Source organism: Nomascus leucogenys, chromosome 5, assembly GCF_006542625.1.
Source record: "Nomascus leucogenys isolate Asia chromosome 5, Asia_NLE_v1, whole genome shotgun sequence".
Lineage (NCBI taxonomy): Eukaryota > Metazoa > Chordata > Mammalia > Primates > Hylobatidae > Nomascus > Nomascus leucogenys.
In genome coordinates this window covers 52,015,177-52,159,355 of record NC_044385.1, presented here as the reverse complement: position 1 = coordinate 52,159,355, position 144,179 = coordinate 52,015,177, and the positions used below count along the sequence as shown (strand labels likewise).

The 144,179-nt window shown below is 39.3% G+C and overlaps 1 long non-coding RNA gene across 1 annotated transcript; it reads left to right on the top strand.

The window, feature by feature from the left end:
* Window positions 1–45,248: 45,248 nt before the first annotated feature.
* Window positions 45,249–49,285, top strand: LOC115835097. Its single transcript, XR_004030015.1, has 3 exons — window positions 45,249–45,396; window positions 45,928–46,184; window positions 49,199–49,285. It is a non-coding gene; the product is annotated as an uncharacterized LOC115835097 (long non-coding RNA).
* Window positions 49,286–144,179: the final 94,894 nt, after the last annotated feature.

Genomic DNA, 144,179 nt, shown 5'->3' with positions numbered 1-144,179 from the left:
AAGAAATATATAGAAACTGTCTATTACTGATGGTTCTTTTCAATAGTGTTAACAAATCTGGATCCCTGGATTCATTTGATTCCCTAAAGCCCACAGCTAAGTGTCTTCAAGGACAGTGGGGTGACTGCTGCAATAAGGAAATGAGGCAGGAAAGAGGGCATTCTGGCTCTTTTGGCAGAACCGGGTGTTCTTGGTGGTGGTGTGTTCAATCACAGTTAATTTTTGCCTTACTTGGAAATACAGAACAAGAATTCCAGTGCATACATAGAAACAGATACAGAAGAACAAAACTATTAGGATTTCACACCAAAACCCTTTAAATAGGAATTTATTAAACATTAATTTTTCCCTCTTTCAGTACAGAGACAGGACCTATGTTTTTGGAAATGCTCCCAAAATAGATAACGTGTTCATACCATTTGCTTCCCATATCCTCTTCTGAGATTTTCACAGGTTTCCTAAAATAAGATAGATAGATAGCAATGCACATAACAAGCTATCCGAACATAAACAGTACATCGAGCTCCCGGTAGCCATCAAGGTGATAGCTGAGCTGGGTCCTACAAAGAGAAAAACTGCACCATGAAGAACAGTGGGAGGGCATATCTACAAGAGGAAAGAATATGGGGAAATACACACACACACAGCCATACCAAAGAATGGCATGTGAGGAGCTATATAGGCCAACACCCTCTTTAAAAAGGGGGAAGCTGGCCGGGCGCGGTGGCTCACGCCTGTAATCCCAGCACTTTGGGAGGCCGAGGCGGGCAGATCACAGGTCAGGAGATGGAGACCATCCTGGCTAACACGGAGAAACCCCATCTCTACTAAAAATACAAAAAATTAGCCAGCCATGGTGGCGGGCACCTGTAGTCCCAGCTACTCGGGAGGCTGAGGCAGGAGAATGGCGTGAACCCAGGAGGCGGAGCTTGCAGTGAGCCGAGATGGCGCCACTGCACTCCAGCCTGGGCAACAAAGCAAGACTCCGTCTCAAGAAAAAAAAAAAAAAAAAAAGCGGGGGGAAGCTGAGACCAAAAGTAACCAGGGCAGGTCCAAGACTAGTAGCTAGTTAGTAGCAAAGCAAATGGAGAGCCCCAGTCTTCTGACTCCCATGCCTGTTGTGCCTCTTCTTAGCATCTCTGCCTCTGACCTCACATCTCTAGAAGGCCGCAACAAACAGGGGAGGCAGATGTACCTGCAACATTCTTTTGTTTTTTCCAATACTCCACTAGTGTCTAAAATATCTTTGCTCTAGCAAGCTAGCTTGCTTTTTTGGCAAGCTTGATTAGAGCAAGAAAAAGTGCTGAATTTCCAATATGCAAATTAAGTTAAAGGCTCCCCAGGGATGAAGGAGCCCTACAGGAATGCTTAATTTATTGACTGCTGCAAATTTACCCAAATAACTATTTTTTAAAAAAACAACAACAAATAAATTGAATTCCAACCTCCTTTGTTCCTCCCCTTAGGAGTCACATGTTTTTCACCTATAATTTCATATCATTGTTGAAGTGGTGCATTGTGCATTATTTATAAATGGAATATCAAATGAAGGTGGCTACACTAAGAAACTAGAATTAGATTAATCACAAAATATATGGATAATAGCCATTTGCTCTTTAAGTGCTTCGTTTTTGTGGGTGTAAACAGGGAGTAGAATTTAATTTTCTTGGCTAGTATTAGCAGAAAATATATAAAATATTCTATGTTCTTTCTATAATTACTCCAGGAGTATTTGTGCAATTATAGCCTTATTGTCCCCAAGGAAATCTAAAATAGTGAGGGCTTCTGAGAGGTATACTGACATTAGGGAGATTGCATTTTTAAAGAACAAGAAATTAGGTGGCTCAGAACAGTTCTATGTTGGTATTGTTGTACTACTTTGACTGTGTAAGATGACAAACCTCTTAAGCACCAAACTTATTAAGCCCCTTGCATGGTGTCTAAAAGTGTTGGAGCCATTCCATAAAAATTTAAAATTTTAATCCAATTAGGCTCCTATTAACTCAAGAGGTGGTTAGAATTATGGCTTTATGGGTCTCCTCCCTGCTTCCTTCCTCAAAATGAGGGGTTATGCCTTTCAACCAAGGAAATTAGCTTTGTCCATGAAGTTGAAAGAAGATTAGTACATTCAGCAGAGGACCAGCTTCTTCCTGCATTCCTGTGTGGACTTCAGGAAGCTGACACATTGCTCCGCAGCTCCTTTTGGTCCCCATGTGTCCCTCACCCTTTGGAAGGCCTGGGCAAGCTCCCCAGGATGAGGGAGCATCAAGAAAATGGGCTGCATAGCTGTTGTAAACCCAAGCTGTGGAATCAAGCAAACCTGCGTTTGATTTTGGCTTGATCCTCACAGGCAATAAGAGCTGGCATAAGTAGCTTGAGATACGCCTCAGTGGTATCTTCAGTAACATAGCGATAATATTGCCTACCTCCCAGGCTCCTTGAGAGGAGGAAATGATACTTATAAAGTTTTGGACACATGGCAATTGTTCAACTCTAAGAAGATTTTCTTACAAAACAGGAGAAAACAAGATAGCTTAGGCTTTTGGAGTCTTTTTATGTGCCGTGGGCTGTGTCGAGTACCTTATTGTGTTAGCAAAATGATCCTTCTTCCATCTATTCAGTGGCAGAACCAGGATGAAATCCAGCAGCCTGGTTCCTGAATGTGAGTGCTTAATCACAAAGCTTTGCAATGGGCCCTCCTTGGAGCAATGTGACCTGGCATAATGACCCAGGAACATTCTGTGCCTCCATTTGCTCATTAAAAAATAAGAAAAATAAGAAAAGCAAGCCTGCCACCAAGGTCCTGAGTGTCTGGTATGCTTTCAGACTGCCGTGGGCATTAGGCAGCTGACACATATATTCCATACCTCTCTTTAGGGTCCGTTGCCTGCCTGGCAGATATTTGTGGGTTTCTGATCAGCACCTTAAAGAAAACAAACAAAAATAAAAACAGAGATAAACCTGCAGTCACTGTCTTTATTGGAGCAATTTCTCATTCAAACAGTAAGTGCTTGTGACTAAATGAAAATGCAATGGTAGTTAATAACTGTTATTCTCCTCTAATTTGAAAATAACGTGAAATCAGTTTAGTAAGACTGGAGTGAACAAGTATAAGGTGAATAAACTCGTACAAATCTCTACCACAGTCAAAATGACAGCCTCAGAAACTCATTTACAACTCTAGACTATATCTTCTGAGCTTTCAGGATAAGGTGGGAGTTCAAGTTTGTGGTCTTACGGTCCAACTTTAAGATATATCTTGAATCAGTCCATTTTTTTTTTTTTGCAGGGACATCAATAACCCTTCAGTCTAAACCAAGGATCAGCAAGCTATCTCTAAAAAGTTAAAGATAGTAAATATTTTAATGTCTGTGGGCCATAGAGTCTCTACAGCAACTACTCTACTCTGCTGTGTAGAGCAACAGCAGCCATAGATAATACAGAAATGAATGAACATGACTGCATCCCAATAGAGTTCTATTTACAAAAATGGGTGATAGGCTTTTGACCCATGATTGTAATTTGCCAGCCCATGGTCTCAACCACCGTGACCTTTCAACATTTTCAGTTACTGTTCTTACTCCTTCACTATGAACCCTAACTAAGGTTCTAAAAGGATATGCCACTTCCTTGCTTAAAATGCTGCATTGCATTCTTATTGTACTTAAGTTAGAAGCTAAACTTTTGGCATGGCATCCAAGGTCCACATATGGGAGCCACCTGTCAATCCAGTGTTTTCTCACATTGTGCTCGCTTCAGCTCACTTTATTTCTGTGTTTTTCAGCTTGTCAATTCAGGGCCTTTGCACTGCTGTTTCCTTCCCTTCAAAGTCCTCTTCCTCACTTTCTGCTTCCCAATCCTCCAATTCAAATTAGATCACTTCTTATACCTCCCATAGTATTCTACACTCTCCCTTCAGAGCACTTAACTAATTCAAAATTAAATGCTTATTGTGCAAGTATTCATTTAATAGCTGTCTTCCCTACTAGACTTAGTGCCTTAAGAGCAGGAGTCAGTCATGTTTGGGTATCACATACTTCTGGCAAACAGTAGGTGCTCAACAGCTGCATGTTAATTGCATGAACAACTTGTTTAGTTCTAAATGTTCAAATATTTTTATGAAATTCAGTCATCTTCCTTCCTTGGGAGAACAAAAAAATATCTGGGACCAGGATGTTTTCTTTTCTATGTTACAAATGGAGAAATAGGCCCAACAATGACTGTACAAGTCACCAGGAAGAGTTTGATTAAAAGTCCAAGCATGTTTTTCCAGCTTAGTATTTCCTGAGACACTTAGAAGTCCCAAGGGTTCATGTTTGAGAAATTGCCATGTAATTTCAAGCTTGCCCTTGCTTATGTCTTTGGAAACCTTCCAGTCAATTTTCCAAGGCTGATACCTTTTGTGCTGGAATGATGCTTATTCTGGGAGCCCTGATGCCATTATCACCTTCATTTCGGGTATTGACCCAGCACAAGAATTGTGCATTTACTATGTGCTAATTTTAAAAAGTTTACAGAGCTGGGCTCCTCTACAGATTCTCAAGAAGACATTTATGGTTCTAAGTACCTTCTCTGGAATCATTAGGCAACAAATTTGCTTGGAAATTTCTTTCATTGTGTCTCAGTGGAGATGAAATATGGTCACTTGCTGGGAAGAAAACGACAATAAAAGGAGAGAAAAATCTTTCTAAGTGCTCCCTAAAAACAAGGAAATCTGATATGCAGCCTGTGTGCTGATACTATTATGAGACTTCCAACTCAGAGCTGTAACAGATGGGCGTTTTCTGTCTGTCTTTGGTGATAAGGTGAATGGCTTCCCCCAGGGATGTGTGGGGAGAACTGCTGAGTTGGCCGTGTTGGTGCCAAGCAGCTGGCTGCTGACAGGATTATAGGCAGAGATTGGCACTGTGGGGAGGGTGGGTTGATAACATGGAGACGGAAGACTGGAAAGCAAAAATAGCCCCTCTTTCTTATCGATCTGTAGCTGGAACTTTAAGCAACCCATTCCGAATAGTGAATGGGGCAGCCAAGAGAGGCTAAAGATGGGTACCCATTCATTCATTCCTTTATTCATTCAACAACCATATTGAGTAACTGGTGTGTGGCAGCTATTATGCTGGCTCCCGGGGAATGAATTCACAGCAGAAATGAATTGTTTTTACCCTCAGGAGGCTCCCAGCTTGGTGAAGGAGATGAATACTGAAAAAAAAAAAAATAAGCTTGATAAAGTGTTATTGTGAGCAGAAAAGGCCTCATAGTGATGGGAATTCAAGATAAAAGTTTGAAAAGTCAATGGGTATTTCCTGTGAGGATGTAAGGACTGGGTGGGGGGAGCAAGTATGATTTAGATAGAGAATGAAGCATGAACTAAGAAACAGGACGTCTCTAGTTCCCTCTCTCTCTCTCCACCCTCCATTGGTCCCTTGCTAATGTCATGCCCATCTGCTTGCAGTTTCCTTATGAAGCATCATCATTTTTTGTTTCTGCTCTTTTCCCATGGTATAATTTCTACCTGGATTTCCTGTCGTTCTCCCTTGAGTGCTCCTGAAACAGTAGAGAGCTTTGTAGACCATGTTGGACAATTTGAACCTTATCTGAAGGCCCTGAGGAAATATTAAGTATGAATAAGCAGAATAGTTACGGTCGTATCTGATTTTAAGAAAGTTCACTTTGGTTTTTTAAGGGAATGAGCTAGAATGTGAGGCTGGAGCACATTCGGAGACAGATACAATCGTTCACTCAGAGGTATTGAGGACCTGAACTATAACAGCAATAGTTGTCACACACCAGCCTGGGTGTGAAAGATTTACAGAGATAAACGCAAACACAGTAACTGATTGGTTACAAAATAATTTTTTGTCCTTTGATTGGTTGGGTAAATAATAGTAACAACACTGTATAATTGAAGAAAAGTGAAGAAGCAGAGCTTGGGGAAAGATTATTGACTCATCGTGCGTTGGTGATATTGGTTTGGGATTCACTGTTAGAAGTACACATTTGACTTTGGTTCTGTTTATATGTTGGATTACATTTATTGATTTGCGTATGTTGAACCAGCCTTGCATCCCAGGGATGAAGCCCACTTGATCATGGTGGATAAGCTTTTTGATGTGCTGCTGGATTCGGTTTGCCAGTATTTTATGGAGGATTTTTACATCAATGTTCATCAAGGATATTGGTCTGAAATTCTCTTTTTTGGTTATGTCTCTGCCAGGTTTTGGTATCAGGACGATGCTGGCTTCATAAAATGTGTTAGGGAGGATTCCCTCTTTTTCTATCGATTGGAATAGTTTCAGAAGGAATGGTACCAGTTCCTCCTTGTACCTCTGGTAGAATTCAGCTGTGAATCCATCAGGTCCTGGACTCTTTTTGGTTGGTAAGCTATTGATTATTGCCACAATTTCAGAACCTGTTATTGGTCTATTCAGAGATTCAACTTCTTCCTGGTTTAGTCTTGGGAGGGTGTATTTGTCGAGGAATTTATCCATTTCTTCTAGATTTTCTAGTTTATTTGCATAGAGGTGTTTGTAGTATTCTCTGATGGTAGATTGTATTTCTGTGGGATCGGTGGTGATATCCCCTTTTACGTTTTTTATTGCATCTATTTGATTCTTCTCTCTTTTCTTCTTTATTAGTCTTGCTAGCGGTCCATCAATTTTGTTGATCTTTTCAAAAAACCAGCTCCTGGATTCATTAATTTTTTGAAGGGTTTTTTGTGTCTCTATTTCCTTCAGTTCTGCTCTGATTTTAGTTATTTCTAGCCTTCTGCTAGCTTTTGAATGTGTTTGCTCTTGCTTTTCTAGTTCTTTTAATTGTGATGTTAGGGAGTCAATTTTGGATCTTTCCTGCTTTCTCTTGTGGGCATTTAGTGCTATAAATTTCCCTCTACACACTGCTTTGAATGTGTCCCAGAGATTCTGGTATGTTGTGTCTTTGTTCTCGTTGGTTTCAAAGAACATCTTTATTTCTGCCTTCATTTCATTATGTACCCAATAGTCATTCAGGAGCAGGTTGTTCAGTTTCCATGTAGTAGAGCGGTTTTGAGTGAGTTTCTTAATCCTGAGTTCTAGTTTGATTGCACTGTGGTCTGAGAGACAGTTTGTTATAATTTCTGTTCTTTTACATTTGCTGAGGAGAGCTTTACTTCCAACTATGTGGTCAATTTTGGAGTAGGTGTGGTGTGGTGCTGAAAAAAATGTATATTCTGTTGACTTGGGGTGGAGAGTTCTGTAGATGTCTATTAGGTCCACTTTATGTAGAGCTGAGTTCAATTCCTGGATATCCTTGTTAACTTTCTGTCTCGTTGATCTGTCTAATGCTGACAGTGGGGTGTTAAAATCTCCCATTATTATTGTGTGGGAGTTTAAGTCCCTTAGTAGGTCACTCAGGACTTGCTTTATGAATCTGGGTGCTCCTGTGTTGGGTGCATATATATTTAGGATAGTTAGCTCTTCTTGTTGAATTGATCCCTTTACCATTATGTAATGGCCTTCTTTGTCTCTTTTGATCTTTGTTGGTTTAAAGTCTGTTTTATCAGAGACTAGGATTGCAACCCCTGCCTTTTTTTGTTTTCCATTTGCTTGGTAGATCTTCCTCCATCCCTTTATTTTGAACCTACGTGTGTCTCTGCATGTGAGATGGGTTTCCTGACCACAGCACACTGATGGGTCTTGACTTTTTATCCAATTTGCCAGTCTGTGTCTTTTAATTGGAGCATTTAGTCCATTTACATTTAAAGTTAATATTATTATGTGTGAATTTTATCCTGTCATTATGATGTTAGCTGGTTATTTTGGTCATTAGTTGATACAGTTTCTTCCTAGCATTGATGGTCTTTACATTTTGGCCATCATTAAAAAATCAGGAAACAACAGGTGCTGGAGAGGATGTGGAGAAATAGGAACACTTTTACACTGTTGGTGGGACTGTAAACTAGTTCAACCATTGTGGAAGTCAGTGTGGCGATTCCTCAGGGATCTAGAACTAGAAATACCATTTGACCCAGCCATCCCATTACTGGGTATATACCCAAAGGACTATAAATCATGCTGCTATAAAGACACATGCACACGTATGTTTATTGCGGCACCATTCACAATAGCAAAGACTTGGAACCAACCCAAATGTCCAACAACGATAGACTGGATTAAGAAAATGTGGCACATATACACCATGGAATACTATGCAGCCATAAAAAATGATGAGTTCGTGTCCTTTGTAGGGACATGGATGAAACTGGAAAACATCATTCTCAGTAAACTATCGCTAGGACAAAAAACCAAACACTGCATGTTCTCTCTCATAGGTGGGAATTGAACAATGAGAACTCATGGACACAGGAAGGGAAACATCACACTCCGGGGACTGTTGTGGGATGGGGGGAGGGGGGAGGGACAGCATTAGGAGATACACCTAATGCTAAATAACGAGTTAATGGGTGCAGGAAATCAACATGGCACATGGATACATATGTAACAAACCTGCACATTGTGCACATGTACCCTAAAACCCTAAAGTATAATAAAAAAATAAATTAAAAAAAAAAAAAAAGAAGTACACATTTGACATGCAAATAGAACTGTTAGGTGGTGATGTCACATAGAGATTTGGAACTCAAGAGACAGAAGCCATGGCTTTTATCAGTTAGGTAAGCTAGGTTATGATGTAGTAAAAATAAAAAATTGCAGCAGCTTAAAATAACCAACGTTAATTTCTTCCTTACTCTACTATCTACTGTAGGTCACCAAGAGTGTTTTGCTCACTGCAGCCACTCGCAAGCTGAAAGAGCAGTCACCGTTTTGAAAGTCATTGGCTATTGGGCCAGAGGGAAAAGAGAGGTCTGGAAGGTCTTGTCTTGGTGATTAAATGTTTGACCAGACAGTGACATATGACATTTCTGCAAAGAACTAGTCAGTGGCCACACCTAGTTTCAGGGAGCCAGGAGTGCATTCCTCCTGCAAGGAAGGAGAGCTGGAAATATTTGGCAAATAGCAGTAATGACTATCACAGGACCAGAGATAAAGACCTAGGTATGATCAGCATGTAGGTGGCAGAAAGGCTGTGGCAGTGGATAATCCCATAAAGCTACATAGAGATTAAAAAGAAGGAAGCTAAATCAGAGTCCTAGGAAAGTGTCTATATTTAAGGTACTTTGCGTGGGGGAAATAAAGTCACAGAGAGAGGATGAGAAGAAATAGTCAGAAAAGTATCAGGAAAACCAGAGTGGCATCACAAAAGACTATGAGAACATTTCAGTAAGGGAGCACTTCAATAGTGACTGACTGAATCTTTCTTTTAAACAGTAGCTAAGCTGCCCTGATAAGATGATGGATAGATATCTTTGTCTTTTTTTTAAACAACTGGTGTATTATAGTCATTAATTCCTAGAGTTGACACGGTCCTCAAAGGTCATCCAGCTTACCTACCCACCAAATATTAGAACCCTCACAATGACAGGTTACAAATCTCTATCTTAAATTAACCTGGAATCTTTCTCTTTGTGCTTGTATCCATAGTTCTGCCCTCTACAATCACAGTTAAAGGGAGGTTTTTATTTTTGTTCTCCACTCAACCTTGTAATGTCATTGAATAGCAGATAGAGTTGATGACAGATTTCTAAGACATAATTAATTTGCATAAAAAGCAACTTTTTTTTTTTTTTTGGAGAGATGGAGTCTCGCTCTGTTGCCCATGATGGTCTCCAACTCCTAGGCTCAAGTGATCCTCCCACCTCAGCCTCTAAAAGTGCTGGGATTACAGGCATGAAGCACTATGCCCAGCCAGGCTTGTTAGAATTTAGGTTTGATTTCCAGATGGAAGCTCAGTTATCCAAACTACAGTTCTTCTTTTGATTTAAGGAGAAAAGACAGGAGGTGAGGCAGGAGAGGTAAGATGAGATGATATAGTATAATTTTTTAAAAAATTAAAGATTGGCTGGGCATAGTGGCTCATGCCTATAATCCCAGCACTCTGGGAGGCTCAGGTGGGAAAATCATTCAAGTCCAGGAGTTTGAGACCAGTCTGGGCAACACAGTGTGACCCCATTTCTAAAAAACAAAAAATTAAACATTATTAGCATAGAATAATATATACTCTATTTGGCTACTAACTGTGTGAGCAGACAAATCACTTAACCTTTCTGAGCAGAAATTTTTCCATCAGTGAAATGAATGCCTGTTCTGTATTCCTCACTTGGCTGGTTGTTATTAGAAAAGATGGAAGTAACAGCTATGAATAAAATTCATATCTTTAATACAAAAAGTGGGAAGAGATAAAATAGAAAAGATGACAACACAAGATTCAGGTTGCACCAGTCATGGGCAGATATCAGCTACTCAGACCAAGAAACAAGCTGAGCTTGGAGGCCAGTAGTTGATTTAAGGAAACTCCCTCTTGTATTTATTGCCATAGTAATATTGTATAACAATCACCTCAAAACCCCTGGGTGCACAATGACAAACATTTATTTTAATTCATGCAGCTATGGGTCTGATGGATATTCCTGTGTGATGAACTAGGTCTGGCTAATTTTGGCTTGCCTTAGTCATATGTATACAGTCAACTGGCATGTCAGTTGTGGGCTGGCTGGTCTAGGATGGCCTGATGTAGAGAACCCTCCTCCATGTGGTCGCTGATGCTCCACTAGCAGGCTAGCCTGAGGGTGTTCACAGTTGTCCAGGAGAAGCCCTCTTGAAGCTTAGCATCATAATTGACACACCCATCATTTCTGCTGCCTTGTATTGTCCAAAGCAAATCACACGAGACCAAGCCCATGTTTAAGTGGTATAAAAATTGACCTTAATTTTTAATGGCATACATTTTTGTAATCAATCTTTTCTATGGTAGCCTGTAAGCAAGTTGAGAAAGTTGTTCAAATTCAAAAGGAATGCTACAGAAATAGAAAGACCTCTCCCTCCTGCCACCTAGGGAAAAGCCAACAGCCATGGAGAGCAATGAAATGAGGAGCCACTTCCAGGGAGCAGAAGTGAGGTCTAATCAAGGAACTCTCCCCATGTCTAGAGTGAAAGGCCTAGAAACATTTACTCAGGATGATTTCAGAGTTGCTATGAACCAATTCCTGGCTGTTTACCTTCTGTTATTTCCCTTTTTTGAGTGGAAGTGCTTGTTGTAGTCATTTTATTCCTCTTCATCATTGTATCTTTTGTGTTTTGGGGACATAACCTGTCTTTATATTCTCAGCCTGTAGATTATAAGCAGCTGCATCCAGACAGGATGTCAATCACAAGATCTTAGTGGACGTCCTGAAAAGGACTGAAACTTGAGAGAAATACTTGTGACTAGAAGAAAGACTATGGTAGACTACAAAACTGGCTGCAAGTCATTGTTCTTCCCTGAAATCATGTTCTTTGCAGTGTGACCTTGTATCCATTTCAATCAATAGGTGGAGCCTATTTTCCCATACCTTGAATCTTGGCTGGTCTTTGACTTGCTATAGTCAATAGAATGAAAAAATGTGATGGTGTGCCATTTCTGAGGCTAGACTTCAAGAGGCCTTGACAACTTCATTTCTCTCTAGGGACTCCTGCTTAACCCATGAGAACAAGCCCGACTAGAATGCTGGATGATGAGAGACACATGGCCCAGACACTCATCACACTCGCTGACAGCCATACATGTGAGAAGCTAGTCCAGAGTTTCTCCACCAGGTAACTGCAGATACATAAGCAAGCCCAGCTGAGCAAAGACTAGAGCAGATCAGCAAGACCATCCAGCTGACATGTAGACCTATGAGAAATAATAAATGCTTAATTTTTAAGCTGCTGAATTCTGTGCGTAGGTATTACTTGGCAATATCTAACTGATACAACTTCAGTTTATTCCCCAGCATTTGGGAGACATTTCCAGAACACCATGCCTTGCAGATGAAGAAAACACAAAAAAGATAAAAGAAAGTCCACATCCTGTCAGCTCTATTGTCACCATAAGTGCTAGCACATTGTGGCTGTCTCTTTTGAAATAAGCCTAGGCTTGTGTCGTCCTTCAAACCACTGTTTTGCACTGCTCTCTTTCTTCCTCTTTCTCTTTAATTCTAAACCTCTGACAGTCCTTCTCCCATCAGTATCTAGGGATATATCTAAGAGAGTGGGAAAGCAAACAGAAAACCAGTGGCTTTGAACTTTCAAAACAGAAAAATATTGTCATTCTGCTAGTTTCCCTTCTCTTGATAGACAGAGAAGGAGAGAGTAAGTAATGACTACCTGGAGAATTCTCAGGAACGGGAAGTCCGGAAACACCACGCAAATGGCCTCTAGTATAAGGAAACATGGGTTGTTTTTCTTTTTTTGTTTTGTTTTGTACTTGCTTCTACTGGGAAAGCCAAGAATGAACCTAAAAAGACTCTGAAACAAACAATAGGCAGCATTAAATGTGCCATATCTTTAATGCTGACAAGTTAGGCGTTTGGAGTATGGAGATTTGGGTATGGGGAGAAAACAGTGATAAAGTCTAACTATAAGAAGTTAATAAATTGAGAGAGAGGAAGAGCTGCATAAAGGAAAAGGCATGGTTTGTGGTCTGGGATCAGAGTTGCTAGCTTTGACTCTTCTTATACAACGTGGCCTCTCTTTACCCAATTCATTGTATAATCTTGGCCTGGTTACTTACCCTCAGAGTCTCTATCAGAAAATAGATATACTTGGTAAAGCTAAGAAAGATAATGTTGTGTTCCTTAGATGAATCAATGTATGTGCCAGAAAAAAACAGGAGGTTTCATTTTGCCTTAATTATTTTAGAAAGCAAGTCTCTGGGGTTCAATGGTTTATATTATCTAGACAGTTTCAAAGGAATACTTCATTTCGCTTGAGGCAAAATAAACCTAGACACCCTTGAGAAAAAAAAACTGACATGATTTGTGTCCTATTTTAATCAATGATCTTGTGCTCAAGATCTGTGCTAGGGACTACCATGACATAGAAGAGTAAGGTATTCCTGTTCTTAGAGAGACAATTTGTAAAAGACTCAAGCTAGGAAATTATTAAGTGGTATGTTTGTTGGTACAAACCACATGTGCTGCAGATATTTAAAGGAGGAGGAAACTAGAGTCCAGAAGATCAGTCTTTACCTAATTAATAAGATATTCAAACGGTAAAATGTTACAATTAAAATTCCAATTTAAAAAGTCCAGCCATACAAAGAAATAACAAAATGTGATTCGTAATGAGGAGAGAATGTGATCAATAGAAAGAGACAGAAATAAAATCAATAGACAAAGGCATTAAAAGTTATAACGATTACCTATATGTAATATATGTTACATATTAACCTATATATAATATAAGTTACATATTAACCTATATTAGGGAAGTTATAGGAATTGAGCCTAGAGTTGGGTCTTAAAGATGAAGGAAGGGGGCACACTGGGTCCCAGTAAGACAAGAAGAGACTATGTGCTAGACATGGCGCTCAGTGATTTACATGTATACAATGCCTCATTTAGTACTCGTAAGAACTGGAAGAAGATGTATTATTATCTTTGTTATAGTTTCACAGAGGTTAAGATGTTTACCAAAGCCACACAGTAAATGCTGATAGTAGGTAGGAAAACAAATGTCTTTGACCCTAAGGCTCACATTCTTCTTACTGAGCCCTACTACCTTCCCAGGGACAAGAAGGAACATGCAGTGTTGCTTGACAGTGAAGTGAACCACCAAGAAATACAAAGAATGTGTGTTGAGGAGTCCAGAGTTAATGCTGAAGAGGTAAGGTGATGCCATCATAGTTTGGATGGTCTGGAAAGAGTTGGAGCATCTAAGAATGATTTCTTGGGAGATAAGGCCATTGGTGTTTTTTCTCAACCTGTCACTAGAGAGAGATACAGTCAAGCCTCCATTTTCCTAGGGGAAGACTTGTTTTTCCACTCTGGGTGGAGAAAAATTGTTAAAAAGTCTTGATTATCAGAATTTGGCCCCCAGTTTTTCTCATCATAACACAGCCCAGTATGTATGTTCTGAAATATCCATGGGCCCGCCTGTTGACTGATGTAGACACAATGAGGAGCTTATAGAAGAGAGAGAGATGACTGGAAGAGTTTGAGTAGGGAATATGTCTGTTCCAGCTTTCCCAATACTTCATCATTGGAAGAGCCAGAGGTATAGAAAATGGAATTAAAAGCCCCAAGTTAGAAAACAAGGGCTCCCTTATTTTCTGTCAGGGAGTCGGACTGGTAGAGTGCCAATAGGTTTCATCATGCTTAGAATTTGATTATCTAGCACCCTGTCATTCTCAATCCATTATCCTGATTTCTTCTTTATAGCACTTATCACTTCACAACATTTTATTTTATATGAATTTGTTTATCTAGTATATAGATGCCCCACTGAAATATAAGTCTGATGATGGCAGGGACTTTACTTGTCTTGTTTACTGTTAGATTTCCAGAACCTGAAAATACTGCCTGGTACCAATAAATATTTGTTAGGTAAATAAAGCTGATCATTGTATTAATCATTTCTCTTACATTTATGGACTGATCACGGTAGTCAGGCCCTGAGAAATAAAACAGAGCTCATAACCTGGTGGTTCGAATGATAAAGAAGTGTTGGAAAAGCTGGAACAGACAGATTTATTACCCAACCTCCTCTGGTCATATCTCTCTCTTGTATAAAGATAATCCTTCTGGAATTACCATCAAACAGGGACTCCTCAGGACTAAAGATAGAGGGCCACAGATCTGAGGAGCTACTATACAGACACATGCTCAGATATAATCTGAAAAGTGCAATGCAGAGGTGTATGTAGAAAATAGCGGGAGTACAGAGAATGGTTCCTAACCAGAGGAATCACCTGACCCCAACTTTAAAGAATAAGTAGGCTCTGGGTTAGGTTAGAAATCAATTGACCTATGTGCATTAACCCACTTCTTTGAGGAATTCGGGGCACAGAGACAAGTGAGGTAGGGACCAGAGGGATGAGGAAGCCAAAATTATGTATTTAGATAACAGAAATCCAGAAAGATTTTTTAAAAGGCACATGCTGGGCCACCAAACATAAGTGCCAGAAGTAAATATTAAATACAAAGTAAAAGTCCAGAAATCCCGATTGATGGGCACAAGAACAACATAGAGTGGTGAAGGTAAGAACAAAAGAGGCAAAGATATTGAATAGTTTTGCAGAACAGGCACTAATGTTAAGGATTGCTTTGACAGGTAGACTGGAGATTGGGGCTGGTCCAACTAAGAGGAGAAGGCTCAGAAAAGACTCAGCCTACCTATGGCTATACTTACCTATTGTCCTGGGGCCCTCAGCCAGGAGAGCTGCATTCTGGATCTTATTTCCACCTCAATACAGTTTGCTTCTTTCATCCAATATGGATATAGAATGTGTATAGATATAAGTAATGTGAGGAAAGATGGGAGAAAAGAGAAGCCAGAAATAGAGAAAGAGGATTAAGGGTGTTAAAGATATGAAGGAGAGAGGAAAAACAAATTTATAAAGGTGTAAGGGGAAGAAAGTTTAAAAATAAAACAGGAAAGAAAGGAACTTTCCAGCCCTTAATTAGGTTTGAGTGCTAGTGGTTATTTAAGTGGTCCCTTTGGATGGGTAGACACGTTGAACATTTCACTTCTGCTGTGTTTATATTTATAAACCATAAAGTCAAGCTCAGATTTCTGCTAGAAAAGCACTTTTAGAAGGCAGTGAGATCTTATCTTTCATTTTCTATAGATCAGTTTCACAGCCTCTTGAAGTATTTATAGTTTTAATACATAACCATAAATGCCCCCTAAACAAGGAATATTGCACCTTTCGATTACTATTATTGCTTTATTGCTCATCACAGCCATAAATTAGCAACATCCTCTGGCATACTGAAAGAGCACTGAATTAGGTTACAACACGAATACACAAGAACCTATTAAAGTTCTGCTATTTCTTGAAAGTCTTTATAGTTTTCTAGTGTGCCCCATAAGTGTTTCAATTAAAGAACTACTTGCCTGCTCAGTAATAGCCTTCTTGTTTGAGATAGGATTGCATATCAGAAAAGCAAGATTAAAAGAAGGAAAATGGAATATAAAACATTAAAAATGAAATTGCTATAAAAAGGAAGGCAAGAATTTAAATTATGCATATTAAAGCTATTTAAACCATTTAACTCTATTTTATACAAGCTGATGTACATACATACATTTCTATATCGTCTGTAGCTAAAATTGTGTGTATGTATGCATTTACATACTTCATTCTCTCAATGACTCTAGTGCCATCTGACATTTTTATTGGAGTTCTTGACCACATGACCAATTATTGAAAAGGTATAACCAACAAGATGAGGACAATTATGTTGTTTATGATGATATAACAGCTTGGAGCTACATACCACATAGAATATCATGATTACAAATCAAATACAATACAAGAGAAAAATTATTGAGAGCCAGGATATCTACACCTTGATTATAGCTCTCCTAGTAATCTCTGTAAATAAGAGAGAGATTTATCTTTCAGTTCTAGGTTTCCTGGGGCACCAATAAGTTGATAACATGTGAAGTATTCATTTTAGATATGTATCAAGTAACTACTAGGCATTATGGGAAATTTAAAGGACTAAAAATTACATTGCTTATCCTCAAGGGGCTAATCGTGTATTTGGGGGTAAGAAAAGCATACATTTGGGTATATGCAATGCAAATGGTCCCGTTTCTGGCTAGTATGTAAAAAGTCACAAAGGACTATCACTCCTACATTAACAAGGAGAACTACATATGCTACAGACACATAGCTTGTGTGTGTTTGTGTGTGGGAGGGCTGTGGTTAAACACATTGAAGTGCTGAGAATGCAAAGAAACCTCCTGAAAGTGATGACAAAGGGGTCCCACAATGGCTCTCATGCCTGGTGGAATGATAGTCATGATCATCTTCCTCTAATCTTAATAATGAGAACAAGCCAGATGAGCCACAAAATTCGTGGGTTTTCTCCAGTACATTAGAGAGACAAGAATGCAAAAAATACAAAAAAGGAAAAAAAAAACCCACAAAATTTCAGAAGGTGGCAAGCTCTTTTTAAGAGAGAAGGAACCAATTTCATTTCTAGTACAGCAGCAGAATGAGGAAGAATCCACAAGGAAATGGAGATACAAAGAAACAAGTCAAACTTTTAACAAATGTTTAACTTTCTCTTGAGCCTTCATTACATATGAGGGGAAATATTCTAAAAGATTAGGGCAAGGCAGGAAAGCTGAGAGTGGTCCTTCATTTTAGGCATGCAAGACCATCTTCAGGAATACTGCAGCAACCTTCAGAACAATGTGGACAGAAAAAGTGACCTGTTAAAAATGCCTCCAAGGCATCTGACCCTATACAGTATGTAAGACAGCTTCTCTTCAAAGGCTAGTGTGAGGATAGCTGAGTGGAAATAGATCTTCCAAGGTACAGTGATCTGAGGGTAAGACTGGAGACCAAAGACAACACCCTAGCCACCCAAAAAAGCTGGCAGCTTTCCTGAAAAGGAAATTTTCTCAAGGTTCAGAAAGCTGGCAATGAAATACAGTTTCTTAAGAGCTCAGATACTAAGTTTGCCAGAATTGTAGTCCTGATTCTACTCTCAAAACATTTGAAGTTAGTGGTAAACTAAATCTAAGTTGCAGCAAAGGCCAAACCCAGACCAACTAGAGATTAAATTAGCTTAATCATCACAAACTGCAGTCTACCAGAAAAATAGAATGTCCAGTTGGGGAGATAATATATACTTCAGTCTCTACTGTTCTTTTACATATAATTCATGCATACCATTTAAAAATGCGCAGAGAGGCAGGAAAATGAAATTCCCTAGCCAAGAGAGAAACAAAGAACAGAAGTAGACCCAGCGAGTACTTAGATATTGAAATCACAGAAAGGGACTTTAAGATAGATATACATAGACAAATATTTTAATGAATCTAGGAGTGAAGTTGGACATATACTCTAAAAGATGGAGAATTTCACCAGAGAGATAGAGACCATGAAAAGAGACATGCGTCTACGGAGTCTTCCTCTCTAGTGTTCAGCTAAGTAATAATCAGCACATGTATGTGAGAAAGTTACCTAAGTGTATTTTCAAGGTTCCCCAGAGAAACAGGCTGAGGTCATCTGAAAGAGGCAAAGCTATCAATCTCTGGAACTTCCACAGAGCCAACACAAGATTATGCTCTTATTACCCAGAAAGGAAAAAATCTTCATAAGTTGTGTCACTCCAGTAGAATACTCAGAAGGGTATTACTGCCATAGTAGGGCAAAATTAAGCTTAAAGAGCTCTGTGATCTCAACTATCAAACTTATAAATAAGTCTTGAAATAATCAGTTTACAAGAAACTTAACTGTACCCTAGAGAAAAATTTAAGTTTATAAGAATTCAATAAGATATTCAAAAGGTAAAATGTTACAATTAAAATTCCAATTAAAAAAGTCCAGCCATACGGCTGGGCGTGGTGGCTCACAACTGTAATCCCAGCACTTTGGGAGGCTGAGGCCTGTGGATCACAAGGTCAGGAGATCGAGACCATCCTGGCTAACACAGTGAAACTCCATCTCTACTAAAAATACAAAAAAATTAGCTGGGCATGGTGGCGGGCACCTGTAGTCCCAGCTACTCAGGAGGCTGAGGCAAGAGAATGGCGTGAACCCATGAGGTGGAGCTTGCAGTGAGCCAAGATCATGCCACTGCACTCCAGCCTGGGCGACAGAGCGAGACTCCATCTCAAAAAAAAAAAAAAAGTGCAGCCATACAAAGGAATGGGAAAATGTGATTCATAATGAGGAGAGAATGCAATCAATAGAAACAGACAGAAATGATATGGATGATAAAATCAGTAGGCAAAGGCATTAAAAGTTATAACTATTACCTATATGTTTAAAAAGATATAAAAATATTTAAACATGTTAGGAGAGATAAGAAAGATATAAGAAGGAACAAATCAAGTTTCAAAAGATTCTTTTAAAGTCTGAAATTAAAAATACACTAGATGGGATTAATAGCAAATTAGAAATTGCAGAAGAAAAGATTAGTAAACTTGAAGATGTAGCAATAGAAATTATACAAAATGAAACACAAAGAAAAAAGCCTGAAAAGGGGAACAGAGCATGAAGGATCTGGGAGACAACCTCAAGTGGCCTAATTTATGTGTAATTGGAATCATCTAAGGGGAGTAAGGGACGTACAGAAGAATATTTGAAGAAACAATGGTCAATATTTTTCCATTTGACAAAAACTATAAACCCACAGATCTAAATGAGGCAGGATAGGTAGTCAAGCAAGTAATCATTTCCTTGGGACATGGCAAATGTGGCAACCACGTTATCAACACAAAGAGTCCCAGCACTCACATTGTTGTCAAGCTCATCCAAGTAGGACTTGTCCTCAGACTGATCCTTTGCTGATTACAATAGTAAAAAACAAACCCACCGGGTACAGATTTAAAATGCTAATAAGACGTGATGTATGAACAAGCATGTACAGCAACTGAGCGTATGTACCCAGAGGACCACCCCAAACATACTTACTAGTAACACCTCCTCTCTCCTCCTTATGAATAACCATTTAAGACCCCAAAAAAGGGAGTGTCCTCAGAGCCAGTCTTTGCTAACTTACCTCTTGAGCAGCCCTCTCTATCTTTTCAAGTGTATCTTCACTTAGCTTCAGTGTTCTTTCTCTTTTGCAATAAACTGCTTTCTACTATTTTTCTACTGCAGTGTGTCTCTTATTTAAATTAGTTTAAACTAAGAAAACAAGAACCAAGGACTCTCAATCACTGTCAACATTAGAAGCTGGACAAAAGTAGCACAATAATTATGAAGAAAACTACACCAAGGAACAAGGCAATCACATCACTCAAAACCAGCAATAAAGAGAAAATCTTAAAAGCAGGTTGGAAAAAGACACACATGATCAGAAGAATTATAGTAAGGATAAAATAACATATCCTGCCAGTAAAAACCAAGCCAGAAAATAGTGAACAGAAGCTTTAAAATAGTAAAAGAAAAATTCGTCAACCTAGAAATCTTTGCCCAGAATAAATATTTTACAAATGTGAAGGTAAAATACATTTTTTAGCCAAAAAGTCTGAAAGAAGTAGTTGTTAGCAAAACTTTCATTATATGCAATTTTTAAACAAGTTTTAGGGTGCTGCTAAAGCAGTGCTGAGGGTAAGATTTATGCCACTAAATGCTTACAGTTAGCTTTTAGGAAAAAATGTCTCAAATTAATAATCTAAGCTCTCACTTCTAGAAAATAAAAAAGCAGAGCAAAATGAAACAAAAGCAAGCAAAGAAAAGAAAATAATAAAGAACAGAAATCTATGAAATTAAAAACAGAAAAAAATCCAAGGCCTGTTACTTTGAGATCAAAAATATTGGTAAACCTTTGGCCAGACTAATTTGGAAAAAGGACACAAATTATCCAGAAGAGAGAGAACATCACTGCAGATCCTACAGTTAAGAAGACACCAGGGAAATATTATGAAGAACTTCATGGCAACAAATTTGGCAATCTAGCTGAAATGAAAAAATTACTTGAAAAACACAAACTACCAAAGCTATCTAAAGATAAATTAGGTGAAAAAAATGACTCCATATTAAAGACATTGAATTTGTAGCTAAAAATCTTACCACCAAGAAAACTTCAGGCCCAGATAAATTCACTAGTAAATTATATCAAACATTTAAGAAAACAGTAATATAAATTCCATACAAATTCTTCCAGAAAACTGAAGAAAAATAAAACCTCCCTATGCAGTGAATAAGGCTAGCACTTCTCTGACATAAAAATCAGAAAATGTAAGTATTATTTAAAAAGAAAACAAAAGACCAGTGTTAACAATAACGATAAATGTGAAAATTATTAACAAGTTTTAGCTAATAGAATCTAACAATATTTTAAAATATAAACTATTGCCAAGTGGGGCCTATCTTTTTATCTTATTAGGAAATATTGGTTGAATTTTTAAAATGTGATTAATATTACTCACCATATTAACAAAGTAGAAACAAATGATCATCTCTACAGTTGAAGAGACTAATTGTCTTACTTTGCTTATAACAGAATACCTAAAACTGGGTAATTTGTTTTAAAAAGGAAATTTGTTTCTTACAGGTATAGAGGTTGAAATGACAAAAGGTAAGGCACTGCATCTGGTGAGGGTCTTGTTGCTCCTGTAGTTAAACTTTCTGTAGTGTCCCAGGTTGATGCAGGGCATCACATGGCAAGGGGGCTGAGCATTCTAATGTATTATGCTCAGATTTCTCTTTCTCTTCTTATAAATTCTTTAGTTTCACTCTCATGATAACCCACTAATCCATAAACCCTTTAATCCATTAATCCACAAATAAATTAATCCATTCATGAGGACAGAGCTCTCATAATTGAACCACCTCTTTTTTTTTAAGTACAATTTCCATTTTATTTTTCTCCAGAGAATAGTCTATCTTCAGTCTTTAAGAACTCAGCTCCTTATATAGGCTTTGGTGGGGGACGTGGGGCAGCACCCGCAGGTCTAAATCAGGGTGGGGGTGTTCCGTCCTTTGGGCTTCACGAGATCGATTCCTGACTACTTTGCTGTGAATTGCACAACTCACACAGTAATGTAGCTTCACATACAGCTTGGGAAGCACATAGGCCTCAAAGACACTCGCTTCAGAAATGCCCCTGACTGCTGCGGCCTCCACTATGTTTCGAATGACAAATTTCTTAACGGCCTTGTCCTTGGGCACACATCGAGCACAGTGCAGCAAATAGGCTGCACGTGGCCGTGGCCCTTTTTGGCACGACCATTGTTCCTTCTTTTCTTTGTCATCTTGGAGGCATGCACCGAAGAGCTGAACCACATCTTGAAGGTCATAACTCTCAATACTACTGCATTGGGATTAAATTTCAACATGCATTTTAGAGGAAGCATTCAAACTATACCACCATTTGACATAATCCATCATTTATTTCTGAAAACAAAAAACAAAAGAGCTCTTGGAAAATTTGGAAAATAAAAAAGCTTGCCTAACCTGGTAGAAGACATCCCTGAAAGAAATCCACAGCTAACATCACATAATTATGAAAGACTTAATTCTTCCTTTTAATATCAGGAAAAAGACAAAGATATCCATATTCATCAATATTTTTCAACATTGTACTAAAGTTCTCATCAGTGCAATAAGATGAAAAAAAGAAATAAAATTTATCCAAATTAAAAATGAAGAGACTAACATTATCCTCAGCCAACATTTGCCTACATAGAAAATCCTATGGATTCAACAAAAATGCTATTAGAACTAATAAATGACTTTAGATTGAAATAAATTGATATACCATGTTGTAGAATACCAAGTCCATATAAAAAATACTTAGGGTAAATATAACAGGAACTATGTAAGATTTATTACAAGTTTCAGCACATTTAGCATTAATCACTAAGTAAGGTCCTCTCTGACCTGCTTCCTCAGAGTTGTTTGTTTGGTGCCTGTTGCCTCAAAATCATCGAGATCCTATTACAAGATTATCGTTCCCCTTATCTACTCTATAGATAATATCTTGAACATTATAAAACATTACATTTTCCATTTGAGACATTCTTTCAGGTCCTGCATACCATGAAACTAATGATGTCAGTTGGTCTGAAGGACCCCACAGGAGCTGACTCACAAAATAATACAGTTTCCACATCCAGAGTATTTCATCTCCCTTACCCCAACCAATCAATGACCCAAATTTTCTAGTCCCTTGCCCTCCATGATCCTTTTAAAAACTCCAGCCCAGAAATCCTCAGGGAGCTGATTTAAGAGTCTTTTCCCATGTCCTCACTCATTGCCCTGTGATCATTAGACTCTTTCTTTTCTGCAAACCCTACTCTCTCAGGGTAATTGGTCTGTTACTGTGGGATAGGTATATGAACCTGTTGGTCCTATAACAAATTCTCTCCCAAATTAATTTATAGGTTCAATACAATCCCAATCAAAATGAACAGTAGGCTTTTTTTCCCTTACAAATTAAAAAAAAATAGTTTCTGTAAGTTATATGAAAATGTAGTGGGACTACATTAGCAAATCAACTTTCTAAAAGAACTAAAACAGCTTTAAAAATAACAAGGAAAACCCAATTTAAAATTTTAATACTTATTGTAAAGCTAGAATAATTGATTCTGCATGGTTTGGAAAAACAAGATATATTCAGCAATGAAACAGGATAGAAAATCAAGTAATAGACACGCATATATGTGGTCAATTGATGTTCAACAAAGCTGCCACGGCAATTCAGTAGAGGAAAAGCAATCTCCTCAAGATACATTGCTGGAACAACTGGAGAGCCATCTACAAATGAACTTCAATCTTTATCTACCTCAACAAGAAACACAGAATAAATGAGAAAACAAATGTGGGAGCTAAAAATGTAAATATTCTAGAAGTAATCAGGATAAAGTCTTAATGATCTTATGTTCAGCAAATATTTCTTAAGTAAGAATCAAAAAGCACAAAAAGAAAATTTCAATAAATTGGAATTCATAAAAATGTTAAACATTGCTTTTGAAGGCACTGTTAGTAGCCACAGTCTGGGAGAAAATAGTTCCAAAATATGTATCTGAGAAATAACTTATATCGAGAATATATTAAGAACTGTTACAACTCAAAAATTAGAAGACAAAAAAATTTAAAATTTTAAAAATGGGGAAAGATTTGAATAGATACTTTTCAAAAAAAGATATTCAAATGGCAAATGAGGTAAAAATGGCAAAAAAAATGCTCAACATCATTAATCATTAGGGAACATGAAACTGAAAATGATTTTTAAAGAAAGGACATGGTAATTTAATTGAGAAATAAGAACTTTATCTACAAATAATTCTGGAACAACTGGTCCTTCCTAAGAAAACACAAGAATTTCACCCTTAGCCTCTCCTTGTAACCAAAAACTAATTCAAAATAAAGGATAGACCTAGAAGTAAAAGTAAAATTTTAGAAATTCCAGAAGAAAACTAATTAGAGAAAAAGTTTTGTGACATGTTATTCAACAAGTATAAAACATAAAAGTTGGATAAATTGTAATTCATTAAAGTCATTAACTGCTCTTCCAAAGACACCATTAAGAAATGGTCAATAAACAAAGGAAAATATGCTCAGCATCATTCATCACCTGAAAAACATAAGTTAAAACCACAACCATGGGCTGGGTGCAGTGGCTAACACCTATAATCCCAGCACTTTGGGAGGCCAAGGTGGGCAGATCACTTGAGGTCAGGAGTTCGAGACCATCCTGGCCAACAGGGGGAAACCCCATCTCTACTAAAAATGCAAAAGTTAGCCAGGTGTGGTGGTGTATATGTGTGGTCTCTGCTACTCAGGAGGCTGAGGCACAAGAATTGCTTAAACCTGAGGTGGAGGTTGCAGTGAGCCAAGATCATGACACTGCACTCCAGCCTGGGTGATGGAGTAAGACCCTGTCTCTCTCTCACTCTCTCACACACACACACACACACACACACACACACCACAAAAACCCCTCACAATAGTATACTATTGTATGCACATTAGAATGGCTACAATTTTAAAAGACTGGCAAGTCTAATTGTTGATGAGGTTGTGGAGCAACAAGAATTCACGTGCATTATTGGTGGGATTGTAAAGTGGTAAAATCACTTAAAAAAATAAACTGTGAATTTCTAAAATGATCACATATATAAATACCATACAACTCAGCAATCTTAGATATATACTCAAGAAAAATATAAACACGTATCTACACAAAAATTTCTACTCAAATATTCACAGTGGCTATATTCATAATAGCCCAAAACTAGAAACAACCCAAATGTCCTTCCACTGTAGTATATCCATACAATGGAATACTACTAAGCAATAAAAAGGAACCAACAATGAATACTAATGACAACATGGCTGCATCTCATAATAATTATACTCTATCTTATCATTAATTATTATATTAATTGTGCTCTGTCTTATTATTAAGATACAGACAAGAGTACATATAATTCCCTTTATATGAAACTCTATAAAAGTCAAATAGAGAAAAATCAAAATATTCAAAAGTTTATCCTTTTGAAAAATTAAAAAATTGGTAAACCCCTTGCAAAAATCAGCAATAATAAACAAAACAGGCTGGGCATGGTGGCTTATGCCTGTAATCCCAACACTTCAGGAGGCCGAGGCAGCCAAATCACTTGAAGTTAAGAGTTCGAGACCAGCCTGGCTAACATGGTGAAACCCCATCTGTACTAAAAACACAAAAAGTAGCCAGGCATGGTGGCGCATGCCTGTAATCTCAGCTACTCAGGAGGCTGAGGCATGAGAATTGCTTGAACCCGGAGGCGGAGGTTACAGTGAGCCAAGATCACACCACTGCACTCTAGCCTGGGCAACAGAGCAAGACTCCATCTCAAAAACAGGCAAAAAAAAAAAAAAATTGTCACTCCGTATCTGACTCCAGTGACTAATACTAATTTTAAGATGGATTATAAATTCCAACATTAGCTAGAACTCCAAACTTGTAAAAGAAAAAAAAAGAGAATATCTTTGTAACCTAGAGATAGTTAAATAATTTTGTTTTTTAACCACTAACCAGAAAAAAAATAGGCAAGCCACAGACTAGAAAAAATATTGGTAGGTAGGTAGATAGATAGATAGATGATAGATGGATAGATAGATAAACAGCTAGGACAAAGGACTTGCATAAAGGACATATGGATATTTTCAATCTGTTACACAGGAATAACAAGAAAAAAAACAACCCAATAGAAAGGTAGACAAAGTACTAAAAAAAAACCCTTTACTATTGTTGATCACAAGATTGATCACCTGGAAAGAGGCTTAGCATCATTAGTTATCAGGAACACACAAATTGAAACCAAAATGAAACACCATTATGTGCCCACAACATGTCTAAAATAAAACTTAAAAAATGTCAATAATACTAAATCTTGGCAAACATGTGGAATGATGAAAACTTTTATACATTGCTTATGGCATAGTAAAATGTTAAAAGCACTTTGGTTAACTGTTTCTTTTTTTCTGATAATGTTAAGCATAGATCTATTCTATGTCCCAGTAACCCACTCCTATATTACTCAAAAGAATTGAAAACATATGTCTACTGAAAGACAAGCACAATACTATCATAAAGGCTTTATTCATAATAATTCAATATTGGAAGCAGCTCAAATGTCCATCAACAAGAAAAAAGACAATGGCATTGTTGTATGTTTAGACAATGAGTGCTATTCATCAATTAAAAAGGAGCGAATACTGACATACACAACAACATGGATCAATTTCCAAATATTATTTTAAGTGAAAGAAAGCAGATCCAGAAGGATACAGACTGGTTAATCCCATTATAAGAAATCCAAGAATAGACAAAACTCACTACAATGAGAGCAATAAAAAAGATTTACCTCTGGAGGGTGGAGGAATTGATAGAAAAGGGAAAGGATCAGTAGTATCTGTTAAATGATTAGAACTAGCTGGGGCGGTGGGTGGGTGAAAGTTTTGATTTGTAGCATTTGTTGATTTTTATGCTGTGAATACTTCCAATCTCAAGATTTCTAGCTGCCAATGTGATATGACTGAGCTAGGAGTTAGGAATGCATGTGAGCAGTTGACTCCCACAGCCCCGGAGAGCTGGCTCCAGTATGCCACTGGGAGGAGATGAAGAAACATTCGTTGGTAATAGAAACATTCTAATTCTTCTTCTGGGATGTGGTTATACGGGTATATAAAATTGTCAAAAGTCATCATATTTATTAGAAATTTGAAATCTGTGCATTTTTTTTATGTCAGTTGCATTTCAGTTTTTTAAAAAGTGGTAAGTGGCACATGCTAGGTAAAAAGAAGGACTTGCCACTGGAATTGTCTTCAGGCCAATACTGTAACATGCCAGAATATCTCAGTATAACAAACAACCCCCAGATTTAATGGCTTAAAGCAATGACATCATCTATTTTGCTCAAGGGCAAAATATTTATTGTCATTATCAAATGAAATATCATTTATGTTGTGCAGGGCTTGGCAGGGATAGCTCATCTCTGCTCCACTTATATTAGCTACATCAGTTCCAAGGCTGGACATTAGAATCATCTCTCACTCACTCAAATATCTGATGGTGGATACTGGGGCTTACATGTGACCTCTTAATTTATATTTCTTACAAACCTAAGCCCAGGTTCTAAGAGTGAATATCCAAGAGAAGAAAAGCCAGACGGAAGCTGTATCATCTTTTCTAATCTAGCCGGGGAAGTCACACTGCTTCCCTCCTAGTTCATTCCATTTGTCAGAGCAGCCACAAGCCTGCCCAGGTTTAAGAGATGGGGAAATAGACTTCAACTCTTCATGGGGAATGCCAAAGTGCTAGAAGAATATATAAGACCGGAAATATTGTTGCAACTATTCTGAAAAATACATTCTGCCACAGACTGTCATCTGGCATCATAACCCTCCCTCTTACATAGAAAATACTCAAGGCTCTTCCTAGAATCTTCCAAAACTCATCCTGCCACCAAAAGATGTATAGATATACTTTTTTAAAAAGACATCCCATTTCAGCATTATATTTTAAATGTGGAGAAGATTCAGAATCTTATCATCTAAGTCAGATACAGGGATAGGGAAGGCTCCTTGAGTCTGATCCTCAAGAATTCCAAGTATGAAGAACTGCGAACTAAAGAGATGAGTTATCTGTACCCTACACACCTAATAACCTAAATTGTGTGACAAGCATGAGATAATCATAATGGATGTCTCGTTAGTAAAGTGGGAAAACTGGAAGCATCCAGTAACTACTGGTTCATAGCAAATGTGAAATACTTGCCCATCCTTGATTAGGGCTCTGTTCTACTTTGTGGGAGTGAATGATTCACTATTCCCCTTGGCTCCGTTCTCTGGGATCTGTTCTCCGGGCTCCTCCTTGTGCCCTCTGTTTGGCTGGTTCTTGCCTGTAGTCATTCTAGAGTCCAAAGGCCTCTTTCTTTTTCTTTCTTTTTTTTTTTAACATAAAACTACAAACTTTGTCCATATTTTCCAAGTTTTTCCTTTAATTTTCCATGAATGCCCTAAAATTTCTGGATCCGATTCAGGATACCTCATTGCGTTTAGTCATCACTTTAGTCTCCTTCAATCTGTGACAGTTTTTCAGCCTTTCACAATCTTGACACTTTTTAAAATTTAAAATAAAGTTTTATTGAGGTATAATTTGCATATCATACAATTTACCCACTAAAGTGTACAATGAGTTTTTAAATAGTTTCAAAGAGCTTTGCAATCTTTGCACAATCTGATTTTAAAACATTTTAATCACCCCAAAAAGAAGCCTCATACCCATTTGTATTCACTGCTCATTTCTCTGCCCTAAAAACCTCCCAGTGTAGGCAACTACTAACTACTTTCTAACTCTTGGGACTTGGTTTTTCTGGACATTTAGTATAAATAAAATTATAAAATATGTGATCTTTTGTGTCTAGCTTCTTTCACTCAGTGTATTGTTTTCATAGTTTATACATGTTGTAGCAGATATCTACTGAATGAACTACTGTTCCTTCTTTTCTATTACGAAATAAAATTCTGTTGGACCAGGACGCCACATTTCACTTATCTGTCAGTTGATAGACTTTTGGGTTGTTTCCACCTCTTGGCTATCATGAATAATGCTGCTATGAACATTTTTGTAGACATTTTTTTCTGGTGGAAGTATGTTTCTGTTTTGGAGGAGTATATGCCAAGGAGTAGAATTGCTGGGTCGTATGGTAACTTTATGTTTAACATTTTGAGGGGCTGCCAAACTGTCCTTCAAAGCAGCTGCACCATTTTACATGCCATCAGCAATGTATGAAGTTTGCAATTTCTGCACATTCTTTCCTACACTTATTATCTGTCTTTTTGATTGCAGCTATCCTGATGGGTGTGATATGGCATCTCATTGTGGTTTAGATTTGCATTTCCTAATGGGAAATGATGTTAAGCATATTTTTATGTCCTTATTGGCCATTTGTGAATCTTTTTTGGAGAACTGTCTATTCAAATCCTTTGCCCATTTTTAAATTGGGTTATCTTTTTATTGTTGAGTACTAAAAGTTATTTATATATTCTGGATACAATTCCCTTAACAGATATATGACTTGCAAATACTTTCTCTAATTCTTTGGGGTTTCTTTCCCCTTTCTTGATGACATGGTTTATAGTATAAAAGTATTCAATTTTGATAAAATCCAATTTATCAATTTTTTAGTTTGTTACTTTTGCCTTTGGTGTCATATCTAAGAAACCATTACCTAAACCAAGATCACAAAGATTTACTTCTATGTTTTCTTCCAAGAGTTTTCTACTTTCAATCCTTAAATTTAAGTCCACAATCCATTATGTGATAATTTTGTGTATGGTGTATTTTTGCATATGAATATCCAGTTGCTCCAACACCATTTCTTAAAAAGACTATTCTTTTCCCATTGAATTGTCACAAATCAATTGATCATAAATGTAAAGGCCTTGTTTCTGGACTATCACTGCTATTCCATTGATCTATATGTTTATCCTTATGCCAGTACAACATTGTCTTGATTACTGTATCTTTGTGGTAAGCACAAAATTGGAAAGTGTTAATCTTCCAAATTTATTCTTATTTTTCAAGATTATTTTGACTATTATTGGTCCATTGATTTCCATATACATTTCAGAAATACATTGTCAAGTACTATAAGACAGCTATGATTTTGATAGGAATTGTATTGAATCTATAGATCAGTTAGAGTATATCACCATCTTTACAATATTAAGACTTCAAATCCATGAACATATGATGTATTTCTATTCATTTAGATCTTCTGAATTAATCAATGATGTTTTGTAGTTTTAAGAGTATAACTTTTAAACTTTTTCTGTTACATTTATTCCTAAGTATGTTATTCCCCAGACGCAATTTTAATGGAATTTTATACTTAGTCTCATTTTCAGATTATTTGTTGCTAGTATATAGAAACACAATGAATTTTTATACATTGATCTTATATTTTGAATTTATTTATTAGTTCTAAGAGGGTGAGTATGTCTATTCATTAGTATCTTCTATGTATGGCGCATCTGAAAATAGAGATAGCTTTATTTATTGATTTTCAATATCGATGTCTTTACTTTCTTTTTCTTTCCTACTTTCCTTGGCTAGAGATGTCAGTATACTGTTGAGTAGAAATGAGAATGGACTACTTGATTGATTCCTGATTTTAGGGAGGAAAGCATCCAGTCTTTCCCCCTTAAATATGACAAAGCTGTGAAATTCTGTAGATGCCCTTTGCAAGTTGGAGCTTCCCTTCTATTCCTAATTTGTGGAGCTCTTTCCATTTTATATCATCTCTTTTTCTTCTAGTTAAATTTTATTAAAGTCTAGTCCATCAGACAAAAGCCATAGCCATTGAAATTCCTTTGAGGTAAGGCCTCCTCCGTCTTGGGCTTCCCACAGGGCTATTGTGAGACAACACCCTTAAGATTCTTAGAAGTTCTTTTTTTAAAAAAAAAAAAATAGGATTTATCCATGAGAATTAACCTTAAGATAATTGGAGCAAGATTTTTTTTTTTTTTTTAGCTGGAGATATGGTCTTAAATGTTTCTGATGTCTCAACATAGGGTTTTCTGGTCACAGTCTTGTCTTCCTCTGTAGATAAAGCTCTATATTTGACCTTCCTGATAACAGCTCTTAATTTGACCTTTGCCTAGAAGCCATTTCCTTTTTTTTTTTTGTCAGACAGAGTCTCGCTCTGTCACCTAGGCTGGAGTGCAGTGGTGTGATTTCGGCTCACTACAACCTCCGCCTCCCACATTCAAGTGATTCTCCTGCCTCAGCCTCCTGAATACCTGGGATTACAGGAGCATACCACCACGCCTGGCTAATTTTTTTTGTATTTTTAGTAGAGACGGGGTTTCGCCATGTTGGCCAGGCCGGTCTCGAACTCCTGACATCAGGTGATCCACCCGCATCGGCCTTCCAAGTGCTGGGATTACAGGTGTGAGCCACCACACCTGGCTGCCATTTCTTAATTTTAGCGTTATTTGCTATATGGAGAAGCTGGCAATAAAATGGAGTTGTAATTTTTGAACCCAGTACATCCTCGTTCCTTTATATTTAACTATCCCTTCTTCAGTTATAGCTTTCCTCTTGCATTTTACTGTGGACAGCTAGAAGCTAGACGACATCTTGAACACACTGCCTGGAAATCTCCTCAGCTAGATCCAGTTCATTAGGTAAACTTTCTATTTCCTATGTCATTATAGGTGACAGTGTTGCTAAACTTTCTGTCACTTTATATTAAAGGTCCCCTTTCCTCAAGCTCCCAATAACATTTTCTTCACTTTTTTAAGCCCTCACAGACAACTTCCTCAGGGCAATCGGGCCTCAGCTAACAGCCTCTTCAGGGGCTGTGCACTTCTGCACTCTCCTTGGTCCCAAAGCCACTTCCACATATTTAGGTTTTTGTTATGATAGTTTTCTACTTCACACAATAAAACCTGTTCTACTTATCATGGCTGTACAACAAGTCACTCTAAATTTTAGTAGCTTAAAACAATGACAGCATTTATTGTACTCAGGAATCTGCTGAGTGAGGCTCAGCAGGAATAGCTCACCTGCACCTCATAGCATCTGTTAACAGCTTGCTGAGTGAGAATCAAAGTTACCCGAAGGCTTGTTCACTCACATAATTGGAGCCGATGTTGATTCTCAGCTGAAACCTTAAATAGGACTTTCAACCAGAGCAGATACAGGGACCTCTCCACATGGCTTGGGCTTTCTTGAAACAGGATGACTTGGTTCCAAGGGCAAGCACATGAGCAAGAGAGATAGAGAGTGCACTAGGAAGAAGCTCACTCATCTGTTCTAAGATAGCTTCAGAAGTCACATGACATCACTTCCACCACATTATCCATGTGACACAGTCACAAGCCTGCCCAGGGTAAAAGGAAGGGAAATAACCTTTATCTCTTGATGGAGAGTGGTGAGGTTCAGGGAGATTATATTGTATGGAAATATCACTATGCCTTTTTTTTTGAGACAGGGTCTTGCTCTGTTGCTCAGGCTGGTGTACAGTAGCATGATATAGCTCACTACAGCCTTGAACTCCTGGGGTGAAGCAATCCTTCAGCTTCAGCCTCTTAAGTAGCTGGGACTAAAGGTATGTGCCACCACTCCCAGCTATGTGCCATTTTTGATAATTACAATCTGCCACAAAAGTCAATTTATTTTCCTTATAGAAATGATGTATTAAGATTATCCTTGAAAAATAGAGTTGCATATGAATTGATGAGCTAAGTGAAAGATATATTTATCAAATGTATTTAACATATATATGTATGTATTTGATAAAATTGTTCGTCTTTTAATACTCAGGTCGCCTGGGCTGAACTGAGCTTCTTTACTTTGAATTTCTTTTTATTTGTACATATTATGCCTCTGATTTTTGTCTTTATATCATTTCCCTGGATCTCCCTTACAGAAGCAAGAAGTTAGACCCAGGCAAATCTCTGAATCAATCAGACCGTTGAGGCTTGGGATGTTAAATGAGATGGTTCAATGAATCACAACTCTTTTACCACAGATATGGGCATTTGAACACATGCCCTTGCTAGTGTAGGAGGGAAAAATGAGCTGTGTCTGTATGGATAAAGACCATATGGGGATGTGGCTCCATGCCTTCAGCATGACTTGCTGCACACCATCAAGACTCATTGGCATGCATCTGCATTCTTCTCCCTGCCCATGGTCGGTTTTTCAAGAACTAAGTATCAGTAAGAAGGTAAGCAAGAGACAATAACTGGTGGGCATTAATTAAGTCCACACTGGGCTGACTCCAGCAGAACACATGTCTAATGGCTACACAGAGAGGAAAGAATAAAAATCAATCTGGTTAATGTTATTCTGGCCTCTGCCAAGGGATGAGGAAATGGACTTATCATGCTTTGAAATGTAATGCAAGCTTGGATATCAGGATGATAGACAGGATAAAATACAGAGAGAACTGGTTTTCTCCATCCTCCAAAGCTCCCTAAAAGAGCCAACTTCCCATTTGACAGACCAGGTCAATAAGGCTGTCTTTTCTACATTTTCATAATGATAACTTCAGTGTTAGTACTCCCATCACCATTGGACAGGAATAGGCATCCCTTGGCACTAGAACTGTGGCATGATTCTTGAGCACAAAAGTTGGCCCCAGTCAGAATGGAGGCAGTAGGCATGAAAACAATCATTCCAAGAAGGGCTAAGCAAACTTCCAGATGCCAATTATGTAGACAGCATCCAAGAGATCAGATCTCATAAGTGCCTCTTCCTACCTGGATCAGCAGAATGATTTTGGTGGTTGCGTGGGTTAAGGGAAATATTAAATTAGCAATCAGGAGGTTTAGTTTCTACTTGTGAACCAACTATTAATTCAAGGCCTCAGTTTATGCATCTGTTACATGAGGAGGTTGGTTTTCATACTCTCTGAATAATTCCCATCTCTGTCATTCCCCTGTGACCTCTCCCATATGGTCCCAACCCTGTTTATGTGAAGTGGGTGCCAGCTTTTACCCAGGCTCCCAAGCTAAAGTGAGACTGTGCAAGGTCCTGAATGTGGAAGTTTATTTTGTACCACATGCTATATACAGTTTCTAGCTTTAGGGACTCTAATCTTGCCACTAGAAATAGACTCTCACAAAACATTTCTGCCAGCAGGCTAATGTCAAAATCATCTGAGGATAATTCACAGGCACACCTGAACAGACCGAGGGGGGGTTGGCTTTCCACAACAGAATCCTTCATGGAGAGAATGCTTGGTGAAGAAGCTTCCTACAGAAAGGTTTTTGGGACCTGGGACATGCCTGCCCTGAAAGAGATGGGAAGGTTTTAGAAATGCAGCCCTGTTGGGCAAGCCTCCCCTCCAGTGCCTGCATATTTTTATCAAATGTATTCCCAACCTCAGTGAATAAAATGTGTGAGATTATAGAGGAAACACTTGGTCAGTGATGCTTTCCTAGGACCCATTTCATTTTGTTTTTGTTTTTGTTTTTTCCCTAGTTAGCTTATTGTCTTAAAGAGGTGTCACCTACCTCTCTGTGTCTAGTGGCTTCCTCTGTTAAATGGGACTGCCTTTTTCAAGGAGTGCATCAGTCAGAGTTCTCCAGAGAAGAGATTATATACCTATTGAACATATACAATATCCTATTGGTATTTATGTTATAAATAAATGTATATGTATATAAAGAGGTATATTTGTATTGGCTCACAAGATGATGAAGACTGTAAAGTCCCACAGTCTGTCATCTGCAAGCTGGAGATGCAGGAAATCCAGTGGTGTGGGCTGAAGGCCTGAGAGCTAGAGGCTGGAGGGATAGATTCAAGGCCAAGTCTGAGGACCTGAGACCAGGAATGCTGGGGCAGTAGATGAGAGTCCCAGCTCAAGTAGTCAAGCAAAGTCCAAGTTCAACCTTCCCTCTGCCTCCCTTTTGTTCCATTCTGGCCGTCAATAGATTGGATGATACCTACCAACATTGAAGCAGGGATGGCGGGGGGTGGGCATCTGCTTAACTCAGTCCACCAATTCAAACGTCAAGTGCCAGTTTTTTCCCAGACACCCTCACAGACACACCCAGAAATAATGTTCAACCAACTATCAGGGGATCCTATGCCCCCATTAAGTTGACACATAAAATTAACCGTCACACAGAGTGAGATATTAATTTTACATTTTAAACTAAGATTTTGTATGCAAAATTCTTTGAAAATGGGATAGTAGAATACGATTTTAAGGTACTGTTATTACTGAGATATTAGCTTGCTCTAGAAACCCCTGGAGTAGTTTGGATCAGTGTTTGGTGCTTTTCAGGTACGAATGGAGAGATCAAAGTCAGAGATTTTTGACTTCCAAAGCAACCTGAGCACTTAGGGCTGAACTATTTAAAGCCAGCACCACAGAGGGAACAGCAAAGGTGGAGACAACCTGCAGAGTCCAGCCTTTCAAAGGAAATAATGAACTATTCAGTTAGCATTCTGTGGGCTTTAAAAAATTGGAGGGGGGGCGCGGCGGGGAAATGTTAGTTCAGCCACTGCTACTGAAAAATGCTCACTGTTCAACTTGCCTGCTGCAATTTAAGCCACCAAATAATTCAGAGCTGCTACAGATGCTGGAGTCAGGAGTGTTGCAAAAAGCATCAGCTTCCCCAGCTCCTAATCACATTTTAAAATAAAATTGGAGCTTTCAACCCAGCCTGGGAGCTGTTCTTTATATTCTTCAAGGACTTACACATCCACCCCGGAGCTACTGGACCTTTGTCCATGTCTGGTTTTGAAACTTCTTCCTTTCCTTTGGCACTTACAGCCTAGTAGGTGAAAGGTGGTGGGTTTAGCTGGTTTGGATTTTAGTGAGAGTCCCCCCTATGAACTGAATTGGGAAAAATCTAGTTATCAAATACAGGAATTGGGCTCAATGAGCCTACTGCAAGCACTTACTAAGAATCACTATGACCCCAGCACTGTATTGTTGCATTAGTGGAGACACCCAAGAAGGTGCCATGGCTTTCATGGTGAGAAGTAATAAGGGATCTTTAAGAGTAGGGAGGATTCATTGAAGGTCCTGGTTGGATTTCTCCGGAGTCCCTTTTAGGAAGTTATGGCCTCAGGCCTCTGCTTCTCTGGCTATGCTGACATGTTTTTGTTCACAATAGAAAATTGTCCTGGTATTATCTATGCCCTGTCCTTATGATTTCAGCATCTGGTCTGGACTCTCCATCTCCCATTCCTTCTTTAGCCCATCTGCTCTTATTTCCCAGCAATTTAACCTATTCATTTCCTCTTCTTTGCTTCTCTTGTCCATTCTAGTTTCATCTCTGGCTTGACTCTCTTTGAATTTCTTTCTCACCTTCTAGCTAGGGACTAAGTTCCAACCTCTCCGTGCAACTCTATCACATTGCCCATAGGGCAAGGGGCTTCTGTGCTCAGCCATTTCTTTGATAATCATAGTCAGGCATATGTTGGTTAGAGTAATCTCTGATAGCAAAAAGCTAAACGTTCACTCATTACCATTTGCTGGTAGAAGTTGAAAGGTGATGACCTTTTGGGAAAGGAATTCGGGATTATATATGAAGTTTTATTAAAATTATGACAACCTTTGGCCTAAGACTTCTACATTTAAGACTGCACCTTAATACATTGTTTCTTAATAAATAACTATTTTACTAACACATAATCTAAAATAACACAAGTGTCTAAACATGATTAAACTTTTGAGCATGGTTAAGTAAACTTTTTGAAATATAATGTAGCCTTTAAACATGTACTGCATAAATATTTGTTTAATGAAGGAATAACACTAAAGGTTGTAAAAGAGGTCAGCTGTTCATGCCTGATTTATTCCTTTTCAGTCTCCTATTGAAATAGCCATGAAAAGGCAGAAAACACAGTCTGAACGACACCAGAAACTAATGAAATCATTCAATGATAGCATTAAAACTAAAGTGAGTTTCATGAAGGAAATATTCTGGGAGGGAGAGTGTCTGAACAAGATAGAAAAATCGTTCAGACACATGAAATGAAACAACTACATTACACCTACACTTGGGATATGGAGCCAAGGCTACAACTAGATAGCTTGATCATTCTTCCTCCTGCTATAAGAGAATGGATTTTTTTTTTTTTTTTTTTTTTTGAGATGGAGTTTCGCTCTGTCGCCCAGGCTGGAGCAGCACGATCTCGATCTCGGCTCACTGCAAGCTCCGCCTCCCGGGTTCATGCCATTCTCCTGCCTCAGCCTCCCAAGTAGCTGGGACTACAGGCGCCCGCCACCACACCCGGCTAGTTTTTTGTATTTTTTAGTAGAGACGGGGTTTCACCATGTTAGCCGGGATGGTCTCGATCTCCTGACCTCTTGATTCTCCTGCCTCGGCCTCCCAAAGTGCTGGGATTACAGGCGTGAGCCACCGCACCTGGCCAAGAACGGATTTTTGAGACACATAAAGATACTACTTCCATTGAAGCTCCTCTCATCAGTAATTATTTTATTTCCAACTTCTAACTTTCAACAATATAAAACTACTATAGCTGAAAGAGGGGCTTATGAATTGTGGCAGTGAAATATATTTTTACATAGGTAAAAGCTCAAAAACTATCCCACCCGTGTATTCTTCCTGAAAAGGTTATTCTAAGGTACAATCTAGCTGACAGATACTGTGAAGCAAGTGTGGGAACTCAAGAAAGATGAAGTTGGAGTAGAAAAGGATTGCAAGTACAATTCTATCAGTTCACATGCATAGTTATGTTGAAATATTTGATTATTGTTTTAAAAAAGTACTAAAGTAAAAATAATCTGGAAAGTGATATACAATAAAAATAATATCTAGTTTTATAACTTTATATTATGTTATAAAGATTGTGTAATGGTGAGCAGAAAGAAGTAAAATTGTACTAAATTCCTTACTTTACATTAATATGGGCTAGCTTTTATCAAAACTATTAGAATTATGAGAACAAAGTGATAAAAACATGTTCGACAATTCAAGAATATAAAAATGGACACAAATTTTAAATAATATAATGAATAAAAAATTAATAAGGACTTTAATCGCTATCAATCAGACTTTAGTCTATAAAATTAATCACTTTAACTTAATCACTAATCACAAATTAGTACCCCTTTCCAAGTGTCCATGCAACATTTACAAAAATTGGCCATACACTACTTTAAAAAGAATGCCAATAAATTGAAAAGGACTTATACCAAATGTTATTTCAGCATTTATTTTCTCTTGTCAGCCTCTGTAACCCATATCCAAGTAAAATCACACCCATTGATGATCTTCTGAAACTCAAAGGACATATCTTGCCTCATTTCTATACCTGCCATGATTCCCAACATTTATGGCTTGAGAAGCTTTGAGTATGGACACAATTTTATTAAGAAGAATAAATCAGAATATCCACTAAGAATGTAGAAAGTTGTAAAGAAAGTTGCTTCCAACCTAACAAGAAGAAAAAGTGGACAATCTACAAAATCACAACTTTTCTTGAACCCATCAGAGAGTTGACATGGCAGGGAAACCAGTTAGTCTGAAGTCTAAAGAAAAACAGGCACCTTTTGGCAGATGCAGGATATAAGACCTGGCTTATTTGGGGCAGAGGACAGAGGACTGAAAGAATGTGTGGTACAGCCATGAAAACAAATAAGATTTCAGCTAAAATTTTAACAAATGGCTAAAATCAGAGTGTGAGCTAGTGTGAGAGCATAGAGCCATAGGTATGAGGGAGTTTCTAACTATTTGAAGTTTCTTTGTTTTTATTTTATTTTTTTGAGATGGAGTCTCATCCTGTCACCCAGGCTGGAGTTGGTGGTGTGATCTCAGCTCACTGCGACCTCCACCTCCTGGGTTCAAGCAATTCTGCTGCCTCAGCCTCCCAGGTAGTTGGGATTACAGGCGTGCGTCACCATGCCTGGCTAATTTTTGTATTTTTAGTAGAGACACGGTTTCACCATGTTGGTCAGGCTGGTCTTGAACTCCTGACCTTGTGATCCGCCAGCCTTGGCCTCCCAAAGTGCTGGGATTACATGAAGTCTCTTTATTAACCTCATGGGGGATTCATTAGAAAGACTGGGAGCAGGGCATCCTATCTCAAAAAAAACTATTGTATTGCAGGCTTGGGGAAGGGGAGCAGCCATTGCTGCAGGAAAGAGGAAAGACAACAGAGCTCTGCCCAGGTCCTTCTCCCCCAGGGAAAAATAAGCTTATGTCACTAGGGGATGGCTGGCAAATACTATCATTCTGAAGTGAAGACCTATTGAGGCTAGAAGAAAATAGAAAAAATGCCTACCCTTAGAGGAAAGACAGGAAACCATCCTGGGCCCAGATCACTGGAGATCTACCACTAGGGGAGGAGAGGGATCACTGAGAAAGTCCACCCCTGGAAGCCAGGAATGCTGGGCTTGCCCCAAACTGAGGCTGAACAGAGGTGATAGAGAATATCCTTCCAGCCCCCACCACACCTAGGCTATCAAGCATCAAATAAGAACAAGTAACAACAATTCACTGTGTGAAGGGACAAGATCATAGAAAAAGACCCTCTTCGAGGTATAGATTCATAGAGAAAACCTAAAGCTGAAGGCCATACAGGAATATTGAAAAAAATCCACCAGCAGCCCAGACCTCACACTAAGTACAAGGAAATATTAGAGGAAATTGAAGCCAGTGTTATACTGAGGGTAACTTTTACCATGAAACTGAAATCTTGACTAGCTCAACACATGACTAAATTGACTTAACTCTGCACACTAAAAGTCTAGCAGAAGCGTTCCATTTCCAGGCACAAATATCATTTGACTCAGTCTCAAGTGTTCTGTACTCAATGTCTGGCTTTTGACCCAGATTTACAAAACAAAGAGTAAAACAAAACAAAGCAAAACAACAACAACAAAAACACTGTCAAGAGGCACAGCAATCAACAGAACCACACACAGAGATATATGATTCATATAATGGAACTATTAGAGAAATAATTTAAAATAATTCTAATTAATATGTTAAAGAAAATAGTAGAAAAGGAGGACAACATCCATAAACAGATGGAAAAATTTCAGCAGCAAGATGAAAATATAACAAGGAATCAAATAAAAACACTAAAATAATATTAATAAAAACGGTAAGAATAAAGAATGCCTTCTATACTTGTCAGTACTTACAGGCCATTTGATTTTTTTCTCCAGCATGCCTATCAGTACTCTAGGCTGGAGGAAAAAATCAAATAGCTTAATAGGAATTACCTAAACTAAAACATAAAGATTAAAAAAAAAAGAATGTGTGAGAGACAGAATATTCAGGAGCTGTGAGAAAGTATCCAATTGTCCAATATGCATGCAATTGGGCTTCCAGAAAGAAAGGAGAGAGACCACTGAAAACAGATGAAAAATTTAAAAGACAATGGCTTACAATTTTTCAAAATTAATAACATACGTCATACCACAGATTCAAGTTCAGAGAATATTAACATTATCAAAAACAAACAAAAAGCCTAAATGTCTTATAGTCAAACTAAAGAGAGAATCTGGAAGGCATCCAGAGGGGGAAAAAAGGCATATAACATACAGGGGACAAATATAAGAATACATCAGATTTTTTTCATCAGAAATTACACAAGTCAAGTGACATCTTTAAAATGCTGGGAAAAAAAATTTTTTTTTAAACTGTCAACACAGGACTTTATAAAGGTGAAAACATCTTTCAAAAATGAAAGTAAAATAAGGATTGTTCAGGCAATCAAAAATTGAAAAATAAGTTACCAACTAAAATGTACAATAAGAAAAGTTAAACGAATTTCTTTAGGCAGAAGGAATATCATACCAGACAAAAAATTAAATCTACACAAAGGAATGAATAATGTTAGAAATTATAAAAGTGAAGAGTTATACACTGAGAGATGTTAAGTTTATTACATGTCACTTTTACCTCAATTTTTAAAACATGCTTTATTACTGATGACACTAACTTTGATTATTTGGTATTACGGGCAGAATCATGTTCTCACCCCAGAATTCATATGTGGAGATCCTAAACCCCAGTAGCTCAGAATGTGACTGCAGTTGGAGGTAGAGTCTTCAGAAAGGCAATTAGGCTAAAATGAAGTCATTCGGGTGAACCCTAATTCAATATGACTGGCATCCTTATGAGAAGAGGAAATTAGGACACAGACAACAGAGAAAAAAACATGTGAAGGGACAGGAAAAAGACAGACAGCTACAAGCCAAGGAGAGTCCTCAGAAGAAACTAGCCTTGCTGATACCTAGATCTTGGTTCTAGCTTCTAGAATTCTTAGAAAAAAAATTATGTTAAGTCATCCAGTTTGTGGACTTTGTTATGGTAGTCCTAGCAAACTAATACACACACATGTAAAGGGGTGACTGCCAGGTTTCTCTACATTTATTATTTTTCCATTTGTAGTTATGAGTATCATGTGGAGAGATACTTCAAAACTATGTAAATATCTGCATCATACTTTTGCCCGTGATCCAAAGCCAGATCCTACTACGCAATGGACTCCAGAAATAATAATGTTTGCATATAAATGAAGATTGGACTTCCTATATCAATGTTTCTTGCTTGCAACAGCTTTCCAGCATCAGTGCCCTTCTACTAAACCCAACTCCTACTTCACCCTAACACCATGTTCAAGGAAAACTAAGGGTGAATAGGCCTGCACTGCTGCCTGGCTAGGAGAGAGTTCAACCCTTATGAGGGAAAAAGTTAATACTCTGATGGGCCTTTATAACTTCAAACAGTCTGTAGAAGTAAATGCATATAACTGATGTCTAATTGTTCCTTTCACTACTGCAAATAGGTCTGGTATTCTCTGAAGCACATCTCAATATTTTTCTGCACTTCCAGATTTTGATTCAGACATTTTCATTCTCTTTCAGTTTATCTAGTATAAATCTTATACTGTTATTTGCTATCACTTTAGCCTAACCTATGCCAGAAAACATTTACTAAATATGACCATTTATTCTAGAGAGAGATAAGCTAATATAGCTTGTATGCTATGTGTATCGGTTCTCTTTTTTTCCACTGAGACAGCATAAGAATGAGGAAGTCTTTTACTTTTTAAGGATTGTGGTTGAGCAACAGAAAGAAAGTACTATCAAAGCTGTGAGACTTTGTAATATATGAACAATGTAGGACAATACAGATAAAAAAGTGTTTCAATCAGAATTGAACCAGGAGTCACATATTTGAGTTCCAGCATTAACTTCATCATTATTAATTGTTGGACCAATCACTACACCCCTCTAAGCCTCAGTTTCCAATCCATAAAACAGGAAAAGTAATAGTTGCATTTGCTTTCCTGTAAAATATGTGATGGGAAGAGAAGGATCTACATCATGCCCAAGGTGGTTTCAGAGACCAAAATAATGTCCCAGCAGTGCTTGGAAAACATTTCAGTGCCATATTTTTTAAAAATTTAATTTTTACAGGTATATAGTGGCACATTATGAGGTATGTAAGATATTTTGCTATAGGCATACAATCTGTAATAATCACATCAGGGTAAATGAGGTATCCATCACCTCAAGCATTTATCATTTCTCTGTGTTACAAACATTCAAATTATATTCTTTTAGTTATTTTCAAATGTATAATAAATTAGTGTTGATTTTAATCACCCTGTTGTGTTATAAAATACTAGATTTTATTCATACTATCTAACTGTATTTTTGTACTCATATACTAGTTCAGTGCTATTTAAATGAAAGAGTTTTCCGTGTGAATTGTTGTTGCTGTTTTTGAAATAGAAAGCAGGGTGTCACTGGTGTATAACCCAGCTTAGGGTCAGGACATGGATTCAGGCTTTTCTTTGTCTCTTCTAATATCAGAATTCAAGAGGAGATAAGAGTCCCAGTACCTAAAAGAGAACCTGCCTTCTTCTATTTCCCTGTTCCCAGCCCACAGCCTCCAGTTCACACACCAATGCTACAGCAGTTTTTTTCTCCTTAGGGGCACAGTGGACAGTGACTATAGGGGTCCCCTCCCCAACTGCATGAAGCGTAACTCATTCTTGGGTGGGCTATTTTCCTCCCTGACCATTAAGCCTGATATCACAAACAAACACAATTTGTAATTAGCTTAAAAGTTAAAATCTTTAAACCAAGCAAGAAGCAGTGAAGATGCTCAGGATTAAAATGATTTGTGTTAACAGTTCCCCTACTCAATTAGCCCTGTTAGGTTGTAGTTACCACCTAATAAAAGTTGAAAGCAAGGGTTTTCCTAACACTGCATTGACTTTCAGCCCAGCAGGAAAAGGCATCTTTCAGCTGGGAAGCTACTGAGTTACAGCGGTTGCTTTGGGTAATGTTATTCTAATACATTCTAACTCAGAGATGTTAGCTATCTTATGCTAAAAAAAAAGTTATAAGAGGATATTTAAGAAGTCTATAAATCAGTATTCATTGTGGCACTAAAGATGCTAATTTTTAAGGAGGATAATGTATGGCATTTTGCTAGAATTCTATATGACCATTTTACTGCAGCAGAGTTGTGGAGATAAAAAGAGTTGTTGCATTCATTGACTCTAACTCTCATTTATGAAGGGAAATGCACTTGCATATCTTTTACCAGAGGAAATGTAATTGTTATTCATGTTGAGAAAGAGGTTTATTAGCAAATTTATCATAAAGATTCAGATAGAAATAAAGGCATTTGGGTTATTACAAGATATTAATTACGAATGTCAGCCAACTACAGTAGTAGGTTTCCTTATGGTATAAGGTGCAAAATTATCTGTTGATTTGGTGGCTGCTTACAAACACAGCAGCTTTGGTCTGAGTTCAAGATTTTCATCACATGTATAAATACCCATACAGTGTTCAGATTATGCCTGTATGTTTCTAAGTATGAGGGATCCATAGCCAAGATTCCCTAATTATAAGCTGTTCCATAAAGTTCCTTGTTTTTGTTTTCCTTCTAAGTGACAATAGCATTTTAGAGTGACTATTCACATTTATTCATTCATCAGGCATTTACTGAGTGATTTCTGTTTCTAGGAACTCTGTTTAGATCTGGGAATAAATTTATTAACAACAGAGACACAGTTTTGGCCCTCATAGAGCAGGAAAGACAGACAAGAAAATTGCAACATGCTGTGTTACATAGTATGATATGGATGTGCAGAGCACTAGAAAGATTCTAGAAGGGGCATCAGACACAGGTTTGGGGGTGGTCAGAAAAGGTTTCAAGGAGGATCTACATATAAGCTGAGACATAAAGGGTAGAAAATAATTGGTTAGGCAAAGAGAGAGTAGAAAACTATTTTAGATGGGTATTAAAATGTGAAGAAGGGTCTGAAGGGCAGAGAGAGTCAAGCAGCAGCTTAAAAACTGAGGTTCAATATGTTGGGAGCATCGCGTTTGAGTATAGGGCTGGGAAGAAATGAGACTGATGGAGATAGGTAGGAGTTGGTCTAATAAGAGAGTACATATCCTGTTAGGCAGTCTGTGTTCCATCCTATGAGTCTGAAAGGTTTTAAGCAGGGTAGTGAAGTGGTCAGATTAGCTGCAATGTGGGAAATGGATTGGAATGTGACAAAACTAGAAGTAGTTAGGAGGCTATTGCAATAACCCAGATGCAAGTGGGAAATTTTGTGGCATAAAAGATTATGGCTTTTATTTTCTGCATGAATTGGAAAGAGAATATCTGAGAATGAGATGAAAGGAGAGGTGGTGTTCAAAGATTTGAGAATAGTAGGGAACAAATTCTAACTAGGGAAACAGAAGGATTGCTAGTCAGTCCTGAGGGTCCCCCTGGTGATGCAGAACATAAATTTATAGTGGCATCTGTATCACTGCATGCTTTTCTTCATGATACTCAAAAGTACATATGCAATATGTTGCTAGTGGGAAGCTGAACTCATGGATCAAAAGACAGGAGGAAGAGACGAACAACGGAATCAAACTGAATAAGTAGCTAAAAAAACTACAAAATGGGGCTAAATGATAGGAAGGAAATAGTGAGGTCCAGGATTCAAGACCTGAGATCAGACAACATGGAAGGTTTAAGAGGAAGGCCAGCTAAAGGAACGCATAAGGCATTGATCTATCACAAAGGTTAGCACATCACTGATGACTTAAATGCCACTGGAAATACACTAGATAGACAAAAATTTTAAATTTTAGGTTCTTTTCAGGGAGAATCCTAAATGCGTTTTGAACCTCTGCGAGTGAGAAGTCTGAAGGGTGAAAGGGATACCATCCATTTCTGCTTATTTCCTGTGTCTCTCCTTTGTCTTTTGGTCTCTTCCTGTCTGAGATGCTAATTACGGTTTACGAACTCTACAGGGCCAGGGCTGGTACAGCGAAAAAAAGATAAGGGAGCAAGAAAAGTCTTACTGGACTAGTACTATACTAAGATGACATTAGTGCTCTCTGAGCTTGGCAGATAGATAGGATGGATGGATGGATAGATAGATAGATAGATAGATAGATAGATAGATAGATAGACGGATGTACAGATGGATGGATAGATAGACGGACAGACAGACAGACAGACAGATAGGAGAGATAGATGGATGGAAAGACGGATAGATGGATGGATAGATAGATGATAGATAGATAGATAGATATAGATAGATAATTGAGAGAGAGAGAGAGAGACATGTATATCTATATATAATACTGAAGATGAGAAGATCCCAGAAGATGAGAGCCTGATAAAGAAGGCACTTGAGGGCATGAGCTCTAGATTGGTGGGTTTGCATATGCAAGGCATGGTCCTAATTAAATTGTTTGCTACCTCTAGGAATTAGCTAGCCCTGGGAAAGACAGTCCCTCCAGAGTTAGCAAGACCCCAAGATGTCAAAGATAAAAATGCAAAAATTAAAACTCCATGATTAACACAACTTTGAAGTCCTTCTCACTTGGCTTTAGATGAGGGGTAAGTACTCTCCCACATCTATTCCATTATGTGCATGTGAGTAAGGGTGATGGTGGGGAAGAGAAGCTCACAGCATTTCAACAAATTATCTCTCTATAAAAGTCCTTTTCAATTTCTTTTGGCCTCTCCAATCTCTTATAGACTGAATGTATATGTAATAAAAATGTTATTTTTTCCATGAAACTGATTCTTCTATGCAAATCCCACATATGTGGTCTAGAACTTTTCTTTTCTCTTGAGCCATACTTGACAGAGTCCCATTTTTATATCCTATTAACACAGCTTTACTCTTGATTTCCCTATATCAGGAATGCTGTTTTCCACTTCTTTGTCTGAAAGTCTTGCCTATTTTCAAAGTTTCAACTAAAATGTCATTATATGTCTGAAGATTCCTTCAACTGCTCCAGCCAAATGTAATTTCACCTTCCTGCAAGTTCTCATAGATCTTTACTTCTCATTTTCGTCTCTATATCACCTTCTCTTAGTACTCGTACTGTTTGTAAGCTTGATTTTGTTTTGGTTTTGTATTAGGCAACATCATTGCAACAAGTCACACTTTGAGAACTCAGAGAATATGTTTGTTCTGAAAATCCGGGAATTATTGCCAACCCATGGTTGTCTCCATATGTCTTGGGAAAAATAGGAAAAGGAGTTTTTGAGTTGGTGGTTAGAATCCAAGACACAAAGATTCAGGCTCTGGTGGAAAGATTACATAAGCTATTTTGGCTGACATAAAAGGTAAGAGCAAGAATGCAGAGGATTTCTATCAACATAAAGAAGAGTCAAAGGTATGCGACTTGTTTGAGTTCAACGATTCTGAAGCAGAGGTACTACAACTCCTTAGCATTTGCAAAAGCAAAGACTTGACAGTGAAAATTAATTGTCATAAAAATTTTTAAGGTAAAATAAAAAGAATAGTGCAACACACATAAAGGCAAAATTGCTATTTTAAATTTATCCTAAAAGATATCAAATATTTTGTTAAAGATCTAGAAATTCAGATAATATGTATAGGTGTAGTGAAGGAAAAAAAAGTCAATTCACTACAATTAGGAGTTTAGAAAGAGATCTAAGCATATCTGAGAACTTGATATATGATTAGAGAAGATATATAAAATCAGTTGGGATCGAAATGATGCTGAAACACTTGTCTTTTCATATAAAAAATAAAATCAAATTGGATTTTCATTTCAACCAAACTCAAAAACAAACTCCAAATGTCTATATGAATTAAATGTGAAAAAATCTTTTAAAGTATTAGAATACAATATAAGAATAAATAGCAAAAGCTTGAAATAAGAAAGCATTCTTAACTACAATAATAAAATAGAAATCTTCAAAATGTAAAATTTCTGTGGAACAAAAGACACCATAAACAAAATTAAGTTATATCACAACCTAAGATAAAACATTTACAGCATATATAGCAGGCAAAACATTAATATTCAAAATATAATAACTTTACAAATCAATTTAGAAAAAGACAAATAGGAAAATGAATGAAAGATACAAAAAGGCAATTCATAGAAGATGAAGCCCAAAGAGAAGATAAATATTTAAAAAGTCCCACCTACCTTTAATCAGAATTAAAATACTAACAAGATACTCTTTAGCCCCCAGGTTGGCAAAGATATTTATGTCAAAGCTACCAAGCTTTGGCAGGGAAAAGGAAAAATGATAACTCTCAAACACTGCTGGTAAAAATATAAATTGGCACAACTGTTTTGAAGTACAATTCGGAAATATCTAGTAAAAATTGTATATTTGTATAACCTATGACCTGGAAATTCTACTTTTAAGAATATACCCCAGAGAAATTCTCCCTCATATGCAAAAGAAGCTATCTTCAAAGATAGTCATTGAAGCATTGTTGGTTGTAGCATAAAAAAGAACAAAACAAAAAGTAGAAAAAAAAATATCCATTAGGCAAAGAAAGGATAAAGTGGTATGGGACATATTAAACAGTAGTTAAAAGAGATAAGGTAGATTATACCTATCTATCTATATAAAATGACACAGATCTGCTCAACATAATATTGACAGAAAAAGCAAATTTCAGTATGATGTTTACTGTATGATATAAATTTTATAAATTAAAAATTCAGTATGATGCCATATATTTTTTATAAATAGATTCACATGCAGTTAAGGTTAAAAATATGCTTTTGATACATACATATCACTATCACATTCACTGTCATGTTCATGATAGTGTTAACTTCTATAAGGAAAGGAAGGACATTGGAAGACAAGGAGAACTGAGAAGACTTTAATTTTGGTGGTGACATATTCTTTTAAAAATAAATTTCTTAATCAAATGTGAAAAATATTTTAGTGGTAAGCACATAAGTGTTATTGTATCATATGCAATTTTTTATATTTAACTTTTTAAAACAATAACTTTAAAAGCTAGGAAGAAAAAGGGAAAGAGGGAAGAAAATTAAAATAGCTTCTAGGGAAAATTACAGAAAAGAGAAGTGGCTTAAGGATTGGAATCTATATAAGAAAACTAGATAAAGATTTAGGCACAAATATCACTAAAATTGTCCTCGAGTTCTTGATTATTTCCAAGAGTAGTTGATTATCTGCAGACATATCTAAACTGATTTCCTAAATGCATAGTTTGTGATTCACATATCTGTCACCCACAGCATCTGGCACAATGTTTTACACATAAAAGGTGATATCTAGAAGTATGTTGACTGAATCAAATAAATCACCTTCTCATCAGGTTTCCCAAAAGGTGAAAAGATAATTTCCCCAGTCACTTAGAGGATTAGTCGCCCTTCTTGAAAAAGAGAAAGACAACCAGGAGAACGGCCTGGAATGGTGGACATTTTCCCAGAATGCTTTGAGGAGTCCCCACCTGCATGACAGCTGCTCACACAATGGATCTTGCAGAAAAATAAAGAAAATTAGCAAATGGGGAATGGGCCAAACCCTCTTCAATGAAAAGGGAGAAATAAAGATATCCTGTCTAACTCTTCCTGCCATAGATCAGTAACAAAATCTTATCTATGAATCACCAATCCTGGGTGGGAAATGCCAATCAACATTAATTTCGTGCTCTGAATGTCCTGGCAGGAGGGACAGGAGGCTATCCTGCTAAATCATATTTAAATTAGCCAAGGTGGGCAGCTGCCTCACAGATAATGCTGGTGGAGAACAATGCAAGACAGATGATTTACCAATTAAATGAATCAAGCTTCCCAAACACTGATGGCCTGAGGACTAGGGTGCCATGTGTTTCTGCCAGACACAGATCTGTTTCCATAACCAAATTAGGCTTCAAGTTTATAACTCATATGTCTAACCCTCCCTACTTTGTCTCCCGCCCCCTACACACATACAAAGTAGATTGCATGTTAATGAACAAAGCTCAGACTTTCTCCATTTCTCCACTTGTCAAAATCTCTTTCACCTTCGCAACCAACAGTAAATCACACGTTCTGCTTGAACAGGCACTCAGATAAAACCCCTGCCAAATGGCTATCATAGGAAAAAGGTCTTTGTCAGAGCATAGGCATTGTGTTTTAAAAAGTGAAAGATAGCCCACGTGGAAGTAGGAAGGCTTGCTCTGGCTATCCTTTTAAAAATGCAATGTGTCGGGTGCAAACTAGAATTCAAAACTGAATTCAAGCACCAGCTTGCAAGGGAGAGCTAAGCCAATGAAAAGCTTAGGGGATTATGTAATAATAAAAAATAACATTTAGGTAGAAAAGTTTGCAGTGTGCTTTATAGTATCTCTTGTTTAGTCTTCAAAAAAGTGTTTAATATTTTTATTATAATCTTTGTTTTACAGATGGAGAATAAGAGAAGTTAAGTGGTTTTCCTAAGATCACATAATTAAGACTTATTAATAAAAAGTTTGATGTTCTTTCTATTGTAACATAGTGTCTCTCCAAAATGTTTTCTAATTCTGAAATTCTGTGAGTATAAATCTAAATAGCACGAAACAATGGAGAGGCTATTCAAGACCATTTATAGTTCCTATCACAAAAAAAGAAAGAATGAGAAGACAGGAGAGAGCAAAGAATAAAACAAAAATTGAAACAAAAAATAGAAACAGAAAAGAATAAAAAAGAAAACAGAGCATTAAAAACGCATTCAGAGATTAAGAGAGATTTGTTCACCTTGATTTTTGCTCAAAAAGGCAGTCACACGCCAATTCATTTCTTTTTCTTTTTTTTGTAGAGACATAAAAGGCACACAATGAAATCTTAATAAATATATTGGATGTTGCAGCATTAACGGATGAGCAAGACAATGTAAAAACCTCAGACTACCAATGTTTTGAAAGATGAATAGCGAATGTGAAGCTGTGAACCAAAATAGATTTTTAGAATCCTTGAAAAAATAGAGCTAGAGAAAGTCTTTGAGACAACTGATTGCAAATATTTGAGTTTACAGCTGAGCAAATGGAGAAAAGAGAAGTGACACTTCAGTCCAACAAGTGGCAGAATCAGAACCAGACCCCAACCCTTGGGTCTTCTGTCCCTCCTGGCACCAAAGGCACCTATCATAAGTAACTTGAGTTTCAGAGCAGAAGGAAAAGACTACAATGTCCCAGGCACTGTTCCAGACACTTTTTAGGGGACTCCAAGACACCTTGTGTAATGCCTATTTTAAGTAGCTGGAAGATTCTATAGCATGGGAAACGCCCACTGAAGGCAAAAGTAAACATTACCTATTGTGGTTCTGGAAAAGAAAATCATCTCTCATTTATCTCCTGGAGCTGTTTGACGAACTTGGTAAATATATGAACATGGAAAGCCAATGGGTATACTTTTGTAAAAATCTTTGACACTTTAGCCAATTTTCTAGAAGATGTTTTAGAGCATATTAAGCATAGAATGAACAAGGGAAAACAGCTTCATTAATATTGTCTTTAAGCCAGTACCTTACACTTATACCTTATATATACTCATATAAGACATGTAAAGTACCTTATACAAGAAACAAAAAGTAGATTTAAAAAAAATGCTTTTCCTGTATGTTACATCAACAACAGAGAAACCTCCAGGATATTAATTTGGGAATGTATCTAATATCATTTTTAAGAGATTATTTTGAAAATGGCATACAATGAAGGCAGGTGGAGCTAAACCATTCCACGTAGTAATACACCAAGCTGATGTGAGTAAATTACAGGCTGTGAGACTGAGCAGATATCTAGCCTGTGAATTTCCATGTGAGCTTGTACAGGAAATGCATTCAAAGAAAGAAAAATAAATACACATGATACCTATATGATGACGGGTTCACTATTAGTTACAATTTGTAATAGAGTTGTTGGGACCCTTGCATTCATTCTCTGCAATATCTGCTCCACATGCTGATATTGCGGCCAAAAGACCAGCAATTACCTGGACATGATCAGAAAGGAGGCTGGGAATGTAGAGACATTATTATCATTCTGTATACAAAATCATGATGTGGCTGAAGCTGGAATGCTCCCTGTAATCTCAATGCATACTGCAAGAGATACTGTGTGACAGTGCTGAAGAAATTCCAGAGAAAAACATGGAAATAAAGAAAAGGAATTAGCTTGGACGAACCTAAAATAACAGTTTGTCTATAAACATGAAGGTGACAGGGATTCAGCAAAAAACATGCAATGTGAAAGGGACAAATATTGAAATATAGAAGTAGGTTTCCTCTCACACACTAATTTTTAAACTTGAACGAAAGCATTTCAAGGAAATAAAAGCATTAGCTCTGTCTCTGCTACTAACTAGCTAATTGACCTTGAGTAGTTTCTTTAAGCTCTCTGGACTTCACTTTCTTCATCTCTCAGATAAAGGGATTGGAATAGATTAAGTCAAATCCAATGCATCAAGGTTTTATTGAGCAACTACTATGAAAATACTGAGAGCTAGAAAACTACATGACACTTGGCCTGCGCCATTAAAAAGCTTACACCCTTTTCATAGGAACAGGATACATTCTAATTGCTGCATTAATACAGATTAGGATGTATTAAACATCGCCCAGAGGTACTACATGCTGACATGAAAACCTGGGGGAGAAGGATTGCCTAATAAAGTGATTTCTAAAGTCCAGGGCCATGAAGGCAACAGACAAGTCTTTGTTTTTATTTGCAATACCAAACTCAGTGACTGCTTCTTAGAAGGAACTTGATAAATAACTGTTGATCATAAAATATAGCATCTAAAATAAAATTTGAGAGATGAGTAACATTGTTTTTCTGTCAAAGATGAATTTGAGAAAATCACTTATGTTTAAGGGATTTACATAGAAAAATGTTCAGATGCAAGGACGTGTAAAGTATTTCTAGAAGGAAGAATGGCATGATTTGCCTGTAGTATAAGGTATTGTGACAGAATTAGAGGCTGGTGCTGAAAAAAAATAGGCTGGGAACACATAAAAGAGGTACTTGAATTTCAAGGGCATACATTTATATCTGAATCCATTTAACAATTCTAACCAAAAGATCAAAACTGATTAATATCTAGATTTTTGAAGATGGTTTAGAAAGAGTTGAGACTAAGAAGCTATTTAAATGGCAAAGTTAGTGCTTAGTAATCCCAAAATTAGTGTTGTGGAATTTATTTATTTAATTTATTCATTCATTAATTCACCAGGGATTGAATGAAAGCCTCCTATGTATTAGTCACTATGCTAAGGGTTGAGGACTCAGGTATGAATGAGAAGTGGTTCTTGACTTTAAGGATATCAAAATGCATAGACTTGTAGTGAACAAGTTTTGTTGTTACCTATGTAACATCTATTCTCCTTTTCATTCTCAACAGTGCCCTGGTTTTACTTTGGGAGCCACCTTTCTCTTTCAGGTGCTGTCTCAGTGGAATGGTCAACCAATGTATCCTACATTTTGGACCAGCGGAAGAAAGTAAGGATAACGGAAAACAAATAAGAAGTGAGTTGGAGGGAGAAGGAGACTTTAGCATCTTCCTGAAATCAGGAAGAAAGTTTCAAGAATAAAGTAATCCATAGGGTCAAATACTGCAGTAAGTTTGAGTAGGATGAAGACTGCAAAGATGGTATTAGTTTGGTACTTAGGACGTTGGTGACCTCCACAGGTGACCTTCAGGAGAATTATCTGGGGAACTTGTTGATAGAATTTGTGAATCTCCACCTTTAGGGATGCTGATTTAGAAGGAGTAGGAAGAAGGCCTTAGGATCTCCATTTATAACAACCACTACTGATTATTTTGAGGCAGGTAGTATACAGAACACATTTTAAAGAAACACTAGGTAAGTATAATTTTCATTCAAAAGACAAAAAACATAAAGTTACCTAATTCAGGGACCATTTCAAAGACCAAATCAAATCAATAGCCTGGCTGATCTGATCAACTGTGCAGAAACTAGCCATTACCATGGCAAAGTGGGGAGGAACAGTCAATAAAAAGCAATTGATGTATTGTTCATATGTAAGATGAATGTAGACATGGATTTTGTTTCAAGTGATTTGGATGAAAAATAAAAGCTATCTAAGCTCAAAGGAAATGTATGTTTTTATTTTTTTAAATAACTCGATTTGCATTACTGTTTTAATAAAATGGGCATAAAATATAGCACATATATCTCAGGTCTTTCTTCTGCCACATCCTTGATCGTACTTCTCCCCCACTAAGAAAGTTGGAGAAAGATTGATTAATTCCTTATTTTCATTGTTGCCACACTCCCCTGCATATCTTGACTGCTGTTGGGACTGGAACTAAGAAAATGACACCAGGACAAATGTTGTTGGGGTGTTTCCAACCCATTAGAATTAGTAAATATTTGAAATCTTGCTTGACAGCTGGTTCTTGGGAGATAGCATCTCCCTTCCAGATTTAACTCAAAAAGTATTTTTTTTTTTTTTTTTACTCATACAGAGACCTCATGCTTTCAGTGTTTGATCATTAAGGTTGATTCATTGAGGTGGAATTTTTCAGGAGTTCAGGTTATCTGGGAACACCTCATTAGACAGAACAAAATCCTTATAAACTCAGACATTAGAAGACCTCAGTTCTAGGCCCTGCTCTGCCCTGAATATGATATGTAATCTGGGAAAGAGTTTTAGCACTTCTGGTATCATAGGTGATTCTAGACTAGAGAATGTTAGTGCTAGATAGAACCTAAGATATTAGATTATTTGGCCCACTCGTTTTGTTTTAAAGTTGAGAAAACAAAGGGGCTGACCTGGGAAATGACTTCCCCAAGGTCAGTTGGTTGATAGTGGCTTTTGCCAAAGCTGAAACCTAAGCACTCTGGCTTCCCAATTTTATCTTTTTTCCACTGCACCTTATAGCTTTAGGGTATGCACCAGGAAGGCACAGAAATTTCCATTTTAGAAATGAGGAAATTCCCTCAAGGCAATTATCAATTTTCCCAGCATCACATGTTGAAATGGGTTTCCTTGTCCCCCTCACAGGGTGTGTGATGGGGGAGTGGCTCGCTTCTTCAGTGCCCCACTGCTCAAACCTCTAGGGGGAGCATGCAGATGGGTAGGTGGTGGGGCTCTGACTACACAGCAGTGTCTAGGAGTGAATGTTTACAGCAGAAGCCTGGTGGGCGTATGTTACAGTATGTACTTTTAGTTTTGACATCTATAGGTGGCTTGTGTTAATCAGCTCAATTAGACCCTCTGCCTTATCACAAGGACAGAAGGCTTCCTGTATCTCAGGTTCTTGCCTTGGTGTACCAGAAAAAATGGGATCACACATGGGCTTGGAGAATGGGTGCAAGGTTTTATTGAATGTCTCAGCAGATGGACAGGGAGCCAGAAGGGGGATGGAGTGGGAGGGTGATTTTCCCCTGGAGTCAGGTGGCTCAGCAGCCAGACTGTCCTCCACCTGCCCTGGCCAGATTCCCCTCAGCATCCATGTCATTCTGCCGATCGATGGCCTGCTGGTGTCTGCTGGTGCCTGTTGGTGTGCTCTTCAGCTCCTCTACATGTCCAGCTGCTCATTTGTCAGTATGTTCCCCTCAACGTTCAGCTGCTTGTGTCTCTGCTTGCCAGGGTCTCAGGGGTTTTTATAGGCACAGGATGGGGGTGTGGTGGGCCAGGGTGGTCTTGGAAAATGCAACATTTAGGCACAAAAACAGAAATGCCTGTTCTCACCTTGGTCCGTGGACACAGGCCTGGGGTTGGAGCCCTAGCCAGGGTCCAGCCCTTCTCTACCCAATACTTCCCTGCCCGCCTCCCACATCAATATCTCATACTAATAGCAATGCAAAATTACATACTAATATTCTGCCAATAGAGCATTGCCAAACACTTGAGGTATTTTTCTTCAATATTCCTAGGCCAGTGTTCATTTATTTACTACCCAGCAAATAGAAATCTGCCATCTTCTGTGGATGGCACATTTAATAATCTCAACATTTTTGAACGATAAAACCAGGACCGAAACCACTATCTTCTAAAATCCAGCCTAGTGTTTTATCCACAATAACACACATTATGTCCCCTGAAATGATTTAACCAAGGAGAAGCTTTGGATTGTGACATAGAAGTCACATCATGGAATCTAGCCATTATGTCTGCCCTTTCTTACCACTCCTGCAAAGAAAGCCTTTCAAAATGATCAGTGAAATAATTTGTTTTTAATTCAAAGAAGCATTTCTTGCCTATATTGAGGTCTCTGGGTTGTGTTTTATTTCTTCTAGAAGAAAAGTTTCCAAGAAGGGCTGCTCCTCCATATTTGGCTAAAATTTCCCTCTTAGGGCCATGTCTCTGTGGACACATTAATAGAAAGAGCACTAGTGGACTTGTATGGGATTTGCAAATGCATCCAGAACACTAGATAACTTTATACAAGAAAACAGTATGGAGCCTGGTGACAAGAGAAGGAAAAGAAGAGATGGGCAGGTCCCAGGATTCAGAAGCCTCCACAGTTCAGAGTCCTCTAATAGTATTTGTTTGCTCCATGGCTTAAGCTTTGAAGGAATATAAATAAAGGACTAAATAATTGGACAGAGCTAGTCCTGAGGAAAATTAGTAGAAAACATGAAATAATCTGTCACCATAGTCAGTAAAATTTGAGGGACCCTTTGAAAGTCTTCTGAATCACCTACAGCAGTAGTTCTCAAACCTCTTAGTCTCAAGGCCCCTTTGTTAGCTCCAAACAAAAAAAATGAACGAGAAAAGTTACATTGTTTTTGGCAAACCTTTTTTACTTATGGCTTAATAAAAAACAGCTATGTTATCAAATATTCTTCTGCAATCAATCTATTGTGATACATTGTTCTGGTTGAAGTATATGAAGAAAATCCAGGCTTATCCAGATATGTAGTTGGAAAAGGGAATATTTTAATAGCTTTTTTAATATAATTGTGTATATTCATCTTTGACATTACACCAAAACTGAACAAATAGTTTGTCTTTTTTGTGTTTGTTTATTTGTGTTTTTTGTTTTGTTTTGTTTTGAGATAGGGTCTCACTCTGTCACCCAGGTACAGTGGCATGATCAGGGCTCACTGTAGCCTCAATCTCCCGGGCTCAAGCGATCCTCCTACCTCAGCCTCCTCAGTAGCTGGGACTACAGATGCATGCCACCATGCCCGGCTAATTTTTAAATTTTTCTTTTGTAGAGACAAGGCCTCGCTATATTGACCAGGCTGATTTCAAACTCCTGACCTCAAGCAATCCTTTTGCCTCAGCCTCCCAGAATGTGGGGATTACAGACATGAGCCACTGTGCCAGGCCAAAACTAAACAATTTCTTGAAGATTTATTGCAGTGTGGAATCTGAAACTGTATTAATTTTTTACACTTTGCTACATCAAAATCCTTTGGTCTATTTTGTACATCAAATGGATCTTTTACTCACATGACTCACATATGATTTGTAGCATCATGTATTGCTGATACGGAAAATATTCGTTCCTTGAATTGTTTAGATCTTCCAAATATTGACATATTTCATTGTCCAATATTGAAAACATCTCATTTATTAATGTCATTACCAATCTCATCCAAAAAGTGTCCTTAACTGTTGGGAAACTGTCAAGTTTATAGCACCAGATACAGTTTTCCAGAATTCTAATTTTTGCTTGAAAGCATAAATATTGACCAGGCGCAGCGGATCACGCCTGTAATCCCAGCATTTTGGGAGGCCGAGGTGGGTGGATCACCTGAGGTCAGGAGTTTGAGACCAGCCTGAACAACATGGAGAGACCCCTTCTCTACTAAAAGTACAAAAATTAGCTGGTGTGGTGGTGGGCGCCTGTAGTCCCAGCTACTCAGGAGGCTGAGGCAGGAGAATCTCTTGAACCCGGGAGGCGGAGTTAGCAGTGAGCCAAGATCATGCCATTGCACTCCAGCCTGGGAGACAAGAGTGAAACTCTGTCCCCCCACCACCCCAAAAAAAGAGAGAGCACAAATATTAGCATTGGTGGGGGAGAAATACTGTTAGTTGTTTTCTTTGAAGTAACAGGCTTACTTCATTCTCAAAGAAATGTCTGCCAAATATCCAAGTATCAATTATCATTGCTCGTTGGTCAGTAGCTCATTCTAGTATAAATAATGGCACATGAAAAGAGCAAGTAACTCAGCTCACCATTTATACAACTGCACAATTGCTTGGCCTGAGACAGTCATCATACTTTGCTATGCATTTATGTGTTTCATATGTACTTTCCATGTTGTCAAACTGACTATTAAAAATATATTAACTCTAGGCTCAAGATTTAGTAAAATTAGAAATTTTGCTTCTTCATCACGAACATTTTAATATTAAACAGACTTCCACTTTCTGCATTTCCTCCATCCTTCTTTCACTCCTTCCTTTTCTTCTTCTTTTATACCTTTCTCCCTCCCTTCTTTCTTCCCATCTTCTGTGAGTGGGAAGTGAGAAAGAATACAATGACTGCCAGTGCAGCTTGGAGGCATTGCCTTGATGTAAGGCACCAACAATTGACCTACAATTTCTCTGCAACATCATTGCAAATGTCAAGACAGTGAAATATAATGCTTTTTATCATTATGAAAATAGTTTTGACAATAAAATGGGGAAAGATCATCATTTCAACAAATTGTACTGGAACAACTGAACAACCACATGTAAAAAAATGAATCTAGACACAAACCTTATACCCTTCACAAAAATTGTCTCAATACAAATAACAGAAATTCTGCTCTGTGAAAGACTGTTCAGAGAATAAAAAGGATACACTACAGACTGGGCAAAAATATTTGCAAAATACATACCTGATAAAAGACTGTTATTTAAAATATACAAAGAACTATTAAAATCCAAAAATAAGAAAATGAAAAACTCAATTAAAAACTAGGCCAGGTCAGGCACTGTGGCTCACACCTGTAATCCCAGCACTTTGGGAGGCTGAGGTGGGCAGATCACCTGAGGTTAGGAGTTTGAAACCAGCCTGGCCAACATGGCGAAACCCCATCTCTACTAAAATACAAAAAGTTATCTGGGTGTGATGGTGGGTGCCAGTAATCCCAGCTATGCTGGAGGCTGAGGTAAGAGAATCAATTGAACCCAGGAGGCAGAGGTTGCAGTGAGCCAAGATTGTGCCACTGCACTCCAGCCTGGGAGACAGAGTGAGACTCTATCAAAAAAAAAAAAAAAAAAAGGGGTGGAGCCAAGATGGCTGAACAGGAACAGCTCCAGTCTACAGCTCCCAGCAAGAGTGACGCAGAAGACAGGTGATTTCTGCATTTCCATCTGAGGTACCGGGTTCATCTCACTAGGGAGTGCCAGACAGTGGGTGCAGGACAGTGGGTGCGGGACAGTGGGTGCAGGACAGTGGGTGCAGGGCACCGTGCGCGAGCCAAAGCAGGGTGAGGCATTGCCTCACTCTGGAAGTGCAAGGGGTCAGGGAGTTCCCTTTCCTAGTCAAAAGGGGTGACAGATGGCACCTGGAAAATCAGGTCAGTCCCACCCTAATACTGCGCTTTTCCGAGGGGCTTAAAAAATGGCACACCAGGAGATTATATCCCACACCTGGCTCAGAGGGTCCTACCCCCACAGAGTCTTGCTGATTGCTAGTACAGCAGTCTGAGATCAAACTGCAAGGTGGCAGCGAGGCTGGGGGAGGGGTGCCCGCCATTGCCCAGGCTTGCTTAGGTAAACAAAGAAGCCAGGAAGCTCCAACTGGGTGGAGCCCACCACAGCTCAAGGAGGCCTGCCTGCCTGTGTAGGCTCCACCTCTGGGGGCAGGGCACAGACAAACAAAAAGACAGCAGTAACCTCTGCAGACTTAAATGTCGCTGTCTGACAGCTTTGAAGAGAGTAGTGGTTCTCCCAGCATGCAGCTGGAGATCTGAGAACGGACAGACTGACTCCTCAAGTGGGTCCCTGATCCCTGAGCAGCCTAACTGGTAGGCACCCCCCAGTAGGGGCAGACTGACACCTCACATGGCCGGGGACTTCTCTGAGACAAAACTTCCAGAGGAACGATCAGGCAGCAGCATTTGCTGTTCACCAAGATACGCTGTTCTACAGCCACTGCTGTTCTGCAGCCACCACTGCTGATACCCAGGCAAACAGGGTCTGGAGTGGACCTCTAGCAAACTCCAACAGACCTGCAGCTGAGGGCCCTGTCTGTTAGAAGGAAAACTAACAAACAGAAAGGACATCCACACCAAAAACCCTTATGTACGTTACCATCATCAAAGACCAAAAGCAGATAAAACCACAAAGATCGGGAAAAAACAGAGCAGAAAAACTGGAAACTCTGAAAAGCAGAGTGCCTCTCCTCCTCCAAAGGAACGCAGCTCCTCACCAGCAATGGAACAAAGCTGGACGGAGAATGACTTTGACGAGTTGACAGAAGAAAGCTTCAGACAATCAAACTACTCCAAGCTACAGGAGGAAATTAAAACCAATGGCAAAGAAGTTTTTAACTTCTTTGAAAAAAAATTAGATGTATGGATAACTAGCATAAACAACACCAAGAAGTCCTTAAAGGAGCTGATGGAGCTGAAAGCCAAGGCTCGAGAATTAAGTGAAGAATGCAGGAGCCTGAGGAGCTGATGCAATCAACTGGAAGAGTATCAGTGATGGAAGATGAAATGAATGAAATGAAGCGAGAAGGGAAGTTTAGAGAAAAAAGAATAAAAAGAAATGAACAAAGCCTCCAAGAAAAATGGGACTATGTGAAAAGACCAAATCTACGTCTGATTGGTGTACCTGAAAGTGATGGGGAGAATGGAACCAAGCTGGAAAACACTCTGCAGGATATCATCCAGGAGAACTTCCCTAATCTAGCAAGGCAGGCCAACATTCAGATTCAGGAAATACAGAGAATGCCACAAAGATACTCCTCGAGAAGAGCAACTCCAAGACACATAATTGTCAGATTCACCAAAGTTAAAATGAAGGAAAAAATGTTAAGGGCAGCAAGAGAGAAAGGTCGGGTTACCCACAAAGGGAAGCCCATCAGACTAACAGCAGATACCTCGGCAGAAACTCTACAAGCCAGAAGAGTGGGGGCCAATATTCAACATTCTTAAGGAAAAGAATTTTCAACCCAGAATTTCATATACAGCCAAACTCAGCTTCATAAGTGAAGGAGAAATAAAATACTTTACAGACAAACAAATGCTGAGCGATTTTGTCAACATCAGGCCTGGCCTAAAAAAGCTCCTGAAGGAAGCACTAAATATGGAAAGGAACAACTGGTACCAGCCACTGCAAAAACATGCCAAAATGTAAAGACCATCAATGCTAGGAAGAAACTGTATCAACTAATGACCAAAATAATCAGCTAACATCATAATGACAGGACAAAATTCACACATAACAATATTAACTTTAAATGTAAATGGGCTAAATGCTCCAATTAAAAGACACAGACTGGCAAATTGGATAAAAAGTCAAGACCCATCAGTGTGCTGTGGTCAGGAAACCCATCTCACATGCAGAGACACACATAGGTTCAAAATAAAGGGATGGAGGAAGATCTACCAAGCAAATGAAAAACAAAAAAAGGCAGGGGTTGCAATCCTAGTCTCTGATAAAACAGACTTTAAACCAACAAAGATCAAAAGAGACAAAGAAGGCCATTACATAATGGTAAAGGGATCAATTCAACAAGAAGAGCTAACTATCCTAAATATATATGCACCCAATACAGGAGCACACAGATTCATAAAGCAAGTCCTGAGTGACCTACAAAGAGACTTAGACTCCCACACAATAACAATGGGAGACTTTAACACCCCACTGTCAACATTAGACAGATCAACAAGACAGAAAGTTAACAAGGATACCCAGGAATTGAACTCAGTTCTGCACCAAGTGGACCTAATAGACATCTACAGAACTCTCCACCCCAGATCAACAGAATATACATTTTTTTCAGCACCACACCGCACCTATTCCAAAATTGACCACATAGTTGGAAGTAAAGCTCTCCTCAGCAAATGTAAAAGAGCAGATTATAACAAACTGTCTCTCAGACCACAGTGCAATCAAACTAGAACTCAGGATTAAGAAACTCACTCAAAACCGCTCAACTACATGGAAACTGAACAACCTGCTCCTGAATGACTACTGGGTACTTAACGAAATGAAGGCAGAAATAAAGATGTTCTTTGAAACCAATGAGAACAAAGACACAACATACCAGAATCTCTGGGACACATTCAAAGCAGTGTGTAGAGGGAAATTTATAGCACTAACTGCCCACAAGAGAAAGCAGGAAAGATCCAAAATTGACACCCTAACATCACAATTAAAAGAACTAGGAAAGCAAGAGCAAATACATTCAAAAGCTAGCAGAAGGCAAGAAATAACTAAAATCAGAGCAGAATTGAAGGAAATAGAGACACAAAAACCCTTCAAAAAATTAATGAATCCAGGAGCTGGTTTTTTGAAAAGATCAACAAAATTGATAGACCACTAGCAAGACTAATAAAGAAGAAAAGAGAGAAGAATCAAATAGATGCAATAAAAAATGATAAAGGGGATATCACCACCGATCCCACAGAAATAGAAACTACCATCAGAGAATACTACAAACACCTCTACGCAAATAAACTAGAAAATCTAGAAGAAATGGATAAATTCCTCGACAAATACACCCTCCCAAGACTAAACCAGGAAGAAGTTGAATCTCTGAATAGACCAATAACAGGCTCTGAAATTGTGGCAATAATCAATAGCTTACCAACCAAAAAACGTCCAGGACCAGATGGATTCACAGCTGAATTCTACCAGAGGTACAAGGAGGAGGTGGGCCCATTCCTTCTGAAACTATTCCAGTCAATAGAAAAAGAGGGAATCCTCCCTAACTCATTTTATGAGGCCAGCATCATCCTGATACCAAAGCCTTGCAGAGACACAACCAAAAAAGAGAATTTTAGACCGATATCCTTGATGAAGATTGATGCAAAAATCCTCAATAAAATACTGGCAAAACGAATCCAGCAGCACATCAAAAAGCTTATCCACCATGATCAAGTGGGCTTCATCCCTGGGATGCAAGGCTGGTTCAACATAAGCAAATCAATAAATGTAATCCAGCATATAAACAGAACCAAAGACAAAAACCACATGATTATCTCAATAGATGCAGAAAAGGCTTTTGACAAAATTCAACAACGCTTCATGCTAAAAACTCTCAATAAACTAGGTATAGATGGGACGTATCTCAAAATAATAAGAGCTATCTATGACAAACCCACAGCCAATGTCTTACTGAATGGGGAAAAACTGGAAGCATTCCCTTTGAAAACTGGCACAAGACAGGGATGCCCTCTCTCACCACTCCTGTTCAACATAGTGTTGGAAGTTCTGGCCAGGGCAATTAGGCAGGAGAAGGAAATAAAGGGTATTCAACTAGGAAAAGAGGAAGTCAAATTGTCCCTGTTTGCAGATGACATGATTGTATATCTAGAAAACCCCACTGTCTCAGCCTCAAATCTCCTTAAGCTGATAAGCAACTTCAGCAAAGTCTCAGGATACAAAATCAATGTACAAAAATCACAAGTATTCTTATATACCAATAACAGACAAACAGAGAGCCAAATCATGAGTGAACTCCCATTCACAATTGCTTCAAAGAGAATAAAATACCTAGGAATCCAACTTACAAGGGATGTGAAGGACCTCTTCAAGGAGAACTACAAACCACTGCTCAATGAAATAAAAGAGGATACAAACAAATGGAAGAACATTCCATGCTCATGGATAGGAAGAATCAATATCATGAAAATGTCCATACCGCCCAAGGTAATTTATAGATTCAATGCCATTCCCATCAAGCTACCAATGACTTTCTTCACAGAATTGGAAAAAACTACTTTAAAGTTCATATGAAACCAAAAAAGAGCCCGCATTGCCAAGTCAATCCTAAGCCAAAAGAACAAAGCTGGAGGCATCACAGTACCTGACTTCAAACTATACTACAAGGCTACAGTAACCAAAACAGCATGGTACTGGTACCAAAACAGAGATATAGATCAATGGAACAGAACAGAGCCCTCAGAAATAAGGCCACATATCTACAACCATCTGATCTTTGACAAACCTGACAAAAACAAGAAATGGGGAAAGGATTCCCTATTTAATAAATGGTGCTGGGAAAACTGGCTAGCCATATGTAGAAAGCTGAAACTGGATCCCTTCTGTACACCTTATACAAAAATTAATTCAAGATGGATTAAAGATTTACATGTTAGACCTAAAACCATAAAAATCCTAGAAGAAAACCTAGGCAATGCTATTCAGGACATAGGCATGGGCAAGGACTTCATGTCTAAAACACCAAAAGCAATGGCAACAAAATCCAAAATTGACAAATGGGATCTAATTAAACTAAAGACCTTCTGGACAGCAAAAGAAACTACCATCAGAGTGAACAGGCAACCTACAAAATGGGAGAAAATTTTCGCAACCTACTCATCTGACAAAGGGCTAATATCCAGAATCTACAATGAACTCAAACTAATTTACAAGAAAAAAATAAACAACCCCATCAAAAAGTGGGCAAAGGATATGAACAGACACTTCTCAAAGGAAGACATTTATGCAGCCAAAAAACACATGAAAAAATGCTCATCATCACTGGCCATCAGAGAAATGCAAATCAAAACCACAATGAGTTACCATCTCACACCAGTTAGAATGGCAATCATTAAAAAGTCAGGAAACAACAGGTGCCGGAAAGGATGTGGAGAAACAGGAACACTTTTACACTGTTGGTGGGACTGTAAACTAGTTCAACCATTGTGGAAGTCAGTGTGGTGATTCCTCAGGGATCTAGAACTAGAAATACCATTTGACCCAGCCATCCCATTACTGGGTATATACCCAAAGGATTATAAATCATGCTGCTATAAAGACACATGCACACATATGCTTATAGCAGCACTATTCACAATAGCAAAGGCTTGGAACCAACCTAAATGTCCAACAACGATAGACTGGATTAAGAAAATGTGGCACATATACACCATGGAATACTATGCAGCCATAAAAAATGATGAGTTCATGTCCTTTGTAGGGACATGGATGAAACTGGAAACCACCATTCTCAGTAAACTATCACAAGGACAAAAAACCAAACACCACATGTTCTCACTCATAGGTGGGAATTGAACAATGAGAACACATGGACACAGGAAGGGGAACATCACACTCCGGGAACTTTTGTGGGGTGGGGGGAGAGGGGAGGGATAGCATTAGGGGATATACCTAATGGTAAATGACGAGTTAATGGGTGCAGCACACCAACATGGCACATGTATACATATGTAACAAACCTGCACATTGTGCACATGTACCCTAAAACTTAAAGTAAAATAATAATATAATTAAATTAAATTAAAAACAATAAACAAACAAAAAAAAACAAGGCCAAAGACCTTAACAAGTACCTCACAAAAGAAGACATACAGCTGGCAAATAAGCATATATGATACAACACTTTGCATCATATATCATTAGGGAAATGAAAATTAAAATGACAATGAGATAACACTACACATCTCTCAGAATGGCCAAAATCTAGAACGCTGACAACATCAAATGTTGGTGAGGACATAGAGCAACAGGAGCTCTCATTCGTTGCTGGTAGGAATGCAAAATAGTACTGCCACTTTGAAAGACAGTCTGGCAGTTTTTCACAAAACTAAACATACTCTATCACATAATCCAGCAATCACACTTCTTGGTATTTACCCAAAGGAGTTGAAAACTTATGTCCATACAAAAATCTACATGCAGATGTTTATAGTAGCTTTATTCATGATTGTCAAAACTTGGAAGCAACCAAGATGTTCTTAATCAGGTAAATGGATAAACTATAGTACATCTGGACAATGGTTATTATTCAGAGTTAAAGGGATATGAACTACCCAGAAAACAAAAGACATCATTGAGGAAATTTAAATGCATATCACTAAGTATAATAAGCCAATCTGAAAAACTACATATTGTACAATTCCAACTACACAACACTCTGGAAAAGGCAAAACTATGAAGACAGTAAAAGGATCAGGGGTTGCCAGAAAGTAGTAAGAAGGCAGAGATGAACAGGTGGAGCACGGAGAATGATTAGAGCAGTGAAACCATTCTGTATACTATTATAATGGCAGATACATGTCATTATACATTTGTCTAAACCCACAGAATGTACAACACCAAGAGTGAACCCTCATGTAAACTGTGGACTCTAGGTGGTGTGTCAATGAAGGTTCATCAGTTATAACTAATGAACAATTCTAGTTGGGAATATTAATAACGATGGAGATGATGCATGTGTGGGGGCAGGGCGTATATGAAATATCTCAGTCACTTCCTCACAATCTTGCTTTGAACCAAAAATAGCTCTTTAAAAAAGCCTTATAAAACAATTTTGACCTTATAAACCGTTTAAAAGTGTCTCAGAGACTCCAGAGAGTTCCTTAGACTACACTTTGAGAACTGCTAACCTATACTATCTATTTTTAAAATATTCCCTTGGCAAATGCATCAGAATCACTTTTTATTTTTTAACTGACAAAAGTTTTAAATATTTATGGTACATAACATTCTGACATATGTATACACTGTGGACTAGCTAAATCAAGCTAATTAACATACAAATTTGCATGTGAGCATTACCTCACATGCATCACTTTTTGTGTTGCAAACACTTGAAATCTACTCTCCTAGCTATTTTCAAGTATCCAATATTTTGTTATTAACTATAGTCACCTAATGTACAACAGATCTCTCGAACTTATTTCTCCTAATTGAAGTTTTGTATCCTTTGGCTAATATCTCCCTAATCATCTCTACCCCCAGCCTCTGGTAACCACCCTTCTACTCTCTACTTCTATGAGTTTGACTTTTTAGGAGTCCACATATAACAGTGACCACATAGTATTTATCTTTCTGTGCCTGGCTTACTTCACGTAACATAGTGTCCTCCAAATTCATCATATTGTAAGTTATGACAGAATTTCCTTCTTTTTTAAGGGTGAATAGTATTTCATTGTGTATATATACCACATTTTCTGTATTCATTCCGATGGACACAGCTTAATTCCATATCTTGGCTATTGTGAATAGTGCTACAATGAACATGGGTGTGCAGATATCTTTTTAACATATTAATTTCATTTCCTTTGGATATGTACCAAGTAGTGGGATTGCTGGATTATATGGTAATTCTATTTTTAATTTTTTTGGGAAACCTCCATTCTGTTTTCCATATTAACTATCACTCATTTACATTCCCATCAATAGTGTGCAAAGGATCCCTTTCCTCCTCATCCTCACCAACACTTGTTATCTTTCCTCTTTTTGATAAGTCATTCTATCAGGTGTGAGGTGATATACCATTGTGGTTTTAATTTGCATTTCCCTGATGATTAGTGATGTTGATAATCTTTTAATATACCTGTTAGCCATTTGTATGTCTTCTTTTGAAAAATGTCTATTCCGGTTCTTTGCCCATTTTAATTTGTGTGTTCTTGGCATCTCTGCTATAACTCTATTGACCATAAATGCATGGATTTATTTCTAGGCTCTCTATTCTTTTCCATTGGTCTGTGTGTCTGTTTCTATGTCAATACCATGCTACTTTGATTACTATAGCTTTGTAGTATATTTTTAATCAGGTAGTGTAATGTCTCCAGTTTTGCTCTTTTTGTTCAAAATTCCTTTGGCTATTCAGGGTCTTTTGTGGATCCATACAAATCTGAGGATTTTTTTTTTCTATTTCTGTGACAGTGTCTTTGGAATTTTTATAGGAATTGCACTGAACCCACAGATCCCTTCAGGTAGTATAGCCATTTTAAAAATATGAATTCTTCCAATCCATGAACATGGATATTTTTTCCTTTACTTGTGTCTTCTTCCAGTTCTTTCATCAATGTTTTATAGTTTTCAATGTACAGATCTTTCACCTCTTTGGTTAAATCTGTTCCTAAGTCTTTTATTTTATTGCAGCTATTGTAAATGGAATTGCTTTCTTAATTTCTTTTTCATTGTTAGTTTATAGAAACATTACTGAGCACCTGAGCAAACCCTACTTACCTCAAACAATTTAATTCCTGTCTTCAGACAGCCTGTTTCATCCTTAGCTTCTGTTCTCAACTCCATGTTCCTATGCCCTCAGCACACAGTCCATGTGCAAAGACAAATTTCTCTTTTTTTTTCTTTCCACATCATATAATTTACAAAGGAGATGAGCATGCATGGATTAAAAAAATAAGGATGCTTTGTTCAGCTCTGCAGGCATTAATTAGAACTTGGGTAACATGTATGGAATAATTAAAGCTGCTATGATCTTTTATGCTCCGAAAGCCTTTTACATTCATGTCATCTTTGGTCAACAGCTTTACAGTTCTAACAAGCAATTTTCTCAAAGAACTATTAAAGGCCGTAAACTTTATTTTCTTCTAATTCTCCTTAAAAAATTTCTTAAGTTGCTCTGAGTTGAGAAGGGATGGGGACAATGTATCTTTAAAAAATAAAGAAACAATTTTAATATTCTCATAAACATCATCCCCTCTGTTGGCTGCTACAAACTTTAACAGCCCAGCAGCCAGAGAAGCAAGTAGGGCAAACAATACAAGAAGAGTCATTATTGTAACTAAATTAGACCGTTTGTTTTCTTTCCCTCAAATCAAATTGTGTAGGAGCTGCTTTATTGCAAAACAGACATTAAAATTCCAGCAAGACCTCAGAGAGAAAGTAATTTCTATTTTATCAGTGCTGTAAAGCTGTCTTTATGTTCTGAAGCAGGAAATATTGCAAGGATATTTATAGCTTCGGCTCCAAAGCCAGTTTGAATAGAAATGTTACCGCGGTCGCTGGAGCTGTCATACTGCTCGGTGGAGCAGGGAATTTTAGTGAATTTGTGAATTACTCTTTCGGTCTTGACAAGTCTCTCAGTGAAGCTGGTGTGTGTGTCTGGAGCCGTTTGGTGTTTTGGGAGATGATGATTAAAGACTTGGATTAAGGAAAGATTTAAATGATATTCTACAGCTAATCAGTTTTGCTCATCAAGTCCTCCTGGAACAAAGGCAAGGTTTCCGAACTTTGCCATCCTTAGCGATTGGTGACCCGGCAGGAAGCATTCTCCAGCCCTATTCACCTTCCTTCTCTCTTGCAGCCCTCCCCTTTCTGTCCTTGACCTTCCCATCTTGGTGTCCCTAGTCCTCTTCTGTCTAAACTGCTTACCAAGATTTGACAGTTATTTACCATCCTGCTCCTCCTCTGGGGTCTGAGGAAATGATTCATTTTTGTATCTTGCATTTATTTTAACCTTCTGGTGAAATGCTCCAGGATTCTACAAACATTATCCTCACTGTCAAAGTGGAAAGAGCTTTCTTTGTTTCACACAGGAAAGAACTGAAGTCTAGACATGGGAAGACTGGGGTCACACAGAGCTTCAGGAGAACAAATGGGATGTGCATCAAGTTCTCTCATTTTAGTTCGATTTTTAGTTCACCATTGCGATTTCCGTATCACGCCAGCAAAAACAGAAATTTCGTGACCAAGATGTAAATAGACAACCATTTGAACTAATTTATCTGAAAGTGGGGCAATGAATAAAGACTTTTAATAGCTCCAGGGCCACCCCAGGCTAGGAGGGAAGACAGAGCTATGCTGTGCTTGGGCATATTATTGCTCTGAAAGCCAGCGGCAACGGGGGTGGGGAATGGCTCTTCACAACTCTACCAGTCTTGGGATGAAAGAGACCATGGAAGTGTGCAGTGGTCTTTTTAACATAGCTGCTCAAAACTAATCAAAAGGGCTTTGCTTTCTGTTTATGGGTCAAGGGTTTGATTTACGGCACACTGCTCATTGCCTGACCACTCAGGTCAATAGCAGAGTTTAATTCCCGGTTAGGCAATCTGTAGTGAGGTTTTCCCCAGAATCCTATCCGAGAGAATCCTTTTGCTTTATGGGACAAAGAACTTACCCTCTGCTCAGAACCTGCTGTTTTGGTGAGAGATGAAGATGCTTTTTAAATCTCCCTAAGCTTAGATAGAAATAACAGGCCTTGCCTTAGGGAATGTCCAGCTGTGGAGACTTGGCCATTCTTATCCAATTTTGCAATACACCCTCGTCCTTGACTCGCCTTTGAATCAGAGAACATAAGGGCTAAAAATGGCTGTAGAGGCCCTCTAATCTGCCATTTAAAGGCAGATTAGAACTCGGGTCTTTTGTGCTCAGGGCCAGTTATCTTTCCTCTGCACATGTGCTAGCCAAAGCAGTAGCCAGCAGCCACATGTGATTGTTGAACCCTTGAATATGGCTAATCTGTTTGGACTAATCCAAGTTGGCTTATCCAAATGGAGATGTGCTATAAGTGAATAGACTATGACAGATTTCAAAGACCTACTAGAAAAACAAGAATGTAAAGTAGCTCAAAAATACTTTTTTATATTGATTACATATTGAAATTATAATAAATATTGAGTAACATATATTAGCATTAATTTCACCTCTTTTTTAATGTGGCTACCAGAAAACTTTAAGGTATGTATGTGGCTTGCATTATCTATTGGACAACACTGTTCTGCACAACTTTCCATCTTGACTATGGGCTCAGAAAGAAAGCAATGAGTGCCCAGACTCTCAAACCCTCCTGTAACGATCCAAGTTAATTCTGATTAGGCTACCCTGCTCCATTCCTATTGGCTGTCTGACCTCATCTTCCTAAAAAAAAAAAAAAAAAAAAAAAAAACAAGGAAAAGTGTCCTGCATCCGAGAGCTGTGCAAAGTGGTCATCTCTCTGAAAAAGTTCAGAGGATAGTGAGTGGCTTGAAATTCAAGTTTCCAGTGAGAATATCCCAAATTAAAGAGAATTTAGACATAGAATTATTAATTTCCTCATATCCATGTCTAGATTTTCCTAATTTTTCCATTTCTGATTTTTAGGATGAGCTTTAAAAAGCATGTATTCAAACATAGGTTATATGGATACTCGGCTTAGGGAACACAGCTCTTCCATCGACTGAAGCCTACTACTGTGGTTTGGCTGTGTCCCCATCCAAATCTCAGTCAAATTGTAATCCCCACATGTTAGGGGAGGAACCCGATGGGAGGTGACTGGAACGTGGGCGCGGATTTCCCCCATGATGTTCTCATGAGAGTGAGTTCTCATGAGAGCTGATGGTTTAGAAGTGTGGCACTTCCCCCCTTGTACCCTCTCTCCTGCTTCACTATGGTAAGACATGTTTGCTTCCCCTTCACCTTCTGCTATAATTGTAAGTTTCCTGAGGCCTACCAGCCATGCTTCTGAACAGCCTGTGGAACTCTGAGTCAATTAAACCTGTTTTCTTCATAAATTACCCAGTCTCAGGCAGTTCTTTATAGCAGTCTGAGAGTGAACTAATATCCCTGCTTTCTATTTTCTTTTATTTCCCTTCAGATAGCACCCTTGTAATGATAAAGTTGCTGCCCATAGATAACTTGTATTTCCTTTTTTAACTTAAATGCTTTGGTTATTGGAGTGCTGCTAGGTAAATACAATCCTTTGCCTTTCAAAATTAGCAATTTTGGCCTTATTTATTGACATCAGACATTGGAGATGATACCTATGTCCTAAGCAATATCTCCGGCTTCATGAAATTAGAAATACTTTGATTCAGATGGATTCTCAATTGATAAATGGCTGTTTCATATCACGGACTGTAGAAGTGATTCCCAAACTTATCTGCACATTAAAATCACCTGGTGATCTTTTAAATCTTCCAATGTTCAGAATATACCCCAGGCCAATCACATCATCATCTCTCAAGTGTCAGTAGTTGTTGAAGCTTCTCAGGTGATTCCAATGTGCAGCCAAGTTTGGCAATCACCGGCTTGTCAGAAAGCTAGATGAGAACCCAAACACCAAACACCTGCCAGAGTACAAGCCTATTTAAATTATATTATGTTATCTTCCTAGAGGGCCATTGTTTCTTCTTCCTTCATAAACCTTTACCACTTTTTTGTTGTTTTCCTTGTTATAACAAAGTGAAGGGTCTTAATTGGGAAGAATATAGAGCAGATAATGTATATGAATAAGAACATCATTTCTACCCACTGCTTGCTAAGAGATGGCTGTTGTGTTGCTGGGAAGGATTAAATTAGAAAAAAGTTAAAATAGAATATAATATTAAAAAGTCGGTATTTATATAAACAAGTTTCCAATTTTATTCCTTTGCATTAGGCTTCAATATCACATTGCTTACATCCATGGTACCTATGCATATCATGACTTTAGTAAAATTTCTACACCTGATCTTAGCCAAAAGGCCAAGAAGCGATGACTTTAGTAAAATTTCTTAAGATTGTGTTGGCCACACTTAACTTCGTCCCCACTGAAATGCTCTAAAACCACATAGATCCCAGAGGCGGTAATACGGCTGAATTCAGAAATAAAAGCTGAGAAAAGACACTTCCTATATATTTCCTCTTTAAAGGACTTCTGTGTTCAGAGTTTCAAGGCCTAATTGTACAATCAGACTATGATTATCACACTAGGATGTGTGTCAGAACCGCTTGTCAAGGTGAATATACCTGCCCAGCTCATGGTGGAGTTCTTGATTCCAGTTTATTTTAGCTACCATAGATATTGTCTGAATCCTAGTCCAACTTCAAATGCAAAACAGAACCTGGGTGACAATGAACAAATATCTGCAATATGTACTTTAGGAGGAGGCATTAGGCCTATCAGCATGCTCTGCAACAGCGCCTATTGATGCACCTGTGTCTTTTCAAAACAGACCCCAGTTAGTTAAAGACATATGGGAAGTGACTAGTCCAGAAGCTGTGGCCCTTAATTTCTGATGAAACACTAAGCTACACATCTCTGCTTTTCTGTCTATATCTGCTCTTGTTTCACAATTTAAAATCTTTTAAGGAGTATGCATTAAATGCCAATTATGTATATATAATTATAAAAAATATATATCTATAATTTGATCTTCATAATTACTCTATGAAGTAGGGTACTTCTTCATACTGTGAAGTACATGCTACATATTATTAAGTATGTTTTATTCTGCCTATACTACAGATAAGCATTGTAGAGAAGAAGGGTGAAATAAATCGACCAAGATTTTGTGGCTAGCAAATAGTGTGACCACAATGTAAAGCCAAGTCTCTCTGATTCTAGGGTCCATGCTCTTTTTGGTAGGCTATAATGTCTTCTAAAACTGGGGAGTGACATAATGAGGAAGGACTGTGTGGCATAGGTGAGATACAATAACAGGACAGTAAGGGATGCTTCTACGAAAAGACAGTCAAATTATTCTTTTCCTTTTCATTTTCGATTTTTATTTTGCAATTGTGTGCCATCACAAAGCTAATGGAATCAGGACTTATGTTCTGTATTTACACAGCTGATTACAAGTACTTTCATGGTTCATGATCTATCAAGTTTCTGAGAGTTAATGCATTTTCTCCTGGGGCATAGGAACACCACATTGGGATACTGGGGGGAATTCTCTGATGAATGAACATGCTGGGCTGTGAACTAGTGCACACACTCCACAGAACCTCACTGAACCTGCTTAGGTTGCCTGTATATCAGGGGTTATATTGAGTTCCGTGCCCCTTTTGATTTGTGCTGAATTCTTATGGCCTAGTCCTTTCCATTCATTCATTATTTAAACATTCTTTTTTGGTTTCTCCTATGTGCCAGGCATTTCTTTTACGTGCCATTCTCTTTGCTGGGGATGCTATAACGAGCAGCATAGCAAAAATCCCTGCCTTCTTGGTGCTCACATTCTAGCAGAAAGACAGGAGACAATTAAAAAGACAGCTAAGTTAAATATAGACTATGCTGGAGAGTGATAAATGCTGTGGAAGAAAATAAAGTAGAGAAAAAGGTTAGCTGTATGTGTGGGGATGGTGGGCAATTTAGATGGTGTAGCTAGAAAGGACCTCAAAGAGGTGAAGGATCAAGCACTGCAGATGTCTGGGGAAGTGTTTTTTGTGCAGAGGGAATAGCAAGGGCCAAGGCCTTGAGGTGGAAGCTTGTGCTTAATGAGGCCAGATCTGTAAAACCTTGTATATGATTAGAAGGATGTTGCCTTCTACTCTGAATGAAATGATTGTAAGCTGAAGAATGACATGATCTGACTTACCTTTTACAGGGTTACTGTGGCTACTATATGCACAATAGGCTGAAGGTGAGCAAATTCACATCAAGAAAGACTCTTGCAATAATCCAGGTAAGGGCTGACAGTGAACTGGGCCAAAAGGACAGCAATTGGAGTGGTAAGATGCGGTCAGATTCCAGATGTTTCTGAAGAGCTAGCCAACAGGATTTGCCAACAGATTGGAAGTGGACTGTGAGAGAGAGAGCATTAAAGATGAATCTGTGGTTTTGGACTTGAGCAATTGGAAGGTTGGAGTTGCTATAAACTAAGATGGAGAATACAGTAAGTGCAGCCAAGTTCTGGGGAATATCAGGAGTACAGCACTGAAGAGATGGAGTTTGGGAAGCTTTTTGGGAAGGAGAGTGTTCTGGGCTGGAGATCTACATTTTGGGGTCATGATGATGGCATTGAAAGCCATTAGACTAGATAATCACACCAAGGAAATGTGTGTAGACAGAAAAGAGAAGAAGTATAAAGACTGAACTAGGAACACTCCGATGTTCAGAAGTCAGCAGATAAGAAGGAACTGAGAGAAGTAATTGAGAAAGAGGTGCCAACAATTTGAAAAGAAAACAAGAAGAGGGGATGCTGTCCTCAGAATGACAGGAGGGTGCTGGAAGTCAAGTGATGCTGGATGTTGTTGACAGGTCAAGTAAGAAGCCTGCTGAATATGGACTATGCTCATTATGTTAAGAGCACTGGAGTGAGTCAAGGGACCTGGATACAAACACTGACTTCACCACAGATTTGCATATCGCCTTGGAAAAGTTAAGGAAACTCACCCTCCTCAGCTGGGAAAAATGACTGTTGCAAAGGTGAAATAAGATAAAGTGAAAACTACCTAGAAAAGTAAGAATGTAGCACAAAGCAGCTACTCAACAAATATCACTTGACTCTAAATTGAATCCTAAATATTCATAGCCCAGTTATTTGCTTACTCCTCTGCTTGACTGATTTCCTGTGCCTTCTGACTGGGTCTGCAGAATCAGATTATCATTATTTGACCAGTGTGACACAGATGGGTTGAACTTCTAAGCACTCCTTCTAGATTAAGCCTTGGGCTTACACTGTTCTATTATTCTGTCACAACCGATTGCCCTGGATTCTGAAGTCATTCATTTAACAGTATTTTTTTGACTGCCTACTATGCATATGAGACCCTGTGCTAAAAACTGGCCATGGCCCCTTGCACCTCTGACCTTACGAAGCTATCCATGAATCTTCTATGACAAACTTACACCCCCATATCTGCTTTCCAGAGGCTTAAATGGACCCCCCAATTACTGCATGTTAGTCATGGAATATTGGAGAAATTATTTAATTTCTTGGCCTTCTTGTCTATAAAATATAAATAAAAAATTGCTATGCTGGAAGATAGGTATCATTATCCACATTGTAAAAATAAATTACACCAAATATGTGAGGTATCTAGGTCTTTGTCACTTACATAGTAGTTACTGGGTGAATATTAATTTCCCCCCTCCACCCGACTCCATGCTGCTGCCTCCCAAGATGTGGCGCTAAGCTTTTGCAATTATCCAAATGAATCTTGGAGGGTGAAAAATATGCACTACAAATTCTCACACACTCTGTTAGGTTGGGATTTACACTGTTGGATTAGCTGTATACATTGAGAACAAATGTGCTCCTCAATTACTAAGTCTTTTTTTTTTTTGAGACGGAGTATCGCTCTGTCGCCCAGGCTGGAGTGCAGTGGCGTGATCTTGGCTCACTGCAAGCTCTGCCTCATGGGTTCATGCCATTCTCCTGCCTCAGCCTCCCCAGTAGCTGGGACTACAGGCCCCTGCCACCACGCCCAGCTAATTTTTTGTATTTTTTTAGTAGAGACGGGGTTTCACTGTGTTAGCCAGGATGGTCTTGATCTCCTGACCTCATGATCTGCCCGCCTCGGCCTCCCAAAGTGCAGGGATTACAGGCGTGAGCCACCGCACCCGGCCACTAAGTCTCTTAGTCATATGGATAGGCAGCCTACATGCACATGCATAAACCAACACATGCATGCATACATACATGCATAAATACACACAGACACCTGGTCCAGGTTGGTATAGTAACAAAAATTTTAGAATAAAAATCAGCTAATAATTCCAACAGCTTTTCACTGGGATTTGAGTCAAAACTCCTGAGGAGAAAACAGAAAAGAAAATACTACTCCATCCCTAGGTTAGCCTGGAGTTTTCCCGTTTCTATTTTCCTTCTTTGACTCATGATCTTGATTAAAAGGAATCTACAACTAAAACCCAGATCTTTTACCCAGTCCTTGCCCACTGTGTATACATGTTCTGAGGATGATCTGAAGATCTCTCCAGAATGAAATGATGGTGTTTCTGGGAAGAAACTGAAGGAAATACTTTTACTAAGTAATTTTCGCAGTGATGAAAGATCATATTCTTTTCAAGAAAAGACTCCAAGTTTTATTTCAGTGTATTTATATAAGGACATTCTAAGGAACTAAGAATAGGTAGAAATTTTTAAATAGCAAGATGCTAATATTTTGAAAAATAAATCTTGATTTTTTTCTTTATTGTTTTTCATTAATGATACTTGTGAATTCCTGGTTAGACTGACCACTCTTGATTGATTTGGTTTAGAAATGAACTTATGCAGACTTCATTATACCATGAGATCAGTGTATTCTTATTGATTGTGCCTTTGACATGATTAGCTATATTAGATTATGATGTCCTCATCTCCCAAAAAATCAAAGCTAGGATGAGCTTTCTGTAAGGGCCATTAGTCATATGTGCATAGCACATACTGTATTTTTTTTCATTATATAATAGGCGGGGAGAATGTAAAAAGAGCATTAGCTTTATGCCATTCAAAAATCTATCTTAGAAATATGTCTGATGGAAACAGATTATATCTCTCCTCCACATGCAACAGATGCTTAGTTGGCACGAATTGCATTGAGGAGGGAGCATTCCTATCGAGTGCTGTACAGAGTGGACCTGGGGTCCCTTCACAGGTCACCCTAAGAGCCACATCACTATCCACGGTCTAAGTGCCCTAGTCAGTCACTGAAGATGAGGGCAAATGAGCTGTGGTGTTTCCGAGTCCAGGCTCCAATGGATTAAATCCCTGTGCCCTGCAGCCAACTTGGGACTCCATCCATTTTAGGCAGTACAGCATTACTAACAACAAGAACAGCACAGAAAATATGAGACCCAGGCAGCAGTGGCAGGGAGAATGAGATGCAGAGCTGTGCATGCTGGGAAGTGTTGGCCTTAATTAGAATGTGCATGTACAGTATTTATCTTTCTCCCAAACCTATAAATAAGGCCAGTGCTATGGCGATTACTGATGTCTGCCGTCATTTCACAAGGCCTCTGTTTTGATGGAGCACCAGTTGCTGCAAAATAATATTTATTTCCTTTCCACTCTGCATCTGCTCCTGTATGGAAACCTCTCAAAGGCTTTCAGAGCTGTGATTGGACAGGAGAGAAGGGGTGGATGTCATCTTCTGGGAATTCAAGTAAGAACTGCTCTTTGGGGACCCTTAACTGCAATCAGAGAGAGATTGTAACATGTAGAAAGGAGCTTACAGGACAAAACAACAACAACAACAACACTCTTATCCAGAAAGAGACCTTCATTGCCATCATCCCTGAAGGCATTTTTCCAGCTCCTCCTTGAATACTTTCAGTGTTGAGCCATTCACTGTGTCCAGTGGTAGTCAACTCCAATTTTGGATGCACTAAAACCTTCTTCTGAATACTGAATAAGTCTGTCTCTCTACCATTTGCCTCTGTTAATCTAAATATACAAACTTCAAATGGAAACTTTCTCAATTGTCCCAAGTATTTATCTGATTCTTCTGTGTCCCAATTTTTTACATAATACATAAAAATAATTATAAAAAGCGCTCACTATTATAATTTTTATCAATTCATCTATATTTTCCTTTCTCACAACAGGAGTTTTGAAAAAGAGTCTGATGTATACTTCAGGAGTCACCTAGAACAGTGTTGCTCATCTTCCATGAAGGAGAATAAATATATCTGCCCTTGAAGGACTTATCTGTGAAGTGAAAATTCATAAAACTTAAATGGTCCATAGGAGGCTGATTTAAATTTTATCACACATGGGCATCCCCTGACCCCACTGAAAGGTTAAATGAAAACTACTATTGTTGTTTGCTGCTTAGTTTCCCTCTGACTAAAACTAGAGAGTAAACTCCTTAAGAGTAGAAGATGGTTTGTATGGGTTTTTTGGTTAATGTCAGTATTTCTCAGTACATGTACATAGTAGAACTTCAATAAATAATTAATTGTAATTAAATCAATCCATTTCATGGGGTAGAAAGGTATTCCTCTTAATACCTCACTTCCAGAGTTTCCTGTTTTCTCAAAATAAATACTTCTGCCCTCTAGCCTGTTTTCCACATGTGAGGTTAAGGAAAAATAAAAGGGAATGCATGAAATATACCCACCCATGAGGTCATCTTTAATGAATGTTTATTCATAAGGGAGCCACCCTGTTCCAAGCACCAAATCATCCCTCCGCTTCCTGTGCCTGAGGAAACATCATCAATTCTTTCTTGGAAGATATTTCCTGTCCAGTGAGACTAGGACAATCTATCTGCTATCACCATTCCCCTTCCTTCCAAGAGAAAATAAATAAATACCAACCAACCCACAACACACCGCTAGCCCCAAGCTCATTACTAGTGGGTCTTTCATTCCCTATCCCCATGTTTCCCTCAGCTAATGGATGCCTTGGATGACAGACCATTGGCCTGCCATTAAACCCCAAAGGGTGGGAACCCTGCTGGCTCAGGAAATAGGAGAGTTTTCTTTTCCCCTTTCCTGCTGCCAAGGTAAAATGAGCCCCTTTGCCCAGGTAAATGGGACCATAAATATATCCTCATAGGCTAGGAGAGGAGAGTTACAAAATTTGCATGGGAAAAAGTACATATCTGACAATGAAAGACAAATACTTATGTAAATAATCTCTATAGGAGAGAGGAAGAATAGCATCTCCAAGCTTACACATAACATTAAATGCTTCTTCTGGTTCCCAAAACGCCAAACAAATGGGCACAAACTTCAGAAAACCTTGCAGAGCAGCTCTGGTGTGGCACAAAACATCTGGACTTGAAGTCAGGAGTTCTGGTTTTAATTATTCATTACCTGTGTGCCCTTGAACAAAAGTCTGAGGCAACTTGACTGAGACTTGTCTCCTCAGTTGCAAGATGTAGCATTTAATATGGATTCATGGCAAATGGGTAGCAGCAAGGGTGTTTCCTTACCTCCAGTACTGTTCAGGAGCTGAGGAAGCTGAGGTGTTGATGCTGAGGAAATAAACCCACACACAGGGGTGGTTTTGCAGAAGGATGAACAAGTCATCCCATCATGGGTGCCATATAGTCCAATGGTAGTGCTTGAAATCGAACTTACTGTGAGACAATGCAGAAGTTCTGGATGAATGTGAGGCTATGGCACGGCTGAGGAGGGTAAAGAATGAAAATCTTGCAAGGGTGAGTCTCACAGCAAGAGGAGGTTTTTATGTGGGAGTGAAGGAGTAGTGGCTTAGAGAAGGAAATGCTTCATTGAGAGGATGTTGAAAACCTCTAACCGAACAAATACTGAAGTGCAGGGAATGTAAGCAGTCTTTGTAGGACCTACTAAATACTATTGTCTATTGAAGTCTCCCAATGTGTTAAGCATTGTCGTGCTTCCTACGTATACTCATTTAATCTTCACAATAATCACGAGGGAGTTTTTTCTCTTATTTTCAGATGTAGAAACTGAGGCTAAAAAATTTTTGGTAACTTGCCCAAACTTACTTGGTGACATACTTAGTGAGTGACAGAGCTGGGATATAAACCCAGAAGATCTGAACACAGAGCCTGAGCTCTTAACAACCACACTAGGCCTGCAGTGTTCTTGAGGGATTGCCAGGATCCACTCAAAGCCAGGGAGAGAGGAATTGGGCTGTAGAGGAATTGCAGCTCTACAGGAGTTTGTTTACTTTTGAATTTAGGTTCTGGGTGGTGTTTGGATGAAAGCAGAGGTAGGGCAAATTGGGAATAAAAAAATACAGAACAATTCATAATAAGAAGCCTGAAGTGGAAAAGTGAATGACCAGTGGGTCTTGAATTTTTTGATAGTATCTCATGATGACAAGAATATGAAAGACAGTGAATTTAGCTGACATCAAAGCTTGAATATTGCTTCAATATAAAGATACTCTTCTGTTGACTCTGGCTTGCATTTTAGTACTCGTTCCAAATAGAACTCTAGTGAGAATTGGCCAAGATGCTGCAAAAAGATACTTTCTAGGAGCCTTAGAAAGAGAAGACCTCAGGTCTTTGCAGCCAAGGACAAGTCAGAGCTTTTCTGTTGGGTATGGTAGCATTGTACCAGAGTTAGGCCACCAGTGGCACTCAAAACTTGTTTCTTTCTATGCTATTGGACAGACAGAAAAACACAAAGAGGATAGAAATCCAAAGAGGTGGAAGGACCAGCCAAATAAACTGTGTACTTCGCAGTTTGTCTGTGATCTTGCAGCAGTGGTTGTTGCTACTCAAAAAAAAAAAAAAAAAAAAAAAACCAATTATGTGGTTTGCATGATTATATCAAGTATAGTATGAAGGCTGAAAACCTCAACTTTCTCTAAGCCAGTTTGATTTCTCTAAGCCAGAATACTCTATCCAGTGCTATCATTGTATTTAAATATCTTCAACTGGGAGAAATGGGGGAGAAAGGAAAAGAGAAAGGGAAGAAATGAAATATGTAATGCGTACATTCTACCCTCCGTCCCCTTATTACACACAATGGTCCTACTGAGTATATACACATATACACACACATATACAGTATACACAGATATACACAGATTCATTCTCTATATATCTTTAATTGAGAACAGAGCACTAGTTGGAGATGTTCCAATTTGTTGGAACTTGTTTTTTATTATTATTATTATTATTTTTTGAGACAGAGTCTCGCTCTGTTGCCCAGGCTGGAGTGTAGTGGCACAATCTCCACTCACTGCAACCTCTGTCTCCCAGGTTCAAGCAATTCTCCTGCCTCATCCTCCCAAGTAGTTGGGGTTACAGGTATGCACCACCACACCCAGCTAATTTTTTTTGTATTTTTAGTAGAAACGGAGTTTTGCCATGTTGCTCAGGCTGGTCTCGAACTCCTGAGCTCAGGCAATCTGCCTGCCTTGGCCTCCCAAAGTGCTAGAATTACAAGCATGATCCACCATGCCCAGCCTGTTGGAACTCTGGAAACTTCCAACATTGACTTTGGCATTACTTGTTGACATAATGGGCAGTAAATTGTGGAGGAATTCTTATGTATTTACTTATTTAGAATATTGATTGCTTGATTTCTTACTTATTTGTAATCCATTACAGGCTATCATAGTTAGAAATTTTAAAATGAAATTTATGAATGAAACACATATTATAAACTACCAAAAGGACCCAGAATATTTGGTGGATGTCCTCTAAAGCCAGTTACAAACTAGACACTAAGGCCCTTCCCCAACCCTGCTATGAGAGATACGTCCAATCTCCCTATCCTGGTTAGCAGGTTAAAAGGGTAAGGAACTTGGCGAGGGAATTGGGTCTCAAAGAGAATAGAGTTCCACCTAAAGCCCACAGTTAGCCATCAGGACCATCAGTGTTTGCAATGAGACTTGGGATCAAGATGCAAAGTCCAGTAGGGGTCAGAACTATGGAAGGTGTAAACATCAAGTACCAAATCAGAGCAGGTAAATTGGGAAGGGTCTGGTGGAGTCCTAGAGATGGAAGGACTTGTCAGACACCAGGATCATTTAAAGGAGCCCAAAACAAGATGTTCAGAAATAAATACTTTCCCAGAATGAATCACGAATATGGCCCAACTTTTTAAGTCCAAAACTTTTAATGAAACTGAACCATGTGGTAGGTCTAGAAGGACAAGAACATCCCTGAGTATATTAGCCCGGAGTATAACTTCAGTGAAAAAGCACACTCCATGTTAAGAATCATTAAGGAAGTTACAGAAGTACAAGATAAAAAACATTCTCTGTGATCCTGGGTAGGGATGATGGAGGAGAGAGAGAAATCGGAGTTCAGCTACAGAAGAGAAGGCTGAAAGAGTGAATAGATCCAGACAAGCAGGGGGCAGTCCTGAGAAGTCAGTTAAAGTGGGACCAAGCAGGGAGATGTGGCTAGTGACCAGAACCTAACCTTTGTGCAACATTATGGTTTACAAAGCATTTCCACCTGCAGCAACTACCACCCATCAGGATGAGCCAGTACAACTTAAGGGCAAGGTAGAGTTGGAAATGCAACGAGATAAAGAGGCAGAAGGCTCAGTCCTTATCCCAGCCTTGCCACTGTGTTGTGTTAGACCTATTTCCTTCCTCCTTTTCTTTCTCAGTTTCTTCATTCCTTCGACCTCAGCACTATTGCCAATCTGAGGTAGATAATTATTTGTTGCACATTGTAGGATTTTAGCAGTATTTCTGGCCTCAACCCACTAGATGCGAGTAGTACCCCACCCCAGCTGTGGTTTTGACCCCCAGGGGGACATGTGGCAATGTGTGAAGACATATTTCCCTGAGAAAATTGCCCCTGGTTGAGCACCATTGATCTAAATAAATAAATAAATAAATAAACAAACAAACAAGCAACAAATCTTCCCTCATTGTTTTTGATGATCTCTGCGCTGTCTTCCATCTTTTGGAAAAGCCCCTAGCAGGCCATGCTATTGGAATTGCATGGACTCTGGCTAGGGTCAGAGAGGCCTGAACTCAATCCTGGCTCTGTCACTTGCTAGATGCATAATCTTAGACAAGTCACCTACTCAATCTAAGTTGCAGTTTCCTTGTCTGTGAAATGGGGATAATAACAATACCATCTCAAAGGTTAGAAAATGATGTGAGATAACTTATATAGTGCATATAGTGCATTTGGGGAGACAGGGACATGGTAAATGCTTAATCATTGTGAACTATCATTATTACCACCATTGTATGAGAAGGTGGCTGTCCTTGACCATTCAGTATGTCACCTTCTCTCTCTTGTGGGAATAGCAAGATGAATAAGACAATTCTCTTCCCCTCAGGAGTCTGCAGCCCATTAGGGAAGAGGCGCCTCTCCATGAATCACTGTAATGCAGGAAACCAAAATGATTGCCAGCAATAATGTATAAGTTGCTGCCGCTGGGTTGAGAAGCAGAGAAACAGATGCCAGGATCACCTTGATATGCACAACTGTGGTGCAGTGTCACCTGGAGCACTCTAGGAAGTTCTGGATGCCACATCTCAAGATCAAAGAGATCTGGAGAAGGTCCAGGGAAGGGCACCTAAAATGATAGGAAATGTTAGTGCTCTTCTGTCTTGGTCTGGGAAGGGGAAGGCAGAAAGAGCTCAGGATTGAATCTGTGAAATCATGAAAAGTAGATATGCATTCATTCCTTCGCTTGTTTCATTAATTAAAATATGAAAATGTCTTGGTTCTGGTATACGGTTATAGAAATGAGCAAATACAACCACTGCACTCAAGAAATTCAGATTTACTGAGAGAAACAAGCCTGCAAGCAAGTAGTGTATTTATAAGTCATCAATAGAATATATAATGGTCTGGCTGGGCGTGGTGGCTCATGCCTGTAATCCCAGCACTTTGGGAGGCTGAGGAAGGCAGATCACTTGAGGTCGGGAGTTTGAGACCAGCCTGTCCAACATGGAGAAACCTGTCTGTACTAAAAATATAAAAATCTGTTGAGCATGGTGGTGTGTGCCTTTAATCCTAGCTACTCGGGAGGCTGAGGCAGGAGAATCGCCTGAACCCAGGAGGCAGAGGTTGCAGTGAGCTGAGATCATGCCAGTGCACTCCAGCCTGGGCAACAGAACAAGACTCCATCTCAAAAAATAATAAAAATAAAAATTTGTAAAAAAAACATATAATGGTCTTATGACTGACCTGTAGTAGGAGGTTAGAGGGAGGAAGAGGCAGGGTCAAGTGCAGCTTCACAGATAACATGACACCTGATTAGTACCTTAAAGGGTGAATATAATTTCTAGAGAAAAGAGAAGCAGGCCATTCAAGGGTGAAGAGAATTCCAACAGCACAAATACTGTGACAATTGGAGAAGATGCCCCAGGAGCAGGTAATGCCACCTCTAGGATGAGTTCAGTCACGTCTTCTGCATTCTATCCAAGGGCTTCTCCAATGAGCACCCTGCTCAGTCTATACAAAAATGGATACCAGAAGTTCAGAGAGCTTCCAGGGGTAACTGTCAGCCAACAGAAAATATGTGCCAGTGGCAACTGCCCAGGCATCCTCCATCGGGCGGATATCTGCAGGAGGCATTCTGTGTGCTTCCTGGAGTGAAGGCAGAATTGGGCCCACCTTGCCTACAGCAGCAACCTGAATAGTTCTTCCCTGCCTCCCTCTCTCTACTGCCTCACTACCATTTCCTTGGATATTAACCCACAAATGAATAGCCTGCAGCCAGGTTTTTATTTCAGGCTCTGCTCTTTGGAGAAACCCAAACTAAGACAGAAATAGAGTGCAATTAAGGAGAAACCATCATTTTTCACCAATACTTGGATTTCTAAATTTATAACAACAATACACTATGGTATACTTCATGGTCAGAAAAACTTTCCAACATTGTTGAGCCACCAACAGTTTTGCGATCTTGGACAAATTACTTAACCATTCTGAGACTCAGTTTCTTCATCTACTTCCTGTCTCCCAGAATTGGGAAAAGATGAGATATGGTATCTAATGTACTTAGCCTACATAAGGCAGTCAATACATGTTAATTACTATTAATATAATAATATATACTCACGCCTGTAATCCCAGCACTGTGGGAGGCTGAGGTGGGCAGATCACGAGGTCAAGAGGTTGAGACCATCCTGGCCAACATGGTGAAATCCCATCTCTACTAAAAATACAAAAATTAGCCTGGCGTGGTGGCACATACCTGTAGTCCCAGCTATGTGGGAGGCTGAGGCAGGAGAATCGCTTGAACCCAGGAGGCGGAGGTTGCAGTGAGCCGAGATCACACCACTGCACACCAGCCTGGTGACAGAGCGAGACTCTATCTCAAAAAATAAAATAATAATAATAATAATAATAATAATAAATTGAACAACAGACAACAATATCCTCTTTAAAATCAGAGTATTATGGTAAAGAGATATGGTTCTACTTTACACAGTAACAGCTTTTTAACTTTAGTGTCATAAGAAGCGTTTCTGGCTTGATACATTCAAAATGCAGCTTAAAAGTCTTAAAAAGTAATAAGACCATTTTGGTTTTGGCCCAATATATGACAGCATGTTTGGCCAAATAAAGAATATTTTTTTCTTCAAAACAGTCTTCTTAAACTGTCAGTACTTGAATTGTTTTTAGAAGTCTTCTTTGGGATAGGCACTCAAAGTCAATTTTCATGACACATTGAGAAAACCAATCTTATTAAGTTATAGTCACAGTTCATTTTTGACCTCAAATGCTCATAACCAGCTTGATCAAGCCCTTTAATCTTTAGCTGTTTCAAATCAAATTTACTTTCAATGGAAAAAAAATTGCAACCACTGAAGAAATTCAAAATAACATAAGGGACAGAGGAAATTTCCAAAAGTCCCCCAAGGTTTGACACATGGAAGCTATGGACTCATATGATTTTAGAGCTAGCAGAGATCATCAGCTCTTCCCCATTACAAATGGGAAAACTGAGAGGAGGGAAGGGGACATGCTTTGATAAAAGACACACTGATCATTAGTAGTGGACTCACACATAGGAGCCTGATTGTCTACCTCCTAATCCAGTGTTCTTCTAGCTACACCATGAATTAAGAGCATCTTGGAAAAAAAGTACATAGCTTTTCAGAGTGACTGCTCTGAAATGGATAATGCCCATTTGAATATGTAAGTTCATAAAATATCATATATGTTCCTGACTTGGTAATGGGTTGAAGAACCTAGACAAATTAGTCACTGATAAAATCATATCAAGCTGTAAGCAAAATAAATGAATGCCTTTTTTTCTGGATTGAAATCAGTGCTAATAATATCATACTCCCATAGCACATCTCTTAGGGTAAAAGTGGATGATGAACTACTCCAGCAGTTGGTTAGGAATCTGTTTCATTACAGCAATTCCTTTGTTCCTATATCACTATATTTGTAACACATATACACATGCACACACATGAGTGCCACACATCCTGGCCCTCTTCTCAGTGGAGAGCGTTGTCTTTGCTTTGATAGGGAAGAAAAGAACGGTAATTACAGATTTTAAGTTTTAGACAAAGCTGCATGAAACCCTGGGTGCAGTGGTTCACACCTGTAATCCCAGCACTTTGAGAGGCCGAGGCAGGCAGATCACCTGATGTCAGGAGTTCAAGACCAGCCTGGCCAACATTGCGAAACCCCGTCTCTACTAAAAATACAAAAATTGCCCAGGTGTGGTGGTGTGCACCTGTGATCCCAGCTACTCAGGAGGCTGAGGCAGGAGAATCGCTTGAACCCAAGAGGCAGAGGTTGCAGTAAGCCGAGATCACACCACTGCACTCCAGCCTGGGCGACAGAGTGAGACTCTGTCTCAAAAAACAAACAAAAAAAGCTGCATAGAAGCTCAACCTTTGATTATTATTCTAAGTAACAACTTGCTTAAAAGCTTAACCATATGCACACACAAACACACACACCTTGTTCAATATCATTTAAAGAAACCTCAATCCCATCTGCAAAGACACAGGGAAATAATTATTTAAATTTTGATAGTTTAAGGTTGCTGATGCACACGTTGTAAAACAAATAGACAATTGTATTATTCTTCATGGGGATTCTCTAGGGTGAAAAAAAAAATGCTCTGGTAAAAAGTAGAGGTAGGAGAATGTTAATTACCAGCTAATGGGTTGGGGATATAAATCTGGCCATCTCTGTTTTCCATTAATTGACCAGATTAAGTCAGGCATCATTTGATTTCCATACTTTCTTTTTTTCAAACGCAAGTCTTTTCTTTCGGGCTATAATTACCAGTTACTCAGGCCTCATTCAAGTTCATCAGAAATTACACATTGAGTTCAATTCAGCTCAGTGGAAAAAAATTAAAAAACTATTATATAGTATAAAATATTTATATAACTACATAAATGTACATTATAAAAATATGACATTCACAATATACATTTAATGTGTATATAATTATATGTAAGATGGTCTATGCCACACATCATAATAGGTGCCAGGGATTCAAAAATTAAAATGTCACCATCTAAAGGTCTGAGCTGGGTCTGCTCAGCTACAGACTGGCTTGTGAGCATTCCAGGCACCTCTGAAAACAAGCTGCCATCAAGAAAGGATGCACTTCCCTCCTCCGCAACCCCTCCTCCCCAAACCACCCGCTCTCTCTAAGCCATGAATTTCCTCGTGTCTAGTGGAGCCGTTTATGAAATAACTGGCTCTATTGATTTCTCTGTCCAATACAGGTATGCTTGCTCAGCTGCCCATCTGTTTCCTACTTTAGGCAGGACCATTGAGAAAAATAAAGGAAAGAGAATACGTGTGTGCGTGTGTGTGCACGTGTGTGTGTGTGTGTGTTTGTCTGGAGATGTGTACATGGAGGTGTGTATATAGAAGTGGTGTCAAGGGGAGAAGTAGGGGTTCAAATCATTCTTCTCTGTAGGAAAGACACTCATCTGCAGCATGGCCCGTGGTATTTCCCCCAAAGTTAAGTGGGAACTTCACTTCCTGTTTAGAGGTTGTCAGGGAGCACAGAGCATTGCAGAGTCTACTGGACTCATGGTCAAGAGACCTGGTGCTCCTCAAGTGCCTCCATTTGCCAGTGCTGTAACCCTGGCAAAAAAAAAAAAAAGCTGACCCTTCATTACCATTTTTCTCATCTGTAAAATAGATTAATGGCTCGCCACTCCTTCTACTTCATAGAAAGGTGTTCAGAGTCATGTGGCAGGACTTCCTGGAGAGTTATTTGGAAACAATAGAGCAATGTACAATTATAGGCTTTATAGCATTAGAATACTTGAGGTAGAGAATATGGCTGGAGAAGATGATCATGGCAATATTCATAAGAGACCATCCATCAAATCATATGGTTCTTTGAACTCTCTCCAACCACTGCCCCGAGTTTTTCTAGGGGTTATCCTCCCTTCTTTTTCAGGTGGCTACCACACTTGCAGGCTATTTATTTTACATTAGACCCTAGAAACTTGTTGCCTCTGGTGGACTCCAAAGACACTATCTCTCCAAAAGGCTTTGAAGAATGATCTATGAAGGACGCTACAAAACATCTCAAGATCAATTGCTGTAATTATCCTCTGAATAATTTTCTGCCATTATTCAGGCTGTACATATTGTACATGAAAGGCTGTGTTCAGCCAAACCAGAAGCTTGCTGGGTCCGAGATTTACAGCTCACTGTGCAAGAAGATTTAGAAGGCAACCCCTAGGAAATCCATCTGGAGATTGTTGAGAGGATAAAGGAAAATATAAGTTCTCTTAATCTTAATATTCTTTATACTCTGCTCATTATGATTAGATATATCTTCTAGTTAAGCCCTGAACCAAAATAGAACTGGCAATGAAAAGACTATTTATTTTCTTTTCTACTGCTAAGGGAAAATAGCATGCATAAAAATAATAACAACAATATAAATGCTCCAATGCTTAGCTATTTAGAGAGCCATCCAACGTCTCTCATTTACTAACTTTAGAAAGAAAAGAATTCCTCTCTAAAGAATGGAAAAACACTACTCGACTTGTCACTTCCTATACTTTGTAGTCACTCAAATACTTCTTTTCTTTTAAATATTTAAGAGAAAGAAAATCACTGAGTTATGTATCTTACTCCCTCAAGCTCTCAGGGGAAAAAAGTTGCCTGAAAGAAGGAGGAACACAGGGCTGCTGAGAAAGATGATGAGAGCTTCTTTCCTTTTTTTTTTTTTTTTTTTTGAGGCAGAGTTTCACTCTTGTTGCCCAGGCTGGAGGGCAGTGGCGCGATCTCTGCTCACTGCAAACTTGACTCCCGGGTTCAAGAGATTCTCCTGCCTCAGCCTCCCAAGTAGTTGGGATTACAGGTGCCCACCACCATGCCCAGCTAATTTTTTTTATAATTAGTACAGACTGGGTTTCACCATGCTGGCCAGGCTGGCCTCGAACTCCTGCCCTCAGATGATCCGCCAGCCTAGGCCTCCCAAAGTGCTGGGATTACAGGCGTGAGCCACTGCAACCAGCCATTCTTGTCCCATTATTAAGATTATTACGGAAGCAGGGTTAAAGGGGAGAATAAAATTCAATATATTTGCTGTTGCATTGACCATTAATATAAACCAGCTTTGGCTCAGATGAGAGAGTAAACACTCTTTTTTCTGACCTCTAGTACTTGGGTGATAGGCCATCAGTGGCGGGACAATAATGCATTTTAGCAGCAAATTTCCTATGAGTCATGGCTGATGGTTTTTTTCTCTGAAAGGGCTATATAAAATCATATCAAGGCAAGAGTTTGAACATAACTAAGGTGCTTTCTGCTATTTTTTGCAACCAGACCCAAGGGGAAAAAAAATCAAACTCCAGGTTGTTTAGGCAATAACAAAAGAATGATAAGTTTCATAATAGGATAATTCATTTTGAAGGTTCCATTAGTGTCCATAGGGGTTATTTAGTTGACACCATTGGTTTAGGCGAGGTTGCTAAAAATGCCCTGAAATAAAATGGCTTAGATACAGCAGCTGAGGGGCATTACTCTGCAGGCTGAGATATATGTTTTGGGTCTAAATTCAGCTGGGTACTCTGTCAGTGGAGGAACGAAATGACCTGGCCTGTAGACACAGGTGAAGACTGAAGGCTTCGGTCTGTTTAAGAGACATAAACAGCCTTCCTTGATTCCTTTTTGGGGGCTCATGATGGATGGGGTTAAGAGTGACAATGGGAAGGCTGAAAAAGGGAAAGCACAATGAAACGTCCTAGCATTCCTATTCTTCTACTGAAGAACTTCCACCTGGATTGAAACATCTGGACAGCATCTACATTCTCAATAGACTTACTTTTTCCTCCTTTCTTCCTGAGGGATTTTGAAAGGAAAAAAACAAAAAGGGAAGATTGGTTCATGGTAGAGTCATAAAGCTTCCTTGTTTGAAAGGATCTTAGAAATCATTGAATCCAACATGGTTAGACAACCAGCTTGGTAGGCCAAACCCTTCCTGTGGGCTCATGGTAGCTCCTGGTAAGCACAGGCTTGACTCACAATAGGAGCTTAAAACGTATTTTAATATGACTGGGCTTTCTCATTTTATAAATACATATATATATTGAATACCAAATAGGTTAAATGGCTTGCCCAAAGTCACAGGGCTAGATAATGGCAGGATGAAATTACTTGAAATTGAAGCTCAGATCTCTTGGGTTCTTTGCCAAAAGAAAATAGACCCTTAAAGGACCAAATGTTTAATATTACATCTATTATATCAGAAATATTTCTCATATGGAATTTTCTTTTCTGATTTGTTGTATTTGGCTAAATCCTAGTTAGAATTTTTATCATGAAATCTGGAGATTCATGACTTTAGCAAAAATAAAAAGTTCTGGAAGTACTTGCAGATTTCATCAGTTGGATTGTGTCTGTATGTGTGAGGTGTGTGATGTGTGTGTGTGTGTAGTGTCTGTGAGCATACAAGTGCATGCATGCTTGAGAAATTTCTGGCAGTAACAGGGTTCTTAGTAGACAGACTTCGGATAATTCCATTGCCAGGTAGGATGTCATGCTCTCTTGATATGAAAAGACTTGGGAATTTTGCTCAGTCTCTCAAAGGGCCACAGCACTCCAAAGCATTAAATGCATACCAATGCTATCAAGGTGGAAAAAAAAAGCCCTAAAATCTGAGGATAATTGCACACATCAAGCTAATTACCCAGAAGCACTATTAGCTAATGAGATTAGCCAGAAGCCCTGTCTAGCATTGATTAATCAAAGAATAATGCCAATGCACCTGCAGTACAAAGGCACCTGATCTCTAACAAAAGAAAGATTTGCCCATGTTTGGAAATAATACTGCACACTTATTTTTTACCATCCTCTTGCTTTATAAGAATTTTTCAGATGAATGCTCCAGGGAAGGCTATGATGAACTGTAAACCAACATTTCTATCACTCTGGACAAAAAAACTCAGACTGTGACTCAATTTCTCCATTAAAAGAATGGAAACACTTATAATCTATGTCCCTCTAGTTCACAAGATTGTAAGAAATCATTGGCAGAGTTATACACAGTCTGAGCTCCAAGCAAAATCTTTAGTGCTTAAAAATAGCAAACTAGTCAAATGCTCCAATTATGAAATTTGTAGTTGATAATCCCTTTGTCTTTCATTAGGAAAATGCTCACGTTAAAGAGAAAAGCCATCAGTCCATCAGTTTACAATATATAAACAACCTAAAATAAAATGGCAAAATAATTTCATAGGAAAAAATACAAATAACAAATAATCAAATAGGAAAATTTCACTTTACTCATAATTTTAAAAATGTAAATCAAAACAACAAAAATTCTTCTCTCATAGCTAAAGAATGTCATTCATTCAGTTATTTTGACACCAATATCACTGTAAAGATGCAATGATCTTTTTTGACAAAAATTACCAAAGAATCACCACATAATTTTAAAATTCCTATACTAAATTGCATTTCATTTTTTTCTCTGGATGACTCTTCTTATCCTAGGCCTCATGTAGGGCTTTTTGTGATATGCATTAAAAAAAAAATCGTCAGGGTGACTATCTTGTGGTGGTGTAGTATTGATGTACCAGTTAAAAGAATTCCGGATGGTAAAAGGCTGGGAGAAAGAGTTTATATCACCATTCATTGGAAAGCAAATTCAAATGCTTTTGAACTTCAAAGGTTCTTTGTAGAGAGAAATTAGCCAAGTTTCCTTCTTGTTGGATGAGGAACTTTATTTTCTACTAGGAGGGGCATGGTAGAAAGGGCTGGTACAGCTCTAAGTTCTGTGGAGACATCATCAGAAACAGATGTCTCTTAGAGTCCAAGAAGATGCCACAATGAACACCCGTGTTTCTCTCTTCTTTGGAACAGTAGAATATAATTGCCGTCACAGAAAACTTTTTCCCCCAAAGCCAACAATTATGAATGTGTTCTCAGATTTTTTTATACAATGAATTTTATCATAGGTAGAGGAATTACGGAAAACGTATTATAAGGCACTTACTTAAAAGAAATAATTTGTTCATACTTATATGGTGGTCCTCATTATACTGTTGTACAACAAAAGGTTTGCTTGTATCCCTGCCAGAAGCTAAGATTGTTCAGCGCCACAACCTGGTCCTATTTGCTGGTGAGTTTCCAAGAGCATAGCACAGTGCCTGGCACAAAATTAGTGCACAAAAAATGTTGGACATGTGATTAATGTAGTCTAGAAGCTATCACTGAAGGTATCAAATCCTTTTCCTTTAAGATATGACTTCATTTATATATATTTCTTAGCAATCTCTAATAATTGATTCTATTCATTCAACAAATATTCTCTGAGTGACAACTCTGAAATAGCCTCTATTCTAAGTGCTGGGAGTATGGCAATGAAGAAACAGAGTAAAAATCACTGTGTTTATGGATCTTATGTTCCAGTAGAGGGACAGATAGATGGAAATAAATGCTATAAAGAACAATAAAGCTGGACTAGAGGAGTACTGACATTGTGTGTTTTGGGGGGGTGCAGTATGGAATGAAAATTTACTGGTTTCAGTTAGTTTTAAGAAAAACAAGGAAGACTTGGAAATCTAGATAGAAACAAGTCCATATTTTTTTTTTTAAGATGGAGATTCACTCTTGTTGCCCAGGCTGGAGTGCAATGAGGCAATCTCTGCTCACTGGAGCCTCCGCCTTCCAGATTCAAGCAATTCTCCTGCCTCAGCCTCCAGAGTAGCTGGGATTACAAGTGCCCACCAACACACCCGCCTATTTTTTTGTATTTTTAGTAGATACTGGGTTTTGCCATGTTGGTCAGGCTGGTCTCGAAATCCTGACCTCAGGTGATCTGCCCGCCTCAGCCTCCCAAAGTGCTGGGATTACAGGTGTGAGCCACCAAACCCAGCCAACAAGTCTATACATAAAGAAGGTGGCCAGGTCTAAAGACAGGAGCAGTGGACCAGTAATGTCCTAAAAAAATGTGTGAGCTATCAAACTCCTGTCTCTCCTGCTGTTGTCACTATACTTAGCCACCTCCCTTCAGTAACAGACTTGATTTTACCCATTTGAACTTGCAAATTGCCTCTTTTCTGTGGAATGCTCTTGTTATCTGTTCACATGGAAGGCCCAGCTAAGCTCATAACACATCTCCCCCATCACACTGTTCCTCAAGTGGATAAAACTGTCTCTGCTGCTGGGCAAACTCCCACTGCTAATGTAGCGTGACCTTGGATGCCATTTTTGGCATGTTCCATCATACCAGGAAATAACATCTGCCTCCCCCTGGGAAGTAGATCATATTAGTAGCACTTTTCTTAGACATAGAATAAGTCATGAAGTTTAGCTTTGCAATCTGATGGTTGAAGAACCTATACTGAAATCCTAGTCATTTAATGTCAAAGTTCACTCTCTTTCCATTGCACTGTACTTCTTCATCAGCCACTTTGAGGGGCAGTGGATGCACAAATCATGCAGAAAGAAAGCGGGGAGAGTAGAATGATCCTAACTACAAACTTGGCTGATGTACATTATGCCAAAGGCTAGGGCTACATGAACTTGTTTACTTCATTTCCACTTTCCTATCATAGAGGGCCCAATGACTTTCACAGTCTTAGGAATTTTTGCTCATTCCCACACATCAGTGGATTCTTACTCTTTCTGATGAGACAAAAAAAAAGTACTTGATATCAACTTACTTCATGGCTTTTATTTATAATACAATGCTTTTTTCTTATGAAAAACATTTTAGCTAATATATTTTATGAGGGGAATGTTTTTAAACTTAAAAATGTGGACTCTTGCAAATTGCATGGCTCCTCTGTACGGGATCTAAGCTGTGAGAAAATCTGTGTTCACAACTGTAAAAATAAAACTAAGGTACTTTCTATTATTTATTTGACTCCACCCTTCACATCTCTTCAGATATTTCACAGGAAAAAATTGTCACACACTTTCTTTTAATCAGTCTCTCAACCCCGTTGTGTGTCTCTAACGTCTGCATTTACTGTACTTGAAGAAGAGGTTAAAAGATCAGAAATGTGGAAATTAATCTTTTAGAATTTTGTATTTACCTTAAGAACATAAGGTAAATACAATCAGAGCTGGTTAAAAAGTGAAAAAACAAAGTCAAACACCAAGAAAAGAACAGACTGTACTGGGACTTTTTGCTGCTTTCGAAAATTTGGGATTATTACTTGGAAATGTCTTCAACAAAGGCAATAAAAACATGTCAGAAATGTAAAACATCAGCCTGCTCCCCATACCTGCTTTTAAAAATTGCTGTTTGATTGACTCCACAGGGAATGGCAGAAGCAAGGCAATGGGCCTTACAGAATGAAATCCTTAAATATGATTGAGGAAAGGCCAGGGTCTGAGGCTATTGCCGTGAAGAATTTATTCAGTGTTCTTAAAGGTGGATAAGGAGGTGAGGTTGTAAGAAAGGGGGAAGGAGGGAGAAGAAGAAATTTGTTGGCAAAGGTGGAGTTGGGGGCATACAAGAGCAAAATATGGAGAAAAACATTTTTTAAATAAAATAAAATATCCTTAAGTCAGATTCCTTTATATAAACCTTTGGGGACCCAATAAAAAGCTACGACTAAATGAAAGTGTTACCAAAGCAGACGGAGAATAACATCAGAAAATCAAATGACACATTTAAAAGGGCAAAACATCAGTATTACCTAAAGAACTGATCAAATGTATCATTTTGAAATGCACACCGAAGCAAGAAGATCATGAAATGCATTAAAATGGTGAACTGGGGAGTGGACAGTGGGAGCTTGGTTGACTCCCGCCATGTAGAAAATCAGATGTTATGTGCTAGAATACATAAATATAAAGGGAGGCAGGTTGTTTCTATACACATTTAGAAATTGTCAAAAAAGTATCAAAATGACGGGTCATGCCCAGAGACACAAGGGGACTCCAGCAGGTTTCCTGGACAGACGTCCTGATGCTCTGCCTTGTCAAGTATTGCCTGCCTCTGAACTTTGGTATCTGTTTGGAGGAGGATTCACAGGTGGGAAGACCCACAGCTAAATCTCTGAGCTCAGGACTAAGAATATGGTGTGGTTTCTAATAGCAGAAGCCCTTTGATGAGCAGCTTATCTATGAGTGTCACCCAGCCCTAGTAGACTTGTCTGTAGCAAAGCCCTAATCATGTTGGCCAGAAGAGCTGGTTCAGAGCAGCTAAACACAAGCTCTGTGTGTGGATTAGGATGGTGACTGTATGTTAAACCAGCAAGCCCAGCAACTTATCACTAGGTATATATACATTCTCCAGTGATTTTAAAATATTGCCAGAAATTTCAGATGGGGCTCTGAAAAACTTAGGAAATCCTTTGTTGGGTGCGAGGCTTGTGGAGAAGGGGTATGGGTCTCCCATTTGACATTTTGAAAATATGATATGCCTTCCTCTGCTCAGAGTGTCGTGGATAAGGGTAAGGGCTTTACAATCAATTGACATGGAGTTTAGTCCTGGTTTAGTCACTTATGAGCTATGAGACTGCAGGCAATTTATTAAATCCTTCTAAGCCTCAGTTTCCTCATCTCTAAAAGGGAGATAATAATGCTAAGTATCTCATGGGAGTTACTGGAAGGATTATATAAAATAATGCAGTTAAAGGGCTTAATAAGTGTCTGGCATAGAGTAAACACTCAATAAATTGTTATTAAATTAAATCACAAGCTGTACAACTAATTGGGACCTTTCTATCTCATATAAACCTCTTTATTTAATAAGGAATTAGTAAAAGGAGGCCCAGAAAGCTGAAATGCCTAGTAGTAGCACCACTGCTGTAATGAACCAGAGACTTTTGTGTCTCCTACTTTCCCCATCTTTATATGTTGACCTCCAAACTTACTGTTTGTCTTCAGGCTGTGGCTGGGGACACTTTCCATATTGTCCATTAGTTCTGCCCCTGAATCTCCTTCTTTCCCAATTAAAGAACTTACCCTTATTTAGTAAGAATCAACTAATAAACTTTGTGATGTTAATGACTGATACGGGATTAGAATATCCATGTGCATGCTTTCTTTAGGATATTTGTATTTCAGAGTAAATTGCAAAACTCAACTGGAAAGAATCTCAAGCACTGAATGGGGTAGAGGGACTGGAGACATTTGTATTGCATATGGAAGGTCTTCTCATACCTCCTTCAAATGAGGTCATACAGCCATTGCACAAGAAACTTTAAGGCCATCGTTAACCTCTCTGTGAATGATGCTCTGATAAATGTGCAGTGTGTAGCCCACATGTAGGTCATGTAAACAGGAGACACTATCTCTCAGATGATTAGCTCTCTAGTTATGAAAGATTAAAACAGCTGCCTTCAGAAACACTGAAATTAATTCAAGTCCCTAAGGAAGATCAATATGACCAAAGGGGGACAATGTAATTACCTTTGATATAAACTAGAAATATTTCTAGAAGATTCCTTTAAAATCTGTACCCCAAAAAATCAAATGTTTCTGATTTCTTAATGATAAGAGAGAATTGAAGAAGGGAGAGAAAGAGGAGAAAGAGAACAAACATACTTGGGAATTCTTTTCTAAAAGGAAAGAAAGAAAGCATGTGGACCTATGTCTGTCAAATTTTAAGCTTCCCTACTTCAGAAATTGGCTGAGACACTAGAGCACTCAGGATTCCAAGATCATTCTCATACGGTTCCTCTAAGACATTACATCTGTAACACTGGATGTTCTGAATTCATCCAGACTGAGGAATATGGTCTAATTGAGAAATCAAGACCAGAGGCTGAACAACAGGCCAGTATATATTAGACAAAGATGACCAGAAGTTTCCAAGGGAGGCGGACAATGTGCCTCTAGTAATGTAGTGGCCTTGCTGCAGCCATCCGTGGTGCTTGCTCTCTCCTTTCCTCAGATTCGTTTCAATCAGCATTTCAGTGAGGCCTTTCCTGAGGCCATATCTGAAAAAGTAACTCCAACCCACACCAACATAACAATCCCCCTTACACCTCTCCAGCACTGAACACCATCTGACTTATTATAGATCAATTTGCCTATCCATTAAGTGTCACCCTCTAGTAGGTGGGAAGATGGCTCCCCCAAATCTTTATATGGAGAAAGTGGTTTTGTAGGTGTGATTAAGCTAAGAACTTTGAGGTGGAGAGCTTATTCTAGGTTATCAGGATGGACCCTAAATGCAGTCACATGTATAGAAGAGAGGTAGAGGGAGACTTAACACACATAAAAGAGAAAGCCAGGTAAAGACTGTACAGACAGATGTGAAGATAGTGGCCTTGAAGATTGGCATGATATGGCCACAAGCTAAGGAATGCCCACAGCCACCAGAAACTAGAAGAAGCAAGGAATGGGTTCTTCTCTAGAACCTCTGGAGGAAGAGAGTGTGACCTGGCTAACACCTTGACTTCAGACTTCTTGCCACCAGAACTGTGAGAGAACAAATTGTTGTTTTAAGCCACTAATTTGTTGTAATTTGTTACAGCCACCATGGCATACTAATACACTCTCCTTTAGTGAAATATAATCCCCGAGAGGAAAAAAGACCTTTTCTCTCTTTTGTTCTTTATTCTATCCTCAATCCTACAGCTGGGGCCTGATATACACTAAAAATTTAGTATTTACATTTGATAAATGAGTAAGTGGAAGAGAAAGAGTCCATATACCATTGGGATCTAAATTTCTGTTTATTTTCCTCTTTAAAATAAAACTATTGTCAGCAGTTTAAAGAGTTAACATCTGCCAACATAAGTCAATAACTCACTTATAATTAGTCCTACTAGAATAACCATGTCAGGTAATACTTTAACGGAAAGGTCTTGCCCAATTAGTAAGTGGCTGAGCTGGATCTAGAAACCAGGACACTGGCTATCAAGCCTAATATTCTGTCCAATCTGGCTCAGCAAGCTTCATCTAGACATCTGTTCTTTTGGAGGAGTTTGCAGGGCCCAGACAGAACCAAGACTAGTTTCCACAGGTAACACAAACTAACCAGTCTCATTTATTTACAACTATCTTCATCTATCATATCTCCAACAGATTTCTAGCTTAATAGTCAAAGCCAGCTGCTACAACCCAAGGCTGATTCTGCCAATGATATATTATTATAATGCATGTAGCTAATAGGGCTTATGATGTCATAATGTGGCAGGACTAGATAAATCTCTGTAATAAAACTAAGAATCTCTTGCATTTATATATTGCTTTTACTTTCTAAGTGCATTTGCATCTGTTCTGTCATTTTCTCATTCCAATACCCTTAGGAATGATGGATCCATCAGAGATAATGCTCCTTTTATTTAAATGGAAAAAACTGGAAGGAGGACTGAAAAGTGCTTTCAATAATCCCTTCTGGCAAGTGGGCATAGTCATTGCCCCTCTTACACACCAGAACCTTATTAGGATCCAATATGTAAGTTGGTGTCCTTAGAAAAGATAAAAAAGCTTACCCATCTGATGAGGCTCCTCTGATGAACCAGTCCTTGCTTTAGAATAAAAAATGAAATCCTGGCACTCTTACCCCATAAATTATAATTGCCTTTTTTACCTCTCCTTAAGCTTAGCACCCCATCCCTCTTTTCTCCTCCCCTTGGCACGTAAACTCAACGTTTCGACCAAATGAGTCAACCAGAACAGGAATGCTAATTCACTAAGCAAATGTACGAAAGGTATTCATGTGCATTGCAGTTAAACTACCATTAAAACAAGAGCAAAACAATAAAAATCTCGGGTTTATAAGATGATGCAATCATAAAGAGAAGAAAATAATTCATCTTTGGTCATCAGCTGTTTTCTCCAGTCTGCCCATGATCTGCTCAGAGGAAGAAGATAAATGACAACCACTGAACGGGCCAGGATAACCAAACCCAGACTTGAGGGAGATGGTTTGTCCCACTTGTGCAGCTTTTGACACACGTTCAATTTTGTTTGGGGAAATGCAAGGACCATGCCAATGGGAAAATCTTGGTCAACAAATACATATTTAGAGCTATTTCAAAATTATATTTTTCACTTCTTTTTTAGCTCTAATGGGAGCACATTTAAAAAAGGAATAATAACACTTAAACCTTTTTAGAAAATAAGGTATTGCTCTTATAAGCCATTTATTCCTAATTACACAATTACTTTATCATTCAGCACTTGCTGAAAAAAAGACTATAAGGCAAAGAATAGGCTGATTGAAGTTTTTTTAAATTATTAAAAAAAGTTAACAATCTAGTTTCTTTTCCTTCTGGAATTCAAAAATGTTAAAGCATACTAAGTATTTCTCATTTCTTGATAATAAAATAATGATGTAATTAACAATCAAATAGCATAACATCATATGAAATTGTTAAATCTACTTGTGAATAGAAGTAAAAGCCATACCATTTTAAGGAATTTTAAAATAAGATAATTATCACGTAGTTTGAGAGTGGAAATCAAATTCTTCCAATATGCATGCTACTCTTGTTGGGTACTTTTAAAAAGTTGCTATGATGGTGGGACCCCTAAGGTTTTGGATGGAGCCAGTTACAACTGCAGGGGCATTTGCTTCTAGAGCATTATTTTTACTCCCAGTGAACTGCTCCTCCAGCTGCCTTCCCCAGGACACAGTGTCTGCTGGCCACACAGTTTCTTCAGCCACTGCTCTGACTACAGACCAGAGGGCGCCAACTGAGCTGGGGAGGAATGGACTGCATTTCTCCTTCAGAGAAGTCCTGTACCAACCCTCACCTAGACTGTTGAGTCTCCTGATGGTTTCCCTGTTTCCAGCCCTGTCTCCTTTTTTTTTCTTTTTTCTTTTTTTTTTTTGAGACAGAGTCTCACTCTGTCACCCAGGCTGGAGTGCAGTGGCATGATCTCGGCTCACTGCAGCCTCTGCCCCCTGGATTCAAGAGATTCTCTTGCCTCAGCCTCCCTAGTAGCTGGGATTACAGGCACCCACCACCACACCCAGTTAATTTTTTTTTTTTTTTTTTTTTGTATTTTTAGTAGAGTCAGGGTTTCACCATGTTGGCCAGGCTGGTCTCAAACTCCTGACTTCAAGTGATTCACCCTCCTCAGCCTCCCAAAGTGCTGGAATTACAGGCATGAGCCACCATGCCCAGCCACTGTCTCCTTTCAATTAGTCTACCCTACAGCAGCTAGAGGTCCTTCTGAAATGAGAATTTGATTGTCTCTTCCTTACGATCCTTCAAGAATTCACCATTCTTTTAGGATCACATCCAAATGTCAATGGATAGCATTCAAGGACCTTCTCCATCCTTCCCAAACCTGTCTTTCCAGGTACCCTCCTGCTATGCATCACTTAATATCCTGTGCTCAAGCCTCATGAATGGAAAAGATATTTATGCCTCTTGTAGGGGAAGAAAAACAATTTTTCTTTCAACCTTCATAAGTTCTTTGTTGGAACAAAGTCCTGTTACAAAAGACAGATGAACAAGAGAAAAGCGAGGAAAAAATAAGTTTATTAACATGTATATTTCATATATACATGGCAGACATCCAGGGAATAAGTAGTTCTCTAAGAGGGGGCTTTGAATCCCAGCTTATGTAGCATCTTCAACAGAGAGAGGTAAAATTTTAGAGAAGTCACAAGACAAAGGAAAAGGACTGAGTTTCTGGGGACAGCAATTTGTGGGAAGACAAATAAATGGCAAATAAAGGCTGTTAGTAAAGCTTATTAATGTAGATTCCTCTAGTACCATCTCTAGGCCAAGAAGCACCCAAAGTGCTCTTCAGTGCTTAACCTTTGTTCTCTCCCTGGTAGGAGGAGGAGCAGGGAACCTTTTGTCTCTGTCAGTCTAGGTCCTGCTTTTTAGGCAAATAGAGGGAAGGTAGAGAGCTTTCCTGCATCTGCCTCTTCCAAATTGCCTCCAGCTCAACAATCCTTCATGTTTTCAGGTGGCATATTCTGGCCTCCCACTGTTTTAGTCTGTTTGTGTCACTATAACAAAATACCTGAGACTGGGTAATTTATAAGCCATAGAAATCTATTTCTCACTGTCCTGGAGGCTAGGATGTCTGAGAGCAAGGCGCCAGCAGGTTCAGTTATCTGGGGAGGGCTGTTCTCTGCTTCCAGGATGGCGCCTTTCAGAGGAATCCTGCAGAGGGGCTGAACGCTGTGTGAAGCCTCTTTTATAAAGGCCTAAATCCCATTCACAAGGGAAGAGTCCTCATGACCCAATCATCTCCCAAAGGCTCACCTCTTAATTACTACTGCATTGGAGATTGCTTCAACCTGACGTTCAGAGGTTCACAAACATTCAGATAGTAACACACACAATCTCTACTCTCTCTGCCTTCTTCCATGATTTATCCTGGTGACACCCATTCATCCTTTAACTCAAATGTCACTCTGGATTCTAAGTCTCAAAAGGGCAAGCATGACATCCTGTGTACTTCACAACATATGCATGGCTCACTGTGGCCTATGTGAAGTGCTAATCAGAAACTTCTAAACCAATTGTGAAAAGAAAAGAACTAGCATTTCTTCCAATAATATTCTTTCCCTGTTATTCACTTTTTCTGATCTTTTGCTTATTTTCCTATTTCTTTTTCTTTTCTTTCATTTTCAATTTCTCTCTAACAGGGGGAGCACCAGGATGGGAAAGGACTTGAGGATGGGGAGCCTGTGGTGAAACCAGTTGCTGTATCTGCCTCTACTGGAATTTCTTCTTAACACCCCATTGAATGCATCTGTCTCAGGGGCCTGGATTGTGACAGCTGTTTAATAAACCACAGTGCACCAGGCTTGAGACAGAATGAAAGTGAGAACCTCATATTCCATTTCAACTCTGGTGATAACCTCTGAATTCCATTATTCACCATTTTAATACAACCTTTATTATTTTCCTCAATGTCCTCCCCCCACCTCTAGTTTCCTTCTTCCCTTTGGTGTAGTCAAATGGCCTTTGGCTCAGCGGTTGGTGGCTTTATACATGCAGTCTCTATTCATATGCATAACCTTACAGCTGCTCAAATACTTCAGAAATCTGATCAGCCTCCCCTTCCCTCTCCCCCTCCTAAATGCTTTGTGAAATCTTTGCTAGGCAGAGAAAAAGGCCATGTCTCTTAGCTGCTTCTGCCCTGCCTGTCCCCATTCAATTGTGGGGATGCATTATGGTGGAGTGGTGGTGGTTATCCTTTCAAAGTCCTTACATATTCCACCCCACTGAATAGAAGTGAAAGGGGGAGGGGTGGAGGAAGAAAAGGATGCTGGTGCTGGCCATGATGGAACATTATGGAAAGTCAAGCTTCTGAAGAGGAGCTTGCTTACAACTGCACTATCTTCTAGGCAGTGAGACAAGCATCTTCACATTTTACAATAGAAGGGACAGCAGCTAATTTCAATGCATCATATAACTCCCAAGAGGTGTCATTTTACCTGGATGCTTAAAGGCAACTTCCCTGTCTCTCTCGGGTGGGGCTGATGACATGGAATCTCCCCCAGCAAAGAATGTGTGCAGGAGTGACAGACAGCTTGAGGAAACACCTGTTTCACTTGCCTTGCCCAAGCCCCAGTTATCTATCACTCAGCAGTTCAAAGCTGAACTGGCCAGGACAGAGCACCAAATTGCTGGCAGAGGCCGGGCTCCAGTCAAGTGCTGGCATCTCATCCAAACAGGTTGAAATTAGGTTTCAAAACTACCTGTGAGAAAGAAAGATGAGGTGGAAAGTCGCTGATGCGAGCAAAAATACTGCAGTAATAGCTGGTTGGGGAAGAGAGTGGGGGGAACTGAGCTGCAAAAACACTTAAAACATGCTACTCTGGAAGCCTGTGGTTCCCTTGTCTCCCCCAACTCTCTCTTTTATTAACTTAGCTTCTTTTATGAGTACTTTAATAAAACGAACTCTTTTCTACCCTGTGCAAGGAAGATCCATAAATGCTCCTATGTTGGAAAAAAAAAAAAAAAAAAAGCAAAAAACTTACATTTCCCAGGATATCCAGAAGAAAGGAGTGGGTAGGGGAGGGAAGAGCAATAAATGGTTACACTAAGGGCTCCTGTTCTATGGAGTCATACATAAGGTGGTCACGAGGATGCCTTCTGAAAATCCGGCTGACGCCATATAAAGGAAGGCATACTTTTTCAAGCCTTGGGAGGAAGATAATCCTTTATGACTCCTCATTTAACTTGTTTATATCTAGTGATTTATCATCTAATCCCTGGGCTTTGCCTGGGGTCACAAGAGTCCTCTTTTACTCTGTGTGCACAGTGAGGGCTGAAGGGTGAAAAGGAGCCTCATCTACAAGCCCAGGACATGTTCTGAACCGACTGGACACCCGGAGGCCTTAAGACCCCTTGGGAGAGCAAGGAAAGAAGATGTTTTCTCTCTGACATCCCACATTGAATCCACCTGCAAATCCTGTTGGTTCTACTTTCAAGATACATTCAATCCATTTTTGGCATCTCCTGTTATCACCTTGTATATGGTCCAAACTGCCCTCATCTGTCACCTGTATTACTACAATAACTTCTACCTGGTCTCCTTGTTCCCACCTTTGTCCCCACTTGTTCTGCATAAGACAGCCTAAGGTAGTGGGAGAGGGTCCTCCACTCCACGCACTCACATCCTGCATGCACCAGCTCATTTACTGTGCTTCAGCTACTGTGGCTTCTTGGCGCTTTCCCTTGAAAATGGCAGGACAGTACTCACCTCAGTGCATTTGTCCTTAGCCATCCCTATGCCTAGAACATTCTCCAGATATCTCGTTTCCCTTAGACTGCTCAAATGTACCCTTCTCAGTAATCAGCAATTTCCTTTCCTTTTTTTTTTTTTTTGAGACTAAGTCTTGCTCTGTCACCCAGGCTGGAGTGCAGTGGTGTGATCTCGGCTCACTGCAACCTCCACCTCTCGGATTCAAGAGATTATCGTGCCTCAGCCTCCCGAGTAGCTAGGATTACAGGCACCTGCCACCATGCCCGGCTAATTTTTGTATGTTAGTAGAGACGGGGTTCCACCATGTTGGCCAGGCTGGTCTCAAACTCCTGACTTCAGGTGATCCACCCGTCTCGGTCTCCGGAAGTGCTGGGATTACAGGTGTGAGCCACCACACCCGGCCTCCTTGTTTTCTTGATTATCCTGTTTACAACTTGCAATGACCCCCACTGCCTTCACTATCCACATTCCCTACTTTATGTTTCTCTATAGCGCTTACCTTGGTCCCATACACTATATATTTTACTCATGCTATATCTGCCAACCTGTATGTTCCATGAGGGCAGGAGTTTTGTTTCTTTCATGCCTGCATCCTCAGTGTGTAAAACACTGCCTGGTACGTAATAGGTGTTCAATAAATATTTGTTGAAAGAATGAGCATTATGCTCATTCTGAGGCCAAAATTCTTTAAAACTGGGGATAAAGGCTGTGTCAGCATTGGAGCTGTTGTGCCAAACCCCTATTAACCTCAACAGGGAAGGTGCTAGGGTCAAGAGGCCAAAGACAAGACCCAGGAACAGCAAGCAAGACATGAGATTTTATTAATGGATTACATAGAGAGGAGAGATTCCAGTGGTGGTGAGTTGGACAAAAGATTTGCCTTACATACAGAGACAGATCAGTGGCAGCAGCTGGACAAAATACCTGCCTTACCGCCTTACCTACAGTCAACAAAGCCCAGTAGTGGTGGACTAGGCAGGAAAACCCCAACCACTTGCAAAGAGCTGCAGTTTATATAGCATTTCACTTAATACCTTGCCCTTAACAACCTCCATCTGGTGATGTTCATCCAACCCAAAACTCAAGGCTTCAATCCTCTATACAGCCCATGTTCCACAGGATGAGCTGGGGTGTGTGCATAGGGATGGGGCTCAGATGTTCCTCATTGACAAGGAATGAATCTCCAGGTTGGCCACGCCCAAATTCCCTAGCTTGGAACACGCATTCAGGTGTGTCTGCTATATAGGATATGCTTAAATTATTGCTGTCAGGTGTGTCTACTGTACAGGGGTGCAACTTCCCAGTGGGCCACAGGACACAACTCCTCCAGGGATGTGGGTGTGTAATCGTCAGAGCAGGATAGATTTGGAGAGCAAAGTCAGGAATGCCAGTCAACCACAGGCCTAGACACTGAATAACTGGTCTCTAAGTTGAAAGGAGAATATATATATATATATATATATTATATATAATATATATTTATTCATATATGAAACTATCAACCACAGCACAGTCATTGATGCTTAGTGAGAGGGCAGCTCTCAGTGGTTAGAAAGAACCCCCCTCCCCTCCCCCTTAACCACGTGGCCTCATTCTGGAACAAAAGGCATCCAAACATAAAGAAACAGCACTGCCACTCTGCCTTCTCAGCTCTTATCTTTACTGCTATTCTTGTCATCATACTGGTCCTTAGAGTAGGCCACACCAAGTGCAATGAGGGTGGAATTAGTTGCTATAGGATATCTGTGAAGTTCCTCAGAAGGAGATTTCATGGCACAAATTCCCAGTGGCTGAAGTGGAAAAGCTCAGGAGTCAAGGACTTTGTATTAATTACCCTGCCCTGGCTTCCTTCCCTTAACACTCAGGTGGCCTGGTTAAAATGAATCCCATCCTTATTCTTCCATTTAAGCCCAATAATAGTCATCATAGTTCTAGCAAGGAGGGTGCAGTAGGGACGTCCACACCCTGCACCTGCCCTGGATTAGGACAATACACTGGCTTCTCTCTGCTATTCTTAGAATTGGAATCAAAGGGTGGAATTGTCCACTCTCTTTCCATGTCAACACAAGACCTCAGTTTCTGATCCAGCCTGACTTCCAGAAGTCCACAGTAGACACAGGAGTGATATGGAACTGACCCTTCAGGGCAGGGTTTAAAACTGAGAGTTATCTCAAAAACAGTGTCCATGTCTAGGTATGGCAACCAAAGAGAAGCTCCAGATGTACATGGTCTGGAGGTGACAACTGGGTAAAAGAAACCCCGTAGCAAGAAACAGCAAGCAGGTTTCGAAGGGAGTGAAGGCAGAAACCTAGACCCTGGGTTTTAGAGGTCTCTGCATCCCTCTCTTTTGGAGAGTGGGGGTTCAGGACCTGTTAAAGCAACTGAGAGTCTTCAGACAGGAATAGACAACTCTTGGTTAAGTTCAGGAAAGATTCAAGGGGAGAGATAGAATTTTCATTACTTTAAAAAATAGGCAAACGTGAGTGTCTGTAAATCTACTCAGCCAGAATCTATCTCAATATCCTTTTTTATTTTTTAAAGGTAAATAGACAAATTTGTTATATTTGGAGCATAACCAACTTGTTTCTTACTCTCAGCTCTGCCTCCCTGCCAGGCCAGAAATACTCATGGACACCAAAGCCATGGGCACCAGCCCTGTTTGTAGTGGATATGAGTTATGAGTTAGAATGAATGCATTTGGAGACTGGAGCTAACAGAATTTGTAAACTATGCAAATCATTTCTTATCCTTCTTACTTTAAAAATGGACTATTCTGCTACTCTCAGCAGATTTCAGCCTATTCACTGAGTACTTTAGAGTTTACAAAATACTCTCATATACATCATCTCATCTTGTCCCTGTCCCTGCAGGAAGCAATGGGGTGAAAAAAAAAGAGGGGGGGCATTACTTCAGATCAGTCTCAAAGCATCAAAACATGACTTAGCTGGTCCTAATCCCACTCTGTCATGGTTTGGTTTTTAGCTCAAATAAACACATTCACTGATGTACAAAACTAGGTAATAAAACATTCATCCCTACCTTTTTTTTTTTGAGATAGTCTTGCTCAGTCGCCCAGGCTGAAGTGCAGTGGTGTGATCTCGGCTCACTGCAACTTCCACCCCTCAGGTTCACGCGAAACTCCTGCCGTAGCCTCCTGAGTAGCTGGGATTACAGGCACCTGCCACCACACCCAGCTTGTTTTTTTGTATTTTTAGTAGAGACAGGGTTTTGCCATGTTGGCTGGGCTGGTCGCTAACTCCTGACCTCAGGTGATCCACCTTCTTGGCCTCCCAAAGTGCCAAGATTACAGGCATGAGCCACCGCACCTGGCTGATTCATCCCAGCCTTCTGACCATAGAACTCTTCTGTTAAACAGCGGATTCCTAGGGGTAGGAGGTGGGAAGAGAGTGTGACAAGTACAGCCTGTTCTCTCCTGAAAACTCAACTTGCCTTCTTTTCCCCTCCGTGTGAACTCTTAGTTGATACTGAGCCCGTACTGGTATATTCTTATCTTTCCCTTTTATGCATCAGATAGAAGCTAATGAAGGGTTCTTCTGATTGAATTTTGTGCTTATAGTTCCCCAGGTGAGATTATAAGAAAGGAAAAATATGGGTAGTTTGAGCTAATACAACCTCAGGTGCATGTAGCACAATTTGATGGGATCTTAAAGGCCTTTCAGACTTTTAGTCTACAATCCCAAGATGGTCTCTCTAATTCCTGCCCCCTCCTTCTTTCTTGCCCCACACCAAGACTTCCTATAACCCTCCCCACTCACTGCCACACCTAACAGGAGGAAGTGACTCAAATCTCCCCAGGACCCCCAGCTTGTAGGCACCGATGTGGCATCTGCTTTCCTAAGGTCTGCTCCAGGTTTATCAGGCAGACGCAGGCTTCCTGACAGCTCCAGCCACCACACAGTAGCCTCAGCGCGCCACATTTCCTGCACCAGTGACCCTCGTTAAGGTCCTCAGTGCAGAAATCAACTAGGAAGGCTGCTTCTCTGTGAGGTGCAGGCATACATGGTGGAACACCAGCATCTGTGCCAGAGCCTGTCTCCCCGGAGGGAGGTTGAGGTCTGCAGGAGTCAGGAGTCTGCCTCCCATTTACTGACATTCTTTCTTAGCTGAAGATGCTGAGTGCTTCTTGTCCTTCCCATGATTCTCAGAGCCCCTATTAAATCATCTCTCTGAACTCAAGCATAGTGCATGGGACTGGGTGGAGGAAAAACACTACCTACCACTACTAGATTGCCCGTGTCCCTTAACTCCAACCTCTGGTTCTAAAACAGCTTTCTTCTTACTGGCCTCCTCCTTTCTCATCAAATCACTCATAGAAACAGCTGCCTGAGGAGCTGCCAGCCCCATAAACCCATCAGGGTGACAGCTTGCTGCCAGTCATTCACAGAGGTTCCAGCAGTGGCTCACACCCTTCAAACTGCAAAGTGTTCTTTCCTCTCTCAGATGATCGACGGGTCTGCTAAGCACTTGGTTCAGTTAGGTGACTGAAAAAGAGGGCTCCAGATGAACAGAACCTCCTCATCCCTATACCTCACCAATGGGTCATAAAGCAATGGGCTTTCAGATGTTAGCAACAGATCTCACTCACCTGTGGTTTTCAGAGCTTTGGTTAATAACCTGAGTTACCCTGGCCTCCAGGCTTGTCTCTTTCCTCAAGAATCGACCCAGGGCTACTTAAGGCAGAGAGCTGCATTTCCTGGAATGAGCTGCTCTGAACCAAGACAAGTTCATGGTCTCTGGTCCTCATTTGTGGCCTGCTGTCTTGATAACAGCTCTCTTGACAGTCCTCCATAAGCTCTGGTCCAGCCTCCCCCTTGCAGGACATTTTTTCATCTCCAGAAGACTCTAAGACTTTAGGAATGAATCATTGCTGGTATGCAAAGTTACATAAGAAAAGCTAGGGACAAACTAGGCAAGTAAAGAATTCTAGTTTTTCCAAAATGGAAATTGTAGAAAAATTTTAAAAATAATTTTATCAAAGCACGTGCTTCCTCTGGCAAAGCATACCTCTCCTATCCACAAGGAGCCTTGGGTGCAGGGGAAGATGAAATAATGATATTGCTCATTAGAGACCAAGAGGAAACTAGATGGGTTTACAAGGAGGGCTCCTTCCTAGTGTTCCTTCAGAGAGGGATGCTTTCCTGCTCTGTTGTGGCTTATCATGTAGATTCATTCTTGCATAGAAAGCAAATAAGAGAATTGAATGCCATCATTTCTGTGAGGAAGAAAAAAGAAATCAACATATCAACTGTTGTCCTATTTGCATCCCTTCCTTCTGCTTCCTTATAAAATTAGCAGCAAAATGACATTCCTGATTCCTCCATGCAAGTCGTACAACTGACAACCTTAGCATCCCAAATAAAGCTCCTGTCCTTAAGTCCAATATTGAAGTCACTTAAGAACTCTCTGCCCTTGATTTTGATCCTTTCTCCTGTCAAAGTGAGGGTGACATTAACAAGTGTGCACAGGAGGGGGCTTTGTGCCAATTAACAGTTTCTCATTAGCGTAATTAGGGGACACATGTTTTTAATCACAGCTAAGAAAGTGGAATGATTGAAGAATTGATTCTGAGCTTTTGAAAGCATCCCTGTCAGTGCATGGAATTTAATTCTGCAGATGTGCTTTAAAAGACACAGTGGTAGAAAGAAATAGCTTTAAATGACATGGGCTCACTGAGCATAATAGGAGAATAGGAATCTGAACCAGATAAACAGAGTGTTTCCACTTTGGATCTGAGACAATCTTTTTCAGGCTATCTGCAGAATCGAGGGTCTTGCCCTCTTTGTTATATTATGTGAGATATCCAAGTGGGACAATTTTCTTTTCCTTTCCACTAACCCTTTATCCCTAGGTTCCGAGTAAACAGACCTGATGGTTGTAGAGATGTTCAGATAATATGGATAGTTTAAATGCAGTTTTGGGGGATTGCTGATGGTTGTTCTAGTTGAAACGGCTGTTAAATTTGGACTTCAGGGATTATTTGAGAAGTCTAAATTTGCGAGACCTGTTTACATCAGGAAATGGTTTGACTTACGGTATTGCATGCTTGTAACCTGAAGTTGGGTAACTGTCACAGTCCGTATATCACCCAAAGGGCCACTCATTCAGATCATGCAAATCTAAAGGTGATTGTTAAGCACTAAAAATTACATTGATTTAAATGTCTGTATTGTTTTGGGCTCTACACAATGCAGCAAGGCCATGACCTATTCCATTTAAAACCTTAGTAGGCTAATGTTTCACTAATTATGAGATTTTAATACAGTATGCACACAGATTTGTTCTTTGTAGAATGCAATCTTTACTGATATATCCCTTTTGCAATTTATCTTTTTTCTTGATTGCAAAAAGCAGTAAACTTTAATTGGAAAAAACTGAAAAATACTGTAAAACACAAAGAAGATAAAAGTAGTACATAATTCCACTTACTCAGATATAATCACTATTTATATTTTAATGCATAGCCTTTTTTACTATGTAAATTTCCCTTTTTTTTTTTGAGTCCGAGTCTGGCTCTGTCGCCCAGGCTGGAGTGCAGTGGCGCGATCTCGGCTCACTGCAAGCTCCGCCTCCCAGGTTCACGCCATTCTCCTGCCTCAGCCTCTCCGAGTAGCTGGGACTACAGGCGCCCGCCACCACGCCCGGCTAATTTTTTTGTATTTTTAGTAGAGACGGGGTTTCACTGTGGTCTCGATCTCCTGACCTGGTGATCCGCCTGCCTCGGCCTCCCAAAGTGCTGGGATTACAAGCGTGAACCACGCCCGGCCCTTTTTTTTCTTTTTTTTGAGAGAGAGAGAGAGAGGGTATCACCGTGTTGCCCAGGCTGGAATACAGTGGCACCATCATGGCTCACTGCAGCCTCAATCTCCTGGGCTCAGGTGATCCTCCCACCTCAGCCTCCTGGGTAGCTGGGACTACAGGCATGCACCACCACACCTGGCTAATTTTTTGCATTTTTTGTAGAGGCAGGGTTTCACCATGTTGAGGCTGGCCTCGATCTCCTGAGCTCAAGAGATCCGTCTGCCTTGGCCCCAAAGTGCTAAGATTACAGGCATGAGCCACTGTGCCCAGCCACACTATGCGTATTTTCTAATAAAATGGGATTATACTGTATTTCTGGTTTTACAACAGCTGTTTTACTTACTATATCATTATGACCTCCCCAGATCATTAAATATTCTTGTGCAGCATAATTGTTAATGACTGCATAGTATTCTGGCTCATGAATTTGTCATATTTATTATAGAACATTATAAATATTCCCATTTTTGGTATTATAAGCAGTGATGAAGTAGTCATGCTTGAATATAAATCTTTTCAAGCATCCTCGATCATCTCCTTTGAATAAATTTCTAGAGGTGAAATTGCTGAGTCAGAGATTATGTACATTTTTAAGACATTTAAACATGTTGTCAAGTTTCTCTCCAGAAGTTATAATCTATCAGTTTATATTCCCATAACTAACAATATAGGATAGTGTTCTTTTTTTACTAAAGCAAGAACAATAAATAAGTATAATCTCTAAAAATAAAGTAAAAAAATTATATCATTATTTTTATTTGTAATTTTGACTACCAGTGAAATCAGATATTATCTCTTATAAGTTATATTTCTTTTTGCACATTGTCAAATCATGTATTTCTCTCATTTTGCTCCTGGGATATTCGCCTTTTATTTTTATTATTATTTTTATTTTACCTGGGTTCCAGAAAAGGAAGAATCACCTTTATTTTTTGGTTCATTTGTGAGAGTTGTCATATATCAAATATATGATATATATGAAACCATTCTCACATGTATTTAAAAATATATCTTGTTCCTAGCTTGGTACTTGCTTTTTTTCCCCAATTATGCATTTTGTTGTTGTTGTTGTTATTATTTATATAAAATGTTAATGTTAGGTAAGTTGAATCAGTTATTCTGTTATGGTTCTTTTTTACTAGAATGTTTGAAAAAAATTCCCCCTTCTGAGATTTTTATATTCACCAGTATTTTCTATTTTCATTTTTTACTTTTAAAAATTCATTTATAATTTAGTTTTATATACTGCATAGGTAGCTATTTTGTTTTTTCTTTGCAAACTGCCAACTGATCTAATATGTTTATGGAATTATTTGGCATTTCCCTAAATGTGGTCCATGGTACACTACTGCTTCAGGATTCTGAAAAATAAAAAAGTCCTGGCAGATATACATATGTTTGAGAAATGCTGGATAATCTAGTTCCTCATTAAGATTCACAGAGCATAGTTCCATTTTAAGGTTTCAAGAAGTCCTGCTGTACAGATACCTATTTTATCTTTAATAGAGATAAAATAAAATATCTTTTATTTGCTTTACCTAGAATTACGATTTAACCATGTGGTTCTTTTATAAACAGCATCTGTTAGCATAAAAAAAAAAAAACTCCTAATATTCTGTAGACTAGCCAGTGAGTATCTAATTGGAAAGATAAAAAAAAAAAATGTTTACCAAACATTATTGTAGGAGTGTCTGAAAAGGTTCAATATGGATATAGTATCCTCCGGCCTACTTGGGTTCTGAATAAATTGAGAAATAAAAATCAGTAGGGCAGATGGGTCAAAATATTACGTTTGTTATTGTTAATAGGAGTTAGAAAATGTAGTTTAGTGGGAGAACCAAGTAGACTCTGTGAACTGAACCCCTAAATTAAATGTAGCTACTCAGTCCCAGGCAATTTCTCTCTCCAGGGCTGCCCTCTCAGGTAAGACTTACAGACTGGACACTCAGAGGGAATCTCTGGCTTCCATATTTAATACTCAAGAGAAAAAAAAGGAGTGTGCTGAGTCTAGCAAGCTTGGTTTATTCTTTCCAAATGTGCTAATCAGCCAAATTACTCCCTCCTCCCTTGGTTGAATGAATGAGAGGCCAAGAGTGGTTACAGACAATCTGTCCATAAAGAATCCCAGGAATGGGAAAAAGACATTCCTCTCTCACATTGCTCAGGTTTATTTCTCTAAGTCCATTAGGTTTAATCACTAAGAGTAATGGGTGTGTCTATCTCCCCAGGGGAGAACTGCATCTATCAGGAGCGCTCTGTGTTTGCCTTCTTAAGGCTCCTTTCCCCAACACTGGTTGCTGCTCTTTTGGGTATCCTTTCTGAGGGGAGCTGGGAGTTTGCTTCCAGAAGACTCTAAGATGGATCAAAACAGCACATTAATCAAATAAATTTCAAGGCTCTCCTACTGGAGTGGAAAACTCCTTATTCTATTTCCCATCCTAAATTATGTCTACTTACATTGTCCAACATACAATCAGAGATTCTGCCATGAGATTAAATACAACACAAAAGATGCTCCAATAGTAAGACAAATAAAAGGCTTCAATAATAAAATACCAGCAACATTGAGATGGCCCAAATTTAATTGTAAACTTTCTCCAATTTTCAAATTTCCAAGGAGTTAGATTCCCTTGCAAATGAAAATCCAAAGATATCAAAGTCTAAAATAATCTTCCATTGATCTTTCTGTTCCCATGCCACTATCATCCTGCTTACATATTAAATTTTATAATATATTTGGATATCAAATAGTGTAAACCTCCTTTACTCATCTTCAAAAATAACTTAGCTTCCGGGAGGCCGAGGCGGGCGGATCACGAGGTCAGGAGATCAAGACCATCCTGGCTAACACAGTGAAACCCCGTCTCTACTAAAAATACAAAAAATTAGCCAGGTGTGGTGGTGGGCACCTGTAGTCCCAACTACTCAGAAGGCTGAAGCAGGAGAATGGCGTGAACCCGGGAGGCAGAGCTCGCAGTGAGCCGAGATGGCGCCACTGCACTCTAGCCTGGGCGAAAGTGCGAGACTCCATCTAAAAAAAATAAATAAATAAAAACAAAAAAAATTACTTAGCTTCATTTCTATTGGCTCTTCTAGAATAACATTAGAATTATTTTACCTAGACAAAAAGTACACTTTTGATTGAACTGTATTCATTTTATAAATTAACTTGAGAAGGATGGACAATATTAGATCTTCTTATACATAAACATGGATCAGCTCTCAGTGGAGAAATGTTCAACTACCATCAGATTATCAAATGTGTTTATCACAATATATCATACCCAGGGCTAGTTTTGTTTGGTTTTAAGCATGGGTTAGGAGGTATAAAAGGAAGGCAGTTGGTGGGGATTGGCAGCTAGTAAAAGTTAAGTTTGCAGCAATGTAGAACCAGGATAGCGATACTTCGGTAAAAAGGCCTTAGCAGCATTAGACAAAAAATCAAATCACAGAGTGACTGAATGGTCTGTCCCAATTATAAGGTTGTTTTGTTTTGTTTTGTTTTGCCATTGTTAACTAAATTTAATCCATTTACATACAAGAAGTGAGCTACCTGCATTAAGTTAAAGCGGTGACATGGATGATGCATAATCTAGAACTTGACTAAAGCATCAATGTTCAGATTACAGAGAAAGACATGCTACGGGTTACCTGATCTGCTTTGCTGCATTGGTGGCTAGGTCCTCACAAACATCTGTTTGACAGATCTGTCAGTCAGATGTTGTGGGTATCTACAATATGGAGAGCTGGACTAGACAGCATCAAATGTGTTTCACTGTATTTTGATGACACCAAATTAGATGGCTACACGAGGTGGGCTGGGGCCAGCAGTAAGAGCATGCATGGGTTCTGAGCTATGATATCCTGAGTTCATGGCTGAGATCATGGCCACATGTTAGTTCTAGAACCTGTTGAAATTTATTCTGCCTTTCTATGCCTCAGTTCCCTTATATATATATAACCATGTGTATCTAGAGGGGAACACCACCTACTTTATAGGATTGCTTGGACGATTAAATGGGTCAATGAATATACTGTACTTATTTAAAATGCCGTTAGGCATAGAGCATGTGCTCAACATATATGAGCTGTTATTTTTATTTTTATATTATTCTAATCTCTCAAAGAGGGGAAAACTTTTTCTGCATTGCAGTAGCTGCTGAAACTTAGGATAAAATATGTATGTGTTTTTTATTCTTTTTTAACTCCTGTAGGATCCTTCCACACTCCCTGCAGACAAAGGTGACTCCCCTTCTAGGCACCAGCTGCCTGTGAAGTATGACAGATGTATAGTAAACATCAGGCAGTATCTGGAATAGCTACCCACCTGCTTCCAATTAATCATGCAATGTGGAAATTGGAGAAAACTTTTATATTTAGTGCAATGTTCCCCTTCACATATTTTGCATTAATTTGGGGTGTGATGATTGCTGTCTGACAAGTGTGGACAGTGGAAAAGTCTGTGATGGGTCCATAACTCTTTAGTGGCTTGGTGTTAGCATTCATCACAAAAATTTTTGTCATCCACTTTGTCAGGAAGTCTAATGTAAAGCTCAGAATTTTGAGAATTGCTGGAAATTCCAAGGAGCCGGGAGAGGATATTATACAGTGTTGCTAAATGCTTCATCTGTATCACAGATCTTAACCCTCCCTGCACTCTAGAATTACCTGGGAAGGCTTAAAAATATCCATATCTGGACCCTAGCTCAGCCCAGTTAAACCAACTCCCTGTAGGGCAGGGCAGATGCATGACTTTGGAATAATCTCTTATCCCACAGGACATGGCCTTGCTAATATCTTTGACAGTTCCTTTCAGGGCATTTCCCCCCAAATCCTGAATGCTTTCACTCTTCAGGTTACCATTAGAATTATTTAAGACTTGGAGAGCTGGAAAACTCTAAAAGTTCAACCCATCTCGCCCTCCACCCAGTGAAGGAAGCTGATCTATAGAATTCTTGACAGCTGGCCATCACTAGATGACTGTGTGCCTTTGGTGGCTGAGAACTCACTACCTCTCAAGCGAGACCATTTCATGCAGACTATTACTGGATGGTGCCAATTATTAAAAAATATGTTCTTATGTTGATACAAAATATGTTCCTTCTGACTAAATTCAACTGGTTGAAATCTGCTCTCTAAAAAATAAATCTAATCTCTTCCATTGGTAGCCCTACAAACATTTAAAGGGATCTATCATATCCTTCCTGACTCTTTTTTAACTTCAACAAACTGAGATTCTACACTTATTCCGAATAGGACAAAATTCATAGACTGTTCCTAATTCAGGTTAGCTTTCTTTAGATGTACTGTTGTTGGTCAAAGTCCTTTTTAAAACACAATACCCCAAATTAAAGAAAGCATTCTAAGTATTATCTCATACATATCTAATATTCATCTGAATGAGTACACCATCCTTTAGATAAATGAAAGACTTAAGATAGGCCTTAAAGGGTATCAAAAGTGCATACCAAGAGACTCATATCTAGGAAAGAAGCATGTTCATCCATGAAGGCAAAAAAAAAAAAAAAAGTGACATGTTTAGAGAAGGCTGAAGAGACCATTTAAACATAGATTTGTTAATATATGATTATATTAATTTTCTAATGCTGTCATAATGAAATGCCACAGACTGGATGGCTTAACAACAGTAATTTATTTTCTCAGTTCTGGAAGTTCAAGATCAAGGTGTGTGCCGGTTAGGTTTCTCCTGAGACCTCTCTCCTTGGCTTACAGATGGCTGCCTTCTTGCCAGGTCCTCACATGGCCTTTCCCCTGTGCACATGTATCCCTGTCATCTCTTTGTGTGTCCATATCTTCTCTTTTTATAACGACATAAGTCAAATTGAATGGGAGCTCACCCTGACAGCCTCGTTTTAAGTTAGTGATCTTTTTAGATGCCCTATTCCAAATGCAGTCACATCCTAAGGTACTGGGGATTAGGGCTTCAACATATGAAATGGGCGGGGGGGCAGGACACAATTCAGCCCATAGCAATAGCTATCTATCTGTCTATCTATCTAGCTGGCTGGCTAGCTAGCTAGCTAATATATCTCCTATCTATCATCTATCTATATATTTCCTATTTATCTATAATCTATCTATGTATCTTCTCTCTCTCTCTCCTATCATCTATCATCTATCTATCTATCTATCTATCTCTCTCTCTATCTATCTACCTACCTATCTCCTATCTATTGTCTGTCTATCATCTATCTATCTATCTATCTATCTATCTATCTATCTATCTATCTATCTATCTATCTATCTATCTACCTATCTCCTATCTATTGTCTGTCTATCATCTATCTATCTATCTATCTATCTATCTATCTATCTATCTATCCATCCGTTCATCTCATGTATATGTTCTTGGGGCTTCTTTCTCTATTCTCCTTGCCACAGGTCCCAGGATCTCAATCTAATTTTCTATCATTTTCAAGGCTTTCAACCCAAGACTGATACAGTAGACTGGGACTCAGTTTCTGAGGCTTCCACCAAAAACAAACAGAAAAGATTCTTAAGTTTTTGTTTAAAACACTTCTGATTTTGAAATAATTTTAGACCTACAGAAAAGTTAAAAAAAAAATAGTACAGAAAGCACTCCTGTATTCTCCACTCAGCTTTCCCCAATGTTAATGTAACCATAGTGCAATGATTAAAACCAGGAAATCAACATCTATACACTATTAGTAACCACACTACAGATGGTGAAATTTCACCACGTTCTTCGCTACTGTGCATTTTGTATCATCAGAGCTAGTCCAATATCCCACATTGCTTTTAGTTGTCTCCTTCAATCTGAGCTATTTCCTCAGTGAGTCCCTGTTTTTCATAACCTTCATACTTTCAAATAGCACCGATATTTTGTAGAATGTTTCCCATTTGGGTTTGCTCAATGTTTTTTCATAAAAACCTTAAATAGAAAGAAGTTCATACATTTTTGGTGAGAATACTACAAAAGCGACGTTGTGCCCTTCTCACTGCCTCTCATCAGACGGTGCGTGATGTCGATGTGTGTTACTGATGGTGATGGGAATCTTGGTCATCTGCTTAAAGTTGCATTTGCCAGAGATTTAAATTGTAATTTGTTTTTCTAATCAGCAGGGTAGACAGATAAGGGGAAATTCAGACAAACTTGGAGCAGTCAAAAAGATTAAGACGTCATATAAGCTACTTACAGTTTTTGCTTCTGGTCTAATAATGTTCCAGATTATTTATAGATGACAATGGGAAATTCCACTAAACTATGATTTTTTTTAACTTTTTGGGGTTAGACTCTTCCAATCTGAAATCAAACTTCATCTCTGTAGAGTAATAGGTGTTTGATAATAAGACCCCACTTAAGTAGGCAATTTGCTTTCCAAACCTGGTGATGAGGGGTGCTCTTTAGCCTTCACCATAGTCTCCATCAATCCACGACTTCCACATCAAATAAGCATATGCTCTAATTACAAATGCTGTACTTGCTATACTAACATAGTTTCAAGACAAGTTCCATGTGATAAAAGAAACTTCAGCCAAATTAAATTTAAAGGAGCTTAACTGAGCAATGAACAATTCACGAATCAGGCAGCCTCTTGAGCCAGAGTAGGCTCAGAGACTCCAGTGAACCTATGTGGTGGAAGAAGATTTATGAACAGAAAAAGGAAAGTGATGTACAGAAAATGGAAGTGAGGTACAGAAGCAGCTGAATTGCTTACAGCTGGGCATTTGCCTTACTTGAACGCAGTTTGAACAGTTGGCTACATTTGATTGGCACAAGTCTAAGCTATGGTCTATTTACACCTCCACTTGTTATAGTTCACGATGTGCAGAGAAACCTTTAGGCTGAACTTAAATGTAAGGAGGCAGCTTTAGGCTAAATTTGATTTAACACATGGGACAACTACCTGTTTCTTTCTGACCAATTCTTTCTTAGCCCCAGTATATCTACATATAAAGGACTACTGCTTTCCCAGTCTCACTGATTTATTTTATGAGACTTATCTCAGATGGAACAGACCTTTGAAATTTATATATATACACACACACAGATCCTGTGGTATTTTCTTTCTGTATTTTTTTTTTTTGTATACTTTTCCTCTTCTAGGGTAGTGGGAAGCTTACATCAGGGAAATTAGCAAATTTCGTTAGGCAACCTACAAAGAAAAATATCTTAAAACCACTCTCCAAATTTTTTCGTGTGGAGCCAGAAATTCTTTTGCAAAACCAGCTACCACATATTCTATCATTCTTCATCTCTGAATCTCAAGTTCAGAGCATTAGATAAGCATAGACTTTAAGTTCTACATCTCTAGATAGGAAGGTTGAGTCTTTAGTGGGCTCTGCCTAATATCTGGCAGAACACCTTATTTTAAGGTGCAACCCTTCCTTCAGACAAAGGAAATGTTAGTCTCTTTGCTGTCAACCAGTGCTTTGCAATCTCTGTCATTCATTAGAATCTCCCAGTATCTTGTTAAAATGCAGATTCAGATGCAGTAGATCTGGATGGGGCTTGCAATTCTGCATTTCAAACATTCCAGAAGATGCTGATCTGCTAGTCTGTGGACCACATTTTTTTTTTTTTTGAGATGGAGTCTCACTCTGTTGCCCAGGCTGGAGTGCAGTGGCATGATCTCGGCTCACTGCAATCTCTGCCTCCTGGGTTCAAGTGACTCTCCTGCTTCAGCCTCCTGAGTGGCTGGGATTACAAGTGCACACCACCATGCCCAGCTAATTTTGTATTTTTAATAGAGACAGAGTTTCATCATGTTGGCAAGGCTGGTCTCGACCTCCTGACCTCAGTTGATCCACCTGCCTCGGCCTCCCAAAGTGCTGGGATTACAGGTGTGAGCCACTACGCCTACTGGACCACATTTTGAATAGTAAGGCGATAGAGTCTATTGGAGCTATCTGGCCAGGTGAGAAGAGAGGCATGAGGACACCATTAGAAATGGAGGCCCTATCCAGCTGTGATGGCAATGCAGGTGGATCATCTAAGGTGGATCATCATGAAAGTAGACAAAACTTTCTATTAAAAAATCTTTCTGGAGGTACTTATTCTCAAGAGAAATTTAGTGAAACAGAACCACTTTAGACTAAGTAACCACCTCTGAAATTGGATACTTTGGGGGAGGGATAGCATTAGGAGATATACCTAATGCTAAATGATGAGTTAATGGGTACAGCACACCAACATGGCACATGTATACATATGTAACAAACCTGCACATTGTGCACATGTACCCTAAAACTTAAAGTATAATAAAATAAAATAAAATAAAATAAATAAAAATAAATAAATAAATAAATTGGCCAGAGAAATATATATTTAAAAAAAAAGAAATTCCCATCTAAAGGTGGTGTGATGAATTTGGAGGGAAGATTGAAGTTATAGCATATCATTTGAAAAGAACTTTGTGCATACTGTTTTGCTCCATAGGGTTCAGGTAGGAAAGGGGTAGAGGTGAAGGCTGGGAATGTTGAGAACAGAACAACTAGACAGGAATGACAGAGACAGATATAAAGTATAAATGAAATGTCTTTTACTATGGGCTAGAGTGTTTTCAGCACTGTCTACATGTTATCTCCGATTATCAAAACAGCCCTATCAATGAGAAAATATTCTTATTGTCATTTTATGGATGCATAGTAAGATTGAGAGAGATCAGTATGCCAAGGGTGAAACAGCTAGCAAGTGATGGGGCTGAGATTCAAACTGAGGTCTCCTAACTTTAGAACTCAGTGGCGTAACCTCTGCACCGTAACACTGCCATGGAGCTGGAGTCATAAGAATGGAAACATCAGAACAAAGACATCCGAGCCAAGCTTCAGCACCCACTTCTCTGACCAAAACTTGAATTTTGCTATCATCTGGTCTATAACACCCATGAAATCATAAACTCCAATATCTTACTCCTTGGTCATAACTTCCTATATTTCCATTGATATCATTTTATTACTTTACTCCTGCTGTTAGATCTCATTAGGACCAACAGTCCCTTAACCCTGCCATTTCCCCATCCATCCCACCCTCCTGACTTCAGTCCCTTTGCCACCAAGGCACGCCCCTATTACTGTAACCACTCTGTCACTGTAACCCTTGCCCTTGTGAGCCTGTTCTTCTGCCGCACCCACTCAGAACAACCTTAGCCCCAGGCAAAAGCAGTCAGAAATGAGGCATGCCACTTTTAAGCCTGGCTTGTAAAATTCTCCAACAAATCCTTATTCACTCCTCCTTTCCATCTGCCAGCTGGATACACATGACCATAGCAATGTGATGAGCAAGATGGCAAAAACTCTTTTATCTTGATATCCTGAATGACTGTGGACTAGAGCCCCGCCATGTCACTATCACTTGGAAGTTACGAAAAAAGAGAAAGAGAAATAAACATCCATTAAATTACTGAGATTTCAGGTTTATCTATTATAGAAGCTAGATTTACTTAACGAATGGAGAAATTGTTGTCAGAATTGGGGTACGATTGGATGAGAAACCTAAAATATGTGGCACTGACTTGGCAATTTGGGAGAAGGTGTCAAAGAGACTGATACTGGAGGCAGGGCAAGTGGACATGGCCTTTCAAAGCCAAACATTTAGCAAAACATTTGATAAAACATGGAAGTAACATGACATGCATGCCGAGCCAGTGATCCTAAGGAAGATGGTTGAAAGGATCAAAAAGAAATGGTTATAATTGTTTGTCATTGGAAAGTTATTATAAGAAAGAGATAATCTCAGGACACAGTTGGCTGATTTTTAATCAGAATGAAAAGAAATCGATGTCAGGAGTTTGGAGCCTCAAAACTAGGAAAAGCCTACTGCCTGTAGACCCCGAATATTGAGAAGATATATTACTTCTGAGACAGCCAAGTATAAATAGGTCCTTGGAGAACCTGTTCCGGCCTGTGCACTGCGAAGAGTACGTACTAGTAGAGTAGAGCTTCACAAAGTTCATGGTGTTTGCAGGAGGAAGGAGCCTGGCCTCTCCTGTTCTGGGGTGGAAGCAGGGCATTCAATCTGTGAGGCAGGAAGCCTACTAGCAGGACTGTTGCTTTGCCGAGAGTCCCTCTTTCCCTTTTTTTCCTTTTCACCAAATAAACCCTACCTTCTCACCCTTCAAAGTGTCTATGGGCCTAATCTTTCATAGCCATGTGACAAGAACCCGGCTTTGAACTAAGGAGAAAGCCCTACACTTTTAATTTTAATTTGCCATTACTTTTAAATGGCAAAAACTGCAATTACGTTTGCACCAACCTAATAATTAAAAAAGAAACTTAGTGACAAAGGCTTCATAAAATGAGTCAGTCGAACAATGTGACTGATCCTTGCAGCAGAGATGAAATTAAGAAATAATATAAGGAAGGCCTAGGTAGGTGGGTTACCTGAGGTCAGGAGTTAAAGACCAGCCCGGCCAACATGGCAAAGCCCCATCTCTACAAAAAATACAAAAATTAGCCCCAAGGTGGTGGTGTGCACCTGTAGTTCCAGCTACTTTGGGGGCTGAGGCAGGAGAATTGCTCCAGCCCAGGAGGTCAAGGCTGTGGTAAGCCATGTCCACTGTGCTCCAGCCTGGGTGACAGAGCAAGATCTATCTCTTAAAAAGATAATGAAATGATATAAGAGAAAACCGTACATTCCTATATATATTTCAAGGGTCTCAAAGTAAACTGATATGAAGGAAGAGAGCATGAGGCAAGAAAGCAAAAAAAAAAAAAAAAAGAAAAAACAGATTAAGAACTTGGTCTAGAAAGTAAGTAGTAAGCTTGGATTGCATTTCAGGCACAAGGAACTGACTGGAAAGAAATAGATCAGAAGCTTCCTAAAATGTTTAGGTACTCCATTTATTGTTATTTAGGTTATGGTATTGTAATGTATTATAGCAAAGATATGAGTTTAGACCAGAAAATCACTGGCTGTGTGAAACTAAAAGCAACTACTGGGTCCTCAAACCTCACCAGCAAAAAATCAGGCTGTAACTGAAAATGATCGGTCTGCTTTTGGTTCCGTGTTTTTCCTTTCTTCAGACTTTGTTTGCCTATAAAGCCCACCTCTCTGCTCAGCTCATTGAAGCACCTTTACATTTTGTAGATGGGATGCTGCCTGATTCGTAAAATGCTAATAACAGGCAATTAGATCTTTGAAATTTGATTTGTTAAAATTTTGTTCTTTGACAATGAAAACAGAATTTACTTAATAATGCACTGTGGGAAGAGCATTCCAGGCAAAGCAAAAAGGCACATAGGTAACTATTTCCCCTGCTTCTCTGGTAGAGGCTAGTCTGTGCTGCAGCGTATGAATGCCATCTCTATTCACAAGTGTTTGTTTGATCCCACTGCCCAAAGTAGATCCCACTGCCAGCCTCTGTAACTAAAAAACATCAAATGTGATTTTCTCTCCCATCCTACGGTGGGTCAGGTGATTATTTTTGTACTGATGTACTTTCAGCAAGATCTGGGTTCATACACCAGTTTACCTCTTACCTGCAATGTGATGTGTAGCAATTTAAAATAATTATCTGAGGCTTAGTTTTTTCATTTCTAAAATGAAGTGTATTACTAAAAGTGAGGCTTACAGTGCTCTACAGCAAGCTAAGATCTAAGTAGCTTAACATGACAAAGGTTTATTTCTATGCACAAATACCCATGTGGGTCTGGATGACTTTTTAGGGCAACTTTCTTCCGTTTGACAGCTTACAAGTCCAGGCTGATAAATGCTTCATGCTAAATCTCCATCATGTGGAACACACACACTCCTTGATTAATGAACGCAAAGAGAGTCTAGAAAATTGCCTATGGTCTTATTGCCAAAAAATAGCCGATGCTTCTTCTTTTTTTTTTTTTTTTTTTTTGAGACAGGGTCTCACTGCGTTGCCCAGGCTGGAGTGCAGTGGCACGACCTTGGCTCACTGCAATGTCCACCTCCCAGGTTCAAGCGATTCTCCTACCTCAGCCTCCCAAGTAGCTGGGATTACAGGCACCTGCCACCAGGCCTGGCTAATTTTTGTAGTTTTAATAGAGATGGGTTTCACCATGTTGGCCAGGCTGGTCTTGAATTCCTGACCTCAGGTGATCGGCCTGCCTCGGCCTCCCAAAGTGCTGGGATTACAGACGTGAACCACCGCACCCAGCCCCATGCCTCCTCTTTTAGCAGCCTATTGTCCAGAACTCATCTCCTAGCCTGATCCAACTGTAAGGAGGTCTTCCATGACCTAGAAGGGCAGCAGTAATATCTACCTTGCTTGGATAACAAAACTTTTCTTATAGGAATGTTGTAAAATTTATACAAGTTAGGTAAAAGAAAGTTGCTTTATAAACTCTGGAAAGCTATATCCATACTTTAAAACTCTGGTCTCTTGATACCCATCTAGGAATATACGTTTGTGAAATCTTAGAAGATCTTTATTTTGGGGAACTACTTTCAAATGACATCCTCTCTTATTTATCTGTTTTGCTTTTGAAACATAGGCACACTAAACTGTGATTCAATTCAGTAAACACATATTAAATACCTACTATTCAAGTCACTTTCCCTAATTCAGTGCAATCGGACCAGATTTTTGAGGCTAATTCTAACAACGGAATGAATAAAGCCAAATAAACCCTTTGAAGGGTGCCTGACTTTGTTGGCATTGGGCACCAACAAAGCCCAGATGCCACGTTTCTGCAAAGTCCTTCAAATGTTAGGGGAAAAATAATTCAATGCTTCACACTGTACAAAACATAACTTCATCTTGCCCCACACATTTTCTCCAAGAATAAGTGGCTATTTAATATCATAGGGGTTTCTAGTAGCTCAGCTCACCGTGGGCTGAAATTTTCTCTGCACAGTTTAATGCTGTGTGTGTGTGTATGTGTCTGTGTGTGTGTGAGTGCATGTGTATGTCTTTATGTAGCTCAAACTTTTCTAAAAAGAAGTCAAGCTGTCCTCTCTCTGCCTTATCCCCTTTACTCTAATCCATCTGTTATTATTCCCCTGGCTTCTCTGAGGACTAAATGTCGCTAACTTAATTTTGTTGAAGTTAATGATATGGCGATAAGAAAAAAGACAGAGGGAGAAAATGGTAGGATGTTGATTGCCATTAGTCTATACATATATAATTGAAGATTTCAAGTGGGGGAAAGTTTGCTGCAGCGTTGTTAGAACTGCTCTTCAGGGTGCGATTGCCAACCAGGTTTCAAAATTGTAGAGTGGGAGAGCAGCCTGACATCAGGGAGGTGGGTAACAGGCTGCTGAGCTTCTTGCCAAGATGTAATAATTATGATGAAAATGCAATAGTCTCATTGCAAGAGGCAGAGGCTATTTAGAGTACCCCCCACCCCACCTCACTCTGTCTTTACTGATCAAGGTTCATTGTTCTCTCACTTAATATAACCACAGCTTTCAGATTTCGAAGTGCTTCTTAACTTATCCTTCTTTGTCATTCTGCTTGAATGTTATCTTTGGAAAATGGAACACAACCCACAGTCATAACATGTGCCCCTTGTGAAGGAGGATGACACTTAAGGCACTTGAACACAGGCTAATAAGTGCTTTCAGGGCTGGGTGTAGGCGGTAGGCTTTATAAAGTTCTCTAACCCCCTGAGAACTTAGATCAACAAGGACACAGGTCAAAAATCTACCACTAGATGTTATTTTCCTGGAGAAGTGGATGCACTTTTAAAATCTTTGCTACAATTTGCTTGTAGCAACTACTCTCAGAAAAAATATTACTGGATTTTTTTAAACACATTTATTTTAGGTTTGGGGGTACATGTGAAAGTTTGTTACAGAGGTAAACATGTGTCATGGGGGTTTGTTGTACATATTATTTCATCATCCAGGTGGTGAACCCAGTACCCAACGGTTATCATTTCTGCTCCTCTCCCTCCTCCCACCCACCACTCTCAAGTAGACACCAGTGTCTGTAGCTCTCTTCTTTGTGTTCATGAGTTTTCATCATTTTACCCCACTTGTAAGTAAGAACATGTGGTATTTGATTTTCTATTCCTGTGTTACTTTGCTAAGGATAATAGCCTCCAGCTCCACCCATGTTCCCTAAAAGACAGGATCTCATTCCTTTGTTTTTTTGTTTTGTTTTGTTTTGTTTGGGATGGAGCCTTGCTCTGCCACCCAGGCTGGAGTGCAGTGGTGCAATCTTGGCTCACTGCAAGCTCTGTCTCCTGGGTTCAGGCCATTCTCCTGCCTCAGCCTCCGAAGTAGCTGGGACTACAGGCGCCCTCCACCACACCTGGCTAATTTTTTGTATTTTTAGTAGAGACAGAGTTTCACCTCATTAGCCAGGATGGTCTCGATCTCCTGACCTCAGGATCCACCCGCCTCTGCCTCCCAAAGTGCTGGGATTACAGGCGTGAGCCACCATACCCAGCCAGGATCTCATTCCTTTATATGGCTGCATGGTATTCCATGGTGTATATGTACCTCATTTTCTTGTTTTTCTTTTTTTTTTTGAGACGGAGTCTTGCTCTGTCGCCCAGGCTGGAGTGCAGTGGTGCAATCTCGGCTCACTGCAAGCTCCACCTCCCAGGTTCATGCCATTCTCCTGCCTCAGCCTCTCCGAGTAGCTGGGACTACAGGTGCCCGCCACCACGCCTGGCTAATTTTTTGTATTTTTAGTAGAGACGGGGTTTCACTGTGGTCTCGATCTCCTGACCTCGTGATCCGCCTGCCTCGGCCTCCCAAAGTGCTGGGATTACAAGCGTGAGCCACCGCACCTGGCCTCATTTTCTTTATCCAACTGGTCATTGATGGGCATTTAGGTTGATTCTATGTCTTTGCTATTGTGAATAGTGCTGTGATGAACATTCTCGTGCATGTGTCTTTATGGTAGAATGGATTTCTATTCCTCTGGGTATATACCCAGTAATGGGATTGGTGAGTTGAATGGTAGCTCTGTTTTTAGCTCTTTGAGGAATTGCCACACTGCTTTCCACAATGGATGAACTAACTTATACTCCTACCAACAGTGTATAAGTGGTCCCTTTTCTCCACAATCTTGCCAGCATCTATTATTTTTGACTTTTTAATAATAGCCATTCTGACTGGTGTGAGGTTGTATCTCATTGTGGTTTTGATTTGCATTTCTCTAATGATCAGTGATACTGAGCTTTTTTTCATAGGTTTGTTGGCTGTATGTATGTCTTCTTTTGAAAAATGTTTGTACATGTCCTTTGCCCACTTTTTAATGGGTTTGTTTTTCTCTTGTAAATTTGTTTAAGTTCTTTGTAGACTCTGGATATTAGACCTTTGTCAGATGAAGAGATTGCAAAATTTTTCCCCATTCTGTAGGTTGTCTGTTTCCTCTGTTGATAGTTTTTTGCGTGTGTGTGGTGCAGAAGCTCTTAAGTTTAATTAGATCCCATTTGTCAATATTTGCTTTTGTTGCAATTGCTTTTGGTGTCTGTGTCATGAAATCTTTGCCAGTTCCTATGTCCAAGAAGATATTGCCTAGGTTGTCTTCCAGGGTTTTTATAGTTTTGGGTTTTCCATTTAAGTCTTTAATCCATCTTGAGTTGACTTTCATATATGGTGTAAGGAAGGGGTCCAGCTTCAATCTTCTGTATATGGCTAGCCAGTTATCCCCAGCACCATTTATTGAATAGGGGATCCTTTCTCCATTGCTTTTTTTGGTCACCTTTGTCAAAGATCAGATAGTTGTAGGTGTGTAGCCTTATTTCTGGGTTCTCTATTCTGTTCCATTGGTCTATATGTCTGTTTTTGTACCAGTACCATGCTCTTTTGGTTACTGTAACCCTGTAGTATAGTTTGAAGTAAAGTAATGTGATGCCTCCAGCTTTATTCTTTTTGCTTAGGATTGCCTTGGCTATGCAGGCTCTTTTTTGGTTCCATAGGAATTTAAAATCATTTTTCTCTATTTCTGTGAAGAATGTCTTTGGTAGTTTGATAGAAATAGCATTGAATCTGTAAATTGCTTTGGGCAGTATGGCCATTACAATGACGTTGATTCTTCCTATTCATGAGCATGGGATGTTTTTCCATTTGTTTGTATCTTCTCTGATTTCTTTAAGCAGTGTTTTGTAATTCTCATTGTAAGGATTTCAATGGTTAGCTATATTTCTAGATACTTTATTATTTTTGCAGAAATTGTGAATGGGATTGCCTTCCTGATTTGGATCTTGGCTTGGCTGTTGGTGTATAAGAATGCTAGTGATTATTGTACATTAATTTTGTATGCTGAAATTTGCTGAAGTTGTTTATCAGCTGAAGGAGCTTTTGAGCCGAGGCTATGGGGTTTTCTAGATATAGAATCATGTCATCTGCAAACAGGGATAGTTTGACTTTCTCTCTTCCTATTTGGATGCCCTTTATTTCTTTTTCTTTTTCTTTTTTTCTTTTCTTTCTTTTTTTTTTTTTTTTTTTTTGAGATGGACTCTCACTCTGTTTCTCAGGCTCGAGTGCAGTGGCATGATCTCAGCTCACTGCAACCTCCGCCTCCTGTGTTCAAGCAATTCTCCTGCCTCAGCCTCCCAAGTAGCTGGGATTACAGGTGCATGCCACCACATCTGGCTAATTTTTTTGTATTTTTGTTAAAGATGCGGTTTCACCATGTTGGCCAGGCTAGTCTCGAACTCATGATCTCATGTTATCTGCCCGCCTCAGTCTCCCAAATTACTGGGATTACAGGCATAAGCCACCAGGCCCAGCCCCTTTATTTCTTTCTCTTGTCTGATTGCTCTGGTCAGGACTTCCAATACTATGTTGAATAGGAGTGGTAAGAGAGGGCATCCTTTCCATGTGCTGGTTTTCAAGTGAAATGCTTCCAGATTTTGCTCATTCAGTATGATGTTAGCTGTGGGTTTGTCATACAAACCTTATTATTTTTAGGTATGTTCCTTCAACACCTAGTTTACTAGACTTTCTAAAATAAAAGGGTGTTGGATTTTATTGGAAGCCTTTACTCTCACATTTCCAGAGCACTTGGCCATTACAAACAGCTGTCCCATGCAATGCCTCACTTTTCTATCTCAACATGAAGAAAGGAAACTTCTGTGTATCAAATGTCTTCTGCATGCCAGGCCCCATGCTGGGTACTTGATGATATTAGTTTCAAACATATTTAAGGTATTTTATAAGAATACATAAAATGTAAAATAACACCAATAAAAACTGAGACAAAATGGAATGAAAAACAAAGGCAGGAACTTAAAATATAGTCAGGAATAAGGCTAGAAATAATATTCTACAAACTTGTGGTAAGCCACAAATTTGGTTTTCAAGTTCTACAGGAGCCAATGCCACAAAAAAGGGGGAAACAACTTAATAACAATCAATGCAAAAAGGAAAACAAAAGATTACACCATTTACAACATTCATCAGATAAAAGCAAATTAGTGGCTTATGAAAAACATGTCTATTCTCTGGACAAAAAATGGGCAGGAGCTCTCCTGGGTTTTCTCATAAACAGAACTCTGTGTTTCATAAAGAGCAATATCTTTAACACATCCTTGAACAAGAAACAACTACAAGTAGAATGTTTATTTTTGTTGAAATATGGGCTACTACTACACCATCAGATATTGGGAGAGCCCAGTGAGGCTCCGAAGGCACAAAATTTAAGGAGACATCCACTGTCAAGGTTGTGCAAGTGCCTCCTGAAATTCTGTGCCCTGGGTACCTCCCTTGCCTCCCGCAAGCCTTGCCCTGTCATTATATTACTCATAGCCGTATTCAGTAGGAGGAATTCTCTAAGGCTGTGGTTTACAATAGGAGATGACTTTTCTTCCAGGGAACATTTGACAAAGACTGGAGACTTGGTCACTGCTGGGCAGGTGCTACTGGCATTGAGTGGGTAGAGGTCAAGGAGACTGTTGAACATCCTACAGTGCACTTGACAGCCACCCACAGCAAAGAATTATCCAGTCCAAAATATCACTAAGCCTAAGTTCAGAAACTGCTTTTGGCAGAGCCATACTCCTTACCTTTGCTCATGTGGTGACTTGCTGCATAGGATGATTCTGCTTTCTTATCCTCATGGTAAATTAATCATGAGCTCTGCTGTTGTAACTTCCTAAATATCACCCCATCTTGCATTTGGACTACTGCCATAGCCACAGTGGTAGACACTTTTAAGAGCCTACAATAGCATCCCTGCAGCAACAGCATCTTTGCTTAGAAAAGTCATATTTCACCTTGGAATAAAAGGAAGAGATCTCTTGATTTAGATCAATCATGTTGATCTATTCTTCTTTGCCAAGGATTGACTTAAGTGTGAGCATTTGCCCTCTTTCTGTCCAGTGATATAAAAGGGAAGCCTGCTGGGGGACTTCTAGAAAAGATTTTGACTTCCGATAAAAGGGACAGATAGAGCTAGTGTTGCTCTCCTTTCCCTTTTTTCTGACGTGAATGTGGACTCCATGTCTGGAGCTGTGATAGCCATTTTGATACCATGAAGTCACAAGGAAAAGGAAGGAAAGGCAAGAAGCAAAGAACATTGGAGCAAAAAGAATACACTCCTGCCACAGAGCTTTTTTGAGCTTGCAATTCCTTTTGTCTGCAATGCTCCCCCTCTCTACCTCCCATGGTTAATTCCTAGTCATTCTCGACATCTCAGCTTAATCCTCATCTGTGGGAGAGCCACCTTAACCTCCCTGACCCTGTCTGAACTTGTTAGAGGTTCATAGCATCATGTAAGCCTCCTTCACGGCATTTGCCAAGGTTGCGATTTCTCATGTGTTTGTGGTATGACTTGATTTTTTTTTTGTCTTCCCGACTAGACTCCAAGCTAAATGACAACTGAAACTATCACAATATCTCTAGTGCCTGATATTTAGATGCTAGATAAGCAATTCTATTTTCTTATTTTTTTCTTTTCCTTTTTTGAATGAAAAAGCTTAAATTATCTGGAAGTTAGAATGTCTTCAATATTTTAAGCCATCTTCCCGGAAAGCATTTTGCTCGACAGAATGTTTAATACATAGTGAGTGAGTATGAGTTCAAAATGATTCTTCCTGGAAAATAACTAAAACCCAGATATTCTGTGTGGCCAATTAAATAGAAATTCTTATGACATAAGAGGACATTGAGCTGGGGCAGGCAGGAATAACTTCCTTTCTGAAAGCTGAGGGGCCTGCAAGCAGAATACCTAAAAGGAAGCCATTCCACCTGTCATCAGGTGAGCTGAGAGAATGCCACAGGCAGGACCAAGATTCTCAGCAGAAAGTCATTTTGAATGCTTCAATCACCAGGCTAATGGGTGAATGAAGCCCTGAAGACATACAGCATATAACATGGCTAAAAATCCCAGTGCTTAACATGGAGGATTTTGTTTAATCTTCACAAAAAGTAACATAATCATATGAGGTAGGTATGCTTATCTCTATTTTACAGAAGAGCAGGCTCTGCTGATAAGACAAAGAGGCAGCTTTGGAACTGAGGCTTGTCTAACTCCTCAGTTAATATTCTTTCCTCTATACCGGTGGTTCTCAAACTTGACTGACATAGGGATCACTTGGGGAATTTTGGGTTCCATGCTAAAAAATTTGTGTTTAACTTTTTAAGAATTTAAAAAGATCCCTCCAGGTGATTCCACTGTGCAGCCAGGGTTGAGAACCACTGCACTCCAGCCTGGGCAACATAGCAAAATGTCACCTCAGAAAACAAAACAAAAAATACCCAGAGTACTACAACCGTAGTGGGTTGAATAATGGCCCCTAAAAATATATGTACAAGTCCTAACTCCTAGAAATTGTAAATTTGACCTTATTGGAAAAAGAGTCTTTGTAGATATAATTAAGGATCTTGAGATGAAACCATAGTGAATTTAGGATGAGCCCTTACTCCAATGACAAGTATTTTTGTAAAAGAAAAGCCAAGGGAGATTTGAGACGAAGAGACACAGAGGAGAAGGCCAGGTGGAGACGGAGGCAGATATTGACATCATGCTGTCATAAACCAAGCAACATCTGGAACCAACAGAAGCTGGAAGAGGCAAGCAAGGATGCCCCCTGATGTTTTCAGAGGAAACATGGCCTGCTGACACCTTGATCTCAGACTTCCAGCCTCTAGAACTGTGAGACAATACATTTCTGTTGTTTTAAGCCACTGTGTTTGTGGCAATTAGCTACTGAAAATCTGGGAGATTAATACAAAGCTCCACCTCCAGAGTTTCTGAGTCAGCAAGTCTTGGATGGGACCTAAACATTTGTATGCCTGACAAGTCCCCAGGTAATGCTGATCCTGCTGGTTCAGGGACCACACTTTGAAAACCACTGCCTCTTATCATGCAGTCTTTAACCAGCTGTTCAGCTTTCACAGCCTCTGCTTTTAACCTTTCTATTCAGGGATGTGAAAAATAACTAAAGCAAAAAGAAATCTGTAAGCCTTCTAGATTTCAATGATCATTGTTGCTGATTCACTGTGTTATTGATCTTTATGAAATGGAGATGATGCTCTCAGAAACTAGTGCGGTTCCTGAAAGTGGACCAGGAGTTCAACGTGGAATACTTTTGTTCTCCCTTTACAATATCACAGGAATTATATAAGCAATTGGGTAATGCACAAAACACCAGAAACCCCTCAGCTTCCTGCCAGCAGACCTATCTATGTGAGTTTCTGCCTGTTTTCTCTGCCTTTCTTTTGGTTGGTTGCAGATAATGAGGTGCCTCTTCACGTGCTCAGCGTTCTTACCTCCTGCTATGTTGGGCTTCCTATTGACTCACCTCCTCAGCAATGTTGCTCCAACAATATCTAGTATCTAGTGTTCTGTGGCTCTTATCCATTTCCATTAACAAATACTCAAGATTTTAATGTCTTAAAATGAGTCTTTCTTCAGCCCTCCATCCTTCAGACACCCCCGTAATACTTCCTTTCCATCTTGCCTGTAAATTTAGTATTGAAATATGCTGCATTTCCTTTCTTCACCCTACTCAATTTTCTACCCCAGTAAGATGCACAGCACCTTTCTAGGCACTCTTTTTTCATGGCTTTGAGATCTGTCTTCCTTTTCCCACTCCTTACATCTGGTTGTTCCTCAGTTGCCTTCTCTGGGCCTTCCTCTACTCATGCAACTCTCTTCCCCAGTTATTCATCTACTTACAGGGTTTCATCTTTGCTGATGACTCTCTGATCTTTATTTGCAGCTTAGATCTTCTTCTCTTGAGCTCTGGTCTCTAATATCCAAAGCGTCTCCATGGACACTTTAAAGTCAATGTGTGCGTGCCCCAATCCTCCTCCCTTTCCCTATCTCCCAATCTGTTCCTAGTCCTGTGTATTGCTTTCTCAGGGGTGCTCCTTGTACCTAGTTTCTCCAATAACATAATTTGCAGATGATAACACCAACAGATACTTATGGAGTGCCTCCCACCTGCCAGGCAATGTTCTATATGCAAGAAATAAGCGGTGAACAAAGAAGCTGTGATCCTGGCCCTGGTCTTGGATTCCTCTCTCGCCTTCTCCACCTCTTCCCATACCCAGGCAATCATCAAGGCTGGCCAGCTCTCCCCTTTGACATCATCTGAACCACCTACACTTTCAATCTCAGTCTAACCAACTGCATCTCTTGCCTGGATGAATGTAAGTGCCTCTAAATACTAGATATTGGTGGAGCAATATCTCCGAGGAGGCAAGAGTTAATAGAATGTCTAACATAGTTCTCCCTGCCCTGCCTATCTCTCTTCTCCAATACATCCTCCACACTGAAGACACAATGGCCTTTGAAATTGTAACTATGATTACACCACCCTCTTGCTTAAAAGCTGGCGATGTTTTAACATCACCTTTAGGAAACAGTCCATCATCCTTACAAGGGTTTATCAGACCCATTGTGATATGGTACCAGCTTGTTATCCAGGCCTCAAATCTTGCTACAACTCCCCCTGCCCCTACCACATTTTTGTTCTAATCATACTGAAATGCCTTCAGTTCTTAAAACATACCACATTCTCTGTCATTTCAGGAAACTTTCGGGTGTGTTTGTCTCTAATTCTTCCCTTCCTGTATTCATCTTCTCCTCACCACATTCATCACCCACATTTTACCAGTCATCCTGCAGATCTCTGCTCACAAGTCATTTACTCAGGGAAGTCTTTCTTGATTCTTTAAGTCTGAGTCAGTCCCATTTCTTGGTACTACTGTGGTCTCCTGAGTAGCCTCAAAGGTGAAAAAGCTCCTTCCAGACCGCTTGGTAATTACCTGTTTATGCATCTCTATTCCCCATTAGCAGGCATTATGTCTACATTTTTTTTTTTTTTTTTTTTTTTGAGATAAAGTCTCACTCTGTCGCCAGGCTGGAGTGCAGTGGTGCGATCTCGGCTCACTGCAACCTCTGTCTCCTGGGTTCAAGCGATTCTCCTGCCTCAGCCCCCTGAGTAGCTGGGACTACAGGCATGTGCCACCACACCTAGCTAATTTTTGTACTTTTAGTAGAGATGGGGTTTCACCACGTTGGCCAGGATGATCTCGATCTCTTGACCTTATCATCTGCCTGTCTCAGCCAGGATGGTCTCAATCTCTTAACCTCATGATCTGCCTGTCTTGGCCTCCCAAAGTGCTGGGATTACAGGCATGAGCCACCGTGCCTGGCGGATGTCTACTTTTTATTCCCCATACCTAGCACAGTGGGTGACACATAGTAAATACTCAGTAAATACTTGTTGCCCAGATCAGTGTTTCACAGCCTCAACACTACTGACATTCTGGGCTGGATAATCCTTGTTGTGGTGGCTGTCCTGTGCACTGTAGGATATTTAGCAGCATCCCTGTGTCCTCTACCCACTAGAAAGCAATAGCTCCCCATTTCGCAGTTGTGACAACCAAAAGTGTCCCTAGACACTGCCAAAGGTGTCCTGAGAAGCAAAATAACTCCTGGTAAGAACAGTTGGCCTAGATGGATAAGCTCACTGTTGGCAGATTATGAGCTTAGAAGTGAGGAGACAGTGGCATAGGCAAAATATGGACAGACTGGACTTATAGACTGGACACAGGCTCTGAGGGGGGATGATACTCCAAGGCCCGAGTTAGGGGCATACTAGGGAGTAAATAGTCACGCAAGTGAAATGTGGCCTAGGGTGTGTGGACACAGCCGCACCACGAAGTGAACACAGAGAGACAGAATAGCATTAATTGTACGCAGCTTTCAACTAGACACACTGGGCTCGAGTTTAAGCAGCTCCTGTTACCAAATGTATGACATTCGATGAATTATTTAACCTTTCTGAATTTTGGTTCTCACATGCATAGAATGAGGACAAGAATATTGCTGTATGGATTAAATAATATATCTACGAAATGTCAGCTCAGAGCATTATACATAATAAATACATGACAAATGTTTATTGTTATTACTATTATCATCATTGCTATTATTATTGTTATTAATATCAGGAAGTCCAGTAAAGTGGAGCGTTCTGACACAAGGGTCTGGTGTCTAGAAGTAGTTGACATGAGAAACAATTGGTAAGCAGATGGGAAATCAATCAGAGAGAGATGCTGACCTGGGGTTGGGGAAGGATTCACTTGTAGGGAGAGCGGAAGCATGGAGCACAGCTTCTGCCATTGTAAAATCCTGGTACCTTTAGGCAGAGTGCAGACACACTGGAAAAGTCATTAAAAATGGATCTTGATGCAAACTGGGGAATCCCAAGTATTCTATATTTACTTAAAAAAAAAGTAGTACTTACTCAACCAAAGGAAAATAATCCCAATAGGAAGCACAACAATGTTTATTAAAATAAATTTTACTAAAACACCAGGGGTTTGGTCTAGGTCTTGCTGCCGACTGCACAGATAGCCAGTCACCAAGACAACAATTACTACCAAGGAAGAAGGCTTTAATCGGATGCTGCAGCTGAGGAGATAGGAGATCAGTCTGAAATCCACCTCCCTGACTGACTAAAATTAGCGGTTTATATAGCAGGGAAGAAATGTAACTATGTTTGGGAAAATAGGGACTACATAGGGGTAAGGAAGCAATTATGATGAAGGAGGGGCTTGGTCTCTCATTTTGTAGATGAGATAATCTTGTGGGTTTTAGTTCTTTGATACTTTTTGAGAGACCTGGGGGTCCATTCCTAAGGAAGAAACTCAGTTAAAACAAATGTAAGTTTCAAGCTTTAAGACCAGAAGGGTCAATTTCTATGTTTACCCAAAAAAACTATCTATGGGACTATTGTGTTGGTTTTAGGAAGAGCATCAGAAAAAATAAATAAAAAGGTAAATCTAAATAAATACTGAAAGAGAAAAACAACAATAATAATGTCTTTAGGAGATTAAAATATATATGCATTGAAATACCTAACAAATATAGCATAAAATTAAGGAGTAATAGGCTCAACTAAAGGTTCTCAGCTTCTAGAATTGTTTGGGATAAGGTAAAGGTATTAATTTATATCATACTCTAATAAGTCAAATATGCATGTTTTAAACTGAAGAGTAATCCCTAAATGAAGAGTGAAATAATATATTACTAACAGGCTAATAGAAGGATACAATGTAATAATACATGTAGTTTTTATTAATCCAATAAATAGTTTAAAAAGAGAAGAAACACACATGCACAAACATACATACACAGAGAGAGAGAGAGAGAGAGACAGAGATAAAATAGATTACATTTTTTATAAAAACAAACGTTATCAAAATTTATAAAATGCAGCCAAAGTCATCTTAAAGGGAAATCTGTTGCTTTAAATGCATATACTAGAACAGAAAATATTCTAAAAATTAATCTTCTAGGTACTTGAGTAATTTCTCAGGAAGTTACATAAAACTTTAGTAAATTGAAAGGAGATAGATGGAAATAATAAACATAAGACTAATAAAACAAACATAAAGAAAATAAACAAAACCAAAAGTGTTTTTGAGAAGACCAATAACATTTGTTTCTAATAAGAATTGATTAAAATTTTTACTAGGTACACATTATTAATAACAAGAAAGAGAAAGGGGATATCACTACTGATCTAATAGATGATATTAGGAACAATTACTTGATGTAAATATAGTGTAAATAAGATGAACAGATTTGTGGAAAAATAACAGGAAAGGCAACACAAAAAGACATAAAAAATCTGAAACATTCTATATTTATATGAGAAATTGAATCCGTAATTAAAACCTCCCTGTTTAAGAAATATCCAGGTCTAGATGTCTTAACAAGTGAATTCTTCCAAACATTAAAAGATAAATTAATTAAACAAATAAAAAATTATTGATTAAGGTAAACATAAAAGAATTCGTAGAGAAAATTCTTCTTCAGCTTAATTTAAAGAAATTGACTTACATGGATTGAAGATGGAAAGTGGGATGTTATTCAAAGAAAAAGAAAACACGTATTAAGTGCACATAGCTGGGAAATGGTGGCGGTTGGGAGAAATCACATACAGCAGTCCCCCTTACGTAAAGTTTCATTTTCTGCAGTTCCAGTTGCCCGCAGTTGCACTGTCTGAAAATATTAACTGGAAAATTCCAGAAACAAACAATTCATAAATTTTAAATTGCACACTGTGATGAACTCTCATGCCTTCCTGCTCTATCCCATGCAAATCATTCCTTGATTCAGCATATTCATGCTGTATATACTACTTGCCCATTTAGTCACTAAGTAGCCCTCTAGGTTATGAGATCAAGGAACAAACAGCATACATATATAGGGTGCCATACTATTCTCGGTTTCAGGCATCAACTGAGGGTCTTGGAACGTATTTCCTGAGGATAAGGAGGGATGGCTGTATTTGGGGCATGGTGAGAGATGAATCTTACTGAAGGGGAGAAACCAGATTGCGGAACTCCCTGAAATAAATCAGTTAGAAATGTGGAAGGCTAATGGATAGAAGACTGAAAGCAGTAGAATGAAAACTATTGATCTGAACCAATAAGTAAGAGCAAATCTCTGAGATTCATAATATAAGAAGCAGTCAAATGAACTCAGTATGTAAAATAAATATTATTGGAAGCTTTATGTGGGAAAGATTTGTGAGCAAGGTGGAGCAAGGAGAGGCACTCAGAGATGGTTGCAGGCATCAAGGTATGAAGTGGAGGGATCCTGGTCTGGAGTGATATCTCCAGGAACTGCAAAGAAGGTTTGAATCTGTGGATTTTTTCAAGGCATGAGAGACAAAGGAGCAAGCAACCAAGGAGACAGAAAGGCAAAAGGGAAGGAGGAGAGTGAGTAGGAGCCCTGCCTCTGGGAATCAAGGTGGGTCTCTATTAAACCTTGATGTAACAGACCACTTGTCCCAAGGTCACCTTGAATATTTTTATTTGATCCGCACAGTGCTGGTGGAGTGTCTCTCCTTCTGGACAATTCTCCCTGCTTCTCCTTTTCCTCATCCCATGGCTGCAATCCGAGCTAAAACAAAAAAGACATCTGTAGGGCATTCTGCTGTCTGCAGTGACCTTGTTATGGCTGATTCGCCTGACTAGGTTTGGGACAGATTTTCCAAAACGAAGCACAGTTTTGTGTATAACAAATGCATGCACAGGTATCTTTATTACTCTGTGGATTGTTTTTTCTAATCCAATAAATATTACGCAAAGGTCAGGGTCAGAGTGAAATGGATTCTCCTCACCAGCAGACTGTAAACACTCACACAATGAAACTAGAAAAGGCAAAAGGAGCAGTAATGGTGTTCATCCTTAATATCTGCATTTTATAAAACTGAAGTTCAAGACAACTTTTTCAATTTACGAGCAATAAGGAGCAAATGGAGAAGATCATTCATGAAAATGAGAAAGTTTTCCAATTATCAGTAACATTCATCTTTAAACCCCCAAAAGCGTGGTTTTCCAGAAATGTTGCAGTCAATGTGAAAATGTAACTATTGATTTTACTTTTATGGCAATATTGTAGGACAGAACTTTAGAAACTGAGCATCAAAAAAGGTTTTAGAGATTAGTTTCTTCAAGCCATTCATTTTTACAAATGATTTCTAGATGACTTCAGTGACTTGCCCAAGGTTGTGCAGGTTGGGATATTTATAAAAGTAATAATAGTACAGGTATTTCTGGTGGCCTCTGAGAGAGAGAGAGGGAGAGAGAGAGAGAAATTTCTAATTCTGTCTCTGGAGATTTTTTTCTTTTTTTTTTTTGAGACGGAGTCTGGCTCTGTCCCCCAGGCTGGGGTGCAGTGGCTCAATCTCGGCTCACTGCAAGCTCCGCCTCCCGCGTTCACGCCATTCTCTTGCCTCAGCCTCCCGAGTAGCTGGGACTATAGGCATCCACCATACAACCGGCTAATTTTTTGTGTTTGTAGTAGAGATGGGGTTTCACCGCGTTATCCAGGATGGTCTCGATCTCCCGACCTCGTGATCCGCCCACCTTGGCCTGCCAAAGTGCTGGGATTACAGGTATGAGCCACCGCTCCCGGCCTCTGGAGATGTTTTTCACGTTACTATCAGCCCACAAACATGAGACTCTACTTTCTAGAATTGCTTTTTAGACCAAAAGAAAACCAAGAAGTTGTTTAAGTTGTAGTGATTGTCTGAAAGACTCTCTGTCTCCTCTCCAGCCATTTGAGAAAAAGAGAAAATCTAAATCAAGACACAAACCAGAAAGAAGTGCAGCTGTCTTTTTTTTTTTTTTTTTCTGTCTCTCTTGAAATTTTTTTAAACCAAGTAACACCTCTGGATCTCAGATACCTCGCCTGTAAAAATGAAACTGCAGGACTAATTTGGGGCTAAGGGCTCATCACCTATCCCAGACTTTGTAATGCCTTTTCTCTCTGGTTTCACCAGGAGGATAGAAATGCACTTTGCATAAAGCAGCCAATTTTCTGCCAACTTAGATGGCCTTTGGTGGCAGAAATAATGGCGCAGGGCAGTGGTCGAGGCCCATGATTGTATAGGCAGGGCTTTCATGTCGGCTTTATGTGGATCATGTGTTTTAGCCTGCAGTCCTGCAGTTCCTGGGTTGTCCTATAAGACTGCCTCAAGTCTCCTTCTCCCCACAGCTAACCAACAGAGTCTTGGGGGCAAACACCCCCACCCCAGGCTGTGAGATAAATCCAGCCTTAGCCTTCAATCTCTCACTCTGAGTTTGGCTGACCTTTTTCCTACATTACAAATGGGGGTTGCTTTGTCTCCAAAACCTGAACCCATCTATGTTCAAGTTTCTAAACTGACTCTCCACACTCTTTCCCTGTGTCAATATCCTGGTCTAGTAACCAGCAGAATATACATCACACTTAGAATATTCCCGGCTTGTTCTTACTGTTCCCTTACCGACCATGCGCCTCCATCACCTCCCTCCACACCATCTTCATGGAGTGGAGTCATTCCCCTGCATATCAGTGACTTGGGGCCCAGCTATTGTTAAGACATTTTCCAGATGTCCCTCTGGTTTCTCTGGATCACCCAGCACTTCCTAGAATCTTCTCTGCCATGCTGTGTTTTCAAGTCACATAATGTATTTCAACTTCCATCTTTCTGGAAGCCCTCATTCTGGCTGCTGGCCTGAACAACTTACTACCTGGGCTGCCCATAATACATTCTCCAGGTACCATGCTCCTCCTGACTCATGGTTTCTCCAATACCAGAGGAGAGTGAAGGATCTCCCTCTTCTGTGTTTTTTCCTTTTTGTTCATACATATTGGGAATTATGTGTGGATAAGGCCAAATGTGTTATCTTTTTAGTATCTTGTGTTTAACCTAGTGTCTGCCATTTAGTGCATGCTCAATAAATACAAGTCAAATGAATGAAGTAATGTCCTAGCATTCATTATCTTGCCCAACCCACTGCAGTTAACACTTCAGTGCCATTTTCTGTCTTAAGAGCTACATCTCCTTTATGCTAGCACTTCTCCTTTATATCACTCACTCAACAATAACCCAGGCATCTCTAGCAACCAAGGATACTCCACTCAAAGACTACATTTTTATCTTATTTTCCAAAACTTACTTATTTCTCCAGAAATGGTCAACCAGCCCTGTGGAAACCAACTGAGGTTCATTATCTTTCTAAAGAAAAGCAAAATAAATGCGTATGCAAGGCAGAATTAAAACTGAATGAACATATACATCTAAATGAATCATCCTTTTTTGCTTTAGACCTGGATAAATGACATTTATGTGGTGCGGGTATAGCGCAGTTATCTGTCACTGGAGACATCTAAGGATGGCAATCAGTGTGAGTACAAGTTCTCAACAGCACATAGCACAAGAACAGCTGCAGAAATAATAAATACTAAAAACATTGCCTTCTTCAACCCCAAACCCATATTTATCAGAAGTGAAGTAGGTTGAAGGAGAAAAAATAATAATTGCCAATCAGGAGGCACTTTACATACATAATTTTATAATGTAAGTCAGAGCATGTGCCTCCTGACTGCCAGTGGCTTTTCTCATCACACAGACTAAAGGCACAGACCTGAAGGTGGCCTCAAAGGCCATGCGGAGTCTGCAACAGCTTGTCTCCCCCACCTCATCTTCCATTACTTGCTCCCCCTGCTTGCTCCTCTCCAAACACACTGGTCTCTGCTGATTCTCGAATGTTCTGGTACACACCTGGCTCACGGCCTTCCTACTTGCTGTTCCCTCGGCCAAACATTCCTTGTATTAGTTTGTTAGCGTTGCCACAATAAAGTACCAAAAGCGGATGTGTTAGATCACAGAAATTTATTGCTTCATGATTCTGGAGGCCAGAAGTCTGAAGTCCAGTCTGAAGGGGCATCCTTCCTCTGAAGGCTCTAGAAGAGGATCCTTCCTCGCCTGTCCTGGCTCCTGGTATTTGCCAGCAATCCTTGGCGTTCCCTGGCTTGTAGTCACATCATTCCAGGCACACTGCAGGCATTCTTTGTGTCTTCACATCATCTTCCCTCTGCACCTGTTTCTGTGTCTAAATTTCTACTTTTTATAAGGTCACCAGCATATTCCATTAGGGCCCACCCTAATGACCATGTTAAACTCGATGACCTCTGTAAAGACCCTGTTTCCCAACAAGGTTACACTCAGAATTACTGGTCTTTGGAACTTTCACCTATCTCTTTGAGGAGACACAGTTCGACCCAAGCCACTCTTCTCCCAAATATCCCCACAACCTACTCTCTCACCTCTTCATTGATCACCTTTTCAGTGAAGCCTTCTACAACACCCCATCACTATTCCACCTCTCCCTGCACCGTCATTCCCTGCCCCTCTCCTATGTTTTATGTTTCTTCCCTGGCTCATACCACCATCTCACCTACTATTTATTCTCCTTAATAATCTTGTTTTTGTTTATCTCCCCGATAAATTATCAACTCCCCAAAGGCACTATTTCTGTTTGCTCGGTTCACTGCCATTTCTCCAGTGCCCAGAACAGTGCCTGATCCATGGTAGGCAATCAACAGATGTGCATTGAATACATAAACTTTAATCCTCAAGTCAGCCTTGAAGTTATCAAAATGGTTGTCATCCACATTTTGTAAATAAGGCAAGTGATGCCGGAAAAGATTAAGTATCTTGCTCAAGATAATATTGCTAATGAGTTTTGGAGCTGGGATTTGAACCAGGTCAAATCAACTCTAAAGTTTGTGCTCTATCCATTGTGCTGTGCTGCCCAAGGCAGAAGGAGGGACTTCCTGCAGATGTGTGAGGAATTCTGCAGCTGCTTAAATTATTGCTTTTTTTTCCTCTGGATAAAACAGCACTTGAAAAACATCATCAAAATGTAAATCTTCAAGTCTAGGTAAGTAGTCTGGCTCAGCTAGCAATGTCGCTCAGACAACTGCGACATTAGAACACACTGTGTGTATCTCTAAATTTTTTTGTTTTAAATCCAATTAGGCAAACTACTCTTTGGCTCAGGTGATGGTTTTATTTCTCTGGGCAGATTAGAAAACCAAGAAGCATATGCAGTCTGAGTTCCCAGACAGCTGGGAGTTAGGTGTGTATTGCTGCTTTTAAATTGTAGGCACAAGGGCTTCCAAACCAGAGTGAAACTTGAATGTCAAATGAGTAGATGCTGTGGTTATAACCCCCAAACCCTCACTTAACCAGCAAACACATGTACTACATTTCCACAGGCAAAGAAAGTTAAACAATGATCTCACTAAATCAAGCCCCAAACCTGTCAGTGAGGCAAAAGAAGTTGTTTCTATTTGAATTATCCAGATTGCCTGTCAGCATGGATCACATCCACTGGATAATTGCTGATCTTTTCTCTTTGCTCTGCTTGCATGGCCACAGTCCACAAGTCATTGTTCAGTGGAAATCACCCATTGCTGACATGTTTCTGTCATGGCAATGATCCTGAAATAAGCCAGGGACATTAACCAGAGCTGATAGTCATGTGTGGCTGTGTCTACCATCATCAAAAGTGGGCCTAATCAATGGTGCAGAGACAGAAAGAGATGGTCAGGCTAGACACAAAATAGGTTTGCAATATATAGTTCCATATCTGGATAATATTAATAAAAAGAAAATTATAAACAAAATTTAACCAGAAAACAAGGAAAGCGACCCAAGTCCTAGAATTCAATATTATTATCCAATAAAATCAGAAAAAGAACAAAATGGGATAAAAATTTCCAGTCTTTGGCTGTAGAGGTTGGAAGAACTATGGATCTGAGTGCTATAGATTAGCTGACTATGTTGATCAGATTTTTTGCATATTCTTTATGCAGGTCTGGTTAACTTGTCTGACAGTAAATTGCACATGGTAAATGTCACAACATGGGAAAGAGTTGACTCTCCTGTGTTCTAAACTAAACTTCATAGAAAGGAAGTTCTTTGGTCTGTGCCGTACAGACCTTCTAGCCTAGAGAAGTCCCACTTACCTGGGAATGACTACAGATCTTGTCTTGCACAGCAGATGGAATCCAGGGAAGGGAAGGCAGGCTGCTGCTGGAGAGACATGGAACATTGTGTTAAGCCCGTGCTGACCTGTCACTGGTTCAACTAACAATGGGCCATTGCTTTTCTCCCTGACATACTCTTTTTTAACCCCCCCACCCCCACCCCCCAGGGAATCAGGCCTTGATATTAGTCATATTTCCCAATTCCGTGCGAAATTGGTCAGAGGCCGAAAATGACTTTTAGTGTGGCGGGTGTTAAATTTTGGTTTATAGCTCTCACTTTGCACCTCTCTAGCTTGGGTAGGCCTTAGAGATTACTGTACATTTTAGTACAGTTTCATCATTCCCATATATTGCAGTTCCAGGGAATATTGCTTTCTTAAGCCTACAAACTTTTATTACTCTATCCAAAGACGAGGATAAAGTTTCAAAATTTATTGCCCAACCTGCTTCTGTGAAATACATCCACATCCGCAAGCATGCAGCTGAATGCACCAAATTGCATGGACATGCACGAATCTGTCAATCACCACCTGTGAATATACAAGCAATTGAGGTGTCGTGAAGATGCAGATGGTTACACGTGGATGCATATTACAACCTCCTTTTAACAGAGAAAACACTTTCAAGACAACAAGTGCTGTGTTACAAACAAAACATTTGGACTAGCGTTTCTACTTACAAAAGAGTCCCCTACCATTGCCCTTAATGGGTAGAAATGTTTTAAAACTCTTTCAGCCTACTCTTAAGATGTGGAAAGCACTGTTAAGACAAGACCAAATAAAATGTTACAGTTCCAAAACTTATAGCAATTCCTTCTGTTTCTTAGTTATATGGAATGGTTTAGAAAAAAAAATGTTATTCATGAAAATGTTTTGTTTAGAAAACACCTGTGTTGGATTTAGAACAGCCATATCTTGTCAACAAACAGATCTTCCAGTGACTCACTTTGTGGTTGCAAATACTATCCTCAAATGTAGAAAATTTTTAAAGAAAAATTTGAATTCTACTGAGAATATTAAACAGAGGACTTATTAGATGAAAAACACCATGAAATACTAGCTACCACAAAATCTAATGTGCCAGAAAACAGGAGATAGGGAACTTCAAAACGATTTTAATATCGTTTTAAGTAAATACCTATTGGGTAAGGGCAACAGTTCTGTATCACTCCCCTATTTAGAAAAAACTTGATCCTTTACAGAGTACAAGCAGTGATTCAAGGGGTTGGGACTTACTCCACAGAGCAGGTGACCATGATGGGGGCTCTTGTGGATTTTTCACTTTTATTAACCCCTTGAGAAGTAATGAATCTGGCTACATCTAAATAGAGGTTTGGCCTGTGCCCTTGGTTTATGGGGAGATAACCTTGAAACCCTTGGAGTTTTGCAAGCTTTAAAAATATATATAAAATATAAGTGTTTTTCATGGTGGGCCACTAAGACCACACCTAAGATTTGATTTAACAAGATGACTCAGGGTGAGGCTGGCCACACCTGATAGTCTTTGAGAGAGGGGTAGGACATTGGTGATGCCAGAAAGGCTGACTGTATGATTCGAGGGTGGAGGCTTTTGGTAAGGAAGTATCAGTAGACCTGAACTCATGAGTTCAACCCACGTCATGAGACCTCAATAAACACTATGGATTCAAAGCTTGTGTGAACTTCATGGGTGAGCAATACTCTGTGCATATTGTCACACATCAATGCCCAGTGGGCCAGTGTATCCTGAAGATGATGGAGAATTGGCATTGAGAACCATCTTAGACTCCACCCTATGTGTCTCTTTCTTCGTCTGGTCCTCATTTGTATCCTTTCCCGGTAATAAACATGGCTATGAGTATAGTAGCTTTTAGTGAGTCCTTTTAGTGACTCTTTCTAGTGGATTATTTAGCTTGAGGGTAGTTTGGGACAACT